Below are 134,671 nucleotides of genomic sequence, written 5' to 3' on the forward strand. Positions count from 1 at the left end.
TGGAAGAGGGCACGGCGCCTGTTCCCCGCAGCCGGCGTTTGTCTGGGGGCAGGAGCCTGCGGAGGCGTCGGGAGCGCTGGGAGGGGCCGGGGAGGAGCTGGGCAGAGCGCCCCCGGCCCCGGGGACGGGGCTGTGGACAGGGACAGAGCTGGTGGCTCCTCCTCGGAAGGCAGGGACGGAGCGGAACAGCCCGGGGGAGGCGAGCACCGGGAGGGAGCCGCCTGCGGCGGGCACACGGCGGGCGCAGCCCCGGGACCCCTTGGAGAGGAGCTGCCGCCAGCCTCGGTGCCACCAGGCTCTATGTGGGACGGGGCTGACCATGGAGAAGCTGTACCTGGCGGGGAGCAGCCTTTGGACCACCAACGGCTCTCTGGGGAACGGCAGCCTCCGCCTGGAGAACCAGAGCTGGGGCAGGAACAGCACCGCCGACCCTCTGAAGAGGAACGAGGACATGGCCAAGGTGGAGGTCACCGTCCTCTGTCTCATCCTCTTCCTCGCCCTGAGCGGCAACCTGTGCGTGCTGCTGGCCATCCACACCACCCGCCAGAAGCACTCCCGCATGTACTTCTTCATGAAGCACCTCAGCATCGCTGACCTGGTGGTGGCCATCTTCCAGGTGCTGCCCCAGCTCATCTGGGACATCACCTTCAGGTTCTACGGCCCGGACTTCCTCTGCCGGCTGATCAAGTACCTGCAGGTGGTGGGGATGTTCGCCTCCACCTACATGCTCCTGCTCATGTCCCTGGACCGCTGCTTGGCCATTTGCCAGCCGCTGAGGTCCCTGCACAGGAGGGCCGACAGGGTCTCCGTGCTCCTCACCTGGCTGCTGTGCCTGCTGGTCAGCATCCCGCAGATCCACATCTTCTCCCTGCGGGACGTGGGGAATGGGGTCTACGACTGCTGGGCGGACTTCATCCAGCCCTGGGGACCCAAAGCCTATGTCACCTGGATCACCCTCATGGTCTACATCATCCCCGTGCTGATGCTCAGCGTCTGCTACGGCCTCATCAGCTTCAAGATCTGGCAGAACGTGAGGCTGAAGACAGCCGCGGGGCCCAGCGCGGCTCTGAGCTGCGGCGCCCGCGGGGGGCAGGCTCTGGCCAGGGTCAGCAGCACCAGGCTCATCTCCCAGGCCAAGATCCGGACGGTCAAAATGACCTTCATCATTGTGCTGGCCTTCATCGTCTGCTGGACCCCCTTTTTCTTCGTGCAGATGTGGTCTGTGTGGGACAGCAATGCTCCGCAGGAAGGTATGTCCTGCCCCCCGTGGCCCCACGCCGCGGGGGCTGCCCGGCTCAGTGCTCACAGCTGGGTCCCAGGGGTGGGAAGGAGGCAGGAGAAGTCCCGGGTGTGGACACCCAGGCTGGTCCTGGAGCAGGCTGCCCAGAGAGGTGATGGAGTCTCCTTCTCTGGAGACTTTCCGGCCCCATCTGGAGTGCTCCTGGGTGACCTGCCAGGGCAGGGAGCTTGGGCTGAATGGTCCCAGAGGTCCTTCTGAGCCCTGCCCTGCTGGCACCCTCTGAGCCGCCCAGGAGGCAGCAGTGGCTGTGCCCGGGCCAGGCTGAGCTCAGCCGCAGGGACTTCCTGGCTGCCACAAGGCAGGGGCCAGGCTGTGTGGATGGTGGCTTGGGGGCTTTCACTGGCCCCATGAGCTCGGCCCTCCTGGGGGGCTGCTCGGGGGTCCCTGATGGGTGCTGGGACATGCTGGGAGCTGCCTGGGAGCTCTAGGAGAGAACTGCGCAGCACCAGCGCTGACTTCTCTGCTGTGCTCTGCTGTCCTCCCTCACTTCTCTGCTTTTTCTGCTCTTCCTCCCTCTTTTTCCTCTCCTCTCTCCCATTTCCCCCACCCCATGGCTTTGCTGCTGTGGTTTTATCCCTGCCTGGAGCAGGGCTCCTCCGCCCCTGATTTACGAGCCAGGGCTTTCCCTGCAGGACCTGGTGTCACCCAGTTGCCATTTTTTATCCTTGGTGCTGGCTGCTCCTGTCACTGAGGCTGCGGAATAGCTTCTCCGTCTTGGTCCCGCACGCCCGGAGCTCTGCAAGTCCCTGCTGTCCCCAGCGGAGGCGGCCAAGGGCTGCTCTGCACCTGCGGGGAGGTCCAGCCTGCTTTAGAGAACTCGGCAAGTTTGTGAGGCGGCAGAAAGGGCAGAGAAGGGCCTCCAGGGGCAGCTCTTCGGGCAGGCTGACACAGCCCAACAGAAATGCTGAGCCTGGGGGCGTCAAAGACTGATCAGAGCTTGCACCATGCTCCCCCTCCCCTTCCCTGAGGCTCCTGCAGCCACACGGTGCTGTGGAGAACCCAGCACCTCCTGCAGCCCCTGTGGGTCTCTTCTGCCAGGGGCTGGAGCTGGGGGCCTGGCTCCAGCTCTCCAGGCTCCCCATTTCGCTCCTTTGATTCCAGGTGGAGAATCCGAGCCCAGCTTTGCACCCTCCCCGGGTGCTGCAGGCAGAGAGCTCTTGCTCCCACACCCGCTTGAGGCAGGTGGAAACTTCTGGTGTGTGGTGGAGCCACCTCCTCCCCCCCTCCGCCTGCTGGAGCTCAGAGGGCTTCCACCTGGCCCAGGCACAGCCAGACCTCTGCTCTGCTGCTGCCTGCAGCAGGAGGCGCCCAGGGTGCCCACAGATCTCACCCTTCCTGCTGCTCCTGGGCACTGCCCCGTGCTCACCCCGTGCCATCAGCCCTGTGCCGCTTCCTCTTGTCTCCCCCCTCCCCTTCTCCCCTTTCCTTTTCCCACTCTTCTCCCCCCCCTTCCCCTCTCCCTGGCGTGGGGTCTGTGCTGCACACGTGCTGCGGATGTGGCACTCTGAGCCCTCAGCCAAAGTTGGCTTGGAGCAGCTGTGGAGACAGCAGTGGGGCTGGGGCACAGTGTGACTGATCGATTGGGCCCTTCAGCTTGGGAGCTGCTGCCCTGAAACGTGGGCACTGAGTGATGGCATCTGTCTGTGCATGGGGATCACTCCACAGGCACAAACCCCCTCCACTCCTGCAGCAGAGTCCTGCAGCCTGCCCGGGCACTGCCCATCCCTTCCGACATCCCCAGCACCCCTGGGACGGGGGATACCCGAGCCTGGCCAGGAGGAAACCGCCCTGAGGGGCAGAGCTGGCTCCTGGCAGCAGCATCTCTGATGTCTCTCCAGGCAGAGATCCACGCTGAGGACCTGCCCTGCGGCGAGCTCCGTGCAATGCAATTTGTCACCCGCAGGGAGGGAAGAGCTGAGTCAGCCGTGGCTGGGAGCGTTGGAGTGCGGTGTTTGGGGAGAAAGCGTCTGATTTATTCCAGGGCTTGTGCCTGCGATGTGCCGGGGATGTGCCAGCTGCTCCCCAGGGGTCTCCTGCAGCCGATGTGAGGAATTAGAAGCGGTCGGAGCAGGCACCTCCAGAGCAGGAATTATGCAGGAGCTGGCTGCAGGAGAGCTGCGGGGCCAGCGCTCGGCGCTCGCACACCTCCTGCTCCTCAAAAGCCCTGCCTGGAGTTCGGCAGAGGCAGGGAGGGACCAGAACCAGCCAAACCCACATCTTCATGGCTGGTGTGTCCCCAGCAGCACAGGGAGGGGAGATGATGGCCTGAGGACAGGGGAGCAGAGGGGCTGACGACAGAGGCAACACAGCAAAAGCTCTGTCCCTGTCCACAGCCACTTCATGGAGCCCACAGGGGGCTGGGGCTGCCCCTCCTTGTCCCAGCTGCTGTGAGGGGTGTGGGTTCCACCGTCCCACAGGCTGCTCACAGCCCCAAGCACCCTGACCTGCAGTGCTGCCAGCCGAGGGGCAGCTCTCACCAGTCTGGGCAGCCTGGGCCAGGCTCTCCCCACCCTCACTGCCAAACATTTCTCCCTTCTCTCCACTCTTGCAGCCCAAACCCTCCTCCCCTGTCCTGTCACCACAGGCCCTGCTCACAACTCTGTCCCCAGCTTTCTGCCTGTCCCCTTGGAGCACTGCAAGGCCACCAGAAGGTCTCCCTGGAGCCTTCTCTTCTCCAGGCTGCTCACCCCTGACTCTGCCAGCCTGGGCTCACAGCAGAGCCCTTCCAGCCCTGCCAGCACTGCTGTGGCCTCTTCTGCCCCCTCTCCACCAGGCCCCTGGGGCTGGACTGTGCCCACAGTGGTGGCCCTTGCTGCCATGCCCTGACTCTGTGCCCTCTACCCTGCAGCCTCCCCGTTCATCATCGCCATGCTGCTGGCCAGCCTGAACAGCTGCTGCAACCCCTGGATCTACATGCTCTACACCGGGCACCTCTTCCACGACCTGTCGCGGCGCCTGCTCTGCTGCTCCGCGCAGTGCCTCAAGTCGCGCCCTGCCTGCCAGCTCGGCGTGGGCAGGAAGAGCAACTCCTCCTCCTTCGTGCTCAGCTGCAAGAGCACCAGCCAGAGGAGTTTCGTGCAGCCCCCCACCACCTGAGGACGCGTCCCCCCGGGACCGGCGCTGCGCCGCTGCCTCCAGCGCCTCCCTGCCTGCAGCTGGGACCCGGCCCGGCAGGGGCAGTGCGGAGAGCTGCCAATGTGCCTGCGAGCGGCTGAGGGCTCCGCAGCCAGCTCGGCCGGGCCGGGGGCAGGACTGCTGAGCTCCACGGTCCTGTGCTGCCTGGGGCTGGGCGGCAGGAGCCCACCCTGAGCCCTCAAACCAGTGATGTTGGTGGCATTTTGCTACTGGGAGGTCCAGGTTCTGCCCCACGAGATCCTGAGCTGCTGGGGCAGGTGCACGATTTCCCTCTGGATGCGCAGGGCGATGGGTGCCACCTTGGGCACGTGGATGCTGGGCACCAATCCCGCCTCTGCCTACAGCAGGAATCCCCTGGGCTGCCAGCACCTGGCACTGTGCTCTCCACGTGGATGTGCTTGCTTCACTTCAGGTGCTGTGGAGCAGAGGCATCTGCATCCCTGCATCCCTGCATCCCTGCATCCCTGCATCCCTGCATCCCTGCATCCCATCCCTGCATTTCTCTTCCATCCCTGAATCCCATCCCTACTCAATGTCAGCCCCAAGTATCCCCCACCCCAAACCTGGCTTAAACCCACTGGTGGCAGAGTGCAGGGCAGCCCCCTGGGCAGTGGTCACAGTGCTGGGGACTACCCAAGCATCCCTGTCTCCCTGGCTCTGCTCCATGTCCCACGTTTGCTGGGTATGCTCCAGGGTTTCTCTGGAGCTGGGTGGGAGAGTGACTCCATGGGGCTGGGCACAGGCCCCAGAGCCAAGCTTCTGCTCTGAGTTTGCTGCAGGGTGGCTTGGTCCTTCCCACCACCCTGATCTGCTGGCTCCTGCTCCTGCATGGAGCTCCTCTGGGAAGAGATCCCTGACAATAAAGTTTTCTGACTGTCCTGGTGGCATGGCATGGGAGGGGCAAAGGAGGTAGGGGTCTGGTGGGAAGCCACTCCTGGAACTCAGCACCCAGCAATGCTCAGCATGGTGATGCTGCAGCCCATGGAGTCCCACGCCCAGCACCCGAGGTCTGCAGCTCAGTTTATGCCATCCTGTGGAGCTCACTGGGGTGCCTTTGGTGGGCGGGAGAGCTGCCGCGCAGGCAGCAGGAGCTGTGCCATGGCCTCGCTGGCAGTGGGGTCTGGTGACTGTGGTGCATGCTCCTGGCTTTCCTCACCTCCTGCCTCCGCAGCTGGTGGGGATGTGGAGGACCAAGGTCTGCCTGGAGATGAGGAGCAATTTCTGTGCTGCAGGAGTGGTTAGGGACTGGCACAGGCTGCCCAGGGAGGTAGTGGAGTCATCAGCCCTGGAGGTGCTCAAGAAAGGTGTGGCCATGGCACCTGAGGGCATGGTTTGGTGGCCATGGTGGGGTTGGGCTGCTGGTTGGTCTTGATGTCAGAGGGGATGAACATGACCAAGTGTTTCAGATGTCTGTTTTATTGTGTTGCTGCCATCCCCAGCTGCCTCCCCAGGGTTCCTCTGATCTGCTGGCGGCAGCTCCAGCTGAGCTGCCAGCACACCTGATGGACATTACCCAGCACCCTCAGCACCTTTCACCAGGCTGCTTTAAACCCTTAGGAAAGCTCAGAGCCTTCTCCTCCTGTCCTCATCTCCTTCCTTCTCAGCAGGAATCAGCTCCTGCACAAAACAAGGGGTGAGGAAGGTCCCACCTCAGCAGGGCTCACTGCATTCTCCATCTGCCAGGGAGGGCAGAGGCTGGTGGTGGATCCTATCTGGACTGGCAGAGGGAGCCAGGAGGCAGCTCTGGGACAGGTAGGACCTTGCCTTACAAGCCCTGGCTGCAGTTCCTGGTTGTGGTCATGGAGCTGAGGAGGCAGCTGGGCCCCCCTCAGCCATGCCTGGAGACCCTGATCTCCCCAGCTGAGCCATGCTGCAGCCCAGGGTTGAGCTCCTGGAATGGGGATGGAGAGAAGGGATTGGGGGGGGGGAGGGGGTGGTGTTTCCATGTATGTCCCAGTGGAAAGAGATGAAATGTGCTGCTGAAAAGCTTTTTGTGAGGGTGAGGAGCACCCAGGAGAGGCTTTGGCTCCAAGGCTTTGTGGGGAGCCAAGGGGAAAGGCAGAGGAATACAACTGAGAGGAGTCTTGGAGCAGAGACCTCCTGGGCCTGAGTCAGCAAAGTGCTTGAGGCCAGACCCAGAAACATTTGAGTGCCTCAGAGCTGGAGTCTGGCTTCTGGAGATGGAGTTTTGGCCTGGAGAGAAACTGACCCAGCTCCGTGTGGGCATTTCTTCCCCTCTGCCTGCAGCCAGCACGGTCCTGCAGGCTGCTCCTTCCTCCTCTGACCCAGCTCACCTGGGGTGCCACTGTGGGCACTGGCTGGGGGGGAAGGGTTGAGGCAGAGCCCGAGGGGTCAGAGTGCCCCCTCCCCGTGCCAGGACAGCAGCTAGAGCAGGGCCAGCCCTTGCTGTGGGATGAAGATGCTGCTGTAGGCCAGAGCTGGTCCAGCCCCAGCAGAGCGACCACCTGGTGAGTGGTGTCCCCAGGCAGCTACCAAAGCTTTCCTTCAGGCCACGCTCGGAGATCTCAGCAGACAGTCACCCGCGGTGCTGCCCTCTCCGCAGCCGCGGTGCTGCCCTCTCCGCAGCCGCGGTGCTGCCCTCTCCGCAGCCGCGGTGCTGCCCTCTCCGCAGCCGCGGTGCTGCCCTCTCCGCAGCCGCGGTGCTGCCCTCTCCGCAGCCGCGGTGCTGCCCTCTCCGCAGCCGCGGTGCTGCCCTCTCCGCAGCCGCGGTGCTGCCCTCTCCGCAGCCGCGGTGCTGCCCTCTCCGCAGCCGCGGTGCTGCCCTCTCCGCAGCCGCGGTGCTGCCCTCTCCGCAGCCGCGGTGCTGCCCTCTCCGCAGCCGCGGTGCTGCCCTCTCCGCAGCCGCGGTGCTGCCCTCTCCGCAGCCGCGGTGCTGCCCTCTCCGCAGCCGCGGTGCTGCCCTCTCCGCAGCCGCGGTGCTGCCCTCTCCGCAGCCGCGGTGCTGCCCTCTCCGCAGCCGCGGTGCTGCCCTCTCCGCAGCCGCGGTGCTGCCCTCTCCGCAGCCGCGGTGCTGCCCTCTCCGCAGCCGCGGTGCTGCCCTCTCCGCAGCCGCGGTGCTGCCCTCTCCGCAGCCGCGGTGCTGCCCTCTCCGCAGCCGCGGTGCTGCCCTCTCCGCAGCCGCGGTGCTGCCCTCTCCGCAGCCGCGGTGCTGCCCTCTCCGCAGCCGCGGTGCTGCCGGCGGTGCACAGGCGGCTGCCCGCGGGGCATGGGGGTGCCGCAGGAGTAAGCAGTGAGTGTCCGAGTGCCACGGATGCCTTCGCAGCCGCTGGTGGCACAGCTCAGCAGGTGCTGCCGGCGGGCAGAGACGTTGCCCTGCCCACGATGCCTCCTGCACGAATCTCTCCTGATCTCCAGGCCCCCGCGGAGAGCCAAGCTCCTTTTCGGCGCTCCCCGCAGCCTCCCTTCGCAGCGATCACTTGCAGCAGAGAACAATTCGCAGCCAGGGCTCCTCTCCGTGCCCAGCCCAGAGGGGTGGAGAAGCAGACAGCGTTTGGTCTGTGGTCCAGCAGCATCCCTGCACCCTTGCTTCTCGCCCCGCAATTGCCTAGGGCTGTGTTTCAGGAGATGTTGAGGTCCCTCCTGCAGGAGCAGGGCACCACGCTGGGGGTCGTGGAGGGCGAAGGGCTTGTCCTGGGCTGCTCACCAAGCCTCCAGGGGCTTCTTTTCTCCTAAAGCTGTCTTTGGGGTGCAGAAAGGAGCGGCCTGGTGAGCCCCTGTCTGCAGGGAGCATCCCCAGCAGAGCTTTGGGCGTTCCCCGTGCCTGAGGGCAGGAGCAGGGCAGCCTGCACGGGGGGGCGGCTGGGTGAGAGCTAGAGGGGTGGCCGTGGGGACTTAGGTCTCCTTCCGGAGGGCCACCTTAATGTTGGAGCAGACCCTGGAGAGCGCCTCGAAGAGCGGATCGCAGAAGGTGTGGATGCAGAGCGAGTAGATGCGGCTGACGCACTGGATCTCGATCAGGTAGCTCTTGATGCAGGGCACCACCGCCCAGATATGGCAGAAGGAGATGAGGGCGAAGAGGAAGCCCCAGAGGACCGCCAGGGGGATGCCCAGCACCGCGGAGAGCAGCCGGTAGCACCAGTACTTGCTGACGGTGAAGGTGGTGTAGCTGCTCTTCCAGACCCCGTCGAAGCTGTAGGTCCCCACCGGCTCCGCGATCACGTCCTCAAAGTCCACCTGCGGCAGAGGGGCTGCGGCTCAGGGGGCATCGCTCGGCAGGGCACCCACCGCGACCTGGTGGGGGGGCACTGGGGAGGCTGGAGCCTCAGACACCCCCTCCCCCCCTTCTCACTGGGCTTTTTCAGGGCAGGGGAAGCTTGGGCAGCTCAGGGCACCTCTGGGAGCTGCCACAGGCGCGGGGGCAGCAGCCTGGCCCTGTAAGTGAGGCACCCTGAGAAGCCTCTCTTGGGCTTTTGGGGATCTCCAAGCGGGGGAGTGGAGCTGGCAGGTGGGCTTAGAGGTGGGCTCAAGTCACTGGGCAGCAGCTGGTGGTACCTCTGAGCTGAGAGGCAGGTAGGTGCTCCCTGGGCTGCTGCCTGGCACAGGAGGAGTGGTCTGGAGTCAGTCCTGGTACTTGGCAGTGTGGCTGATGGCAGAGGAGAGGTGGCCACAGCCTGGCACCTTTCCAAACCCAGGCTGAGGCTGCTGAGACATGCTGGGATGGTGTGGCACAGATGTGGGCCATGCTGCTGGGCACCTGCTTGAGATACTGAGGTGCCTGGCAGCTGCCATGGGCACCTCTTGCTGTGCCATAGGGATGCCCATCCATGCTGTCTCCCCCACAGCTCATCTTGGGGGGGTGGGGATGTTAGCTGGCCCAGACCAAGGTTGTAGCTGTGACAAAGCTCTGGTGCACAAGTGCAGGCTTGCACTTCAGGCTGTGATCAAGGGCAGAGCTCCTGTGGGCAGCTCTGTGCCTCCTGGCACCTCATCCCTTTGCTCTCCAACAGCTCTAACAAAGCCTCTGCTGTCTCCTGTCCCCCTCTGAGCCAAAATTATCTTTGCTGTCAGGCTAACAACGCCCAGAGCAGGCAGAGGCCAGCCTGCAGGAGCAGCTTTCTCAGCCACAGCCCCTCTGGGGCAAAAATAGACCCAGGGGTTTGCTGCAGCCTCCTGCTGCTGCGTGGGAGCAAAGTCCTGCGCCGTGTGCCAGCAGCCTGGAGTGGGTTGGCTTGGGGAAGGCCTCTAGGCTGTGGGCTGCCTCTCTGCTGTTGGCTCCCCACCCATGGCACAAAGCAGGGCACCTCTGTGCATCTTAAAGGTGCTGCCCATGAAGCTGGGGTGTGCACCCAAGGCATGGGCAGCATGGCACCAACTGGTGCCACGCAGAGCACGCAGCTGGGCTCTAGATGTGCTGGCAGCAGGGTTGTGGTTGTGGCAGATGATGTCCCTGCAGCCCAAGGTGGTGCCATCTCCTGAGGATTGGACATCAGGGGCTTGGAGACCTGGCTGAGGGTGGCAATAGCAGGGTGCTGACTTCAGAGTTGTGGAATGGGCTGGGTTGGAAGTGACCTTAAAGCCCATCCAGTGCCAACCCCTGCCATGGGCAGGAACACCTCCCACCAGCCCAGGTTGCTCAAGGCCTCATCCAGCCTGGCCTTGAACACCTCCAGGGAGGGGGCATCCACAGCCTCCCTGGGCAGCCTGCTGCGGTGTGCCCCCACCCTCAGTGCCAGGCATGCTGGGCCCTTGGGGGCAGGGGGTGGCAGCCCTACCTTCACCACGTCCTCGTTGATGTGCTTGGGGTCCCTGTTCACCAGGTCGATCTCCTTGGTGTGCTGGTCCTTGATGATGATCCTCTCCTCCAGCTCGCTGTGCTCCTCTGCCATGGCTGCTCTGCCCAGCTTGCTTGGGACTGGCACGGAGCAGGAGCTGGGGCTCTGCTGGGGGAGGACCCAGGGGAGGAACCAGCCCCCCCCCCAGCCACCCGCAGCAGCTGCCCTGGGCCCCTGGCAGGGCTCCAGGCTAAAATTAATGTCCTGCCTCTGGTGGCTGCCATGAAGTGCCCCTTAAAGGGGCTGTGCTGGGGAGAGCCCCCACAGTGCCACCTCTGGGGGGGTGGTGTGTGGGTGGCTGGTGGCTCTTGTGCCAGGATAGGTGTGGCATGGGGTGGGGGGCACCCAGATGAGCCTTGCTGGTGGCCCCTGGGCAGCACCCAAGCCTGGTGCTTGTCCTGCCTGCACACCTCTGGTGCTGATGCAGCCCAGCAGAGGGGAGAAGCATGGCAGGGTGGGGAGAGCAGGAGGGAAGAGTGTCCCGAGGTGGCTGCACCACTGAGTGTGGAGTTGGCCACTCCAGAGCCCCTGTGCTCAGCTGGCATGGGGCTGCTGGGCACTAACTGCAGAAGGCTGCTGCCTCCTAAAGCCACCTGTGCCTGCCCAGTGCTTTGTCACAGCTGATTCAGCTGGAGGAGACCTCTGAGGTTCAGCCTTCAACCCAGCACCACCCTGGCCATCAAACCACTTTTTACCCCCATGTGGCTTGGCACTGGAGCTCTCAGCCCTGCCATGGCTTTGTTGCCCCCTCCCAGTTGGTAGAAAGCAGCTCCAAACTGGGCTTGTTTTCTTGTTTGGCTGAGATCTCTCCGGTGTGGCCAGCGCCTGAGGCCACACTTAGGAGGCACAGCTGCCGTGGGCACTGCTGGCTGCTGACAGGCAGAGGAGAGTGGCACAAGGCTCTGCTGTGTGTCCCAGCACCCGGTGGGGAAGGCTTTGTGTTGGGAGGGGTGGGGGCTTGGGACTTGCCCTGCCCTCCCCACAGTCCAGGGGGGCTCAGGACGAGGGCAGCGTGCCTGTGGGGTGCAGAACGTGCTCTGCACTGTGCCCTGCCCACCTCTCTGGTGGCATTGCTGGCAGCACGAGTCACTTGCTGTCCTTAGGCTCAGCCGCTCCTTGCTGTCCCCGCCCGGGGCTGGTGGCTTTGGTGTCCCAGGCGTGGGAGGAGAAACGTGGGGTGGGCAGCATGCATGGGCGAGGAGCTGGGCAGGCAGTGGGGATTGGGTTGCACTGCAGGCTATGAATAGCCTGGGTACACTCCGGGCACTGCAGGCTGTGAATGGCACAGGCTGCCGGCGTGCTGTGGCTGTGCCCAGGAGCTGCAGCCTTGCTTTGGCAGAGCCTGCTGGCAGCCAGGGAGAGCTACGAAGGACAGGAGCAGCTTCAGCAGCTGTTGGAGTTCTCCAAGGGGTCGATGTTGGTGAGAGATGCACTGAGAGATTTGGTGGCCGTGGCTTGCCCTGTGGAGGCCTCTGCCAGCCTGCCCATGCAGTGTCCTCTGGCAGCACAGCTCACAGCACAGCAGTGGAGGCATTGGCAGGGAGAAACTCCTGAGAGCGAGGGTGGGCAGACCCTGGCACAGGTTGCCTAGGGAGGCTGTGGATGCCCCCTCCCTGGAGCTGTTTAAAGCCAGGCTGGGTGAGGCCTTGAGCGACCTGGGCTGTGGGAGGTGCCCTCTGAACCATCTTCTGGCTGTGGGCAAAGCTGCACTTAAAATGCTGGGCAAGGGACTGTGTCCTAGCCAGAGCAGAGGGAAGCAGCACAGGTAGGTGCTGTTGGAACAGCTCTGTCACCCCTGTGCAGTGGCCTCTGAGCCAAAGGATCCTTTTGGCTGCAAAAGCCCTTTCAGACCAGCCAGTCCAGCCAGTCTCTACCTCTGCCAAGGCTCAGCCAGGGCCCCCAGCACCACAGCTCTGCCTCTCTGAGCACCTCTGGGGATGGGGATTCAGCCTCCTCCCTGGACAGCCTGTGCCAGGCTTAGAGAACCCTTGCAGTGAAGAAGTTTCTCCTGATGTCCAACCTGAACCTGTCTGGTCCTGCATGGGGCTGGGGGCAGTGCCCAGAGCTCTGCCCACCTGCATCCTGCTGGTCTGGAGACACGGTGCCCTGGCTGATGGACTGGTGGTGTGCCCAGGCTGAGCTGGGTGGTGCCAAGCCTGCTCGGGGGGAGAGCAGCTCCAAGGAGCTGAAGGCAGAGGGGCACAGTGCTGGAGCAGCCCTCTCCCTGCTGCTGTTTATATCTTCTCTCAGCTCTTCTCTCTCACCCCACACTCCACATTCCTTTGGCTTTTCATTTCAAAATAGCTTCTCTTGGCTGCTGCTTATCAAGTGAGAGCCTCTGCCTGATCCCTCACTCCGGGCAGGGCCAGCTGGGCAGGGCTGATCAGATTTAACCAGCTCATGTGCCGGCGGCCAGCCTTGCCTCTGGCACTCCTTTGTCCTGCTCTGTCCCTGACCATTGCTCTGCTCGTGGCTTTCCTGTCCCCTCCAGCTCAGAAGCACAGCTCCAAGGTGCCGGGCCGGGAGGCTGCCAGCGCGGGGAGCTGCTGCCGCCACTGGGAAGGGTCTTCTGCATCAAGCACAGCAAGCGGTGAGAACTGCCTTGCTCCAGGGCAGGAGCACAGCAGCCCCAGGTCCTGCTCCAACGCCCTTGTTCTGCTCCCCTGACCTCAGCCTGTCCTGTGAAGCAGAGCTCAGCACTCTGGTGGTGAGAAGCCCAGGCCAGGTTGGCAGCTCCAGCTGGTGGTATGCAGAGTTGGAGCTGGCACCAGCTTAGACTTGCTGGGATGGTGGAGCCTGGCTCTGGTTCCTGGCTCCTGACCTGGGTGGCCCTGGGGTCCTTTCTCATTCTGCAGCCTTGGGCACCTGCTGACAGACCATAAAGAGCTTTTGGCTGTGCTCCCTCCTGGGTGTGGAAGGACCACTCTGACTCTCCTGGCTTTGGTGGGACAGGCTGGGAGGACAAACTGGAGACCCTCTTGCAGCCTGCTGCTGTTCAAAGGGAGGTCTTGCTGGTGGTGCCAGGACTCCACTCCCGTCCTCCAGACTGGCAGGCTCTGGCAAGGCAGAGGTGAGAGGAAGGAGGGCAAATGGCTTAGCCTCTTGGACATCCAAGGGAGCTCAGGGGGCAGCCAGCCTGAGGTGAGCAAGTGTGGGAGGAGATTGAGGCTAGGCCTGGCTGCCCAGGGGGCTGCTGTGCTTGATTTTCCCTTTCTTGCCCCTTTGCAGTGCTCCCTTGCTGGGAGCTCAGGGGGTGCTGCTCTGACAGGTTTTGGAGCTCAGAGCTCAGCCCTGCTTGCAAGGCATCTGGGTTGGGCTTTGGATGGAGCCTGCGTGGGGCAGCCCAAGCTGCAGAGCAGAAAGCAGAGGCTGCTGCCACTCAGCAAGGAGAGAGGAAGCTGCTCTGCCGTGGCAGAGACGTGCAGAGGGACACAGGGCAGAAGGCAGAGGGTTATTTCCAGCACCCAGCTTTGCTGCTGGAAGGTTTCAGCTGCTCCTCCCTGCCCTGTTCTGGCTGCCTGGCCAGAAGCTGGATGCTGGGGAGGAGTCAGGATCCAGTGCAACCACTGACCCAAAGCTGCAGTTCTGGGGCTAGGGTTGGTGGCCAGGCAACATCCTTGTGGCCCTGATGGGTTGTCTGGCAGGGCCTGGGGGTTCTTGGCAGGTGCTGGGGTGGTTTTGAGCCAGAAGAAAAGATGCCAAGCTTGTGAGCACTCAGTGGTCTTGAGCAACCCCAGTGGCAGGAGATGCCCATCCCTGAAACCACTGAGGTCAGGCTGTCTGTGGCTCTGAGCAGCCTGCTCTGGCTGCAGAGGCACTGTGGGAACTCTGGAATAGACCTTTCAAGGTCCCTTCCCACCCACAGCACTGTGGGCTCTGACCTCCAGGAGCAGTGCTGAAGATGAAGCAGTCAGAGGGAGCAGAGGCAGGTGGGGAACTCCTCTCACATCACTTTGCAGTCCCCCCAGCACCAGTGCTGGCAGCATGCTGAGCTGGGGTCATGCATTCACAGGTTGGGTTGGAGGGGACCTTAAAGCTCATCCAGTGCCAACCCCTGCCATGGGCAGGGACCCCTCCCACCAGCACAGCTTGCTCAAGCCTGGCATGGAACACCTCCAGGGCAGGGACAGCTACCACCAGATGATCTTGAAGGTCCTTTCCAACCCAAACCATTCTCTAGATGCATGAACCAGCACCCAGGCAGCAACCCAAGGCCTGTCCCCTCTCCAGCAGCCACCTCCCTCACATTTGTGGCTGGACAAGCTTCAGCCAAAGCTTTCTGGACCCCTCCAGGGAGGGAACATCCACAGCCTGCTGGGCAGCCTGTTCCACTGCTCCACCTCAGGTGTTCCTTGACTTCAGCTTCACTGCATCACCTGGAGAGCTGCACCAAGCCCAGGGCTGTGGAGCAGATGCTGGAGCCTCCCATGGCCATGCTGGACTCTGCTCAGGGAGGTCCCAGCTGCCTCCTCTGCAGCCCCATCCACACAGAGCCTGTTGCCAGCTGCAGGTACCCACCCACCCTGCTCAGAGGAAGCTTTGCCTCCTCCACGCTTTCCTCCTCTGCTGGACTTTACCTGTGGACAGCAAAGCCCAGCAGGTGCCCTGGGCACACGCTGGCATCTCCCTGGTAAGTGAGCAGTGCTGGGGACTGTGCCCTGCTGTGTATTTGGCTTGGATGCGGCAGTAAATCCAGGCTAGGGGGGAGGCAGTGGAGCTCTGCAGGAATCTGAATGCTCTCACGTCCGCAGGAGCACAGCCAGGCCCTCACTGCTGCTGCTGTAATGGGAACAGAGTGCCCCAAACCAGTCCTGACCCCTGAGAGCGGGTCCAGAGTAGGGCAGAGAAGCTGGACAGGCTCTGGAGAGCAGGGCTGGGGAGGAGCAGCTGAAGGAGCTGGGGGTGTGCAGCCTGGGGCAGAGGAGGCTGAGGGCAGAGCTCATTGCTCTCTGCAGGTCCCGGTGGGGTTGGGCTCTGCTCCTAGGCTCAGGTGGTAGGAGGAGAGGAAATGCCTGGGTTTGTGCCAGGGGAGGGCTAGGTTGGAGCTGAGGAACAATTCCTTAGCTGTAAGCGTGGTGAGGGACTGCCACAGGGTGCCCATGCCTGGAGGTGTTCCTGGGCCATGGTTTGGTGTTTGTGGTGGGGTTGGGCTGCTGGTTGGACTGAATGACCTTAGAGAGCTCTTCCAACCCGACCAGTTCTGTGCTTCAATCCCTGAACAGCACCACAGGCATCACCTAAAGCTCCGCAGCAGATGGCTCCAGCAGGGACATCCTCTTGCAGTTATGGGCGAGCCCTCAGCGTTTTGAGTACCCCCTGTGAAGGACAGGGCAGGTTCCTGCTCCTAGTGACATTTTCCATGGTCAGTTAATGGCACCAGGGTGGCACTGGAGGGGAGCATCCCCCCGGGGAGCTGCGAGAGAGAGGGAAGGCAAAATCCCTCGCACTATGTGGCCAGGAGTGTGCTGGGGCGGAGCAGGAGTCCTGTGCGCGACACCAACTCCGCTCGCAGAGCTCCACCTGGTGCGCGCCGGCTGCCAGCAGCCTCCTCTGCCTCAAGCTCTGCTCTCGGGCCCCAGGCTGGGGGGCATCTTCCTGTGCCGGGTTTCTGCTCTGCCTGCCTCCGACTCTGCTTGTTCCTTCGGCAAGCTCGGACCTGCTGGATTTGCCTCCCCAAGGAGACAGCCAGACCTTGCTGGGGCTTCCTCCTGCTTGCCAGCTGGGCACTGTGTGCCTGGCTGCCCTGCCCTGGGTGATCCTGCTTTGGCCAGGGGGCTGGACTCTGTCTTCAGAGGCCCCCTCCACCCCCTACCATGCTCTGACTCTGTGATCCCACCTGGGCTGTGGGAAGCAGCTGGTGGATGCATTGGGCTTGCTGGAAGAGGATGGAGAGGGGAAGAACGGTGAGGAGTGGGAGACACTGGAACAGGTTGTCCAGGGAGGCCATGGATGGCCCCTTCCAGGCTCATGAGAGGTGTCCCTGCCCACGGCAGGAGGTTGGCACTGGATGAGCTTTAAGGTCCCTTCCAACCCAACCCACTGTGTGCATCCCACGGCAGTGCCCCTGCCACTGTGCCCCTCGGGAGCCAGGGCTGGCTGGGAGCTGTGCAGCAGCCAGGGGCAAGCAGCGACTCTGAGCTGCCAGAGCTTCAGGTTCCCTGCTCTGCCTCCGCAGGCGTCTGTCCTGCTGCAGCTTGGGCACCAGCGCTGGAGCCAGCTCTGCGTGGGGCAGAGGGAGGCTGACATCTGCAGTGTGAGGATGGTGCCTGTGGAGGCTGCAGGCCCCTGGAGGTGCCTGGCTGTGAATGTTCCCCCTCCTCCCACCAGCAGCATGTGAGAAAACATGGCCCAGAGATGCAAAACCACAGCAGCAGAATTTGGAGAACCTCACCCAGGCAACTTCCTCCTCTGCTGTGGGTTCCCAGCACTGGCCTGAGGGTCACTTCTCCATCCAGCAGCAGCAGAGTCCTCCAGCAGCCATGGAGAGAGAAGAGCTGATCAGGTCAGACCCGGAGGGGTGACGGGGATGGGAGGCTGCCGGTGCCAAGGATGGGGCTTCAGCCTGGGCTGGCTGTGCCAGGGGCAACCTGGGGGGTTGTGCCCGCAAGGGAGAAAACAGCCAAGTGTGAGAGGTCACCAAGGCCCTGGGGGAGCCTTTGCTGATGTTTCATGGCTTGGTGCTCTCCTCCTTTTAACTCACCTTGGGAAGGCAGCGCGGGGCAGCTGCCGCAGCTGGAACCTTCCTGCTGCTGCTCTTTGGGGTCTGGAGGTGTTTGCTCTCTGCTTGGACACGGAGCAGGTCACCCCCTCCTTGTGCCCTCTGAGCCTCATCACCCCTGGCTGCTGCTCTGGAGGAGAGAAGAGGCTCAGCTGAGGCTGCCCTGCTTGCCCTCTGATGGCTTCTCTGTTTGTTTCTGAGCAGGAACAAGGACCTGCTGAGCTATGGAACCTCAGACTCTCCTCCCCCTCTGCTCTTCGAGCCAGGTATGGGCAGCACTGGCACATCTGCAGAGGTTGGGACTGGTGCCAAAGCCTTGACCTGCTCAGTGGCTGCCCTGGCCAGCCCTGTCGTGCCCGGTGTCAGCTGGAGCTACGGATGGGCTGTAGGGTGCTGGGCTGTGAGGTGCCAGTCCTGCAGGGCTGCTGCCTGTCAGGAGGTACTAGAGGGCACCATTGTGAAATTCTGCTCTTTGCAACAGGAGCAAAGGTCAGAACAGACTCTGTTGCTTGCTCTGGTTGCCCAAGGTCTGGGTGCTGGGGACTGCCAGGAAGGCAGGACCATGCACAGCTGCTCATGCCACCGTGCTGCCAGCATCAGATGCACCGTGCATGGGGCTGGTGGTGCTGCCAGAGCTGCAGCAGCTCAGCACAGCTTGGGGAGGGTGAGGGCCAGGGGCTGCTGGAGTGGGAAGTGGAAGAGTCCATCTGTGTGCCCCAGGGCAGAGGAGCTGGCAGTGACTCTGCTCCATGTGCTCAGGGCTGGGTTGGTTCACAGCAGACTGGAAAAGGTCTCCTCACCCAGGGCAAGAAGTGCCCTGTTAGGTACCACACCTGCTGCTGCCAGTGTTCCTGGGCACCTCTTCCTTGCAGCCCAGGGGCAGTTTGTCACTGCTTTGGGACTGTTCCCAGGTGTCACTTCTGAACCTCTTCCATGCAGGTGTCCTTCCAGCCTCCAGTCTCTGTCCTGGCGTGGAGCCCTCTGCACCCCCTGTGGAGCTGCTGGACGTGGGGCCTGGCACAGGTGGCAGTGGTGCAGGTACCTGCTGGGGTTTGCATAGGGATGACACAGCTTGGCCAAGGGCAGTGGGGAGTGAGTTAAGGGAGGCAAGGTGAGGTGAGAGGGAAGGATCAGCTCTTCTCTAGCAGAGGCAGCTTGGCCCGAGCCATGGTGCTGGTCAGCAGTGCTGCCAGGCACCACCAACCTTACCTCCTCCTTTCCTTGCAGGGGCGGAAGGCTTCTCCTCTCCATCCCTCCCCAAACCTGCAGCATATCAAGCAGAAGAGAGGTAAAGCCCCATTGGCATCTGCTGCTGGGACGTGGGCAGAGGGGGCAGGATGGGTTTGCTTGGAGGAGACCTTCCAGACCAAGGCCACTCCTTAACCCAGGGCACACCAGACCATGACCCTCAGCACCACATCTCCAGGGATGGGGACTCCACCACTGCCCTGGGCAGCCTGGGCCAAGCCCTGACAATGCTCAGGGGCAAGAAGTTGTTCCTTATGCCCAACATAACCTGCCCTGGGGAAACTTGAGGCCATTTCCTCTCGGTCTGTTTCTCGCTCCTTGGCAGCAGAGCCCAACTCCAGCTGGCTCCAGCCCCGTCTCGGGGAGCTGCAGAGAGCAATGAGCTCTGCCCTCAGATGCCTCTGCTCCAGGTGCACACCCCCAGCTCCTCAGCCCTGCTCTCCAGCCCCTTCCCCAGCTCCCTTGCCCTTCTCTGGGCCTGCTCCTGCCCCTCGATGCCCTTGGAGTGAGGGCCCCAAACCCGAAGCCAAGACAGCAGGGGCAGCCTCATCAGCGCCCAGACAGGGGCACAGCTGCTCCGCTCCTGCTGGCCACAGCACTGCTCTGCAGCAACAGGACGGGCACCCCCTGGCTGCAGAGCTGTGCTGGGCCCACATGGGACTGGGGCAGTGTCCCTGCGTGGGCTTAGCTGAGGGAAGCCCTCTGGTGGAGGCAGGCAGGTGGTGATCAGAGGGCTGCACGGGTGGGCACCGCAGCGCGCTGAGCTCTGCTCGCTGAGTGACCCTAACCCTGCTCTGCTTCGGGGGAAAACAAAGACAAGTTAGCTCAGAGGAAGCCCAACTCGACCTTCACTGAGCCATGGGAACTGCTCAGGACTCTGCCTGCTCTCCTCAGTTTGTTTTTCCCCTCTGAGGAGCTCACAGCTCCAAAGTGCACCATTAGAGTCTCTCTCTTTGCAGCACCTTGCAGCTGTCTGAGGACGAAGCCAAAGATGCCTTGGTGCAGTTTGCAGCCAGCAAATGCTGCTACAGCACTGCCCCAGCACAGCACTTGGTGGTCCAGGGCCTGACTGCGCTCAACACATACCGAGTAAGGAGGGGGTGGGGATGGGGATCACAGCCCAGCCCCCAGCGTGGCTCCAGGTGCTCCTGGGGGTGTCCACCTGAGCAGCAGGAGAAAGTTGTTTGTTGTGAGGGTGCTGCAGGCCTGGAGCAGGCTGCCCAGAGAGGCTGTGGAGTGTCCTGCTGTGGAGAGCTGCCAAGGCCAGCTGGGCACTGTGCTGCTGGGCAGGCTGCTGGGGGTGCCCTGCCATGGCAGGGTCTGGGCTGGCTGCCCCCAGAGGGGAGCCCTGGGTGCTGGGGCTCTGGGGTAACTGTGGCTCCTCTTGCAGTACCAGCTGCAGACGTTCACGGAGAGCAGGAGCACCCTGCCCGCCAGCAGGCCCTACCAGGGTGAGTGGATTGGTGCCCTTGGCCAGCCAGCAGCTGAACCTGCTGGGGCCATGCAGGACCCCCTGCTTGGGCTGCTCATCCAGGCCTTCCTCAGCGGAAGGGCCCAAGATGATGTGCATGGGGACGCGGGACGGCCCTGGCCCTGCTCCTGGCTTTCAAAGATCCCTGGCATGGTTTGGGTGCCAAAGGATGCCCAGGCCTGCTGCCCATGTCCCCAGCACTCAGTGTCTCCTCTGACCTTGTCTGCCCACCCCAGGTGAGTTCGTGGACTCCTGGCAGATGGGGGTGCCCCCAGCCCCCTGGGACATAGCTGTGGATCCTCCCCCTCCCTTTGCTGACTGCGAGGTGCACCTGCCAGTGCCCCACACCTCGGAGGTGAAGGTGAGCTCTGCACCACTGCTGTGCTGCAGCCTGCAGCACACAGCCCCCGGCTGGGAAGGACCTCTAAGGGCACCGAGCCCAACCCTAGGCATAACAGCACCGTGACCCTGGCACAGGCTGCCCTGCCAAGTGTCCTGGCAGTGCCGTGGGTGATGACAGCTCTGCTCTGCCTGGACAGCCACCCTGGCAAGGGCTGCACCTGGGGTCTGGGCCATGCCCAGCCCAGCAGCCAGGAGCTTCAGCCCTGCGCCAGCTGCAGCCCATGTCCCTGCCAGCCATACTCTGTCACCCTGCTGCTCCAGCTGCCCCTTTGGTGCTCCAGCCACCAGTGCCAGAGGACACATCCTTTGGAAAACCACCAGACTGGTTCCCTCCTGCTCTTTGGTAGGAGCTGTTGGTGCCCCTCAGATGCACCAGTCTGTGGTGTGCCCTTGTACCTCTGTGCCGAGACCACCTGCAGGGGGGGTTAGAGGTGGTCTGCGGTGAGCAGGGTGAGAGGGGTCCTGCAGAGCCGAGTGACCAACCTGCTCCCTCTGCTTGGCTTCCAGGGCTGCCCGGAGTGCTCTGCCACTGGCCGTGCCCCGTGCAGCAGCTGCAGAGGATCTGGCAAGGTACGGCCCAGAGTGCTGCTGGGGCTGCTCCATTGTCACTCAGGGGCAGCACGGTGGCTGTTGTAAAAGGCCTCTGAGCAAGGGCACGATGCCACCCAGCCTCCCTTGGCATCTCCTTTCCTACTCTGAGCTAGCAGATGGACACAGGCTCCGTGGTGTGGGGAGAAGGCAGGAGCCCCTCCAGGGCTCTTGGTTGTTGCCTTGGCAATCCTGCTGTGGGCATGGGAGCTGGGAGCCCAGTGTGGGGTGGTGACAGCAGGGACCTCTGCTTCCTGAGAGCAGCAACCCAGGGAGGAGGGGGAGTCCCCATCCCTGGGAGGCCTGGAGAAAGGTGTGGCCGTGGCACCCGGGGACACGGTTTTGGCCGTGGTGCTGACGGTCGGAGCGGGCGAGCTGAGGTCTCGCCCAGCCAAGCAGTGCGCGGCGCTGCCTCGGAAGGGCTCCTCAGAAGGAGGGGGGGAAGGATTCAGGCAGCAGCTGAGGGCTGGAGGTGGTGGAGCTGCCCCAGACCCACACCTCTGGATGGGTTTTGTCAGCTGGAGCTCGGCCAGGTCCCATCTTCTGTGACCCTGGCTGCACCGCGGTGGGTCAGAGCCTCCCCCTCTGCGGTGCCCTGGCGGCGCGGCAGAGCCATGCCGCAGCGCTGCTGCGGGAGGCGCTGTCTGCAGGGGCAGCTCCCGGCCAGGTCCTGCCGCTGTCCCTCCGCTTGGTGCGCTGGGCTGGAAAGGCAAAGCGGCAGCGGCAGCAGGCAGGCTGGAGAGGCCCCGGGACGTGCCTGCGCCTGCGGCGGGCTGCGGCGCTGGGCAGGGCGGGCAGCAGGCAGGGCCCCGCTCGGAGCGCCTCTGCCCTCTGCAAGCATTCTCTCGGCAGCTGCCAGCTGCAGGCAGCTCAGCCAGAAGCCCAGGGGAGGGCAGCAAGGGCTGGCGGCAGCCGCCGGGAGCGGCAGGTGTCGGCGCGGCAGGGAGGTGACACCTGGCGATGGGCACGACCTGCGCCTCCCCGACGGGGCAGGGGGATGGGCACAGCACCTGGCCCGGCTGGGTGCACACCTGCCTGCCGGCTGCCTTCCTGGGGGCACTGGGCAGCAAGCGTGTGCCCATGGCGCCGGGGGTGAGTGGCCACCGTGGTGCTGGCTGGCCTGGCTCTCAGAGGGCTCCCAGCCAGAAGGGCTCTGTGGCACGAGTGGCGCTGAGATGCCCTTCGGGTCAGCTGGGCTCCCGCGGCTGTGTCTCCAGAGGGTGATGGGGTGAGGGTGGGCTTGGGCTTGCTCCCCTGCAGAGCTGTCCAGCACCACCCAACACAGCCTCTGGGCAGCATGGGCAAGTGAGAGCTGATTCTCTGGGTCAAACTCTTCCTGAGGCGGCTCTAGCAGGGTGCTGGGTGAGTGCCAGGGGCCCTGCAGAGCATGAGAACCTCTGGCCTTGCGTTGCAGACCCCAGCACCTGGGCAGCTGGGCAGGCAGAGATGGGCCAAGCTATGGCAGGGAGCAGCCAGCACAAGGGCACTGCCTCTGGCTTATGAATGATCTCTTCCTGCCAAGGGAGGTGGTGAAGGTCCTGCAGAGCAATGGCACCAGTCTGGCGAGTTGTGCTGGCAAGGGCCAGCAGCTCACAACTCCTCTCTGCAGCAGTTAAAAACCGAGTGGGGAGGAGGCAACAGCAAATCGTGGCTCCAGGAGCCCTCCTGGTGGCCTTGCAGTGCTTCAAGGGGACAGGCAGAAAGCTGGGGACAGAGCTGTGAGCAGGGCCTGTGGTGACAGGACGGGGAGGGGATGGTCTGGTCTGAAAGAGGAAGATTGAGTGTGGAGAGAAGGGAGAAATGGTTGGCAGTGAGCCTGGCCCGAGCTGCCCCTCGGCTGGCAGCACTGCAGGTCAGGGTGCCTGGGGCTGTGAGCAGCCTGCTCTGGCTGGGGCTGTCCCTGCTGGGGGCAGGAGCTGGAGTGGCTGAGCTTTGGGGGTCCCTTCCCAGCCAACCCCCTCTGGGACCCTGTGTCTGGTCCCACTCTGTGCCTCTCTAATGCCAGCAGCGTTTGTGTGCAGTTAATGCCTGTGGTGTTTGCCCCCTGCCTGCAGAGGACCTGTGTGTTTTGTGGAGGATGTGGCTGGTCCCCTGCCCAGGATGGCCTCCAGCAGAGCTGCTCTCACTGCCGGGGCTCGGGGCAGATGAGGTGAGCAGCACTGCAGCTCCAGCCCAGGGCAGCCACGGGTGGGTGTCCAGGGCTGGCACCGCCCTAATGCCTACCTCACAGACTCCCAGCATGGAGGTGGTGCTGGAAGGGAGCTCTGCAGCTCAACCAGCCCAACCCCTGCCAGAGCAGGGCACCCCCAGCAGCTTGCCCAGCAGCACAGTGCCCAGCTGGCCTTGGCAGCTCTCCATACCAGGACACTCCACAGCCTCTCTGGGCAGCCTGCTCCAGGCCTCCAGCACCCTCACAACAAATAAGATCCTCCTCTTCCTCAGATGGAGCCTTCTGGGTTCCAGTCTGTGCCCAGTGCCTCTTGTGCTGTCCCTGGGCAGAGTCTGTCCCCGGGCACAGTTTGTCCCCATCCTCTTGCCCTGCTGAGCCTTCACCTATTGCCCAGCTTTGGGAAGGTCTCTGCTCTGCTCCAGGCTTGTCAGTCCAGAGGATTCTGCTCCTCTCTTTCCTGGGTGGGGTCTCCTCCAAAGACATCCAACAGGGTTCCCCTGTGTGCCCTGACCTGGGTGGCCCTGCTCTGCCAGGGCTTGGACTCCAGGATCCCCAGAGTTGCCACCAAGCCCCACCACTCTGGCCTTCCTTCAGAGATGTTCAGGGGGCACTTCCCCCGCTTGAGAGCCATTCCCCAGTGCTCTGCTTTGCCCAGCTCTCCTCTGTTGCCCTCCCACCCATCACCAGTGAGCTTCGAGGCCCTCCCACCCAACCCTTCTTTTCCTCACTCAGTTGCGTTTTCTGCCACGGGGAGGGCAGGGTGTCCTGTGCCCGCTGTGCCACCAAGGGGCTCTTGCTGTGCTACCTGGAGCTGACCATCACCTGGTGAGTGGAACCAAACAGGGCCAAGCAGGGAGCTGGGGCCGCGGCAGCGGCGGAGCCTGGCAGCATGGTGGCACTTCAGTGGCTCCTGGGCTGCCTCGCACCAACTGATCCCAGCGCACTGTGGTCCTAAGGGACCTCTGGGGGTCATCCAGTCCGACCCCCCCCCGCCAAAGCAGGGCACCACGGCCGCCTGCCCGGGCTCAGGCAGCGGCTGGTGTGCGCCGCGCAGGCTGGAGGTGCGGAGCCGCTGCCGCGGCTGGAGCTCATCTCCTCCCCGCAGGAAGAACAGCGTGGCGGAGTACACGGCCGAGGCGGGGCACAGCCTCCCCCCGTGCCGCCTGCGGGAGGCGACAGGCCAGCAGCTCTGCAGCCAGGAGCACCACCGGGTAACCTGCCCCCTGCCAGCAGCCTCTCCGGGCGCACAGGGACGTGGTTCTGGGCTTCCCTTCAGCCACGGAGCCTCTTCGGGTGCAGGGGTGCAGCAGATGCAGGTGGCAGAGCTTCTGCGGCAGAGTTCAGCAGGCTCAGGGAGCGTGGGATGGAAGAGCAGGCAGGGAGGTGCCTTAGGAACTGGTTACAAGGCAGAGGTCAAGGAGTGATGATCAATGGTGCCAGGGCCAGCTGCAGGGATCCCCAGGGATCAGTGCTGGGTCCAGTCCTGTTCAACATCTTCATCAGTGCCATTGATGAGGGCCCAGACAGAGTCTGCTCAGCAGGTTTGCTGATGGCACCAAACTGGGAGGCTTGGCTGAGACAGCTGCAGGCTGTGCTGCCACCCAGAGAGACCTGGGCACAGAGAGCCCTGTGGAGAGGGACCTGGCAGTGCTGGGAGAGAAAATCCATGGCACAACAATGTGCCCTGCTGGCCAAGAGGGCAGTGGGGTCCTGGGGGCATTCAGCAGAGTGTGTCCAGCAGATCAAGGGAGGTTCTCCTGCCCTCTGCTTTGCCCTGCTGAGACCTCATCTTGAGTGCTGCCTTCAGTTTTGGGCTCCCCAGTTGAAGAGGGACAGGGATCTGCTGGGGAGAGTCCAAGGGAGGGCTGTGAGGATGACGAGGGGCCAGGAGCACTGCCTGGTGAGCAGAGGCTGAGGGACCTGGGGCTGCTGAGTCTGGAGAAGAGAAGACTGAGAAGGGATTGAATCAATGTCTGTAACTACCTAGGGGCTGGGGGTCAGGAGGGGACAGGCTCTGCTCACTGCTCCCTGGGACAGGACAAGAAGCAATGGATGGAAGCTGCAGCACAGGAGGTTCAGCTCAACACAAGGGGCAACTTCTTGCCTGGAAGAGTCCCAGAGCCCTGGCACAGGCTGCCCAGAGTGGTTGTGGAGTCTCCTTCTCTGGGTACCCACCAGGATGGAGAAAGACCTGTGGATACCTGGGATGGGCATACAGAGGGCCAGAGATGGGCTGTGCACCAGGATCAGGAGTCTCAGCAGCAGGGCCTTGGGTAGATGTGGTGTGCAGCTTGGGCTGGGGAGATGCTGCTGAGGAGCCACTGGTGATGGTGGGAGCAGGGCGGGGGTTGAGCCTCTGGCCAGGATCCTCCTTGGGGGCTCTGAGGTCTTGCTGTGCACAGTGCTGCAGAGGAACCAGTGCAGCCCAAAGGAGAGGCAGGAGCAGCTGCAGGGCCAGGCTGGTCCATGGGGTGTGGCAAGGAGGACGTGGACTGCCCATGCTTGCCCCTTCGTGAGGAGCAGAGGTTAAGGCCTGGGTGTTTGAGGGAGTCCCAGAACGGGATGGATGGGAAGGGGCTTTCATTGCCACCCAGCTCCATCCCCTGCCATGGGCAGGGACACCTCCCACCAGCCCAGGTTGCCCAAGGCCTCATCCAGCCTGGCCTGGAACACCTCCAGGCAGGGGACATCCACAGCCTCCCTGGGTGACCTGTGGCAGGGTCTGCCACCCTTGAACTGAAGGAACCTCCCAAGCTCTGGAGTGAGTGCAGGTGAGGACGCCCCCTGAATGCCTCCAGGAGGTCTGCTGGGTCTGAGGTGCCTCCTCTGCCTCTCAGTGCCAGGTGAGTGCCCTGAGCCTGCCGCAGCCGCTGGTGCGGGGCGCGGAGTCCTGCCTTGCGCTGCACCGCATGCAGCTGGCGGAGGGGACGCGGATCCTGAGGCAGGTAGGGATGCCCCTGGGGCCTGTGGGGGGCTGCAGCAGGGGGGCACATGCAGGTGGGACCTCTTCTCCCCACAGCCACGGGGAAAACGTGGCCACTGCCAGCCAGCAGAGGTGAGAGGGGCTGGAGAGCAGGGCTGGGGGGCAGCAGCTGAGGCAGCTGGGGGGGCTCAGCCTGCAGAAGAGGAGGCTGAGGGCAGAGCTCACTGCTCGCTGCAGCCAGGTGGGGTTGGGCTCTTCCACCCAAGGGGTTCCATGACAGCACTGCCATGGGGCAGCTCCTCTAACCCAGGAGGATTTTGCTTTGGGGCTGAAACCCTCTGAGCCTGCACCAAAGCTTCTGACCTTGGAACATCAGCTGGCACTTGGCTCTGCTGCCCTTCCCACCCTTCCCTGGCAGCCGTGACCTGCAGCTGCCCAGCATCACCCTTAAATAAGAGACCCCCCAGGCACATCCCCTGCAGCAGTCAGAGGCAGCTGTGTGGTCCAGGCCCTCTCTCCCCCTTTAGAAGCAGAGCCTTGAGCTGATCCCCATCACCAGGGTGGACTATGGCTGGAGAGGGAAGCTCCACTCCTTCTATGTCTACGGCAATGAGAGGCAAGTCTATGCCGAGGACTACCCAGGGAAGTGCTGCTGTGTCCTCCTCTGAGCCCCCTGCACCTGCAGCCAGGTAAACAGTCCTGAGGGGTGAGGGACTCCTGAGCAGGGGGCAGCTGGGGGAAGGGACTTGTGCCACCCCTGGGGAGGAGTCTTGGAGCAGAGGATGAGAAGCCCAGAACTGGGCTGGCAAAGCCCTCTGAGAACACCCAGTCCTGCCAGCAACCCAGCAAGTGGCCTCTGCCCCACGGCTCCAGGTGCCATGGCCACACCTGGCTTGCAGCCCTCCAGCCATGGGCACTCCACCGCCTCCCTGGGCATCCTGTACCAGTGCCTGAGCAGAGGGCAGGTTTTGTCATTCCAGCTCTTAACAGTTTCCATCCAGAAGCTCTTGGATGTGAGCCAGGAGGGGCTGCCTGAGGAAGGGTAACGCTGCCCCTCCCTGGAGGTGCTGAAGGCCAGGCTGGATGAGGCCTTGGGCAACCTGGGCTAGTGCAGGTGTCCCTGCCCCTGGCAGGAGGCTGCAGCTGGAGGAGCTTTGAGGTCCCTTCCAACCCACCTCATTCTGTGAGTCTGCTCAGAAGAAATTCCCTGAGAGTGAGCAAAACTGGGTGGGGGGGTGTCTCTGGCTGTGAGCAAGCTCCTGACACTCCCAGGTGGGGATGCCTGTGCTGAACTGGAGGCACCACTGGCTTCATCCCAGCCTGATGGGCAGTGAAGAAGCTGAGGATCATGGCCTGTAATTTCCAGGCACACTCACTTGCAGATGTCTCTGGGGACCTGCCTGCCCTCCTGAGAGAAACACCCCCAAGCAAGTGTGGGTGCAGCAGGCTGGGTGGAGCTGGGCCTCCTGAGGACAGCAGATGATGGTGTACATCTTGCACAGCAGGACCAGAGCCTTCCTCCCTCTGGGGCTGATGTGATAACCCCCAGGAGGAGAAAAGGGAGGACTTCTGAAACCATAGTGCTGTGGGTTTGGATTTGCAGGACCTGGGTGCCAACTGCCACACAGACCCAGATGCTCAGGCTGCTGGAGGTGACCCTCTCTGGCCTGCCCACAGAGCTGAAGGCTGCTTCCCACCCACCCAGGAGCTGTGCGTTGGTTGGCTGCTTCAAAGCCCCCCCCTTGTCCCCCAGCCTTTATCTTCTGCTGAGCACTGATCAGCTCCCCTCTGGGGCTGCTCTTCTGCAGGCTCTCATCCATTGCTCCTCCTAGAGCTGCTCCAGGCCCCTCAGCAGCTCTGCAGCCTGCCCTGGGCTCTCCAGGTGGTGTAGCAGAGGCAGCCAGCTGGGGCTGCTGTGGGGAGGTGTGGGGCAGAGCTGCTCAGCTCCAAGCCAGCTCCTCTGGAAACCAATAAAGGGATTTCTGGTGTGAGGGGCTGAGGAGGCTCCCTGGCTTTGCATGTTTGGTCGCAGGCACAGAGCAGGAGCTGCCCACAGCTCTGTCCCCCTGCTCTCAGGTGCAGGAGATGCTGCCCTGGAGGGATCTCTTCCCCTACACTTGCTGTAGCCCTGGGAGCAGCTGCTACTGCCTGTCTCCAGGCATCAAGAACTCATCAAAAGAAGCGTGGGCTCCTGTGAGTGAGTCCCTCCTGCCTTGCCCCTGGCCTGCAAGATGGCAGCTTGTCCACAGAGCTGCAGCCATGTCCCACCCCTCCCTGCAGATGATGATCCCTGAAGCTTCCTCTGCTCATGATCCCAGCCCCAGCCTCTCCTCTGCTGTGCTTTGTGGGCTCTCACAGCTTGGGTTTGCCCCAGTGGCAGCTCAGCCACAGTGTTGTCGTGATCCCCCAGGCCCCTGGGTGAAGCTCTGCTCTCCCTTGTGCTGCTCTCCTCACAGGCACTGGAGGGTGAGCAGTGATGGCTTTGATCTCTTCCCAAAGCTCCACAGCAAGCCTGCTCTGCACCTGGTTTAGAGGCTCTGGTCCCAGAGGCAGCAGCAGAGAAGAGGCTTTTTGCAAACCTGTGGCCCCAGGCAGCTGCAGGCAGCAGCACCTCCCTAAAGAGAGCTTTGCTGGCACTGCCTTGGCTGGAAAAGTCCTCTAAGATCAAGTCCAGCTGTCAGCCTCCCACCATGGCTGCTAAGCCATGTCCTGAGGGGCCAGGGCTGCTGCTTTGATGGCTGCAGAGCAGCCCTTGCAGAGCTGCTGGTGGAAGGTTCTGCAGGGGAGGTGGCCTCAGGGACGTGCACAGCTGTGAGTGGCACAGCGTGCAGCTGGCAGTGCTGTGCACTGGGGCTGCCTGCCTGGCACCGTGGCAGCTTCCAAAGGCAGCCAGGAGGTGCCGACCTTCAGCTCTCTCTCCATGTCCAGACAGATGGAAATGTCTGCAAGGCAGCTCTTCAGCTGCAGCTTCTCACCAGCCTTGCTCCTCACCCGCTGACGTCCCTCTGGGCGAGAGGTGCCCTGGAACTGGGATGCCCTCTGACGTCTTCTGTAAGCCCAGAGGAATTTGGTGACCAAGAGTGGCTCCTGCGGGGTAGCACAGATGGAGATGCCTGCGGTGTGGAGCCCTTCAGATACAGCTCCTGGCCTCAGCAGGGCCCCGAGGCCCCGCAGGGCTCTGTCACCTCCGCAGGGTGTCAGTGTTGGTCCATGCAGCGCAGCGCCAGACGAGGCTGGGCGCAGCACCGCCAGGCTGCCAGTGCCAGCTGCCTGCTCTCTCCAGGCACTGCCAGCCTCCTTCCTTGCTCACTGGTGCCTCTCTGGGCTCTAGGTGACCTGGAGCTGGGATGTCTCAGACACCTTCTGCAGCCTCAGGACAGTTTGATGACCACGAGTGGATCATTTAAGGCAGAGGTAAGAGCATGGCACTGACCTTCTATCTGCCAGCCTGCAGCCTGACTTTGGCTGTCTCTAGGGATGGAGCCTCTACCACCCACCTGGGCAGCCTGTGCCAGTCTCTCTCCACCCTCCCTGTGCAGAGCTTCCTTCTGCTGCCCAACCTAACTCTGCCCTGCTATAGTTCCAAGCCGCTGCCCTCAGCCTATCCCCACAGCCCGTTCTGAGCCTGCCTGCGGGTCCCCTGCAGATACTGAACTCCAGAGACAGCAGCCCGGGAGCCCTTCCTCCTGGAGATGTCTCCTGGGAGCCTGGGCACAGCCCTTGCTGCAGCCTCTCTGCTCCAAGTGCTTTTCTGCAGCAGCAGCAGAACATTTGTTTGCCTGACAGGTCCCATTCAGCTGCCGACAAGCTCCAAAGCTGCTCCATTTGATTCCCTTTTGAAGTGAAATGATGAATAAGGAGGAAGAAGGGAAAAGGCTTTGTTGTGCCAGCGCTGCTTGGACACTTCCCGTGGTGACCCTCTGGGGCTCTACCTGGGCCCACAGCACAGCCTGGGGCAGCTGAGTCCTGTCCCTTTGCTGCTGGGGTTAGATGCAGGAAGAGTTCGTGTGTGCAGCGTGGGACCCTGAGCCCCTGCGCAGCTCTGCGTGGGTGAGCTCCGCATGAGAGACCAAGCAGGCTGCCTGGGCAGGTTGTGGATGCTCCTTCCCAATCTGCTCCACGGGCCTGCAAAGCCTGAGGGGAGGCAGCCCAGCCCCAGCTGAGTCCCAGCGCTCTCCTGCAGCCTGTGCTGCCCAGCCCTCAGCTTGCCGTTCTCGTGGGCACAAGGGCACCTTCCCAGCCCTCCTTAGATGGCTTGCGGCAGCCTGTAGAGACTTCAGCCACGGAGCAGAGAGCAGCAGGCAGGGACAGCTCCCCCCGCAGCCACTCAGCCTCAGCGCCTGCAGGGGAGAGCTTCGCAGCTGGAGGGGCAGAACCCCCTGGGCTCTGGAGGATGCTTTAGCAGCTGAGTGGTTCTGCAACGGCAGCTAAGCGTGGGGGGGCTCCGGCGCACCAGCTCTGCTCTGCCCACGGGCTCAGCACTGCTCCTGGAACTTGCCCAGAGGCTTTGGGGAACCCTTCAACGGTAACAGTGCTGCTGGGAGGAGGTGACCCTGGGTCCTGCTGGGCACCTCACACACAACAGCCTAAGGGCCACGGGAGAAACTGGTCCCAGTGGCCGTGCGGTGAGCTCATCCCCTCCTCTTCTTGGTGGCAGTGGGGAGGAGGTGGCTGGATGCCTGCTGGGTTTGGCTGGGGTGGATGCCTGGAGGGCTTGGCTGGGCTCTCCCTGCACACCAGACCCCCTCTCTGCAGTCCTTTCCACGCCTCCAGCAGCTCGCAGGCGTTTGGGCGCAGCTCAAGCATCTCCTCCACACCAGGAGGGATGGAGCCTTGCTCCATCTAGTTGGACCAGATGATCCTTGGGGTCCCTTCCAGCCTGGCACTCTCCCACCAGCTCCTCTGTCCATCCAGGTCTTTTGACACCTCCAGGGCCACTGGTGCCAGTTCCAGCCTGGGGAGCTGCGGGCAGCAGCGTGGGCTCTGGGGGCTCAGGAGCTGTGTTCTGCCCTTCCACCTCTCCTCCAGCCCAGTGCAGTTTTCCCTCCCATCACCTCCACCAGACCTTTCCTTCTGCCTGCTGGAGGAAGGTGGTGGCTTCCAGTGGAAGAACCAAGAGCTCAGTGCAGAAACTTGTCACAGTTTCTCACCTTCCTGCCTGCTCTAACCTGTCCAGGGGCGAGGGTGCTCTGGGGTGTCTCCTGCCCGTGCCCTGCCTGTGCTGGGCACTGGGCAGCTTGGGCTCTGCTCTGGCCAGCTCCCGCAGGGGCTTCTCCGAGGCTGCGTGGGGCCGGCGCGGGGCAGCGGCAGGGCTGTGTCGGCTGCTTGCTGCTCCTCACTCAGACTCCCATTTTAGGGCATATTTGCACTAAAATCCTGCCTGCTTCGGCCCTTTCCTGCCGTGCTGCTGCTGACATCAGCCCCTGAGCAGCCAATTCAAACAGCGCTGCCCCAGCGCAGTCCTGCCCGGCAGCACAAGGGGCTGGGGTCCCACCCCGCCCCGGGGGCCCGCAAGCGGTCGAGCAGTGCGGGAGGGCTGTGCTTGAAGGGAGCTTGCTGGGGTGGGCAGCAAGTGGAACAGGTTGCCCAGGAGCTGCAGGGGGCACCGTGGCTTTGTGCTCTGGGCATGGCTCGGGGCAACCACCTGTGCATGGGGAGATCCAACTGCATTTCCGTTGGCATCACCTGGGACAAGTAGCTTTATTTCCTGGGACGCTCTGGGAGATCCAACTTTATTTCCCTCGGATCTGCTTCCTGGCATGCCCTGGGACAGGCAGCTCCCTGCCCTTGGGATGCCCTAAAGGACAGGCAGCTCTCTGCCCTGGGCATGCCCTAAAGGATGGGCATCGCTCTGCCCTTGGCATGCCCTGGGACAGGCATCTCTCTGCCCTTGGCATGCCCTGAAGGACAGGCAGCTCTCTGCCCTTGGCATGCACTGGGAGATCCAAGTTCACTGTCTGGGATGAGGTGGGAGACTTGACTTCTTTCTCTGGGGTGAGCTGGCACAGCTTCCTTTCCTGGAGTGTCCTGTTGGAACCCACTGGGTGGAGCTGGCAGACCTGGCTCTGTGTCCTGGGATGCCTTTGGGGCCCTGGCTGCATTCCTCTGCTCCAGAACCTCTTTCTTGCCATGCCACAGGCCAGTTCCACAGAAATCGCCTCTGGGCTCACACTCCACTACCAAAACCTCCTGTGCCAAGAGCTGGTGAGAGGTCAAAGTGGGATGCACTGGGAGCAGGCAGCCCAAGGGGGCTGTTGGCATTCTCCTGCTGCCATCACCCCGGGGCCAGCAGAGCTCCTGTTAATGAGCCCCACCAGACCACCTCCTTAATGCTGCTGCTTTCCAGTGCTAGTTGGAATCTCTCCGCTCCCAGGAGGAGCTTTCCAGGCTGCTGCTGCTGCTTTTGCCAAGGAAAGGGCTGAGGAGCAGGTGAGTCTGGGATGTGCACCCCCACCACCAGCTCGGCTGTGGTTGCACCATGCCTGTCCCTCGTGGGTGCTCCTTCACCTCCACCTCAGGGTACTCCAACTTGTCCCTGCCATACAGCTTGCAGGGCATGGAACAGCTCGAGAGGTGCCAGGCTGGGAGGGCTGGCAGCTGGATTCTGCTGAAGGTCTCTCCCAGCCTCAGTGGCTCTGTGGAAGGCAGCAGGGCTCCCCTGGAGCCAGCTCGCAGGAGGGGAGGTGGCAGTTGGTGGAGGTGCTGGTGGGGGAATGTTCCTCTGGGTGCCTCCAGGGCACGGCCACCACAGCACAAACAGGAACCCCCGCGGGAGACAGCAAGGCAGAGAACCCATGGCACAGAATCGTGGCACCAGAGCGACTGAGGCTGCAAAAGAGCCCCAGGGGCGTCCAGCCCGGCCATGCCCCTGGCCAGTGCCACGCCTGCCTGTTTGAACAGCTCCACCGCGGGGGCACCACACCACCTCCTGGGCAGCCTGTTCCAGCAGCTGCTCTGAGACCACAAACAGCAGGGAAACCTCTCCGAACTCCAGCGCTGAGGCCATGCTCAGGAAGCAGCAGCAGGAGCTGTGGGGAGCCCTGTGGGAGCTGCCTGGGGGTGGAATCCTCCCCGCTGCTGCCTCTGCTTTTGTCCCGGAGCAGCTCGGATGGCAAAGCCATCAGCTGGGAATGCTCACCTCAGCCTGCTCCAGGGACAAGGAGGAAATGCCTCTCCCTCAGGGCAGAGGAAGGCAAAAAGCTCTCCGGGGCGGGCCCAAGAGGCAGGACAGGAAAGCCTGCCCCATCTCCCTCCCCGGGGGGCACTTCAGGGGCTGGGCTGGGTCGCTGCTGCAAGCAGGGCAAAGCTGAGCAGGGCAGAGCCTCAGCAAGGCACCTTCCTGCGGGAGCAGCCCAGCAGGCTGGAGGAGAGGAGCCTGGGTGGCAGGCTGGCATGTGGCTGTGTGTGGCACGGCCACGGGAGCTGAAGGACCTTTGCTGGTCTCAGGATGGCTCCCAGCAGCAGCTGCAGCAGAGGCCAGCTCCTGGCTGGTCACTTGCAGCTGTAAACAGCCAGCTTTGACGTGTCTAAACTCGAGTCCTTTTGAGGGGAAAATCAGCCCTGCAGGGGGGGGTTGGAGACTTCTGCACTGTGTTTGTGCTCAGAAATACCAAAAGTCTCTGCCCTGGGGTGGGCCTCGGGGGGAGCATCCCTGGAGTGCCACAGGGGGTAACAACTTCTGTCCTGCAGGAGTGGTCAGGGCCTGGCAGAGGCTGCCCAGGGAGGAGGTGGAGTGCCCATGGCTGGAGGTGCTCCAGAACTGACACCTGGGGCCGTGGTTGGTTACCAAGGGCAGAGGGGCCTTGGGGTCCCCTCCAGTCTGGCACTCTGTGACCCTCCTTAAAGGTGACTTCATGTGGAGACTCAGTCACAGAATGGGTTGGGTTGGAAGGGCCCCCAAAGCTCATCCAGTTCCAGCCCCATGGGCAGGGACAGCTCCCACTGGCTCACCCTGGCCTTGGGTGCCTCCAGGAGGGGCTCAGAGGCCCCAGAGCCTGTGAGGGTTTAGCAGAGAAGACAAATCCCTGCAGGCAGTTTTCCTCGGAGCTGAGAAAGGGCTTTTCCCCAGCAGCCTCGGGGCTGCTGCCTGCCCCGCTCCCCCCAGGGCTGCTCTCCAAGCCCTGCCAGCCTCAGGAAGTTGATCCAGGGCAGGCTCGAGGGAAGGGCTTGGCAGAGCATCAATAGGCTCCTTTCATGGAGGCCTTTCTGGGGCTGTGTCTGGCTTGGCTCTTGGCAGCCCTGTGCTGTCTGTGACAGCTTCCATGCCCCCAGCCCCCCCGGGGCTCCAGAGGCTGTGCTGAGCCCACGAGCAGACATCTGGCTCTGCAATAACACAGCTGGGTGGAGGCTTCTCAGCAGGGTGTGAGGTGCTGGAGCCCTCAGCACCACGGGCACCGTCCCAGCTAGCGTGGCAGCTGGCAGCAGCGGGGCAGCGTGCCAGGGCCGAGGCAGACAGGTCACCCGGGGTGAACAGCAGCCAGCCCTGCTGCCCCTCCCTTAGCCCACCTCTGCTGCAGCTCCCCTGCCAGGCTCACAGCGGGGCACAAAAAGCCCTGGTCCCACTCTGGGGGGGTGCAGCTGCAGCCTCGGAGGACCCCTCCTGCCTGGGGCTGTGGAGCTGCACTCCCACGGAGGAGGCTTTGGCTCCTTTCACCCCACAGCCTCCTCACCACCATGCACTGCTGCTCTGGGTCCTGTGGAGCCAGGGGCAGGCAGCACCTGGGGACGCCCCGGGGGGACAGTGCCAGCACAGGCTCTGGAAAGCAGCAGCAGAATCGTCCATGGCAAGGCAGGGCTCGGGGGAGGGCAGCCCTGGGCAAGGCAATCCGACTCAGAAAGGCCTCTCCAGGTGCTGCAGTGCTGCTCCTGCAGCCAGGGCCGGGTTGGAAGGGACCTCAGAGCTCGTCTAGTTCCAACCCCCCGCCACGGGCAGGGACACCTGCACTAGCCCAGGCTGCTCAAGGCCTTCAGCACCTCCAGGGAGGGCATCCACAGCCTCCCTGGGCAACTTGTGCCACTGTCTCTCCACCCTCACGCTCAGGCATTTCTTCCTCCTCGCCAGCCTCTGCCCTGCAGCAGCACAGTGCTCCCCCTGCTCCGAGGGGCCCTTGCAGCAGCCTCCCCCTGCTCCGAGGGGCCCCTCTGGTTGGAGAGGGGGAAAGGGAGCACAGAGGAGGCAGCTCCAAGTAGTTGTAGGTTCAGATGAGTCCAGCCTTGAGGAACCACTGCTGAGGACTGGTCTCTGCCTGCCCAGAGGTTATTGTCCCTCTCCCTCCCACCCCCACCATGCACCCAGCTGGGTCTGCCGTTGTGGGAAGTCAGTGAAGGAGCCTCCCCATGGCTGGCACAGCCTCAGCTGACTCCAGAGGCTTCCCCTGGGCTGCTGGTGTGTGGCTGGTGGCCAGAGCCACTCCTAATTTCTCCTCCATTAAAAAAGGCTTTACCTGCCAAGGGCTTCTCTCTCTCTCTCAGCCTCCACGAGGAGCTAACCAAGCCCCTGAACCTCAGGCAAGTGCCAGCAGGGGCCAGGAGTGGCTTCCTCCCGGCAGACAGCCCAGCACCCACAGCCCCTCACTGACGGACGCTGCTGCTGCGGGCAGAGCCCAGCCCAGCAGCACAGCCTTGGCCCCTGCTCTTTGTCCAGCTTTGGCTCTGCCATAGCCTGCTCTGGGCTGTGGAAAGCAGCAACAGCTTGGACCTTCCTTCCTTCCCTCCCTCCTCCTCCTCAGGAGCCCTCAGCAGCTCCCATCCTCCTGCCCCTCCCTTGGGCAGCTCTCTCAGTCCAAGAGCAAGAAGGGAGCCAAAGCAAGACTGCCCAGAAATGGTTTATTGGAAGCCTCAGGAACGTTCTCATGCGGTGTCAGGCACGGGGAAGAGGAGGAGGAGGAGGCAGAGGAGAAGAGGTCACCTCCCCCTCTGCCCAGCAGAGGCTGCTGCGTGCAACAGAGCAGTGCAGAGCTGAGCCCAGCTCAGCGGTGCCAGGGGCTGGGACACCGCCGCGGAGGGGCAGGGACACCGCAGAGCGCTGCAGGAGGTGGCTGGGCCGGGGGCTGGTGACACTGTCCCCTCAGAGCCCTGTGCTGCGGGCAGGGAAGGAGCCCCTGGGGGAGCAGGAGTGCTGCGCCCTGACTCTCCCCTGGCGCCCAAGGAGCCTGCAGCAGCTGCAGGCCACAGACACATCCAGCCAGGGGAGAGCTGTCCTCAGCCAGGAGCTCTGTGTGGCAGACTGGAGTGGACACAGCAGGGCAGAAGGTCCTTGCCAAGCCACAGACCTCTCTTTGCCCTCAGCCCATCCCTGTGACACACCTCTGGGTTTGCTCCTTCGGGGTCCTCCAGTTCCAAGCCCTTGCCAGGGGCAGGGACCCCTCCCACCAGCCCAGGCTGCTCAAGGCCTCCAACACCTCCAGGGAGGGGGCATCCATCACCTCCCCGGGCAACCTGTGCCATTGTCTCACCCCTTCCCTGAGGGATGGGAGAGCTGCAGGACAAAGAGCAGGGCAGGGTCAAGCCACCTGCAAGGGGATGGAGGGTGCCAGCTGCCCAGCACCTGGAGGGGGTTGCTGCTGTAGTGGCGAGGCAGCCTGCCAGCACAGATGCCACCTCAGCAGAGCTGGAGAACGCTGCCATGACCTTCTGGCCAAGCCCAGCCCAAAACATGCCCCAGACCCAAAATCCTTCCTGGCCCCCAGCAGGGTGGGAACACAAAGCTGCTCCGGGGGGGACCTCCCTGGGGCATGGCTGGGCACCAGGACCCCCTGAAGCTCTCACACGGGTTCAGCTGCTCCCTTCCCACCTCCCCAGGGTCAGGCCACCCACCCTGCCTCCCAGCCGGGCCTCACCTTCCCAAGGAGAAGCAAGCTGCAGCTGCACTTGGCTGTGGCTTTACCCCTGTGGCTCCTCAGAGCCGTGGCTGCGGGGGGCTGGCAGCAGCCCGCTCAGGTAGACCTGCAGTGTGGCTCTCCCAGGGCAGACAGCAGCAAGCCTTGCTGGGAGCACACTGCAGGGTAGGAGGCCAGAAGTCACTTCTGAGATGTGCAGTTTCCCAGGGACTGCGGCAGGGGCTGAGTCAGCAGCAGCTTGGAGAGAGCCTGCACCGAGCACCCTCAGCAGCTGGCACTGCCCTGGTGTCCTGCCCAGGGACACAGCCTCCTGCTGCTCGCAAGCCAGCAGAGAGCTTCTGCGCGGCTGCAGCCTCCTCCGGCCGCTGGCGGAGCCCAGCCCCGCGGGCTCAGGGGCGCCTGCCCCGGCTGCAGCTGGCGCACAGGAGGCTGCCCTGCTCCAGCACGAAGGGTTGGCCGCTCAGCAGCGTCTCACACTCCAGGCAGGCAAAGTGCTTCTTGTGCCAGGCCGTGCCCTCCACCTGCAGGTAGTCCTCTGAGAAGATGAGCTGCAGGGCAGACAGAAGACTGCTTGTTGACACCACCCTGCCACGCTGGAGCATGGCAGCAGCAGGGAGGAGCAGCCCCACACGTCCCACCCAGCTGCCAGGCCCCGGGAACCGGTTGGTGAGAGGCACAGGGCAGCTCCTGAGCAGCTGGGCAAGGGCTGTGGGCTGCAGCTGGGCACCATAAACCCAAAAGCAACTAGAGCTGGCCCATGGCTGAGGCAGACAGAGGGTGCAGCTGGCCAGGACTTGGCTTAATGATGGCACCTGTGGCCGTGGCACCTGTGGCTGTGATTTAGTGGCCATGGTGGGGCTGGGCTGATGGTTGGCCTGGATGACCTTAGAGGGCTTTTCCAACCCAAACCATTCCATGGTTCTGTGCTGCTTCTCCCTGTTTTCTTTAGGCACCTCCAGCTCCACAGAGCAGCCACAGCCCTTGTGCCCAAGACCCAAAGCAGGCAGAGCCCAGAGGGCATGCCAGGAGGTGTAAGTAGGTGAGCATGGTGAGGGCAGAGAAAGGCAGGGGGTGATGAGGACCATTCAGGCCCAAGGAAGCCCTGAATGAGAATCACAGAACAGAATCAGGGCATGGTTTGGGTTGGAAAGGACTTTGGAAGGCTGCCCAGGGGAGTGGTGCAGTCCCCATCTCTGGAGAGGTGTCAAAGACGTGGTGCTGAGGGCCGTGGGTTGGTGGTGCCCTGGCAGTGCTGGGCTGAGGGTGGACTGTATGACCTTAAAGGCCTCTTCCAGGCAAAATGATTCCATAATTCTACACAGCTCAGCCACTCCAACCCCTGCCCCAGCAGGGACACCCCCAGCCAGAGCAGCTGCTCACAGCCCCAGGCAGCCTGACCTGCAGTGCTGCCAGCCGAGGGGCAGCTCCCACCTCTCTGGGCAGCCTGGCACAGGCTCTGCCCACCCTCACTGCCAAACATTTCTCCCTTCTCCCCACTCTGAGTCTCCCTCTTTGACTCCAGACCATCCCCCGTCCCATCACCACAGGCCCTGCTCAGGTGCGTCCCCATCTCTCTGGCGCCCTGGCAGGGGTGCCCTGTCCGGTGCCCACCTCGTCGCAGCCGGCGCAGCGCGGGCGCAGGCTCTCGCAGTAGTGTCGGCCACACCAGGCTGCTCCTCCCTTCCAGAAGTAGATGAGGTCGGCCAGGGGCTGGGCACAGCGGCAGCAGACGAAGCAGGCAGGGTGCCAGAGGCGCTCGTAGCCGGCGCGCTCCGCGTACACCACCGGGCAGTCCCCGGGCACCGCCTGCTGGCAGCCCTCGCAGCGCTGCGGGGGGCAAACAGTGCTGCTCAGAGCCTGGGCGGGCCCCGCCGCTCCGCCTGGCTCACAGCGCCCCCGCAGGAACGGGGGGCTGGGAGGCACCCCCGGGGATCATCCAGTCCAACCCCACCGCGGGGCAGGGGCGCCCAGAAACACATCCAGGTGGGGTTGGGAGCTCCGCAGAGAAGGAGGCTCCACAGCCTCCCTGGGCAGCCTGCTCCATGGCTCCAGCACCCTCACACCCAAGAAGTTTCTCCTGCTGCTGAGGTGGAACTTCCTGGGCTCCAGCTGGTGCTCCTTGCCGTGTCGCAGGACACCACTGACAGGACCTGGCCCCTTCTTCTTGCCCCCCCCCACCCCCAGCAGCCTTGAGCAGCCTGAGCTGGTGGGAGGAGTCCCTGCCCATGGCAGGGGTTGGCACTGGAGGAGCTTTCTGGTCCCTTCCAACCCAAGCCATGCTGTCAATCCCTGCACAGTTGGACCTGATGATCCTGAAGGTCTCCAACCAAACCGATTCTGTGCCAGGAGGTCAGGGCTGGGCTCCTCTCTCCCTGCCTTTTGGTGCTCACATCCGTGCCTTGGCCTCGTGCCACTGCCAGACCTCAGCCCAGCACCTTCCACTGCCAGCAGGCCAAGCAGGCTCCATCAGATGCAGCTCATGTGCAGATCAATGAAGGGCTAAGGCCATGGCAGAGGGGCACAGAACCCAGCTGGGCTCAGCCTGCCTCTGTGCCCGTGGCGAGCTCAGCACAGGCTGCAGAGCTCTGCCGCCTGGAGCTGACAGCTGATGAGCTCTTGGGCAGGCTCCCATCTAAGCAGGGATAGCCCAGGCCAGGCTCAGGGCTTCTGCCTGTGCTTGGAGCAGGCTCCAAGGCTCTCCGGCAGCAGCTGCAGTGTCCTGCAGCACAGCCCTGGGCAGCAGCTCCACAGCAGCCTGGAGAAGGGCACGGTGGCTAGGGTGGGGTGCCAGGGGCTCACGGCACAGCAGGGTGCCCCCCGCAGCACAGGGCTGTGCTCAGAGGCCAGCTCTGCCCCCAGGGCCTTTCAGCGGGGATGGACACGCAGAAGGCAGCTCCAGGGAGGCTTCCTGCAGCCAGCTCTGTTTGCACAGCACAAGGCTATGGAGCTCTTACACCAAGTGAACCCCAGATGGGTTTGAGTGGGAAGGGACCCCCAAAGATCAGCCACTCCAAACCCTGCCCTCAGCAGGGACAGCCCCAGCCAGAGCAGCTGCTCACAGTCCCAAGCACCCTGACCTGCAGTGCTGCCAGCCAAGGGGCAGCTCCCACCACCTCTCTGGGCAGCCTGGCACAGGCTCTGCCCACCCTCACTGCCAAACATTTCTCCCTTCTCTCCACTCTCAATCTCCCTCTTTAAGTCCAGACCATCCCCCCCTGTCCTGTCACCACAAGCCCTGCTCACAGCTCTGTCCTCAGCTTTCTGCCTGTCCCCTTGAAGCACTGCAAGGCCACCAGGTCTCCTGGAGGCATTTTGCCATTCCCCCTCCTCCTCTCATCTGGATTTCCTGTAAGGTCCCTGTGGTCCCTGGAGTGGTTCCACCATGCTGATGGGCACCTCCTGCTCCACCAGGAGGCTTCCTGGCTCGGCTTTGCTGCCAGCCTGAAAGGGGAGATGTCTGCTGACACTGCTCCTGCCACCGCAGAGGGCTCCAGACCTGCTCCTGCAGTTCAGAAGCTGTTTCTGCTCTGTGTGGGCACAAACCCTGTCCCTGGAGCTGCTGTGCTGCAGGCAGAGCTTTACTGGGAGAGGGCAGATGGGCACCAGGGAGTTCTGCAGCCACCAGCCGAGGCTGGATTCTTCCTCTGCATTCTTGATCCCTCCCCACGGTACCAGAGTTGGGCAAGTCAGGGCACCAGAGAGCCAAGCCTGCAGCTGCCTCAGGGCACCAGAGAAGCTGCCAGCTCCTTCCACCCCAGCCCTGAGTATCCTCCAAGATCTCAGCAAGTACAAACAGGAGGAACCTTCCAGTTCCAGCGTCCTACCAACAAGAGCTGCTCCCAAAGCAAGGAGCTTTGCTCCTCTCCCTGGGGCAGTTCCTCACAGGGCTCGTCCTGGGTGCCACAGTCCCCCAAGCACAGCACTCACATAGTGTCCTGCTGCAGACTCCAGGGCCCCGTTGGTGGACTCGGGGGGCTTGGTGGCAGAGTCGCTCTTGTCTTGAGGCTTCCCTTCCTCCTTGGCACCACCGGCCTGGCCTGGCAGTGCCACTTCCCCGACGCCCAGGGCCTCAGCCTTGTAGCTCCTGATGAAGTCCTCCATCAGCTGCAGCTCTCCCTCGGCGAGGCCACGGCACTGGGCCGGGTCCTGGTCGTGCAGTGGGAGCTGCCTCACCAGCTGCTGCCGCCGCTGCCAGGCGCCAGCCGTGCCTGCCACCGGCTGCATCTCCTTGGGGATCAGCTCCATGTACTGTGTGGCCTGGGGGAGAGCAGCCACAGCCAGCTGAGACAGCAGGGAAAGGCAGAGCCCCTCCTGTGCTGCTGCACTCAGAGATGGGGTGGAGGGACCTCAAAGGCCATCCCCCTGCAGTGCTCAAGGCTCTGCCCAGCCTGGCTTGATGACCCTTAAAGGTCTTTCCCAACCCAGCTCTGGAATGAAGCTGTCAGAGCAGCAGTGAAGCTCCATAATTTGACTTCAACACCTCCAGGGAGGGGGCAACCACAACCTCCTTGGGCAACCTACGCCAGTGTCTCCCCACCCTCACTCTAAACAATTCCTTCCTCATCTCCAGTCTCAATCTGCCCTCTCCCAGCTCAAGGCCATTCCCCCTTGTCTTGCCACCATCTTGGAGGGCATTTCCAACCAACCACCTCCATGATTCTCTTCCCTGATGCCCTGCAACAGGGAGAACCAGCACCATGGGACCATCCCACCTGCCCGGCTGGCCTCAGCCCTGCCCCTGCGGGCCCTGCCCCAGGCTGGGTGAGTGCTCAGGGGGCAGTGGGCTGTGAGGTTAATGCTGCAGCCCAGCAGAAGAGAGGAGTGTCCCACTGCAGTGTGAAGAGGCAAGGGGCAGCCAGGCTGCTCCAGGCCACCCCTGCAGGCAGCAGCCAGCGGCACTGGGATGGGCTCTGGCTTGGGCAGCACTTGAGAGGCTCTGTGAGGGAGCCGAAGGCATTCACTGGCTGCTGCTGCTGGTTGGACAGAGCCTGGCACAGCACTCAACAACTCAGCCCAGCTGGGGCAGCCTCCACCTCAGCTGCTCTCAGCTCAGCTTAAGGTTCCTGCCTGGAGATCTGCATCAGCCACAGGTCTATGAGCAGCTGGAGCAGAGCTTCAGGGAGTTGTTTGGGTTGGAAAAGACCTCCAAGAGGGAGTCCCAACCTTGAAACCAGCCCCACCATGGCCACCAGACCGTGTCCCCAGGTGCCATGGCCACACCTCTCTGGAACACCTCTAGAGGTGGTGACTGACTCCACCACCTCCCTGGGCAGCCTGTGCCAATCCCTGACCACTTCTGCACAGAAATTGTTCCTCATCTCCAACCTCACCCTGCCCTGGCCCAGTTTTGGGCCATCACTTCCCTGTGGAAGTGCCCAGAGACACATAAAGGCTGTTCGAAGCTCTCCCCCATCCCGAGCAACCACAGCCCTGGGGCACCACCTCCACAGCTCTGCATCAGCTCAGCTGAGCCACCACCTCCTGCCACTTCTGGGCCTTTCACTTGCACTGCTCTGGAGGTCAAGCTGGGAACAGCTGCCCGTGCCTAGCTGTCTGTCTGTCCCTGGGACTGCTGCTGCCCGTACCCAGCTGTCTGTCTGTCCCTGGGACTGCTGCTGCCCGTACCCAGCTGTCTGTCTGTCCCTGGGACTGCTGCTGCTGCCCGTGCCCAGCTGTCTGTCTGTCCCTGGGACTGCTGCTGCCCGTGCCCAGCTGTCTGTCTGTCCCTGGGACTGCTGCTGCCCGTGCCCAGCTGTCTGTCTGTCCCTGGGACTGCTGCTGCTCGTGCCTAGCTGTCTGTCTGTCCCTGGGCTGCTGCTGCCCGTACCCAGCTGTCTGTCTGTCCCTGGGCTGCTGCTGCCCGTGCCCAGCTGTCTGTCTGTCCCTGGGACTGCTGCTGCCCGTGCCCAGCTGTCTGTCTGTCCCTGGGACTGCTGCTGCTCGTGCCCAGCTGTCTGTCTGTCCCTGGGACTGCTGCTGCCCGTACCCAGCTGTCTGTCTGTCCCTGGGCTGCTGCTGCCCGTGCCCAGCTCTCTGCCTCGCCCGCTTGAAGCACTGCAAGGCCAGCAGAAGGTCTCCTGGAGCCTTCTCTCCTGCAGGCTGCACCCCCGCAGCGCTCCCAGCCTGGCCCCGCAGCCTGTCCGGACGCTCTCCACGGCCAGCTCCCGGCACCCCCTGGGCTCTTACCAGCTTCTGGGTGAGGCCGGGCGGTGCCCACTCGTAGGTGAGGGTGCTGAAGGAGGGGTCCTTGCGGGACACGATGGGGTTGGTGACGATCATGCGGTTGCGCTTGTAGAGGCGCAGGCCGGCGGCGCCGCGGGGCCGCGTGGTGAGCCAGGCGTAGCGGGAGCCGCTCAGCAGCCGGCCCAGCTTCTGGTCCTCCTGCAGCTCCGGGCACAGGCTGTGCTCCTCCCGGCTGCACCCGCACCTGCGGCACACCTTCCTGCGCCGCGCACGGCCCTCAGCCCGCACGCCGCCACCCCCGCCCGGGGCGGGCACGGGCAGCTGGGCGGGCGCGGGGCGGCTGAGCGGGGCAGCGGCGGGCACGGGGCAGGGGCGGGCACGGGCAGCTGAGCGGGCACGGGGCAGGGGCGGGCACGGGGCAGCGGCGGGCACGGGGCGGCTGAGCGGGGCAGCGGCGGGCACGGGGCAGCTGAGCGGGGCAGCTGAGTGGGCACGGGGCAGCTGAGCGGGGCAGCGGCGGGCACGGGGCAGGGGCGGGCACGGGCAGCTGAGCGGGCACGGGGCAGGGGCGGGCACGGGGCAGCGGCGGGCACGGGGCAGCTGAGCGGGGCAGCGGCGGGCACGGGGCGGCTGAGCGGGGCAGCGGCGAGCACGGGGCAGCTGAGCGGGGCAGCTGAGTGGGCACGGGGCAGCTGAGCGGGGCAGCGGCGGGCACGGAGCAGGGGCGGGCACGGGGCAGCTGAGTGGGGCAGCGGCGGGCACGGGGCGGCTGAGTGGGGCAGCGGCGGGCACGGGGCAGCGGCGCCGGGCAGGGGCCGGCACAGGGCAGCTGAGTGGGGCAGGGGCGGACATGGGGCTGGGGCGGGCATGGACTATGGGTGCCCTCTGGGCAGGGACGGCATGGACAGTGGGTACCTGGGACCCTTTTCCATTGCCCCAGACACACAGCACATCCTCCCAGCACCTCCCAAGCGCCCAGCAGGCTGAGTAGCATCAGGAGCAGGGGACAGTGTCACGGCAGCCCCCCCAGGCCAGGGGATTACCTCCAGGAGTGTGGCTGGAAGCCTGGGCAGGTCCCTTGGCAGCGCAGGCATGGCACAGCCCTTCCCGGTGCCTGGCTCGGTGACGTCTGGAAAAGAACAGGACACCACAGCTGGGAAGGTCTCATCCTTCAGACCTGGGATCCACAGGGTCATGGAACTGCTTCAGCTGGCAAAGCCCTCTGAGGTCACCAGCATGGCCATTAAACCACATCCCCAGACACCATGGCCACGTGTGGAGATGTTCCTGTGCCAGGCTCTGACCACTCCTGCAACAGAGAACTTGTTCCAAATCTCCAACCTAACCCTCCCCTGGCCTGGTCCCAGGACATGTCCTCTCCTGTCACTTTGAGACAAGGCAGCAGAGCCCAACCCCACCTGGGTGCAGCCTCCTCTCAGGAGCTGCAGAGAGCAAAGAGCTCTGCCCTCAGCCTCCTCTGCTTTGCACACCCCCAGCCCCCTCCGCTGCTCCTCCCCAGCGCTGCTCTCCAGACCTGCTGCTCTGATGCCTCGGCACTCCCAAACCCATCTGCCCACTGTTCATGCAGACCTGCCCAGCCCAAGGGGCACCCTGGCAGGTGCAGCTGTAGGCAGGCTGGAAGGGCTGCCCGGGGCAGTGGTGCAGTTTCCATCCCTGGAGGGCATGAACAGCTGTGGAGGTGTGGTGCTGAGGGACATGGTCTGGAAGTGTCCTGGCAGAGCTGGGTTAAGGGCTGGGCTTTGTGATCTGAAAGGTCTCTTCTAACCAAATGAGTTCTCTAGAATGGGTTGGAAGGGATCTCAGAGCTCCTCCAGTGCCAGCCCCTGCCATGGGCAGGGACACCTCCCACCAGCCCAGCTTGCTCAAGGCCTCATCCAGCCTGGCCTCAAACAGGGAGAGGACATCCACAGCCTCCCTGGGCAACCTGTGCCAGTGTCTCCCCACCCTCTTCTCAGTCTCCATCCATGCTCCTCAAGCTTCAATCCATTCCCTCTCCTCCTATCACCACCCCTACACGTTTTCCACCCATCCCCATCTCTGGGCCAGCCACAAGAGGAGCTCTGCCTGCGGCTTGGGCTGCCTGCGCAGCAGGGCTGCCTGCCCAGGTATGGAGCTTCTCCTCTCAGCTCCTCAGACCTGCAGGGAAGGAGAGTTCTGTAAAGAAACTAACCCCAGAGCCCCAGGCACCTGCAGAGCGCCCAGCCCGAGCCCTCCCCTCCCGCCTCAGAGCCCCTCTGCCCGCGCCCCCGGGCACAGCGCTACGCGAGGAGAGGCTCAAGCCCAGGGCGAGGTCTCAGGGCTTTCAGGGGACAAGAAGGGCTGTGCCAGAGCGCTGGGAAGCAGAGCAGGCCCTGCCGACCACGCCTGGGGGAAGGCTCCTCCTGGCTCTCCTCTCCCGGCGCATTCCTGCTGCTCAAGGCGAGGACGCGGTTGGAAATGCTGAGGTGGTGAAAGGAGAGGAAGCTGAGGCCACCCAACCCACACAGCTCCCAGCCTCAGCACCCTGCCAGCCAGCACAAGGGTCACTGCTTGCCTGGCCAAGCAACCAGCCAGGACGTTGCTAAGGTCCCTCAACGCGTGGAGAACGAGAGAGGCTCTGACGAGGAGGGAGGAGGGTGGGGAGCCGAGGGAGCGCTGTGGGCAGGAGCACTGAGCCCCGGGGCCAGCTTAGCAGACCTCCTCCAAGACCCCTGGGCCAAAGTTATGAGCAAGTCCAAGTCCACCAACCTGCTGCAGGCACTGGAATGGGTGACCCAGGAGGAGAAGTCCCCATCCCTGGAGGTGCTCAAGGTGTGGCCATGGCACCTGGGGATGTGGTTTGGTGGTCGTGCTGGGGTTGGGTTGCTGGATGATCTCAGAGGGGTTTTCCCACCCGAACAGTTCTGTGATCCACAGCTCAGCTGAGACTGAGCTTTTTGCCCTGCCCTGACCCTCTGACCAGCCCAGCACACCTTGGTCAGCAACCCTCCAAAGGGTCCACTGCCCCCAGAGTTGAGTGTGAGGGGACAGTTTGGCCAATGTGGCCTCAACCAGTGCCTGCTGGAGACCCCTCCAAGAGCAGAGCCTGCTGCAGGAGGATGGGCACAGGAGGGAGGGCTGCCCCCCTCCCAGCACCCCTGGGGGCAACCCCACGAGTCTTGGCCCTCCCAGAACTGCTCTGAGCCCCCTGCTGCTCTCCAGCCTCTGCCAGGGCCCCTGGCACCATCTCCAGCAGGACCTGGCCAGGCAGGGTCCTTCTGCAGAGGGTTCTGGATCCCAGCAGCTCTGCTTGCTCCAGGCCTTATTTGGCTCTCAGCATGTTTGCTCCTCCTTCCCAGGGAGGGAAGAGGAAAAGCTGGCTCCAGAGCACTTCCTAGCAGCCCACAAGCAGCTCTTCAAGCCCAGCTCCTCGTTTCAGCTCTCCTGGCAGCAGAGCACTCTGCAGCCCCCACAGCAAGCTCAGCACAAACCCTCCTCTGCCACAGCCCCAGCAGCTGATGCCCAGAACCCAAGTCAAGCAAGAGGACCACCTCAGCCTGTGGCTGGGGCTCCTTCAGCTGCCAGGGATCCTGGAGAGGAATAACTCAACCTTTGAGAACCTCCCCTTGAACAAAGGGCCAGGGCACACCACACCGTGCCCATGTGGGTGGCACCACTCTGCTCAGCAGAGGCCGTGAGGAGCCCGGGGTGGGCAGCAATGCATCTGTGCTCCTTAGCTAATTGGGGCAGAGCTCGGGTGGGGCTCAGCGGTCCCAGCCAGGTAATGGACAGAGGAAGTTTCACCCGAATGTGAGGAGGAACTTCTTGACTTGGAGGGTGGCAGAGCACTGGAGCAGGCTGGACAGAGAGGAGTCCTCATCTTTGGAGACCATCTGGACGTGCTCCTGTGCGACCTGTCCTGGGGGATCCTGCACTGGCTCTCCAGATCCCCTGGAGCAGGTCAGAGGTAGGTTGGGCAGCAGGAGGAAGCTGCCCAGGGCTGTGCTTGAGGCCCCATCCCTGCAGACATTCAAGGTCAGGCTGGATGTGTCCCTGGGCAGCCTGCCCTAGCTGGGGTGTCCCTGCTGCCGCAGGGGCTTGGCCAGGGCGAGCTCCGAGGGTCCCTCCCAAGGCAGTGCAGTCTGCAGGAGGTGGAGCACCTGAACGGGAGCAGCCCTCGCAGGCAGCCAGCTCTGCAAGGGAGGAACTTAGTCGCTTTTATTTTAACAACAACAGGAAAGAAAGGGCCAGGAAAAGGCAGGGACAGCAGAGAAAATATTTGAGTGGAGCTGCCAGCTCCAGGAGGACAGAGACACAACAGAAGCAGAGCTGCTGCAAACATCTCACTCTTCCAAGAGCACATAGCTGGCAGCATTCCTCTCCCCAGCAGCAACGTGGGAATTGATAAGGGAAGGGCAAACTGCAGAGGCAGAAGAGCTTTTTGCACCAGCTTCACACTGGGGCCTCACGGCCAAGCCACGCTGAGCTGCGAGGCGTGGGAAGAACCCAGCCCAGGGCAATTAAAGACCCCCAGGGTTGAGTTCCAGGGTGCTCAGCATCACCAACCACCTGCAGAGCAAACTTTGGTCTGTCCAGCTCCAGCACAGGGAGAGGTGCTGAGCTAGCATGAGGAACAGGGGTCCCTCAGCACCCCTGATGGAGCTGCAGGAGCTGCTTCCAAAGGCTCTACACCACCACTGACTGACTCCTAAATATCTTCTCAGCTCTTCCTCTCGTGTCTGACAGCTGAGAAGGCAAGCTGCTGGGGGTGTCCTGCTTTGGCAGGGGCTGGGCTGGATGATCAAGTGCTCCCTTCGCACCCCACCGTGCTGGGGCTCTCTCGGCTGCTTTTAATGCTCTCTGCATCTGGCACCAACCTGCAGGGCAGAGCACACCCAGCGAGCCTCCCCGCTGCAGATGGCAGCCACGGCTCTGGAGCAGCTCAGAGGCTTTCAGCAGCTGAAGTGCTGAGGTCCAAGGCTCAGAGCAGGTGAGATGGCAGCAGCAGGAGCCAGGCTGGCCACCAGCACGAGGGACTCCTGCTCCTGCAGAGAGCTGCCCTGAACCCCCCCTTCTGTGGGCCCACCTGTAAGCGGCGCAGGAGCTTCTGGAGGTCTCTGCTCCTGAATGGCCAGAACAAGCCTGCCCTTGCGAAGAGCCCAGGAGAAGCAGCTCAGCCCAAACACGGCACAGCCCCCCCGCGGGCCAGGGGCTCTTGGTGACTTGTGCCTGCTGGGCTGGACTGAGCTGCGAGCCGCCGGGGGGCTCTTTAACCCCGGGGCTGCTCGGGGCGTTCATGGCTATAAATACTCGCTGGGGCTGGCCAGGCTCCTGCAGCAAGGCCAACATCTGCTTCCCTGCCAGCAGCAGCAGAGCCTCCCCCCGGGCACCAGGACACTGCTCTGGGAGCACAGTTCAGTCCCTCCAGCAGACACCAGCCCTCAGAGGGGCACAGGAGGTGGCACAGTCAGCTCCTTGGGCCAGCCATGTGCAAGCTGTCAGACAGTGCCCTCTGCCCACTTCAGCCCATGCCCTCCCCCCTCCTACCACTACAAGCCCTGTCCTGCTGTGGATATCTACAAACCTAAAGCAGCTGAGGCAGGAGAAAGCTGAGAGCCAAAATTTGCACGACCATAGCCAACTCCCCCTTGACTGGGGGGGCACTCCCAGCCAGGCTGGGCTTACCAATCAGCAGCACAACCAACCCTGCTGCAGGCATCCAGCTGAAGTGGTCCCAGCCTGGCCCGCTCTAGCTGTGCCCTGAGCTCTGCAGCCAGGCTTCAGGCTGCTGCCAGGCAGAGCTCCCCCCAGCCGCCCCCAGGGTATGCTGGGCCAGGCAGCCTCCGTAATTGAAGCCAACAGTGCCTGAGCAGCACAGTGCCAGGGCCCTAATCACTTCCAGACCTGCCTTCTTCCACTGGCTCAGACCGGCTGGGAGGTGCTGCCAAGGCAAATTAAAGGCCGCCAGGCGTGCCCAGAAAAGTGCCCAGCCCAAGAGGCAGGCAACAGCCTCTGCCTGCTGCCCGGTGCCTGCTTGGCCTGGCATGGGCACTCTCAGACTGTCCTTGCCCTTGGATTGAGAGGTCGTTTCAGACCACTTCTGAGTGCAGACCAGCTGGGACCTTCCCTTTTCTCCATGCCACCCTGCCCAGTTCCAGTTCTGGTGGCAGGAGATGGGCAGCTGGCCAGAGCTAAGCAGCCCCAGAGCTCCCCACCTGCCTCACCCCACACTCAGCACCCCTCAGGACAGCACAGCCAGACCCTTGCACTGCAGGCTCTGCTGGCACCTTCTAGGGACACTGAAGATTACATCTGCTCCTTCACCCTTCCACCCAGTGGAGCCAAGCAGCCAGCCACACATTGTGGGAAGGCTCTGATGGTTTCTACCTGCCCCCAGCAAACCTTTTGGGTGCCTTGGAAGCCCTCTGAGGGGGTGCTTCCACTGCTCCATCAGAGAGGGTTGGAAGGGACCTGAAAGCTCATCCAGTGCCAACCCCTGCCATGGGCAAGGTCACCTCCCACCAGCCCAGCTTGCTCAAGGCTTCATCCAGCCTGGCCTTGGACACCTCCAGGGAGGGGGCATCCACAGTCTCCCTGGGCAACCTGTGCCAGTGCCTCCCCACCCTCACTGCCCAGAATTTCCTCCTCCTCTCCAGTCTCACTCTGCCCTGTTGCAGCCCAAATCCATCTCCTGTGGATGATGCTGCAGCAGCTCCTGCAGCTGGGTCCAGTGCAGAGGCTGCTTTGCTGAGGTGCACCTCTGCTCCACAGCACTGATTTGCTCAGCCCTCCTCCTGCCCACACCCAGCTCTGCTTCTCCACTCCCTCCTCAAGGGACCCTTCCCCTGCCAAGCCTGGGGGTGCTGGCAGAGGCTTCACCCTGCTCACGTCCCCACCCCAAGCCCTGGCAGCAAAGCTCCAAATGAGGCAGGAATGCCTGACCACAGACACCCCACAACTGCAGCTGCCCCCGAAGCGGGGCCACTTTGTGCTGCCGCAGGATCAAACTCGACTCAGTGCTTGGCAAGAGCTTCCCAAGGGCATCCAGTTGGCATCCAAAGGTGCCCTCCCACAGAAGCTGCACCAATCAGGCCCCTAGAGACATGCCTGAGGGTTATCAGCAATAGAGAGCTGCTGGCACGGGACACTGCTCCCAGTCTCTGGGGGTGACACAGAGGAGACCTTCCTGGCAGGTCCTCACCATCCCCACACGCCTGTGGGGACAGCGTCACTCCACTTGCCAAGCGCAGGCAGGGCCCCTGTGGTGGTCAGCAGAGCTGCAGGAATCTCACTCCCACCTGAACATGAAGTGCTGTGGGCCAGAGCACCATGCTGGAGAGGGGATGGCAGGGCAGGGAGGGCATGGCACAGCTTGGCCATCCAGCCAGCAGGCCCCCTGCCAAACACCAACACCTGCCCAGGATGAGCTGCAGGTAGCCTCAGCCGCCCCCCAGATCCAGCAGTGGCAGCATTAAAACCTAACAGGACAGAGGGAGCTGCACCCTGAGGGCAGACCCAGGATGACTCTTCCTGTCCTAACAGTCAGGAAGCTCCACACAGGTGGTCACGGCAAGGGAAGGTCCAAGGGTGCCCTTGTGCCCTGGCAGTCCCATGGACGCCAGTCCCAGGGCACAGCACTGCTCAGTTTAGGCCAGTTGCGCCCCAGGAGATGGGATTACCACAGCCTGGAAACTGAGCAGTGGTGACAGTGGGAGGTGAGGTCATCTCCTGAGCACGCAGGGACAAAGGTAGCGCAGGGAAGGTCGCGGCGCAGCTGCTGCCCACCGCCCATTCCACGCGGCCCTCGCTGAGCAGCTCAAATCCCTGCCCGCCAGCGTCGCCCCGTGCCAGGGGGGCTTTGGCTATTCTGGTTCTTTTGCTCACCAGAAGACACTGTGGCCAAGCCCCAGGATTTCCTGGGGGAGCAAACCTTCCACAGCCAGAGCATGAGCAGTGGGACACCTTCCAGAGGTGTCTCCAAGGAGGAAAGCAGCCTCCAGCAAGGACAGCAGCTGAGAGCAGTGGTGGGCAGAGCCTCAGGCTGGCTGGCTCGGACAAAGAGGAGCTCTGCAGCACAAGCAGGTTGCACAGAAATGAGGACAAGCCCAGTTCTGGACACCGGGGCCAGATGGACCTGATGTGTGTCCAAGTGGCCACAACATCCAGCTGAATTTACCCAGCAGAGGTGCAGGAAAAATGTCTCCTTTTGTCCACTCATGGAATGGTTTTGGTTGGAAGGGACCTTAAAGATCATCCTGTTAATATTTACAGGCTGTGGTACTCCTCCTCTGCGTCTGCTGCCTCAGGTGCTGACTGCAAAGCTGCACAGCACCAGCTCCTGGCCGAGCTTTGCTCCAGGAAGTCTTTAATCAGAGCAAGCAGCGAGCAGGAAACAAATGGGAGCAAACTGGCACCGTGACCGCAGCTCACTCAGAGCGCAGGGCTCAGCCCTCCCGTCTGCTTGCTGGCGCAGATGGGTTTGGTTGGAAGAGACCTTTAAGATCATCAGCCCCAACCACGAACGCAGCACTGCCAAGGCACCACCACCCCAGCACCGCATCTCCACGGCTTGAAACCCCACCAGGGGTGGGGACTCCGCCGCTGCCCTGGGCAGTCTGGACGGCTCTCAAGGGGAAGAAATTGTTCCCCGTGTCCGACTCAAACCTCTCATGGGGCAACCTGAGGTTATTTCCTCTCCTCTTATGGCAAAACAAACCGACCCCACCTGGCTCCAGCCTCCGCTCAAGGAGCTGTAGAGAGGCAGAATGTCCCCTCCGAGCCGCCTTTTCTCCAGCAAGCCCCTAGACCTGCTCCTCTCCCGGCTCCGAGCGCTGCCAGCGCAGGCCGGGGCGGCAGCTGCAGGGATATTGGGGGAAGCCCCCCGAGAGCCGCCGTCCGGTGCTGGCAGCTCCTAGGTGCGCAGCCGCGCCCGCTCCGCACACAGCCCCTGCACGCAGCCGCTCACCGAGCCGCCGCTAGCCCTGCCCGGGCTGTCCGTCTGCCGTTCCGCCCCTCGGCCCCAGCCGGACCTACCTCCTGCAGCCCGGGGCTCGGCTCCATCCCGCTCGGCTCCATCCCGCTCCGCTCCGCACCTCTCCCGCCTCGGCTCGGGCCCCGCCGCCTCGCCCGCCGCCTTTCATTGGCGACCGCCGCCGCACCCCCAGCCACTCTCAGCCAATCCGCTGCCTGCAGCGGCCCCTTCTGACCAATGGCGTGCGGCGGGGCGGGGCGCGCCGGGCAGGGCGGGCTCGGCCCCTCGGTGCGGCTGGGAGCGTGCCGGGGGTCAAAGCGGGAGGGGAAGGGCCGAGGGGCGCAGCCGAGCGGGGCTGGCAGGAGGGCGGGGGGCAGGGGTCGGCTTCTGCCGCCTGGGGATGCGCGGGACCAGCCGGCGCGGAGCGAGCTGGAAGCTCTCAGCGCAAGTTGCAGCTCCAGGAAGAGCTGGGCGCTGTCCCGAGGTGCCGCCATCCTGCTGCCGTCCCACCACCCGTCCCACCGTCCTGCTGTCCCGCTGTCCCGCTGCCCCACTGTCCCGTTCTCTTGCTATCCTACTGTCCCACCGTCCTGCTGTTCTATCCCTCTGTCCCACTGTCTTACCCCAATGTCCCACTGTCCTGTCCCACTGTCCTGTCCTGTTGTCCCTCTGTCCTTCCCGCTGCCCTCCTATCCCTCTGTCCCTCTGTCCTGCTGTGCTCTGACGCCAAGCCCATGGGAGCAGCTCCGACGGGAGCGTGCTGGGGCAGCTGGCCCCGGGGACAGACGTGGGAAGCCTCTAGCAGGAGCAGCTGCCCAAGCCCCTGTCCCTCTTGTCGCCCCCACGGGCGTTCAGCACCCGGTGCCCCTCTCCTGCCTCTCGGGTGCCTCTGGAACCCGAACGAGGAGCTCTCCTTCCCAGCTTCCTGCAGACATTCCAGCTTCCAGCAGACATTCCTGCCCTGCCCGGGAGCTCCAGCACAAAGCTCCTTTTGTTCAGGTGAGGCCAAGAGGCCCCCACGTGCTCCTGCTCCCAGCTCGCTGCCCCAGTTCCCCCCTTTCTGCTGTCCCCCACTGTTCTCCCTTCCTCATCACGCTTAGATCCCGGAGAAACCTTTGTTGAGAGAACAGAGCAAGATCCCAGAGGTTCTGCGTGTTCAGGGGTCAGAACAGAGCTGCTGGGAGCAGGGAACACAGCCAAGAGTCTTTCCCCAGCCTCTTGCCCCCCACAGCTCCTTTCCCTCTTGCTGAGCATTGCTCAGCTGCCCTCTGGGGCTGCTCTTCTGCAGGCTCTCAGCCCCAGGGCTCTCAGCCTGTGCTGCTCCCAGAGCTGCTCCAGGCCCCTCAGCACCTTCCCAGCCTCCCTTGGACTCTCTCCAGCAGTCGAACTGGGGAGCAGCAATCTCTGCTGAACTTAGAAGTCCAGAACTGGACCCGGTCCTCCACTGGTGGTCTCACCAGGGCAGAGTAGAGGGGATGGAGAAGCTCTGCTGCCCATGCTTCTCGTGCCCTCCAGGAGCCCATCGACCTTCTCAGCCATGGGGGAATGTTGCTGGCTCATGCTGAACTTGTCCACCAGCACTCCCAGGTGCTTTTCCATGGAGATGATTCCCAGCAGGTGCCCCCTCACCTGTCCTGGTGCACCCAGCTGCAGGACCCTACCCTTGCCCTGGCTGAACTCCATGCGGTTGCTGTCCTCCAGCTCTCCAGCCCGGCTAGGTCTCAGCAGGCGGCCACTCAGGGCAGGAATTCCAAAGCTCCCGAGGAGAGGGTGCCTGGAGCTGACCTTGCAGAGCCCTGCTGGGAGCAGAGGGGACAGCTCAGGGATATTGTTCCTGCAGGTTGGCAGCCCCTGGGGAGGTTTGGGATGGCAATGGGGTGATGTCGCCACGCTGCCCCGGGGCACCACGCACCTGGCAACCTGCGGGCTGGGCCAGAACTCGCAGAGGGATCTTCTGGAGCCACGGGACACAGGGTGACAGGGCAGCACCCGGCAGAGAGCTGTGACCATGCCCCCACTGCCACCCGGCTGTGGGGACAGGTCCCCCAGCATCTCTTGTGCCAGGAGAGGCACTTTGGACAAGCCTGGGCAGAAAGCCACCTTTGTGGGTCCAAACCTGTGTTCCGGGGAGGTGGTACCTGGAGAACTGCTGGATCTGGGACTTGTTGCTGTCTTTAGTTTCAAACAGAGGTTGTGAAGCTGAGCAGCAGCAGCAGCTGCAAGTGCCAGGGCAAGGGCCAGGTTGTCCCCATGGAGCAGAGGCTCTTTGCCAGCTTGACGCTGGGCACTGAGGCTCTGCGAGCTCTTGAGGGCAGAGATGGTAGTCCCCAGGTTGGGAACGGCTTCCCAGCACCCTGGGCGCTTGCCTCTGCAGCGAGCCACGTCTGGAGCTGTCCTCACTGGTGCTGCCTCCAGCGAGTCAGGAGTGTGGCTGGGCGAGCAGCTGCACCCGGGGCAGAGCAGTTCTGGTCTGCAGAACGCCCCCGAGAAGCGCCTGGAGGGCTGCCCCGGGAGCTGGCAGCACGGGCAGGCTGCTTTGCTTCCCAGCTTTCGGAGGGCTCGGCCTGGCCCAGCAACACATAAGCACCGGGGGAGGTCTGGGCTGGATGTTGTTAGGAAGTTGTTGTCAGAGAGAGTGATTGGCATTGGAATGGGCTGCCCAGGGAGGTGGTGGAGTGGCTGTGGCTGGAGGTGTTGCAGCCAAGCCTGGCTGGGGCACTTAGTGCCATGGTCTGGTTGGTTGGGCAGGGCTGGGTGCTAGGCTGGGCTGGAGGAGCTTGGAGCTCTCTTCCAACCTGGTTGATTCTGTGATTCTAAGTGTCTCTGAGGGTGAGGTCTGTTCCAGCATCATGGCAGAGTGCAGGGCAGAGGGAGAACTGAAGGCAAAGGTGGCTCTGAGGAGGACCTGGGACCCAGCCTGCACCTAAGGAAGGGTGCCAAGAGCAGATAGCAGTGAGGGCTCTGAGTGACCAGGCTGAGCTATTCTTAGCTGTTTGCTAGGAAGAGACAAAACCATCCTGTGACTAACACAGCCAGGTCTGCACCCTGCTTGTGCCCCAGCATCTGCCACCAAAAGGGAAAGATGCTCAGGTATGGGACACAGGGACTGCAGCTGTCCTCAGGACTGGCCATGGGCATGGACCTAAAAATAGCTGCTAGCTGATAGAGCAGCAGGAAGAGCCTGGCACCATTACTGGCTTCTGGGCCAGGCAGGCTTCCAGGCTGGCATTAGCACTGGTTTCTGGGCCCAGCAGAGCTCCAGGCTGGCATTACACTGAAGACTGTGTCCTCCCTGTCCCTTCCCCAGCCTCAGGTGCTCTCTGAAGCTCCCTGTGGCACAGAGGAGCCCACTCACCAAGCCTGGCCTTAGTGTGTGCACCAGGGCTGAGCCCAGTGCTGGCAGCTCAGAGCTCTGGCCTCACAGAAGCAGGGAATCCTTCTGGCTGGAAGAGACCTTTCGGATCATGGATTCCAGCCTTTGCCCCAGCACTGCCAGGTCACCTCCATGCCATGGCCCTCAGCACCACATCTCCAGGGCTTTCAAACCCCTCCAAGGATGAGAACTCCTCCACTGCCCTGGGCAGCCTGGGCCAGGCCTAGATAACCCTTTGGGGGCAGAAATTGTTCCTCATATCCAACCTGAAGTTCCCCTGGGGCAACTCAAAGCTGTTTCCTCTTCTCCTACAGCTTGTTCTTTGAGACTGACCTCCAGCAGAGCCCCACCAAAAGGTGAAGAAGAGCAGAGAGGTTAACTTAAGAACATCCTGAGTTCTTAAGGAACCCCACATGGAGGAGAGAGCCAAATTGTGCCTGGGCTGATGCCCCCCTGGTGGGGTTTGCAAGCCCTGGAGCTGTGGCGCTGAGGGCCGTGTGTTGGTGGGGCCCTGGCAGTGCTGGGCTGAGGCTTGGGCTGCACCATCCTAAACAGTGCTGTGGTTCTGTGGAGCACGTTTGGAGGGGTTCTCACCTCCACCATAGCACCACGAAGCACAAAGGGCAGAAAGTGGTGGAAGAAAGGAATGGCGAAGCAGAGAGGTGAGAACCAAACCCAGGCAGCTCCTCTCCCACTGACTGTGGGGTGGAGCAAGCCGAGCTCCTGCTCCTGCCTGTGCCTGCTTGCACAGAGAGCTCTGATTGCAGTGGGAAGGAGGAAAAAAAACAAAGTGCACTCCCAGAAATATTTTGTGGCAGGATCCTGTGTTTTCTTCCCTGGTGGTGATGCAGTGAGTCATGCAGTGGGTGGCCAAAAATAGCCCCAGCAGCGTGGAGCGAGCGGTGCGGCGGCGCTGGGGCTCCGGACACAGCTGTCACCACAGCCCTGCCTAATTTGGCCATATCCATGCGAGGCCTTTCTTGCACAGTTCCACGCAGCTGCTGTCAGCATCAGAAGGTGCTGGCAGTGCGGAGAGCTCCTGCAGTCACGAGTGGGGCGAGGCTCTCGGGTCTGTACCCATCGATGGAGGAAGGAACGGCTCAGAGTGCTCCTGAGGGGCAGGGATCATCCCTCCCGCCCTGGGAAGTTCACTCGAGGGCTGCCTGCCCTTCTCTCTCGGCCACGGTGCTCACAGGAGGGGGTTCCAGTGCAGGTGGACCCACTGGGGAGTGGCTGCCTGGCACAACCAGCCTCTGTGCTGAGCCAAGGCAGCCACAGGACCTGCCTCCAGGCTCCTGAGGGACCAGCCCTGGGATGGGCAGAGCTGAGAGAACCATGGAGTGGATTGGAAGGGAGCTCAGATCCTCCAGATCCAACCCTGTGCCATGGGCAGGGACACCTCCTGCTAGGAACCAGCCCTGGGATGGGCAGAGATGAGGGAACCATGGAGTGGGTTGGAAGGGAGCTCAGATCCTCCAGATTCAACCCTGTGCCATGGGCAGCTTGCTCAAGGCTCCATCCAACCTGGCTTTCAGCACCTCCACAGCTCCTCTGGGCAGCCTGTTCCTGTGTCTCACCACCCTCACAGGCAAGAATTTCCTCCTTGTGTCTCATCTCAGTCCAGCTTCTTGTAGTCTGGAGCCACCAACCCTCATCCTGTCACTGCCTGCCTTTGGCTAAAGTCCCTCTCCTGCTCTCCTGCAGCCCTCTTCAGGCACTGGAAGGCTGCTGACAGAAGCTCCATGGTTGGCATCAGCTTCGTCCAGCGCTGAGAGCAGAAGGTGCCATGGGGCTGCCACAGCACCTCCCCATCACCCACTGCCATCCTCCACCCTGCTGCCCACTGCCCAGGAAGGGCATGGGCTGGGGGCCATGGTGGGGTTGGACTGGATGATGTCAGGGGGCTTCTCCAAACCAAACAGTCCTGGGATGCTGTGGAGTGAAAGGTGGAAGGGAGAGGGGAGGGCAGGGGAGGGGAGGGGAGGCGAGAGGAGAGGAGAGGAGAGGAGAGGAGAGGAGAGGAGAGGAGAGGAGAGGAGAGGAGAGGAGAGGAGAGGAGAGGAGAGGAGAGGAGAGGAGAGGAGAGGAGAGGAGAGGAGAGGAGAGGAGAGGAGAGGAGAGGAGAGGAGAGGAGAGGAGAGGAGAGGAGAGGAGAGGAGAGGAGAGGAGAGGAGAGGAGAGGAGAGGAGAGAGCTGAGCTGGCTGTGGCTCTGGTGAGCTCCCATTCATCACAGCCTGACACACTCACACACATTTGCTACAGAGTCCTGGAATGTGGCTCTGGGCCACAGATGCAGCCAGATTGATGGCTCTGGTTGGTAACAGCATCTGGAAGCAGCTCTGGGCAGGGAATTTCCTCGTACCTGTCATTGCACAGCACAGCTCCAGCAGCTGTGCAGATACTCTGTGCCGTCACACAGCAGAGGAAACAGAGCCACAGGAGCTTTGTGATCTGCCATGGCTCAGACCTGGCACTCATCTGAGTGAGAAGATGCTGCTGTGACTCCAAGGGGCAGATGAGCTGTGGTGCTGCCCAGGAGGTGACAGACCCCAGGAGCTCAGTAGATGTGCAGGGGGTGGGACAGAGAAGCACCACTCTGCCCTAAGCCTGGAGTGCTCATGGGGTTGGTGTGGCCCAAGTGCAGGACCCAGCACTTGGTTTTGTTAAGCCTCATCCCACTGGCCTCGGCCCACGGATGCAGCCTGCCCAGGTCACAGAATCACAGAGCCACAGCTTGCAGCAGGTGGAAAGGGAAGGGATCCTCAAAGTCATCCTGGCCAAGCCCCTGCAGCAGCAGGGACACCCCCAGCCAGAGCAGGCTGCACAGGGACACAGCCAGCCTGACCCTGAATGCCTCCAGGGATGGGGCCTCGAGCACAGCCCTGGGCAGCCTGTGCCAGTCTCTGCCCACGCTCCCTGTGCACAGCTTCCTCCTGCTGCCAACCTACCTCTGCCCTGCTCCAGTTCCAAACCACTGCCCTCGGCCTGTCCCCACAGCCCTGCTGAGCAGCCCCTGCCCAGCTGCCTGCAGGTGCCCTGCAGATACTGAAACGCAGCTCTGAGGTCTCCCTGGAGCCTTCTCTCCTCCAGCTGAACAGCTCCAGCTCTAGCTCTCCACAGAGCCTTCCTGCCCTCCAGCAGCTCAACCCTGCCACCCAGCCCAGTGCCATCAGCAGACTTGTTGAGGGTTCCTCAATCCCCCCACCCAGATCACTGATGAAGACCTCACAGGGATGGTGCTTCCTCCAGAGGGATGTGGTGGGAAGGAGCATCCTGGCCTGTCCTGCACTCTCAGAGCTGCTCTGGAAGTCCTCAGCCCAGGAGTGCCTGCAGAGCTTGGTCCCGAAGCCAAGCCGAGGTGGCTCTGGCTTGCCCCTCCTTGGCACAGCAGCTCTGCAGAGCAGAGCTGGGCCTGCCTGAGGAAGGAGTGCTGCTGAAGATGGATGGAGCAGCAGCCCTCTCCCTGCTGGGGTGCCAGGGCTGGCTCTCAGAGCTATTTTGAAAGCAAACAGTGCTCCGTGCTGCTGATAAAGGAGGAGACAGAGTCTGCTGCTCTCTCCAAGCCCGCGTTACTCTGCTCTCCACTTGGCTGGAGGATCCGATGGGCTGGAATCTGTTAATGGGGGATTAAGGGCACAGACCTTGATTATTTAATGGCCCCATCGCCGTGAGGTGTCGCAGCGAGGCTGCTCTGCTTCCTCTCCGCCGCTGATTCACCTTCCAGCCTTTAATGGCAGGGCTGCTGCTCACCACTGCCTCAGCCTTCAGGCTGCTCTCTCACAGGCTTCTGCTCTTGGTGCTGAATAAAGCTGTGGCCACGCTGGGCAAGGAGGCACCGGCAGAGCTCGGCTGCTCCAGGCGCACCAGACAGAGTCTACACACACGGGTGTGAACTTCGAGGCTGCTCTGGCTCCACTGTGAAGGCTCCAGAGCACAGCAGCTGGCAGTGCAGTCAGCTCGGGTCCCCCTGTGGGGACAGCCTGGGAGCTGGGGATGTTCAGCCTGGAGAAGAGAGGCGCCAGGGAGATCTTAGAGCTGCCTTCCAGGACTTGAAGAGGCTCCAGGAGAGCTGGAGAGGGACTTCTGACAAGGGCTGGGAGTGCCAGGCTGAGGGACAATGGCTGTGAGCTGGGAGAGGGGAGACTGAGAGTGGAGAGGAGGAAGAAAGTCTGGACAGCGAGGGTGGTGGGGCACTGGCACAGGCTGCCCAGGGAGGCTGTGGATGCCCCCTGCCTGGAGGTGTTCAAGGCCAGGCTGGATGAGGTGTCCCTGCCCATGGCAGGGGTTGGCACTGGATGATCTTGCAGGTCTCTTCCAACCCAGTCTAGCATTTTGTGATCTCAGCTGCTGCCAGGATCTCACCAAGCAGGACACTTGAAGCAGCTGGACAAAGCCTCGGGCACCACCACGCCTGGCAGCATCTCTCCATGGTGAATGGTGTTTTGCTAAGGCCTGACTTGTAGCAGCTCTGCCAGCACTGGCACCCTTGGCTCTTGGGTCCCAAAGAGGCTGAATCAAGCTAGGTATAAATAGCAGATCAGTAAACAGGACCTTTTGGCTCCCTGAATCATGGCTGAAATATTTGCAAGCCCTCCACAGCCTCTCTGAGGGTGAAGGATGTGCTCATTAGGCTGGCCCAGATGCATGCCACAGTGCAGGCTGTGCCCCACTGCAGCAGACAAACCACTGCACTGGTGCTGGGCTGCAGAGAGCCATGCCGAGGCAGCCATGCCAAGCCCCTTGGTGCCTGTGGCTGCTGGGACTTCCAGAGGCCAGGGACTGACTGTCATGAAGGGTCCTGTGGCTGCTTCATTCCAATTCATCCACCCCAGAGTGACCCTGAAACATCCCAGGAACAGACCCGAGCAGGAAGCAGGATGGACACTGCCAAAAATAGCAGCTTCTACTCAGAGTTTACTCACTGGGGCACTGCTCAGCTTGGTGGTCACAGCACAAGCATCTCAGCTCATCCTGCCTTGGGCACGGGCCCCAGCAGCCTCAGGAATGCATTCAGTTTGCCTTCAGGAATCTCCCAAGGCATTCATTCAATTCCATGGGCTTCAGTGCACGTGGAAGGGTTTGCAGCATTGGGAGCTCTGCTTCTATGGTCAAACTGGACATAAAGCTGTGAGGGGGCACAACACCTGCCCACCTATACACCTACCCACCTGCACAGATACCCACCTGCACCCCTACTCACCTGCACAGATACCCACCTGCGCCCCTACTCACCTGCACCCCTACCCATCTGCACCCCTACTCACCTGCACCCCTACCCACCTGCACCCCTACCCACCTGCACCCTACCCACCTGCACCCCTACCCACCTGCACCCTTACCTATCTGCACCCCTACCCACCTGCACCCCTACTCACCTGCACCCCTACCCACCTGCACCCCTACTCACCTGCACCCCTACCCACCTGCACCCCTACTCACCTGCACCCTTACCCACCTGCACCCCTCCCCACCTGCACCCCTACTCACCTGCACCCTTACCCACCTGCACCCCTCCCCACCTGCACCCTTACCCACCTGCACACCACCTACACCTCTACCCGGCTGATGACCTGCACTGTAACATGGACTTGTGAAGGCGAAGTGGAGATGGAGTTCCTGGGAGCACCTCAGAGCAGAAGGGTCGAAGAAGAGCAGAAGTTGTGTTGTGAGCTGCTGGACAGGTCTGTGGATGGGAGCTGGGAGTGCTGGTGGGCAGCAGGGTCCCCAGGAGCCAGAAATGTGCCCTGGAGGCCAAGAAGGCAAAGGGTCTCCTGGGCTGCATGAAGAAGAGTGTGGCCAGCAGGCTGAGGGAGCTTAGCTCCTCTGTTCTAGCCTGGTGAGGCCACCCCTGGGGTCCTGGCTCCAGCTCTGGGCTCCTCAGTTCAAGAGAGGCAGGGAACTGCTGGAGAGAGTCCAGGGGAGGCTGCAGAGCTGCTGAGAGGCCTGGAGCAGCTCTGTGAGGAGGGAAGGCTGTGGCCAAAGAGGTTCTCATCCTCCTCCGCTACTCTGCCCCAGTCAGGCTGTGGTGTGGAAGAATCCCGTGGTCAGGATCTCCATCAGGGGCTGAGGGTGGGCACAGAACTCAGCCAGGCTCAGCAGTGCCTTGGTGACCTCACAGCTGCCAGCACCACCCCCGGACCTGGCTCTGCTCTCCACCCTCTGCCCCAAGGGTGCCTCTTCCCTCAAAGGACCCTGCTAGAGGGAGAAGATATGCTGGGTGCTGATGGCCTCCTTGTGGGTGAGAGGCTGAAGCCTGGCCCTGTGCTTTGCAGAACTCAGAAGTGGGCACCCAGCAGCTGGCAACCCTCGGCCTGAGCAGCTGCAGTAGGTCAGGGTCCCTCTGTCACCTAGGGAGCCTCCCATGCAGTGCAGGAGGCACCTCAGGGGTTGGCACGGGAAGGACACTTCCCTCTCCAGTGGGGACTGCTCCTGCCTGCTGCCACTTGTGCCTGCCATCAGGTGGCCTCATCTCTCTGCCCAGCAGCAAGGAAGGGATGGCACCAGGGCAGCAGAGTGGGCTGCTGGGCTCACTTCTGCCCTCATGGCAAATGCTTTAACCCTGGAGGAGCAGATCAATGCACTGAAGCAGGGGGGGTGCATCTGGGCAGTGATGCCACAGCAGCGCAGGACCATGGGCAGCTGTGCAGGGGCACGGACAGCAGTGCAGGAGCACGGACAGGGGCACCAACAGCAGCACAGGGGCACGGACAGCAGTGCAGGGCACAGACAGCAGTGCAGGGACACGGACAGCAGCGCAGGGACACAGACCAGGGGGCACGGACAGCAGTGCAGGGGCACGGACAGGGGCACAGGCAGCAGGGCTCCGAGCCCGGAGCCATGGCTGATTGATTGGATTGTTGATTGGGACAGAACTGAAAGGTTTTGGCTCCACCGGTGGAAACTCTGAGCAGCTGCCATCCCCCAGAGACCTCTCCTTAGATAGTGATGGAAATGTCCCCTGAGCCAGCCCGGGTGGTGCCTGCCATAGTTCTTGTTCATTCCTTGCACTCGCCAGAGCGGCAGAGGGAGGAGGAATGTCCTCAGAGCAGAGCTCCAGCTGGAAGCAGAACTTCCCTCTCCCTGAGCTCAGCCTTGGACAGCAGCACTGAGGAGGATATCAACTGAGATTGCTTCCCTTTGGCACCACTGTGGGATGCTCACAGAGACACAGAGCTGTGTGGCTTGGAAAAGCCCTCAGAGATCACCCAGACCAACCCAGCCCCACCGTGGCCACCAAACCATGGCCCCAGTGCATGGCCACACCTTTCTTGAATACCTCCAAGGATGGGCACTCCACCACCTCCCTGGGCAGCCTGTGCCAGTCCATCACCACTCCAGCAGCACAGAAATTGTTCCTCAGCTCCAACCTCACCATCCCCTGGCACAGTTTTAGGCCATTTCCTCTCCTTCTATCACCTGAGACTGGGGAGCAGAACCCAACCCCCACCTGGTTCCAGCCTCCTATCAGAAGACATTCCAGAGCTGGGTTGTCTCCCAGTCCAGTGAAGGCTTCAGCAACTCCTGTGTTGACTTCTATGGATCAAAGCTGGGAGAGGGCAGATTGAGACTGGAGGGGGGGAAGAAGTTCTGGGCAGTGAGGGTGGGCAGACACTGGCACAGGCTGCTCAGGGAGGCTCTGGATGCCCCCTCCCTGGAAATGTTCAAGGCCAGGCTGGAGGAGGCCCTGAGCAAACTGTGCTGCTGGGAGGTGGCCTTGCCCATGGCAGGGGTTGACACTGGATCAGCTTTCAGGTCCCTTCCAGCCCAACCCTTTCTGTGACTCTGTGGTTTCAGAGGGCACTTTGCCCATGAGGTTCAGCAGAGGTCATCCTTAGCTGTAAGCTGGCAGCACCCAGAGCTGCCCAGGTGTGGCCCCTGCTGATTTATGTGCCCACTTTGCATCTCTGAGAGCACTAAGCCTCTGCTCTAACTGGGTATGAAGAGTGTTTGCCTTTGAGGAAGCAACACAATTTATCAGGAGCCTTGCTGGAGGTCAGGGCCCTGGTGCTGAGCCAGGACTGCCTCAGTGCTGCTGGGAGAGCTCAGCAAACCCAACAGAACAGCCCAGAAGAACTCCAGAGGAGCTGCATTTCACTCTGGTATGGGTCAAGAACTGGCTGCAGGGCTGGATCCAGAGAGTGGTGGTGAATGGTGCCACATCCAGCTGGCAGCTGGCACCAGTGCTGTGCCCCAGGGATCAGTGCTGGGCACAGACCTGTTCTATGTCTGTATTGATGAGCTGGAGCAGGGCATTGAGTCCAGCAGCAGTGAGTTTGCAGAGGACACCAAGCTAGGAGCAGCTGTGGAGCTGTTGGAGGGTAGCAGAGCCCTGCAGAGGGACCTGGTCAGGCTGCATGGGTGGGCAGAGGCCATGGGATGAGACTGAACAAGGCCAAGTGCAGGGTTCTGCACTTTGGCCACAGCAACCCCAAGCAGCACTGCAGGCTACTCTCACTGCCCAGAAGTTCTGCCTCATCTCCGGGCTCTGTCTGCCCTCCTCAAGCTCCAGCCCACCCCCTCTCGTCCTGGCACTGCAAGCCCTTGCAGAGTGCCTGCTGTCCCCAGGGCTGCTGTCCCTGCCCGTTGCTGGAGCCCAGCAGATGTCACTGCCGTAAAACTCTTCAGCTGCCTGCCGAGCCCCGGCCCGGGCTTGGCAGAGTGGCACACGGCAGCGGCTGCTGCAGTCGGGCGAGCAGGCAGGCTCCTGGGCAGGGCGGGTCTGTGCTGGAGGCCACCTGCTGCTGGGGACCTCTCAGAGCCTGTGGCTGCTGCTGCAGCTCTGCAGGGTGCACCGAGAGCTGCCTGCCCTCTTTGAACGGGCTGGGGCTGTGCAGCTCAGCCAGACAGCCTGGCCAAGGCGTGGGCACAACCTGCAGCCTGGCATGGGCATGAACTAGAGCACGGTGTGGGCACAAACTGCAGCCTGGTGTGGGCACAAACTGCAGCCCGGTGTGGGCACAAACTGCAGCCTGGTGTGGGCACAAACTGGAGCCTGGTGTGGGCACAAACTGCAGCCCGGTGTGGGCACAAACTGCAGCCTGGTGTGGGCACAAACTGGAGCCTGGTGTGGGCACAAACTGCAGCCTGGTGTGGGCACAAACTGCAGCCTGGTGTGGGCACAAACTGGAGCCCAGTGTGGGCACAAACTGCAGCCTGGTGTGGGCACAAACTGCAGCCTGGTGTGGGCACAAACTGCAGCCTGGTGTGGGCACAAACTGCAGCCTGGTGTGGGCACAAACTGCAGCCCGGTGTGGGCACAAACTGGAGCCTGGTGTGGGCACAAACTGGAGCCCAGTAGGCTCCAGCAGGCCATGGGAAGAAGCTTCTTTGTTGTGAGGGTGCTGGAGGCCTGGAGCAGGCTGCCCAGAGAGGCTGTGGAGTGTCCTGGTGTGGAGAGCTGCCAAGGCCAGCTGGGCACTGTGCTGCTGGGCAAGCTGCTGGGGGTGCCCTACTTGGCATGGGCTGGGCTGGGTGGGCTGCAGAGGTCACTTCCAAGCCTCACCATGCTGGCATCCTAGGGGTGTCTCATTACTTGGAGAAGGAGCTTGGGACACGACTTTGTGTTGCACCTCACAGCTCTGCAGCTGGTGCAGGCAGAGTCACACAGACCCTGCCCGGGGCAGGCTTGAAGTCCTCTGCCAAGCAAAACGATTCTCTGAGGGTTCAGAGGACACAAGGAGAGGGGTCAGTGTGTGAGGACTGGCTCAGAGCTGCTGCTCCCTGGGACTGACTCTAGCACGTCCCCTGCTAGTGAAGTTGCAGCTCTGCACTTCCCGGGCTGCAAGCAGAGGTCCTTGCTGGTCACTGTGAGTCAGACTTTGCATGCCAGGAAGGCACCAGCAGACGTCTGGCACTGCCCAGCGCTGCTCCACGTCCACGAGAGCAGGATCATTCCTGGTGCTGTTTATACAGCAGCTCTCACTGCCCAAGATCCCAGAAGGACTTGGCAGATCATGCCCTGCAGAAGCTGCTGCAGCCAGAACAGAGAACATCTGGTCCAAGGCAGTTTAAACATTTCCATTTCCACCCAGCTCAGCTCCCCCAAAAGCCCAGGGACACTTCTGCCTTCCAGGGCTGAATTCAGCTCTTTGTTTGCTTTTGCTGCTTGAAAACAAAAGATAAATGAGTTGGGATGCTGCTGTCCAGCACCTCTTGCAGAGACCAAGTCCCTTTGGGGCTGCTCTGCCCTGAGAGCTGGCAGTGAGCAAGGCAGAGGCTCCCAGAGGACCTGCTCCCCGTCTGGAAATGGGCTCTGAGGGTGCTGTGGCACATCTGCAACTCCCAGAGCAGTGGTGCCAGGATCCAAGCATCCTGGCTTGGATCAGCAGGAGCGTGGCCAGCAGGACTAGAGCTCTGGCTTTCCTCCTGTCCTGGGCACTGCTGAGGGGGCATCTTGGATACTGGACTCAGTTTTGAGCACATCACTCCAAGGAGGACATCAAGAGGCAGGAGCAGGTCCAGAGAAGGGCAACAAAGTTGAGAGCAGGGTTGGGGAGGAGCAGCTGAGGGAGCTGGAGGTGTGCAGCCTGCAGAAGAGGAGGCTGAGGGCAGTCCCTCTGGCTGCTGTGTGGCTCTCTGCCTCCTTCCCCATCTCCAGCTGAAGGTGCTGGAGGCCATGGCAGGCCCTGCCGAGGGCAGGTGCTGCTGCAGTGGCTTTGCTTTCACTCCCCGGGATTTAAGACAACATCAAACTCCTCTGCCTCGTGTCCTCTCACATCGTGCAGTCTGTGACTCTCCACAGCACTGGCTTGGAGAGCAGCACATCCTTTGTGCTGTTAGCGCTGAGATGCCTCATTCTGCTCCAGGGGATCTTGCTAGCTGGCTCTCCAGGGAGATGTTTCCACTCTTGTTCCTGCCACAGCTCCAGCAGCAGCCTGAGGATCTCAACCTGAAGTCAGATGGAGGATCACCACAGCAGAAAGCATTAACTTCTCCAGGTTCCCAGTGCTAAGGGATTAAACTTCCCCTCCTTCTGCCCCAGTCCTGGTGGTTATTAGCTCACCACCAGGAAACTCTCCTCAAAATGACTCCTGGTTTTCTGCAAAGCACACAGAGCTCTGCTCCTGCAGAGCCAGTACAGTCCTGCTGCATATCAGAGGCTGAGCTTAATTCTCTGTGAGCCTCTGTGCTCTTCACCAAGGGCAGGGAAGCTCAGCATGCTGTGTCTGGGAAGAAATCAGCCTCAGTACCTCCACGTGGCTTAAAGTCTCTTCCTGTGAGTCTCTCTAAATCTCTTCCCAGATTTAGATGGAATTTACTGAAGGAAAACCTTGGAGGAAGCTTTAATGTGAAGATCAGATATCACAGAATGGGTTGGCTTGGAAGGGACCTTAAGGGTCATCCATGCCAACTCCTGCCCTGCCCTTCCACCAGCCCAGGCTGCTCAAAGCCTCATCCAACCTGGCCTTGAACACCTCCAGGCTTGGACCCTTCACAACTTGTCCAAGAAACCTGTTCCAGTGCCTCAGCAGCCTCAGATCAGGGCTCATAGCTGTTGGAATGCAGGGGCTGGGCTGGATGTTGGGTTGTGTCTGTCTGTCCCTGCAAGTCAGGAGGGAATGGATGGAAGTTTGAGGCAGATTGAGGCTGGAGAGGAGGAAGAAATTCTGGACAAGGAGGGTGCTAAGACACTGGTGCAGGCTGCCCAAGGAGGTGGTGGTGCACATTCTGTGCTTCTGTGCACCACAACCTCCCTGGAGCTGTTCAGGGCCAGGCTGGATGAGGCCCTGAGCAAGCTGTGCTGGTGGGAGGTGTCCCTGCCCATGGCAGGGGTTGGCACTGGCTGAGCTCTCAGGTCTCTTCCACCCCATTCTGTGACTCCACGACTCCATTTGTCTCTATTTGATACAACCACAGAGTGCCAGGTTGGAAGGGACCCCAAGCACCATCTGGTCCAATCTTTCACCACTGGGTGGTTGTTCTTTCCATCGCAGCTGGTTGAGTTTCTCTCCCACCCCATCAGTCTCTCTCTGTGCTTCCCTTTCTCTTCCTTTTAGGAAGCAGAGAGGGTCCTGGAGAGCCTCTGGCACTTGGCTGGTGGCCAGCCCAGCCCTGACTCTTGACCCCTTGCTGCACAGAGCTGAGCAGAGCTGGTTTGAAGATCCTTCAGCAAGCTCCTTGTGTGTGAGCTCGATGCTGGGTGTCAGTTTTATTCATGAGGAGCCTAAAGGCTGCAGCCACAGCAGGCTCTTGAAATTCAGTGGCTGCTGGTTCCTCCTGTCTCTGAATTCCAGTCCAGTCTGCAGCTGCCTTTGTGTTTTACCTCCTTTCCTGTTTGAATGGATCTGCTGCACTTGACCTGTGGGTCACAACCCCCCCGTGGGTTCAGGGGAGCCTGTGGCACACCCTCAGAACCTGGTGGTGTTTGCTGGGCTCCAGGAGCTTTTGTATGCAGGAAGCTTTTAACCTCTTCCTCCACAGCATCTCAGGGGCACCTTTCCTGGGGGCTTTCAGGTTACCTGGAGCAGGTGATGGTGCTGGGAGCTCAGTGGCAGTGTGTTGGTGACCATGGCACTGCCACGCAGCGGCGCTCCCTGCCAGCCCCTGCCCCGTGCTGCCGCCTGGCAGCTGCTGGCAGCTGGATGAGCAGCAGCTGTCTGGAGCTGACTCTGGCAGCGGCAGAGGGAATTTTCCGCTGCTCCAGGGAAGCATTTAGCTGCCACAGCTCGCGGTGCTGGAGGGAGGATTTTAGCAGCTTGACCCTTTGCTGGGCCCAGAAGCGGCTCAGGTTTCTGCTGTCACCCAGAGCAAGCCCAGGCCCTACCCAGCGCTGGCATCTAGAAGGATCTCTTGCTGCAGGGGAGGGGCAGAGGGCACCCGGAGCCCGCATCTTGTCGCTCAGTGGCCCTGGATGTCCTGCCTGACACCAGCAGGCTGCCGAGAGCAACAACTCAGTCCAGCGCCCGGCTCAGGCAGCTCCTGCTGGCTTGCAGGAGACACAGAGCGCTCCCTTCCTGCAGCAGGAGCAGAGCTGCAAAGCCCTTCCTGGTCTTCCTTGCGGGGAAGAGCTGAGCCCGGTTCTGGGATCGGGTGGCCAGGCGTGAGCGGAGCAGCACCTTGGCTTTGGCAGGGAGACTCAGGGCAGCGCTTCGAGCTCCTGCCCCATCGCTGCCAGCAGCAAGTGGCTGCGCTGGAGCACATCTCAGGGCCTGCTCCTCAGCCTTCCAGCACCAGCAAGAGGATTCCCATTTGTGTCCCTCCGGCTTGGGAAAAGGCACCCACAGGAACGGGCCAGAAGCTGGAGTGCAGCTGGAGTGCCGCCTGGGTGACCGCAGAGCTGCGGCAGAGCGAGCCAAGGGACCCCCGGCAGCAGGGCACAGTGCCCCGGCAGGCGCTGGCTCTGTAAGGCACAGCAGGCACAGCAGTGCACACCTGCAGGCTGCACCCCCCCAGCTCCCTCAGCCTGAGCCCTCTCTTGCCCTCTGCCCGCACTGCCCTGGCTGCAGCCAGCACTTGGCTGCCTGCTGGGCTGCAGGAGGGCACTGCTGGCTCCTGGGGAGCTGCTCGGCACCAGCACCCCCAAGGCTCTCTCTTCAGGGCTGCTCTGCAGCCAGCCTGGATTGGTGCCCGGGGCTGGTCTGAGCCAGCTGCAGGACAATTGGCTAAGCTGCTGTGGTGCTGCTGGTAGCCAATTTATGAGCTTGTTCTCTGCCAGGCTCCCATTTTCCTCCCCAGCTAATCGCTGGTGCATGTGGCAGGGCTCTGCAGCAGCATTAACAAGCCCTCCAGGAGGAGGAAGAGGCAAACAGAGCTGTGGTTTGTGATAGCTTCTGTCAGTCTTTGGTTTGTCTTTCTTTTGGGCAGCCAACAAACACAGCAGAAACCTTCTGAGCCAAACCTGGAGGTGCTCCAAAGAGGCAGAGCTGTGGTGCTGAGGGACAGGGTTTAGCTCCAGCCTTGGTAGCCTTAGAGAATGGTTGGACTCAGTGATCTAAAAAGGCTTCTCCAACCCAGGTGATTCTCTGGGGACTCCTCTGTCCAGCTGGCACAGCAGAGCAGCTGGGATATGGAATTCCCACAGCAATCCACACCAAGCCTGCTGCAGAATCCACTTCCCACCGTGGCCTGGTAAAGCACAGAGCTGCTCTCCTGCAAGTCCTGCAGCAAAGCCCAGCTCTGCTCCCAGCCTTCTGCAGCAGGGAGACCACAGGAGGTCAGGAGCCTGCTGAGGGTTTCAGACATTGCTCCAGAGCCTTTTCTTTGTGTCCCTGTGCCTCCAGATGGGGCTTGAGAGTCTCCGGATGGGAGACTGCACAGCCTCTCTGGGCAGCCTGCTCCAGCACCCTCACAACAAGCAACTTGCTCCTCCTGTTGAGGCTGAACCTCCTGTGCTCTGATTTGTGCCCACTGCCCCTCTCCTGTCACTAGGTACCACCAAACAGAGTCTGGCACCTTCACCTTGCCCCCCAGCCCGTGGGTACTTATAGGCACTGCTCAGGTCTCAGCCTTCTCCTCTCCAGTCTGAACAGCCCCAGCAGAGATGCTCCAATCCCTTCGGCATCCTGCAGCTCTCAGCTGGACGCTCCAGCAGCTCCCTCGGAGCTGCTCAGTCCCAGGCTGGCTGCAGTACTCCGCAGCAGGGCAGGGCAGAGGGGTGGAGAGCAGCAGCGCTCCGGGGCAGCAGGGGCCAGCAAGGCCAAGGCAAGCTGTGCCGAGGGCTCTGCTGCTCTCCACCCCTGCAGAGTCCTCTCTGCTCACTCCGGCCCCAGCCACAGCTGGGGTCTGGCTGCCCTCTGCTGTCCCGGCAGGGCCACGTTGGCTGCTCTTGCACCCACAGCATGGGCTGGCTCGGAAGGGAGCTGAAAGCTCCTCCAGAGCCAGCCCCTGCCAAGGGCAGGGACACCTCCCACCAGCCCTGGCTGCTCAAGGCCTCATCCGTCCTGGCATTGCACAGCCCCAGGGGTGGGCACTTCACCCCCAGCCTCTGCCAGTCCCTCGCCACTCTTGCAGCAAAGAAGTTTCTCCTCAGCTCCAACCTAACCTTCCCCTGGCACAATCCCAGGCCATCTCCCCTCCTATCATCTGAGAGTATGGAGAGGAGGAGCCCAGCTCCCACCTCTCTGCAGCCTCCTGCAGAGAGCAGCTTGCTCTGCCCTCAGCCTCCTCTCCAGGCTGCAGCCCCCAGCTGCCTCTGCTGCCTCTGGCAGGTGAAGCAGCAATCTGACGCTCAGCGCAGCCATCCAGCCCCCCTCGGCTCTCCTGCTGGGCAGGTTGTGTGTTTGGGAGGCAACAAAGCACCAGGAGCCTTCTCCCCTCAGTGCTGCAGGCGCTCTGGGTTTGCTGTTTGCTTTCTCTCTGAGTGTGAAGGGGGAAAGCAAAACAAAACCCACAACTTTAATTACTACATTAATTGTCATTTTAATGATCCCAGCAAGGACTGAGTTGTTCTTCATTCACATCTCCTGCTCTCTGCAGCTCACAAGCAGCTGGGGAGTCCCCACTCTGCATTCAGCTGCGTGCTCCCCACAGCTGGCATGGGCAGCAGCAGCAGCAGCCCTGGGTGGCAACCAGGCTGCTTGGCAGGGCACAGAGCTTGCTGCCACCTCCCTCTGGACTCCAGCAGCTCGAAGAGTCTCCTGCCCAGGCTGTCACAGGAGCTGAGATGACTTCATTTGCTGCAGGCAGCTCAGGATTGCTTTCTTTATGTATGGCTTGCAGCTGTGCTGCTTGTGACTATCAGCCACAGCCCTGGGCAGCCTGTGCCAGTCTCTGCCCACCCTCACTGCTGCCCAACCTAACTCTGCCCTGCTCCAAACCATTGCCCTTGGCCTGTCCCCACAACCCCTTCTGAGCAGTCCTTGCCCAGCTGCCTGCAGGTCCCCTGCAGATGTTGGAAGGCAGCTCTGAGGTCTCCCTGTTCCCCTCTCTTCTCTAGGCTGCACAGCCTCAGCTCCCTCAGCCTGTCCTCGTGGCAGAGGTTCTGCAGGCTCTGAGCATTGTCACAGCCTCCTCTGGACCCTCTCCATCAGCTCCAGGTCTCTCTTGTATTGGTGGTGCCACAGCTGGCCCCAGCCCTGCAGCTGAGGGCTCCCCAGAGCCGAGCAGAGGGGCAGGATCCCTCTCTCCATCTCTGCCCAGGCTGCTTTGGATGCAGCCCAGGCTGCCCTTGGCGTTCTGGGCTGGCAGTGCCCACTGCTGGCTCCTGCCCAGCTTCTCCCCCCACCCCACCCCCAGGCCCTTCTCTGCAGGGCTGCTCTCAATCTCCTCACCCCCAGCCTGGACTGGCACCGAGGGTTGCCCTGACCCAGGCGCAGGACCCTCAGATCCAGACAGCCCCAGAGCCTCACCTGCAGGTGCCTGATGTCAGGGTCAGCTCTGACCAAGTGCTCTTGCCCATCTCCTCCTGGGCAGGCTCTGGGGCACAGTGGGAGGCTGGTGCTGGTGACAGTTCCTACACACCAGAGTGGTTCCTGCCCCAGCTGCCACCACTTAGCTCTTGCTGGCAGCCTCAGACCTAAGCTGGGTGGGCAGAGAGGCTGAAGTGCCTCCTCCCCACCACCTCCAGCTCCTCTGGGTGAGACCTGGGGCATGCTCCAGTGCTGCCTTCAAGGGCCTCATTATGCAGGAATTCAAAAGCTTCCTCCCCAGCATTTCATCTCTCTACTCTCCTACAAATATTTCCACGACTTCCCTTCTAATTAGGAGCTCTTCAGCTTTAGGTTCCTCACTGCTGTGCCAGCTCCTGGCCTCAGGACCCATTAGCAGCTGCCAAACTGTGGAGTCCTTATTCTTGGTCCCCTTGGCCGGGCGATGAGTGCAGTGCTGAGCTGCCTGCACTGGGTGCAAGCTGTGCTGAGCCTGCTTCTCATTCCACTCGGGGCATGCAGCTCACACTGGCACACCCCAGACCCCAGCACCGGGGGACTGGAAGGGACCTCTGCAGCTCAGCCAGCCCAGCCCCTGCCAGAGAAGGGCACCCCCAGCAGCCTGCCCAGCAGCACAGTGCCCAGCTGGCCTTGGCAGCTCTCCACACCAGGACACTCCACAGCCTCTCTGGGCAGCCTGCTCCAGGCCTCCAGCACCCTCACAGCAAACAACTTTCTCCTCCTGTTGAGGCTGAACCTCCTGTGCTCTGATTTGTGCCCACTGCCCCCTCTCCTGTCACTGGGTACCACCCAATAGAGCCTGGCACCTTCACCTTGCCCCCCAGCCCATGGGTACTTATAGGCACTGCTCAGGTCCCCTCTCAGCCTCACCATCCTGAGCTCCTCTGCCTCACCATCCTGAGCTCCTCTGCTTCCAGGGGGAAGCAAAACAAATCCTGAAGGGAAGGGACTCTTCCTGGAGAACTTCCCATGGGGTCCTGAGGGGCTTATTGTGTGCCACAGTGCAGCTCCTCCCATGCTCATTTCGCCCTGGCACTGGGCATGCAGGACAGCTCAGAGAGGGGGCATGGCCCTGGCACTGGGTATGCAGGATGGCTCAGACAGGGGGCATGGCCCTGGCACTGGGCATGCAGGATGGGGCACTTAGTGCCATGGTCTGGTTGGCCAGGATGAGCTTGGGGCTCTCTTCCAACCTGTGTGACTCTATGTTTCTATGATTCACTGAGGACAGGTCACACAGGAACACATCCAGATGAGCCTTGGCAGGGGTTGGCACTGGATGAGCTTTGAGGCCCCTTCCAACCCACTCTGTGAGCCTGAGGCCAAGGGTTTAGATGCTTGGGCAAACCCTTGTGGGTGGCACTGAGGAGTTTCTGTGTCCTCCAGGAATGAAATCTGCTGTGAGGAGCTCAGTGACTGCTTAATGTTGGGTATTGAGTGACCCAGCCCTGGCTTTGTCTTTCAGCTTCTCTCTGTGGGTGAAGTTAATTTGTCATCTGCTTCTCACCAGTGTTAAATCTGCTCCAGGTCTGGGTCTCTCAGAGAGAAAATCTCAGGGGCAGACCCAATGCCCATCGATTTCCCTCATTATTCTCTTCCCCCTGCTTTATTCCCACGCCTCCCTGCCTCTAGCCCTGACAAGATCAGCCTCAATCAGCTCCTTAGCCTCAGGGCACCATCCTGCCAGAGCTGGAGCTGCTGCTCTGCCAGGTGTCCAGGCAGATTGAATGGTGCTGGGGGAGGCCCTTGGCTACTCCTGCTGAATGGTGCTGAGCTTCTGCCTCTCTTCAGAAGGCTCTCAGAGGCCTCTGCTCAGACTGCTGTGGGCTCAGAGGTCCAACTGTGCTGGAGTGAGCCAGAGCTGAGCTGGCTCTGGGCAGGGCTGGCACTGCCCAGCTCAGTCCCTGCTCATGCAACATGCAATAAACCACTGGAAGCATCCTGCAACATGCAATAAACACCCTCAGGTGCTGCTGGAATTATGCTAAAGGGTGCAAAGTGCTCCAAGCAGAGCTCCACTTCAGCTCTCCAGCCAGGGTGCAGCACTTGCAAGGCTGTCTGTAGACATCCTCCTCTCCTCTAGGTGTGTCTGCTGCCTCAGGAATGTTTGATGAGCGAGGTGAACACTCTGCTGCAAAGCAAAGCTTCTGCAGCTCTCCTAAAGAGGCAGAGCAGAGCTTCAGTCCTCCCCCACTCGGAATGCTTCTGGCAGGTTCTGCCATGCCGAGTGCCTCCAGAGCTGCTGCTGAGACACAGCTGCCTGCAGAGTTCCCAATGCAACCAAGGCGAAGCTGAGGATGTGTTTTGCTGCCCTGCACTGCCAAAGCCTGAAGGACCAGCCTGGAGTAATGCCATGGTGGGGCTGGAAGAGATCATCCAGTCCAACCCCCCTGCCAAAGCAGGGCACCCCCAGCAGCTTGCCCAGGAGCACAATGGAAGCTCTCCAGAGAAGACTCCACAGCCTCTCTGGGCAGCCTGCTCCAGGGCTCTGCACCTTTACACCAAACAAGTTACTCCTGTTCAGGTTCTCCTCCTGGGCTCCAGTCTGTGCCCAGTGCCCCTTGTGCTGTCCCTGGGCAGCACTGAGCAGAGCCTGGCCCCAGCCTCTTGCCCCCCACAGCTCCTTTGTCTCTTGCTGAGCATTGCTCAGCTGCCCTCTGGGGCTGCTCTTCTGCAGGCTCTCAGCCCCAGGGCTCTCAGCCTGTGCTGCTCCCAGAGCTGCTCCAGGCCCCTCAGCAGCTCTGCAGCCTCTCTCCTGGACTGGGGAGCCCAGAACTGGATCCAAGCCTCCAGATGTGGCCTCAGTGGCACAGAGGAGAGGGCAAAGAGAGCCTCTCTTGACCTGCTGGCCACACTTCTTCATGCCTCCCTGTGCCTTCAGGGTCAAAGTCAGGCTCAGTTCTCTCTCCAGTCCTACAACCAGAGCCAGCAGAAAACCCCCAGGCAAAAACGAGGCAAAGCAAGACGTGGCAAGGAGAGCAGAGGCACAGCAGACCCCTGGGGAGAGCTGCCAGGCAGGTGAGCAGCTCCACGCCCAGGGTGGGTCTCAGGAGTTTCAGAGTGAAATAGAGCTCAGAGCACAGCAGACATCTGCTGCAGCCACCACTGCTTCCTCTCTTCTTGCTCTGCACGCCCCTGGTTGAGGCTCCAACCCTGGGGACATTCAAGCTCAGCCTGAGGGTGGCCCTGGGCAGCCTGCTCCAGCTGGAGGTGTCCTTGCTGCCTGCAGGGGGGTGGCCAAGGTGCCCTGGGAGGGTCCCTTCCAAGGCAGTGCAGTCTGTGACTCAGGCTGCTCTGCACCACGGCCAGGGTGCCCTGCAGGAGCCAGGAGGCAGCTTAGCACTGAAGCAGCCTGAGCAGTCAGCTGGGGTCACAGTGAGGGTCAGCATCCAAGGCAGCTACCTCATGAGGGTCATCCTCACCATCATCACCACAGAAGGCTTTGCTCTGGCAGGTCTCAGCCAGTCAGTAGGAGAGGGCTGTCCAGAGCCAGGCAAAGGCTTCCAGCCTCTATCGCTCTCCTCTGCCTGCCACCTGAGTACCCAGAGGTGCCTGCCACCTCTGACCTCCCAGCACCAGCAGCTCATAAAGCCTTTCCCAGCAAGAAACAGAGCCATAAACACAGCTCCTCAACCTGCCAGCCCAGGCAGCTCCTGCCCCCCTCCTCAGCTCACCGCCAGCACAGCAATTACCCCTGGGCATGAGTCCTGCTCTCAGCCTCTCTGGATGGCAGCAGCAAGTCACCAGGTTGGCTGTGTGGTTGCAGCCATCGATTTCCTTTTGTCTGGGAGCCAACCCTCTGACAGACCTCACTGCTGAGCTGCAGAGCTGCAGGGATCAGTCACAGCCTCGGAGGTGCCAGGGCTGGGCTTTAGGTGCCAACTCCCCAGCTCCCCAGGGACACCCCTGTGCAGAAGGGGCCCTAGCTTCCAGAGCAGGTCAGTTGTCTTGCTGCTGCTGGGCTCTTGGCTGTTCCACCCCTTGGGGATGGGAGGTCTCAGGTACACCACAGCCTTCTAAAGACAAGGGTAGGCTCCTGCAGCTGAGGAGGAACAACCTCCTGCCCCAGGCCAGCTGAGGGGAGACCTGCTGGGAAGCAGCTCCATGGAGAAGGACCTGGGAGTGCTGGGGACAAGTTCCTCAGGAGCCAGCAGTGTGCTCTTGTGGCCAAGAAGGCCAATGGTGTCCTGGGGTGCATGGCCAGCAGGTCAAGAGAGGCTCTCTGTGCCCTCCCCTCTGTGCTACTGAGCCCACATCTGGAGGACTGGGTCCAGTTCTGGGCTCCCCAGCTCAGGAGAGACAGGGAACTGCTGGAGAGAGTCCAGCAGAGGCTCCAAAGGTGCTGAGGGGCCTGGAGCAGCTCTGTGAGGAGCAAAGGCTGTGAGCCCTGGGTCTGAGAGCCTGGATGGACAGAAAGAAACTGGAATGGAAAGAACAGTGCCATGGGGCAGAGACAGACTCAAAGCAAGGGCCAGCCGAGCCCTGCTGCGATGGCATTTTACCCCCTCCAGCTGAGCAGACCTACTGCACCTCCTGAGAGCAGCCTCCCTAGACACAACACCCTCTGCTCCTCCTTTCTCCCCCTGCCCTTCTCCTTCTCCCCCCAGCCACATCTCCTTCCCGAGGCTCTCCCTCGGTGAGGAGCTGGTGCGCTGCCTGCCGCGGCTCTGCAGGGGAGCATGCACCTGCCACGCTCCTGCTGCTCATAATGAGCTTTCACTCAGGGCTCTGATCAATAGCAGACAGCAGCAGCTCTGTCTCTGCTGCTTGTTTTCTCTATCTTGAATCTGCCAAGACAGATTAGGCCATTGCCAAGGTCACTCAGGCTGCTGCAAGTGGATGAGAGGAGATCTGGCTGACTTTTTTAGGCCAGGGCTGCAAAAAGCCAGGGCTGGAGCTAAGCTGAGTGTACAGTGACAGATTAAATCTGCATCAAGGTCATGGAGAGTGGCTCTAAGTGAAGCCACAGAGCAAGATCCACGTCCCCTGGCAGGGAGTGATCATCCCCAGGAGTCTCCTGGGGGGAGGAAGGGGGAGTTCAGGAGACAGTGATGAGAGAGACACTTGGTTGTGGCTGTGGATTTGCATCTGCTGGTGGCAGAGGCTGAGCTGTGGGGAGCCACAGAACAAGAAGTCACCCCAGAGGCGATGGTGTCACCTCGGTGATGTGAGCTGGGAGGGCTGGCAGCAGTGCCAGGTGGAAGCTTTTAGAACCAGAATGCCAGGATTGCTTCTGGGGTAAAGCCCTGGGGTCTGGAAACCACAGTGACAGGTCAGAGCTGTGGCTGGAGCCAGGAGCCAATGGCCAAGGTGGCCTCTGGGGGCCCCTTCCAGGCCAATGCATTCTGTGACTCTGTGCCCTTCTTTGCCTTCCACAGGGCAGAAAGTTCCCCTGCTGGCACCTGTCAGGTCTGCTGCATGGCAGCCAGCAGCCAGTGCAGTGTGGCTGTCAGCTGCACAGCTCTGCCCTCCCTCCTGTGGTCCCTGCAGTGCTGCTTCTGTAACTGCAGTGCTGAGGGGGTTGGGTTGGAGTTTTGCCTCCCAGGCGAAAGAGTCTTAGATGTTTAGGATGACATTGGCAGCTCAGGGTTGTGCTTGAAGCCAAGAGGAGCTCCTGTGGGGCAGGGATAAAGGCTTCCTTCTTGGGTGTGAAATGTCTGTATGCATGATGCACCCAGGGCTCCTGGAGGCTCCTTTCTCCAGAGCAAGCCGTCAGACACTTGGCCCCTGGGCAGCTGTCTGCTGCCCAGCCTGCAGGGCTGTGGGCTCTGCTTGGAGAGTCTTGCACAGCACAGGGTCATAGAACCACGCAATGGGTTAGGTTGGAAGGGAACTCAAAGCTTAGCCAGTTCCAACCCTCTGCCATAGGCAGGGACACCTCCCACTGGAGCAGGTGGCTCAAGGCCTCATCCAGCCTGGTCCTGAACACCTCCAGGGAGATTGTGGAGCACAGAAGCACCCAATGTGATCAAAGATTCTGGGTGATTCTGTGCTCCACAACCTCCCTGGGAAACCTCTGCTGGTGTCTCACCACCCTCACTTCTTCCTCACATCCAGTTTCAATCTCCCCTCTGCCACTTGAAGCCCATTCCTCCTCCTCCTCTCATTCCCAGACCTTGTCACTAGTCCCTCCCCAGCCCTCCTGCAGCCCCCTGCACATCCTGCAAGGCCACTCCAAGCTCTCCTGGAAGCCTTCTCCTCTCCAGGCTGCACAGCCCCAACTCTCTCAGCCTGTGCTCAGAGCAGAGCTGCTGCAGCCCTCTCAGCATCTTGGTGGCCTCCTCTGCACTGGCTCCAACACTTCCATGTGCTGCTTGTGCTGGGGGCTGCAGAACTGCCCCCAGGGCTGCAGGTGGGGTATGAGGAGAGCAGAGCCAAAGGGCAGAATCCCCTCCCTTGCCCTGTGCCCACACTGCTCTTGCTGCAGCCCAGCACAGGGTTGTGTCTGGGCTGCACTCACCCTGCAGGCTGCTGTGGAGCTTTGCATCAGCCCAGACCCCCAGGGCCTGTTCCCCAGGGCTGCTCTCAGCCATTTCTCACCCAACCTGTAGCTGTGCTTGGGACTGCACCCACCCAGGTGCAGGACCTTACACTTGGCCCTGTTGAATGCCATGAGGTTGGCCTGGGCACAGCTCTGCAGCCTGTCCAGGTCCCTCTGGGTGGATCCCTGCCCTCTGGCAAGTTGCCTGTGCCACACAGCTTGGTGCCATCTGCAGACCTGCTGAGGGTGCACTGATTGCTCTGTCCATGGCACTGACAAAGATGTCACACAGCACTGGTGCCAGCACTCCCCCCTGAGGGATCACTTGGCACTGGTCTCCAGGTGGGCATGTGCCCTTGCTCACCACTCTCTGGGTGCCAGCATGCAGCCAGTTCCTTACCCAGCAGTGCTGCACACAGCAGCCCCTGTTTGCCCTGCCTGGTGACCTGCCTTGGAAGAGAGGGGAGCTGCATAGCTGTGTCTACACCAGAGCCCTGCTGCAGCACTCCTGGCCCTGGGCTGCAGGCTGCTGCAGTTGGAAGCTGTTTGATGTGCGGGAAGTGGGACTGAGCTGCTCTGCTCCGAGGTGGGATGTGGCTGTGCCCCAGAGCAGCTCTGCTTTCATCTGCACCCAGCCCTTTGCCTTCCTCTCCCTCTGCTTTCCCCTCCGCGTTCAGACTGCAGCCTGCCCTTAATTGCTGCCTTGGCCTGGAACCAAAGCAGCTGGGAAAAGTGCGATGAAGGAAGGCAGAGCCTCAGAGCTTTTGTAAGGCTCTTAGAGATAAGAGAAGCCTTCTGATTGCCTCCGCTCCGCCGCGGCCAGCGGCACAGCCCTGCGGGGCTGGGGCCAGACTGTGGCAGTGATGGATGAAAGGAGCTGCGTTAATTAGCTGAGCTCTGAGAGCATCGCTGCGAATGGGCTGCAGGGGAGAAGCCAGCAGGCAGGAGCTGCCTGAGCTAGAGCCTGCTGCAGCTGCCCTCTGTGACCTGCAGGCCATGCAACCTGCTGCAGCTGCCCTCTGTGACCTGCAGGCCATGCAACCTGCTGCAGCTGCCCTCTGTGACCTGCAGGCCATGCAACCTGCTGCAGCTGCCCTCTGTGACCTGCAGGCCATGCAACCTGCTGCAGCTGCCCCCTGTGACCTGCAGGCCATGCAACCTGCTGCAGCTGCCCTCTGTGACCTGCAGGCCATGCAACCTGCTGCAGCTGCCCTCTGTGACCTGCAGGCCATGCAACCTGCTGCAGCTGCCCTCTGTGACCTTCCTCATTTCCTCCTCATGTCTCAGTCCAGCTGCCTGCAGCCATCACCTCTCATCCTGCTGCTCCTTCCGCCAAAGCTCTGCTCCAGCTCTCCTGCAGCCCCCTCGGAGCCTGGAAGGCTGCTCTGAGGCCCCAGAGCATCCAGACTCATCCTCTAGAAGTGGCTATGTTTAGACACAATGACCTGAGTGTCTCTTCACCAGGTTTGAGCTGAACACTGGTGAAGCCCACCCCGAGCATCTCCTCTCCATTTCCTCGCCTGCAGCAGCAGCACCTGTTGGGCTTTAGTACACTTTTCTGTCCCTGCTGCCCAAACCTGGGAGCAGGAGGTAGATGGAGCTGCTCTTCGTCCTTCAGGTGGTGATTTGTCTTTGTTTTCTCCTGCCTGGGCTGTGTTTGATGTTCTCAGTGCATCTCTAATGGATCTCCCTGCTCCAAGGAGAACAAACAGTGCATTAGGCAAAGCTTTATCAGTGTTTGGGCAGGTGCTGGTACCCTGGGGTGCATCTGTTTGCTCAACCACCCCTGCAGAAAGTCTGCTCCTGGGGGGTGTGTGGTGGAGGAGAAGCCCAGGAGGTGTGTGAGAGGCTCTGTAAAGCTCCTTCCAGCTCCTGCCTGCTTCATAGCCCAGCTGAGATCCACAGAGCTGGGCTGTGCCTGTGCAGGGCTCTGAGGACTCCAGAATGGCTGAGTGAAGATTTACTGCATGCCTCCTCCCTGGAGGTGTCCAAGGCCAGGCTGGATGGGTCCTCGAGCAAGCTGGGCTGGTGGGAGGTGTCCCTGCCCATGGCAGGGGCTGGCACTGGCTGAGCTTCGAGGTCCCTTCCAGGCCAAGGCATTCTGTGAGTCCGAGGCCATGGTGCCAGGTGTGAGGGGCAGCAGGGGCTGGCTGCAGTGCTGCTGCTCTCCCAGCTCTCTGCCACTGCTGCCTCAGGGGGACTGGAAGGCCACCAAAGGAAGGACCTGCTCTGGCAGCACCTCCTGAGCTCTAGGCCAGGGCAGATGACTCCAGTGGCTGTGGCTGCCATTGATCTCCCTGTGTTTTCCTTCTCCATCTGCCCAGCTGAGATGTGATTAACTCTGGCAGCTGTCTGCAGATTAATTGATCACTGTAAACACTGAGCTTTCCTCTGAGTGCCTGCAGGGAGATTATTTAGACCTTGAGGAGGAGTTGGGAGCTCTCTGAATACTTCATGAGCTTGGACACAGGAACCTTTGGATCTCTGCAGGTGTTTGAGCAGATGGCAGGGGGTTGGGACTGGATGGTCCTGGAGGTCCTCTCCAACCTCAACCACTGCACCAAGCTCGGGCTGGGCTGGGAGCCTTACTGCTCCTTTAAGTGGAGTAAGGAAGAGCAGGAGGGGCTCGGGGCAGGACAAAAACTTCAGGCTCAGCTGCTTTGGTTTCCTGCCTGCTTCTCCCCCTCATTTTCTCTTCCTCCTGCTTCCCTTGCCTGTCTTCCAGGGGTTCTCAGCCTTTCGTGGTGCAGTGCTGCCTGCTGGGGGCAGGGGATGGCTGATGAACCTCCAATCGCCTCAGCCTCTGCTCCCGGTCCTGACACCTTTGTCACCATCACTGTGCCAGAATTGACTGAGTGTGTGAGTAGATACTCATTATCCTAATTAGGCAGAAAGGCTGGTGAAAGGGAAGGCAGCAGCAAGCTCCAGAGAAGCTCTTTGGTCAGCTCAGAAGGGTTGACAGAGCAGCAGGGCTTGGGGGAAGCTGCTCTGCAGCCAGCACTTCTTACACCCAGTTCCAGTGGAGGGGACCTGAGCTTTGTCTCATTTCTCACCCAAACCTCAGAGCTTTAAAAGTGAAAATGTGAGCTGGAGGGGGGGAAGGAACTGTGACATCCTCATGGAGAGAGGGGGAAGATTCACAGGCTCATAATGAACTGGGCTGGGTTGGCAGGGACCTGAAGGCTCACCCAGTGCCATGGGCAGGGACACCTCCCACCGGCATAGCTTGCTTAAGGCTTCATCCAGCCTGCCCTTGGGCACCTCCACGGAGGTTGTGGATCAAAGATCACATTGGGTGCTTCTGTGCTCCACAACCTCCCTGGGCAACCTCCAGTGTCTCACCACCCTCACTGCCAAGAATGTCCTCCTCCTCCCCACTCTCAGTCTCCCATTCCCAGCTCAGAGCCATTATCCCTTGTTCTGTCACTCCCAGCCCTTGTCAAAGCCCCCCCAGCTCTCCTGCAGCCCCCTCAGCTGCTGGAATCCCTGTCTCTAGATTCTTTCTCTTGTATGAAGATGAAGTCCCAGACAAGCCAACCTGATACCTTTCAGCATTTGCAGCTTTGCTTTATCATTGATCTTTATCATATTTAGTGCTTCTCCTTGTAAGCAGATAATAGGCAAAGCTTTAAATCCCTCCTAAAGGCCCTTTAGAAGCTCACAAAGCAATTAAAATGCAATTGCAAGGCTGTGATCCTCCCTGAGAATGACTGATGGCTTTGCAGGGTTCAGGGCTGTCAGCAGCACCATCCATCTGCTCACTCTCTCTGCTTCTCCCTCTCTTGCTCCTAGGCTTCTGCTTCCTGTGCCAACCAAAGGCAAAGCTCTGTCTGTTGCCAGAGCAGAGCAAGGCAGCTCCAGCCAAGCAGCAGAGAGTGGGCACCTCTCATGTCCTGCTGGAGAGAGCAAGGACAACAGCTTTGACTTTGAGGAGGCTCTCCCTGGGCAGCAGTCTCCAAAGGGATGTGGTCCTGCTGCTCAGTGGGAACCAGGGCACAACCTGGCTGGAAAAGTCATTAAGGTCATGGAGCCCAACCTCAACCCAGCTCCTCCCCACACCCAGCTCTGGGCTGTGGCCCTCAGCTCCTCATCCCAATGATGGGGACTCCACCACTGCCCTGGGCAGCCTGGGCCAGTTCCCCACCACACTGCTGGTGAAGGACTCTTCCTTCATAGCTAATCTAAACCTCTCCCTTTGGCACCCTCCACAGGTCACATTGGAGCACCCCAGACATGCAGCTTGGCTTCTTCTGTAACCTAGTCATGAATCCATGGAACAGTTTGGGTGGGAAGGGACCCCCAAATCTCAGCCACTCCAACCCCTGCCCCCAGCAGGGACAGCCCCAGCCAGAGCAGCTCACAGCCCCAGGCACCCTGACCTGCAGTGCTGCCAGCCGAGGGGCAGCTCCCACCTCTCTGGGCAGCCTGGCACAGGCTCTGCCCACCTCAGTGCCAAACATTTCTCCCTTCTCTCCACTCTCAAGCTCCCTCTTGCAGCCCAAACCCTCCTCCCCTGTCCTGACACCACAGGCCCTGCTCACAGCTCTGTCCTCAGCCTTCTGCTTGTCCCCTTGGAGCACTGCAAGGCCACCAGCAGGTCTCCTGGAGCCTTCTCTTCTCCAGCAGGGGTTGCTGTCAGAACCCTCTTCATCTGCTCCCTAAGGACAGGGAAATGTGCCCTTGCATACGGCTGTGGTGTGGGAACAGCACCAAAGGCAGCTTTGGTACTGGACTTAGACCATCTCTGAGTGGCTTTAGCCACAGGCTCTCCAGTTGCCTTCTGCCATTGCAGAGTGCAGGAGTTCACAGCCTCCTAGGAAGGGTTGGGTTGGAAGGAACCTGAAAGCTCATCCAGTACAGTGGGCAGAGACACCTTCCCCCAGCCCAGGCTGCCCAAGGCCTCATCCAGCCTGGCCTTGAGCACCTCTAGGGAGGGCACATCCACAGCCTCCCTGGGCAACTTGTGCCAGTGTCTCTCCAGCCTCATCCTCAACAGTGTCTTCCTCCTCCCCACTCTCAGTCTCCCCTCTCCCAGCTCACAGCCATTGTCCCTCATCCTGGCCCTCCCAACCCTTGCCAAAGGTCCCTCCCCAGCTGTCCTGGAGCCCTTCCAGGTCCTGCAGGGCAGCTCTGAGCTCTCCCTGGAGTCTTCTGCTCTCCAGACTGCACAGCCCTTCCCCTTCCATAGACCAAGAGATGACTCCTTAAAACTGCAGCTCTTGGAAGCTGTTACTGAAGAGGTGAACTGAACTAGGCAGAGAAGAATCACTGGGATGTCTCCTTGGCTGTGGCAGAAGCCAAAGCTCCCCTGAGAAGTGGTTGGTAGAGCTCCTGGAGGCAGTAAATCCTCTCCCCAGCTGAGGCACAGCAGCCTGGCTTGGCTCCATGCACGCATCTCGCCCCTGTTGGGTGTTCCTGTGTGGTAGGAGCACACAGAGTGGAGCTGACAGCCATCAGTACTGTCATCATCATCCTCATTACCTTGGGCAGCAGCTGAGACCTGCCCATCTCAGGGGGGTCGTTGGTTGCTTGGCATCTTATTTCTCTTGTCTGCAATAAGCCTCCCTCTGGGCCCCATCCATAACACTCAAAGACATCAAAGGAGTCTCCTGCTGCCTTGGGGACCTTTTTCTGTCTCCACACAGAGACTGCTGGGAGGGGAATTTATGAACTGCACAGGAGAAATTCAGAGTGTGGCTCCTGTCTGACAACACCGAGGACCTACAGCAGCAGGGTTAGAGCATCATCAAATGGGGTGGGCTGGAAGGGCCCTGAAAGCTCATCCAGTGCCAGCCCCTGCCATGGCAGAGACACCTCCCACCAGCCCAGGCTGCTCAAGCCTCATCCAGTCTGCCCTTGCCACCTCCAGGCTTGGAGCCTCTGCAGTTGCTGCAGGCAGAGATGATCTGAGTTAGATTTAGCCACTTTGGAGCTTTGCTCTGAAGCTAACCTGTGGGGTTTTGCCCAGCTCAGCCATGGCAGGCCAAGCTCTGCTCATGCTCCACAACTCTCCTTTCTTCCCTCTCTGAGCAAAGGCTCCAGGAATGTTGCTGGAGTGGGTCCAGAGCAGGGCAGCCAAGCTGGTGAAGAGCCTGGAGAGAGGGCTGGGGAGGGGCAGCTGGGGGTGTGCAGCCTGGAGAGGAGGCTGAGGGCAGAACTCTTTGTCTTTTCCATGGCACTGCTGTAAGAAAAGGAAGTTTCCATCCTCCTGGCCCCTGGCAATAAGTCCTGCCCTAACCCTTCTCCTCTGCAGGCTGAACAACCTCAGCCCCCTCAGCCTCTCCTCCCCTGGCTTCTGCCCTGTGAGCATCCTCCTGGCCCCTCTCTGGACACTCCCCAGCCTGTCCCCAGCTGTTCTGTACAGCAGGGACCAAACCTGCAGGCAGAGCTGCAGGAGTGCCCTGAGCAGCACTGAGCAGAACAGGACAATGACTTCTTCTCTCTGCTGGTGATGCCCTCGGTGATGCCACCCAGCAGCCTGGTGGCTTTCTTTGCCCCTGCAGCTCTCTACACTCATGCTGAGCTTGGTGACCCCAAGGTGCCTCTCCACAGGGCTGGTGGATCCCAGCCAGAGCTGCTCTGCTGGGTTGTGTTTTCCCTGCTTGTCCCTGCTGAACTTCAGAAGGCTTTTGCCAGCCTCTTCCTTCAGCCTGCCCAGGTCTTGCTGGAGGCTGTGTCCCTTCTGGAGTGTCACCCTCCTGATGGTGTCACCTGCAGCCCTCTCAGGGGGCACCCAGCAGGCTGGGGAAGATCACCCAGGCTGTGAGCTGGCTCCAGTGCCATGAGATAGGAGCTGCTGTGATTGATCTGCTGGCTGCAGGACCCAGGCTGTCTGTTAGTCTGGTGGCTGTCAGGCATAATTGGAGGTAAATAAATCCTGAGATCATTACTCAGCTCTCAGACACAAATCACCTCCCAGCTCCAGCAATGCTCCCTTCGCTTTGCAGCTTCAGCAAGGGGGAGCTGTGAGAGCCCCGAGCTGGCGCTGGGTGTCAGCTTTCGCTCCCACCTCCTCGGAAGGTCAGGGCAGGCAGCAGCGATGGGAGGCATTCGGCAGCAAGAGCTCGGCCCCAGCAGACACGAGGGCCTCGGGCACCTCTGTCCTCAGCTGGAACTAAACCTGCTCCCTGGGCTCCTGGAGCATGCTCGGGGGTGCTGCTCCTGGGGGTGCTGCCTGCCAGCAGCTGAACCTCAGCCCAGGTGGCCAAGGAAGGCACCAGCAGCCTGCCCTGGGCCAGCAGTGCTGTGGCCAGCAGCAGTGGGGCAGGGACTGTGGCTTGGCTTGGGTTGGTTTACTCTGCATTGGTTTGAGTGGGTTTCAGTTTACTTTGGGCTGGTTTAAGTTTGGTTCGGGTTGGGTTGTTTTGGTTTGGTTTGATTTGGTGTGGGTTTGGTTTGGCTTATTTTGCTTTGTTTTGCTTTGAGGTGGTTGCTTTTGGGCTGGTTTGTTTTATGTTGGTTTTTCTTGGGTCTGGTTGATTTCGTTTGGGTTTGGTTTCTTTTGTTTGGGTTCGGCTTGTTTGATGTTGCTCTGTTTGGGTCTGGTTTATTCTGTGTTGGTTGTCTGGGTCAGGTTTATTTGGTGTTGAGTTGCTTGGGTCTGGTTTACTGTGTCTTGGCTTGGCTTACTTTTCTCAGGCTGCCTGTTGAGCTGAGCCATGGGATGTGAGCAGGAGTCTCTGGGAGGTACCCACCTCCTGGACCCACCTCTGGTTTGGATGTTGGTGAGGTGACCTGCTGTGGTCCAGCCCCATCTTTAGCTTGGATGTTGAGGCATTGACCTGCTGTGGTCCAGCCCCAGCACCAGATGTGCTCCTGGCCCTGCCTTTGGTTTGGTCAATGAGTGGCTGTGAGGAGGTGGCAGGCAAAGCTCTGCTGGCAGCAGGAAGCTGTGGGTGCAGGCTGGCGAGCTGGCAGCGTGCTGGGCTCTGGCTGCTTGCTGTGCAGCTCCATCAGGAGGGCTCTGGTGGCATCTCTATTGCACACAGACAGGCTGGGCTGGGCTGGCAGCAGCGGGCTGGCCCTGGAGGAGGAAATGAGCCTGGTGACAGCTGCTGCCAACGCCCCACTGCAAACGCATCTGTCAGGGACACAAGGCAACTCTTGTCACCCTCTCATCAGATGTAATTGGATGCCCACAGAGGTGGTAATTACCGAGCCCAGCCTCATTTGTCTTTGTTTATCATCAGGGCAGAGGTATTGATCCTCACCGGGGCACTGAATACCTGTGGAGAGCAGCGGGGAACATGAGTGGGTAGGGCCTGATGTGCCTGCTGGAGGCTGTGCTCCAGGAGCCCCAGGTTGGCTGAGGACAGCAGTGACAAATGGCACTGCTCTGGTGGCACTGTCTGCACCTCCTGGTGGTATCCTGGGGCCGATGGCACGGCGGAGAAAGCCACTTTGGATGTTCATTGCTCAGCTCTTTGTCTCCTGGGGCCACCCGAGGCGGTTGGGGCTCAAGTGCCTGTGTGCAGCTTGCAGGTTTGACGGACTCGGGCAGGGAGCTGCCTGCTGGAGCCGCACCGAGGGGCTGCTGAGCAAGACTCCGCATGCTTCAGAGCCCGCTCAGGCAGCAGCCAGGGCAGGGGAGAGAAGCTTCATTTCGCTTGCAAGAGGCCTCCAAGGTCGCCAAGTCCAGCCACTGCCCCAGGGCACCAAACTCTCCCTCAGCTCCACCTCTACAGGGGCTGTGAGCCCCTCAGGGATGGGGACTCCACCGCTCCCCAGGGCAGCCTGCTCCAGCTCCTGGCAACCCTTCTGGAGATGAAAACTTCCCCAGCAGGCAACCTAAAGCTCCCCTGCAGGCTCGGAGGGTGTGGGTGGCAGGCAGGAGCTGAAGTGCCCCTGGGGGCCGGGCAGAGGGCCGGGCAGGCTGCGGCAGAGCGGGAGGCTCCTGCCAGCTCTGCCTGCGAGCGGCAGGCTCCCAGCGGCGGCTTTCAGCCTGGGCTCAGCTTTGCCCTGTGCCAATTAGCAGCAGCTTGTTGCCTAAAGATACAATCTCTCCTGTTTTGAAAGCTTGACAGTTGTAATGCTTCCCAATTATTGAAGCTGACACCTCTCCTCGAGGACTGCTTCATCTGCCAGCCTCTTGCTTCTTTTATCATCTCAATCATATAATGACTCAACCCCCCCAAAACCTCCCAACCAGTTCCTTCTCTCCCTTTACCTTCCCTTAACTCAGCAGTAATTACAAAGGGGCTTGCTTGTGGTGGGAGTTTCTCCTTAGAAGCAGAGAAGGACTAATTAGCAGTGTCCAGGATGCTCAGTGATGAAGCTTGACGGAGAGCAGAGCTGTTTGCAGGTGGTGTTGTCAGCCTGGGTTGCAGATGTGGCTTGCTTGGAAAGACTGAGCTCCACACAGACCTGGAGAGGTGAAGGCTCCGGGGGCACTTCCCTAGAAATCACAGAGGCAGGGAGGTGGGAAAAGCCTTCTAAGGTCATCGTGTCCAACACAACACAGGTCAGGCCTCCTGCACACAGGGACTCAGAACCATCGCGACTGGAAATCCCCCCCAAGGTCATCAGCCCTACCCAACACCTCACAGAGCCACAGGCTGGGCCAGCCTGGGAAAGACCTCCAGGATCATCGAGTCCAACCCATCCCCGAACACCTTCTGACCCCTGGCACCAACTGCCTCATGCAGCCTCCTCCTGAACACCTCCAGGCACAGCCACTCCACCACCTCCCTGGGCAGCCCATTCCAATGCCAATCACTCTCTCTGCCAACAGCTTCCTAACAACATCCAGCCTGAACCTGCCCTGGCACAGCTTGAGGCTGTGTCCCCTTGTTCTGGTGCTGGCTGCCTGGCAGCAGAGCCCAACCCCAGCTGGCCACAGCCTCCCTGCAGGCAGCTGCAGACAGCAATGAGCTCTGCCTTGAGCCTCCTCTGCTGCAGGCTGCACCCCCCCAGCTCCCTCAGCCTCTCCTCACAGGGCTGTGCCCCAGGCCCCTCCCCAGCTTTGCTGCCCTTCTCTGGACACCTTCCAGCACCTCAACATCTCTCTGGAATTCAGGAGCTTTTACCCAGCAGCAGTGAGAGGTGGGCACAGAGATCACAGGATATTGGGGGTTGGAAGGGTCCCAAGGAGATCATTGAGTCAACCCCCTGCCATGCCCAGGGACACCCTACCCTAGAGCAGGCTGCCCACAGCCTCAGCCAGCCTGGCCTGAAACACCTCCAGCCATGGGGCCTCAACTACCTCCCTGGCAGTCCAGGCTCTCACCACTCTCATGGTGAAGAAGATGTTCAAGGCCAGGCTGGATGAGGCCTTGAGCAAGCTGGGCTAGTGCAGGTGTCCCTGCCCACGGCAGGAGGCTGGCACTGGATGAGCTTTGAGGTCCCTCCCAGCCCAACCCATTGTGGGAATGTGAATTAGGTAAAAACCTCAGCGAGGTGGCAGCAGTCAAGCTGGCAGCTGTGACGGCACCTGAGGAGGTCACAGCTGGGAAGGGTTCATCTGCTCCTTCCAGGCTGGCAAACTGCCTCTGCCCCACATCCAGCAGGCATCCCAAGGGTGGAGGAGCAGCTGGGTCCCACCTGCTCACTCTGCACCAATCACCTCTGCTTGTCCTGCCCGAGCTGCGGCTCTGAAGCGCTCCGAAAGGCTGCAGCCCCAGCAGCAGCTGCTCTGCGGCTGTTCTCCAGGTGATTGGGTTTCCTCAACAGCGTTGGCTCCACCAGGCCTAGCAAGGTGTCATTAGTGAGTCCAGAGGCTTGCTTTGGGTGACAGTCTCCAGTCGGGGTGACAGCAGAGTGGGCTGCTCCCGGAGAGCAGCAGAGCACAACCCCCAGCGGCTCTCTGGCTCTTGGCTCCCCTTGGGTGGCAGACAGAAAGGCAAGGGAGGAGCTGCTCCACCAAACTGCCCCATGGCTGACAAGGCTCTCAGCAGGGGAAGGTGCCAGGAGCCTTGTCTGGGGAAGAGGAGGCTGAGGGCAGAGCTTATTGCTCTCCACAGCTCCCTGGAAGGAGGCTGCAGTGAGGTGGGGTTGGGCTCTGCTCCTTAGGATCAGGTGAAGGAAGGAGAGGAAATGCCAGGAGGTAGCAGTGGGCATCTTCTTCTGGCCTCCCACGTTCCCTTTCCAAAGCAGCTCTCATTCTGCTTCTTTGCTGTCCAGGAGGCAGTGGACACATAGTTGAGGCCCAGCCTGGAGTCATGCTTGATATCTGACCCAGGTGGGCTCAGGGCAAGCAAAAGTGACTTCTGCAGGTCCTCTGCTTGGGAGCTGCTGGAGGAGAGCCTTGGCTGGTGCAGGGAGCTCAGCCAGCTGAGGAACAAATTCTATGCTGCAGGAGTGGTGAGGGACTGGCACAGGCTGCCCAGGGAGGTGGTGGAGTGCCCATGGCTGGAGGAGCTCCAGACAGGTGTGGCCATGGCACTTGGGGCCAGGGTTTGGTGGCCATGGGGGGTGGGTTGCTGGCTGGACCTGATGATCTCAGAGGGCTTTTCCACCCCAACCAGTTCTGTGATTCCTTTGCACAGGGGTGGTAGGCATGCAGTGAAAGCTGTTTGGGCAGAACCAGGAGCTCCTTTAGGACTTGAGAAGCTGAAGAGTGGTACAAAAGCAGAGGCAGGAGGGAGGGTGAGGGCAAGGGTGAGATGAAAAGCAGGAGGAAGGAGTGACAGAAAGGAGGAGACAGCAGAGCAAACACAGCTCTGGTGCAGGGCACAGCAGTGGCTGCTCACAGAGGTGTCTCCTGTGCCCTCCTCACCTGCTTCCCTGTGCCCAGAGTGCAGGACAAGAGGCCAGGACAGAGAGCAAACAGAGCAGAGCTTGCCCAGAGCTGGCAGGCAGGTCAGGACAGGCTCTGAGCAAAGCCTGCTCAGGAGTGGGAAGATTTAATCTGATCTACCTTGGAAGCAGGAGCAATTACTGCTCGCAGCCTGTGGAGCTGAGAGGAGGTCTCACAGCTATCAAAATGCAAATACAGATCCCGGGTAGGAAAGGCAAAGAGCAGACACAGGCTGGTGTGGCTTTGGCCCAGAGCCTAACCAGCTCTTGGGAAGGCTCTCAGATGACTTGATGGGACCCAGAGCCCAACCAACCTTCCTGGGCTTGCCACAAGCAGCTCAGATGAGGCCAATTAACTCAGCTGCTGGAGAAAGGGGAGCAAAGAGATAAGAGGGAATTGGGCTTGTGTGCCCCAGGTGAGCTGGGGAGGCCTGGCTGGTGGCAGCTCCCCAGAGCTGGTGGAGAGGCTCCTCTGCAGCAGGAGCTGCCACTGTCTTCCTGCAGAGATGGGAGAGGCTTTCAAGTGAGCATCCCTAAGCGACCTGCCCTGCTCTGGAGCCCCTTCTCTGCTCCAGTTAGTGCTTGTCTGGTGGAAAACTTGGAGAGTTTGCAGAGGAGAGGGAGCAGAGCAGCTCTGCAGGGCAGAACTGAGCCCAAACCTGCCCTGGAACACCTTGAGGTGAAGTGCAGAGAGGGTCAGGACTAAGTTGGAAAAGAACTCAAGTGGCCAACAAATGAAAGAGGGAAGCTCCACCTGGGGCCTGGGGTGGCCAACACAGGAGGGAAGCTCCACCTGTGCTGTATTCAAAGGAGGAGCAGGAGAGCAGAGCCTGGGAAGCTGTCCTGCTGCAGCCATGCAGACTCCAGCCTGGCCTCACTGTCTGCCGTGGTGAGTACAGCTGGGAGGGGGAGATGTCCTCTGCTCTTCTGCTGTTGGATCAGCTTAACTTGCTGGGAGTGTGGGCAAGGAGAGGCTTATCTGCTGCCACTGGAAGAGTGGGACACAGATTGTGCCAAGGAGCTGGAGAACCTCTGTGTGAGGCCAGGCTGTGTGCAGCGTGGAGAAGAGAAGGCTCCAGGAAGGCAGCAGGACACCTCCTGAGCTCTCACCCTGCTCCTGAGGCTGGAGACCCACCGGGGGCCAGAGTGGCTTCCAGAGGACACAGCTCCAGGCTGCCTCCCTGCAGGGAACCTTCCCCAGCCAAGCTGGCGCTGAGCTCCTAGCCACAGCTTCGCCCATCTCAAGTTGGCAAGGCAAAGCCTGGTCCACTTGACAAGTGCCCAGAGAGGGAGCCCAGCCCCAGCCCGTCCCTGTCCCTGTCTCCTCCCTGCAGGACAGGAGTGCCCCTGGTCGCCGGGCTGCTGCCTGCCCAGCGCAGGAGCACAGCCTGGGCTGCAGCCCCCGGGGAGCAGTTCACAGCCAATTGCTCGGCTATAATTAACAACAGCAGCAGGGCCTCAGAAGCTGTTAGAGAGACTTTTATTGTCCCATCAATCACCACGGCCCGGGTTGTTGTTTATATTCCTGCTTAATAATGTCATGCCCACAGTGATGGATTTTGTCCCCGTGCCAGGTTGTTCTCCGGGAGCCACTTTCCCTCTCCCCTCCACCTCCTGCAGAATCGGCCCCAGGCTGTGCCTTTCCTCTAAGAGTTATTTTAAGCTCCTGGACACAGATCACAGAACCACTGAAGGCCTTGGGTTGGAAAGGGACCTCTGGAGATCACCCAGCCCAACCCCAGGCCAAAGCAGGGCATCCACAGCAGCTTGCCCAGCATCATGACCAGGGCAGTCCTTCTGCCCCTGTCCTCAGCACTGCTCAGGCCACACCTGGAGTGCTGTGTCCAGTTCTGGGCTCCTCCACTCCAGAGAGAGCAGAAGGAGCTAAGCAGTGGTGTGGTGGCAGCAGAGGCTGTCTGCCCTGCCAGGAGCACAGGAGCTAAGCAGTGGTGTGGTGGCAGCAGAGGCTGTCTGCCCTGCCAGGAGCACAGGAGCTAAGCAGTGGTGTGGTGGCAGCAGAGGCTGTCTGCCCTGCCAGGAGCACAGGAGCTAAGCAGTGGTGTGGTGGCAGCAGAGGCTGTCTGCCCTGCCAGGAGCACAGGAGCTAAGCAGTGGTGTGGTGGCAGCAGAGGCTGTCTGCCCTGCCAGGAGCACAGGAGCTAAGCAGTGGTGTGGTGGCAGCAGAGGCTGTCTGCAGCCCGTGTCAGGCAGTGACAACAGAGATCTGTCACTGCCAGGCAGGCTCCCAGGAGCACTTCATTAAATGGCCTCCAAGGCTCAGCAGTGGGGTTAATTATTTAGGCACCTTCATGTCCCATACATCTCTGTCTGCTGCCTGCAGAGCCCAGCACCCAGAGCCAGCACCCAGAGCCAGCCAGGGGCAGGGCTTGCTGGAGCGTGGTCTCTGCTGTCTGCAGGGGGCTGAGCTGCAGCGGTTCTCGGTGCCTGCAGTGCCCTGAGGCATATTTGATTAGGGCTGAGAAGTCCTCCTGGCTGTGGAGCCCCTCAGGTTCTCCCCAGCTGCTCTCCACTCCCCTAGCTCAATGTTTGCTCACAGCCTAAGTCCTGGAGTGGCTCAGGTTGGAAGGGAGCTCAGAGATGCTCTGCCCCACTCTCCCCTCCATGGGCAGGGACAGCTCTCAGCTAGGTGCTCAGCACAGCTGGGGGCTGCCAGGCTGCTCAGACTGCTCCAGCAAGGGTTTGCTGTTGAGGATCTCAACCCAAGCCCCCCCTGGCCTGGGGTCGTGGGCTTTTAGCTTCTCCTGCCCCGGGGAGAGCTGTGCTGGTGTGAGGTGGAAAGAGACAGTTGTGAATGGGGCAGTCTCTCCTGAGCTCGATGCAAACCACCACTAACAGTCAATAGGGCAGCAGCATCACTGTCCCAGGGCAGGCTCAGAAGGGAGTTGCCTTGATCCGACTCGGGCTGGGCTGCTGTGGCTGTGGTCGCCCTCCCCCTCTGCACAGCGTCGCGCCAGGGCTGTGCTGCACCTCCTCTGCTTCAGCCAATGAGAGCAACCAAAGAGAGCTCAGCAAAAACGCTCCCTTCCCGAGGAAGATGAGGAGCAGGGCATCCTCTGACTGACTCCTTCACCTAGGCTGGGTGAGGAGTGGCTGAGAGCAGTCTGGTGGAGAGGCCTTGGGGGTGTCAGTTGGTACCTAAGTGCCCAGCAGCCAGCACTGGTCACAGCCCAGAGCCAGCTGTGTGCTGGCTGCAGCCAGGGCAGGGAGAGCAGCAGCACAGGGAGGGGATCCTGCCCCTCTGCTCTGCTCAGACCCCACCTGCAGCACTGCCTGCTGCTCTGGGGAACACAGCACAAGTAGGACCTGGAGCTGCTGGAGAAGATCCAGGGGAGGCCACCAAGGTGATCAGAGGCTGCAGAACCTCCCTCGTGGGGTCAGGCTGGGAGAGCTGGGGCTGCTCAGCCTGCAGAAGAGAAGGCTCCAGGGACACCTTCTGGTGCCCCCTCAGAACTCAAGGGGTCCTGTAAGAAAGCTGAGGACAGAGTTTTGAGCAGGGCCTGTGGTGACAGGACAAGGGGGGGATGGTTTGAACTCCAAGAGGAAGACTCAGACTGGAAGGAAGGGAGAACTGATGGTGAGAGCCCCTCCCAGGCTGCCCAGAGAGGTGGGAACTGCCCCTTGCCTGGCACCATTGCAGGGCAGGTTGTCTGGGCTCTGAGCACCCTGCTCTGCTGGGGATGTCCCTGCTGGCTGCAAGGCAGATTGAATTAGCTGGCTTTTGAAGGTCCCTTCCCACCCAAACCAGTCTGGGATCCAGTGGTGATCCACTGGAAAGCTGCTGGCCAGGTTTGGTTTGGAGCCCACCTGCCTGGCAGCTCTGTTGTCTCACCCCACCACTTTTCTTCTGTGCTCTGCCTGCCCTGTGAGGGCTGCAGGCAAGTTTCATTGCTGAGTGGGTCTCAAGTGCTTTGAAGCCCTGGGATGAAAGGCAGCAGAGGAGTGAGATGTTCTGCAGCTGCTTGTTTCAGGTGAGCACATCTACAACTCCTTCTCATCCCAAATCCAAGTCCCTTTGTTCACTTCTGAGGCAGCAGCTCAAGCTCTGCATCCAGATGAACACAGACAACACTGTGAGCACTGAGCTGCTTTCATGTGCAGTGCCTGATGAGATCAGGTCGCTAGCAGGGAGCCTTCATCCTGCCACACGAACCTTGCCTGCGCAGCCTCCCAGGAGGACTCTTCCCTCTTCCTCCCAGCAGCCAGACTTGAGGCCACTCTGTGCCTGTGCTTCCTTTGATCAATCATTTAGGGCAATCATTTTGTTCTGTCAAACCTCTCTGGGCCAGAGATGTTGCAGCAGATGCAGAGCAGCAAAGCCCAGCCTGGATTGCAAGCAGCTCTTCAGGAGGGGCCTGGGGGTCTCTGCTTGGCTCAGAGGAGGGGGAAGCAGCAGGGCTTGAGCTGCTGGGGATGTGTGTCCTTAATCCAGGAGGATTGGAGCTCCTGCAGCAACTCTGAGCTCACAGCGCAGCTCCTTGGCTGCCTTAGCCTCCAGCCTCCTCTCCCAGAAGAAGGGGCTGGGAGGTGCAGTTGTCCTCCCTTGCCCCACGCTGGGCTGGCAGCCTGATGCTGCCAGGAGCTGCAGCCTGAGCCCTGCCTCCTCTGCTGCTGCTGCTGCTGCAGAGGCACATCCACGGATCATGGAATCCTGGAGCAATTTGGGTGGGAAAAGACCTCTAAGATCATTGAAGTGACCTTTGAGGGTCATTTACAGCCCAGGAGGTTGCATCTGAGCAGGAGGAGAAAGCTGTTGGTGTGAGGGTGCTGGAGGCACCCATTGGGCTGTAAGGGGCCCGCTGGGGCCATGGTTTGGTGACCATGGTGGTGGGATTGGGTGGCTGGCTGGGCTCAGAGAGCTTTCCCAGCCCAACCCACACTGTGCCCCTGTGCTGGTGCTCCTCTTCACGAGGAGCTGCTCGCATCCAGGCGTTCCCCTCCCGCGCCGCTGCCTGCCCAGCTGCTGGCTGCTGCTGAGGGCTCCGCAGGAGCAGCGCTGGAGGCGCCTTTGCAGCAGGGGTGAGGCAGCCTCTGGCTGCCAGCCTGCCCTTCTCCTGGGGTGCCTGCAGCTGCCACCATGGCTGTCACCACCTGTAGAATGCTGCTGGTGAACTTAAGAGCCTCAATCAAAAGCAAAGGGACGGGGGAAAAAAGTGTTCCCTGAGACAATTTACTGCTGGGAAGTAGTTATCAAGTGTCCTAATCCAAAGCCGGCCCCAGAAGCTCTCCATGGCTTTGCTGCTGCACCTCAGCTCTGCTCAGAGGGCCAGGAGCCAGCTCTGGGAGCAGGCTGATGGCTAACAGAATATTTCTGGCTCTCTGAGGAGCAAAGCTTCAGCTCCAGGTGAAACACGAGGAGACCTCTGCGAGCTGAGCAGATAATGAGAGCTTATTAGGCAGCGGCAGGGCTGCTGGAGCTGCTGCTCTTCAGCACAGCTCTGGGTCCTGCTGGAACACTCCATGAAGTGCTGTGTTGTCCTGGGGTCTTCTCTGCTTCTGAAAGGAGGCAAATGGAGACCTCTGAAAGGAGGTGGCGAGAGGAGCCTGGAGGAGATGGCAGAGAGGTCAGAGGGAGGCAAAGCAATGGCAGTTGTTACCTGTGCTAACATCAGAGCTTAGTATCAGAGAATCCCAGACCCCCATCACAGCATGGAGGGGCTGGAAGGGGCCTCTGGAGATCATCCTGCCCAAGCAGGGCACCCCCAGAAGCTTGCCCAGCAGCACAGTGCCCAGCTGGCCTTGGCAGCTCTCCACACCAGGACACTCCACAGCCTCTCTGGGCAGCCTGCTCCAGGCCTCCAGCACCCTCACAACAAACAACTTTCTCCTCCTGCTCAGGTGCAACCTCCTGGGCTCCAGCCTGTGCCCAGTGCCCCTTGTGCTGTGCCTGGGCAGCACTGAGCAGAGCCTGGCCCCAGCCTCTTGCCCCCCACAGCTCCTTTGTCTCTTGCTGAGCATTGCTCAGCTGCCCTCTGGGGCTGCTCTTGTGCAGGCTCTCAGCCCCAGGGCTCTCAGCCTGTGCTGCTCCCAGAGCTGCTCCAGGCCCCTCAGCAGCTCTGCAGCCTTTGCTGGCCTGTGCCCAGCAGTTCCCTGTCCCTCTGCAACTGGGGAGCCCAGGGCTGGCCCCCGCCCTCCAGCTGTGGCCTTGCTAGGGCAGAGTAGAGGGCAAAGAGGACCTCCCTTGACCTGCTGGCCTCACTCTTCTTCATGCACCCCAGGACACCTTTGGGCTCCTTGGCCACAGGGGCATGCTGCTAATGTTGAGCTTGTCCACAGCACTCCCAGATCCTTCCCCACGGGGGTGGCTCCCAGCAGGTTCCCTCTCACCCATCCTGGTGCAGAGAGCTGCTCCTCCCCAGCTGCAGGACCCTACCCAAGCCCTGGTTGAACTTGCTGAGGTTCCTCTCCCTCACCCCTCCAGCCTGGCCAAGCAGTGAGTAAAGCTCTGAGTCTGATTTCCTCAGAGCTCTCCAGCACAGGAAATCATCACTCATTAGGCACTGCACAGCCTGCAGAGGTTACAGTTCCTGCCATGCTCAGCAGTGAGGGAAGAGCCTCAGAAGTGGAGCTGAGCTGGTACCCGAGGGCAGCTCAGCTGCTGCTGATCCATATTCAGAGCAAGCCCTGCTCACTGGGGGCTGCCGAGTTTTGACAGCTCTCACCACCCCCACCCCCTGCTCTTGAACTCTAAGTAGGTGTTTTTCCTTGCCTGGAGTTCTTGATTCTGGAACTTAGGACAGAAAATAATTGGATGGAAGGAGAAAATGAGAAGCTTCAGCTGGGGCCTTCCTCTGATGGACTTCAGCAGCAGAGGCAACCTGCTTGGTGCTGAGGCGCACCGAGAGAGCACAGCACAGGGCAGGGGCTGGATGGCCTCGGAGCTGGAGCCAGGCTCTGGCAGCAGCAGCGCCCTCTGCTCGTGGCACTCACTAGGGAGTGACAGGGGACAGGCAACCAAACTCCCACGGGCAGGAAGGTTTTATGGGGGCTGGGCAGGCAGCAGCTTCCCCTCCCACAGCTCCCTGCACCACAGAGCTCCTGGAAGCAGAGTGCCATGGCTTGGAAGGGAGCTCCAGAGCTCGCTGGGGCCAAGCCCTCTGCAGAGCAAACCTTCAGTTGCTGTCAGGGAATCACAGAGTAGCTTGGGCTGGAAAAGCTCTCACTGAGGCCAAGCATCAGCACAGCACCACCGTGCCCAGGAGCCACCTGGCACACCTGACTGTTGGTCCTTCAAATGGAAATGGTCTCAAGTGGTGCCAGGGCAGGGCTAGGAGGGAGGTTAGGAAGAATTTCTGTGCTGCAGGAGTGGTGAGGCACTGGCACAGGCTGCCCAGGGAGGTGGTGGAGTCCCCACCCCTGGAGGTGTTCAGGAAAGCTGTGGCCATGGCACTGGGGCCATGGTTTGGTGGCCATGGTGGGGTTGGGTTGCTGCTTGGCCTTGATTTTGGAGGTCTGTTCCAGCTTTAATGAGCCAACCCCAGCTGGCTGCAGCCTCCTCTCAGGAGCTGCAGAGAGCAATGAGCTCTGCCCTCAGCCTCCTCTGCTCCAGGCTGAGCACCCCCAGCCCTGCTCCCCAGCCCTGCTCCCCAGCCCCTGCCCCAGCTTCTTTGCCCTTCTCTGGACACTCCCCAGCCCCCCTCAGCACTCCACTCAGCACAGCACCTCCCACGGTGAAGCTTTAGCAGCGCTGGGGTCCCCCTCCCACCCTGCTCCCCACACGTGTCCCACTCCATCTGTCCCTGGGGACTCCCATCCCGGCCTGGGAAAATCCCAGTGCTGCCACAGGGACTGAGTGCCAGGGAGCCCAGGCTGCAGCCCGGTGCTGCCCCTGCAGCTCACAAATCACACAGGCAGCAGCAATCTCGTCCCTTGGGTGCCAGTTTTGGCCTGGGCACCTGCAGTTTGCCTTAGCTCACAGAGAGCTGGTGCAGGGCAGCTACGCCCAGGGGCTCTGCTTCCCTTCTGAGCTGCTCTCCTTCCTCCATGCCCTGTCTGGGGGTGGTTGTTTGGTTTGTGGCTTTTCCATCTGGGTGCTGGTTTGTGCTTCAAATGCTAATCAGGCAAAGCCTCTGTGAAATCAGGCTCCATTCATTGCCTCGTCTGGCGCTGAGGAAACCCAGAAGTGGCAGAGAATGGCAAAGCTGCCTCCTGCTCTGCCGTGCACATCAGCTCCTGCCTGTGCCTGCCGCCAAGGGGAGTTAGGGTCAGGGGCTCCTGCAGCTGTTTGGGTTGGGAAAGCTGCTCCAGTCCAGCCAGCAGCTCAGCCCCACCACAGCCACCACACCACGGCTCAGGTTTCCTCAGCACCTCCGGGGATGGGGGCTCCACCACCTCCCTGGGCAGTCTGTGCCAGCCCCTGACTGCTCTCATTGTTCCTCAGCTCCAACCTAACCCTGCCCTGGCACAGGTTCAGGCCTTTTCCTCCCCTTCTATCACCTGAGATAAGGCAGCAGAGTCCAACCCCCACCTCACTGCAGCCTCCTCTCAGGAATTACCTCTGCCTGCTAGGTCACAGAAACCTCTGGAACCCTGCATGACACCCTGATGGCAAGGGGGGCACCACTGGCACCACTGATGCTGGGGCAGGCACTGGGCAAGGCCCAGCCTGCACTCAGCACCAGGTGGGAAGCAGATTCAGGAGCTGGGTTCTGGCAGAGGGCTCAGGAGCAGAGGGATGGGGATGGGAGGCAGAAGGGACAGAGTCCTGCTGGGATACAGCCAGGGAAGAAGAGGCTTGGCCCTGGGCATCCCTCAGCTGGCTCCTGAAGATGCCCTCCCTGGGCTGCAATGCCTTGGTGGGCACTTGAGGCTCACCTGTCCTGGCTGCTGCTCCCCACAGGTGCCAGCTCTGCCCTAGCCGCAGTAGCTGCTTGGTGCCCCCTTTGCTGCTTCGCTCCCTTGCACTGCAGCCTGGACCCATGCAGGGTGGGCACACCCCAGGGGCAGCAGGGTGCTGGGGTCACTGCTAAAGAGTTCTTCACTCTTGGAATGGCAAAGCAGTAACAGGAAGTAACCCAAAGCTGATTGATTAGAGGATGAATGGCAGCACAGGCAGGAGGAGAGGAGGGGAGGGAAGGGGAGGGACAGGGTGGCTTGGGCATTGTGAGCACTGAGCCATTCTCTGTTCACAGAAGGGAGTAGGAGGCACCTTAACGCTCATCCAGTGCCAGCCCCTGCCATGGGCAGGGACACTTCCCACCAACCCAGGTTTTCCAAGGCCTGATCCAGCCTGGCCCTGAACACCTCCAGAGAGGGGGCATCCCCAGCCTCCCTGGGCAGCCTGTGCCAGTGCCTGCCCACCCTCATGCCAAGATTTTTTCCGTGCAGAGCAGATGTTTGGATCAGCAGCAGACTACTGAATCATGCTGGGAAAGACAACCCAGGGTGACCCTTGGATGAAAAATGCTCCTCAGCTTGATGGTTTCTGCCTGGGTTTGATAGAGGACTCCTGCTCTGGGAAGGCAGCAGGTCTGTAGAGCCTGAGAGCAGCAGCAGTGAGGTGCTGGCAGGGAAGGGCAGCAGCTGGGATGCTGCCTCTGCAGAAGGCTGCAGGGCCTTGGGATCTGCTGGGAGGGAAGGACTTGCAGCCACCTGAGTGTTACCGATCAGGAGCTGTGCCTGTGCTTTGTGCAGCACAAACTGGAGCCCAGGAGGTGCCATGTGAGCAGGAGGAGAAAGTTGTTTGGTGTGAGGGTGCTGGAGGCCTGGAGCAGGCTGCCCAGAGAGGCTGTGGAGTGTCCTGGTGTGGAGAGCTGCCAAGGCCAGCTGGGCACTGTGCTGCTGGGCAGGCTGCTGGGGGTGCCCTGCTCTGGCAGGGGCTGGGCTGGGCTGGCTGAGCTGCAGAGCTCCCTTCCAGCCCCCATGCTGGCACTGTGGGCTGCTGCTAGAGGCACCCAGGCAGGAGCACCTGCCCCACCTGCACACCAGGCTGTTAGCAGACCTTCAAACCCACAGCTCCTGCTCTGCATCCTGCGGTGGCTCCTGCTGGGAGCAGGTAAGGAGGGCTGAGAGGTGCAGCTTGGCCTTGCCTGCAGGTGGGACAGGCAAAGGGGAACAGCAGGGCAGAGGGGGACGGCAGGGCAGAGGGGGACAGCAGGGCAGAGGGGGACGGCAGGGCAGAGGGGGACGGCAGGGCAGAGGGGGACGGCAGGGCAGAGGGGGACGGCAGGGCAGAGGCTGCCCAGGCAGGTCCCGGGGGCACAGGGAGGCAAAAGGGAGCTCGCTTGGCCGCGGCTTTAGACACGCGGAGGGCGCTGTGCTGGGGGATTGCCCTGCTGGAGCTGCAGACGCTGGTGTCTGCCTGCCGGAGCAGCCCAGCGGTTGCCATGGTAACGGCCGTGTGCCCGGCGCCGTGTGCCCCGCCCGGCCGCTGCCTGCCCGCAGCAGCGCCCAGCTCCTGCTGCCCTGGCTCCGCCCGGCAGCTCCGAGGCTTCAGACCTTCGTCCATTCCCCCAGCCCAGCCTGCTCCTGGGTGCTTCATGGAGCCCGCGGGAGCAGGTCTCCGGGGGCAGTCTGAGGGTGCTGAGGCACTGGAGCAGGCTGCCCAGAGAGGTTCACAGGACCGTAGGAGTTGGGAGAGACCTGTGGGATCATCAAGCCCAGACCCAGCTCCCAGTCCTGCTTCACTTGAGCTGCTACCACTCGACCACATCCCTCAGGCTGTGGCTGCTCCCCCCCGGCGGTGTCAAAGACCAGGCTGGAAGAGGCCTTGGGCAAGATGGGCTGGTGGAGGGGTCCCTGCCCGTGGCAGGGGTTGGCACTGGATGATCCCGAGGGTGCCTCTCACCCCATTCCATGGCCGTGCCCATGTGTCTCCTATGGAGGCCCACGGCCTGGGCACTGTGTTCTGTGACCCGTGTGCCAGCTGACATCATCCACCTCGGTGGCTTTGCCCCACGTTCACGGCTGCCACCAGCAGAGGGTTCTGCCCGTGCCAAGGGGCGCTGCTGGCTTCCCCCGCCCGAGCCACCACTGCCTGCGCTCGGCAGAGTCCCCCGCGGGCAGCCAGCAGAGCCTCTGCGAACTGACACTGAGCTCCTCTGTGCTCGGCTGCCGTGGAGCGGGGCAGGGGGGAAGAGACAAAGAATAAGCTGCAAAAGGCAGAGCCATTATCAGCGTGTTCCATGCCCTGTAGCTCCAGCTGCAAGCAATCCCTGCTGTAGCTGCAGCCCGGAGGGCAGTGCCAGCCCCAGCCCGGCGGCACCAGGCAGATAAAGCCTCCAGTGCCCTGCGGCTGGGCAGGGAGCAGCTGCCCAGGTTGCTGCTGCTTTGTTCTGCCACATCTCAGCCCCATCTTGGAGGGTGAGGGGGAATGAAAAACCTCTCCTCTCTTCTCTTGGCATTCTGCAGCCACACATCTGAGCAGACGTTCCGTGCAAGGACCCCCGGGGGGTGCCAGGGGCAGAATAAAGCAGGAGTGATTCCAGCTGGAGTCCCTCTGCCTGCTCTAACCCCGGCTAAAGCTCTGCTGGACTTGCTTCTGCTTAGGAGCCAGAGAAAAGAGGGGGAAAGGTGATCAAAAGGAGAGCCCCAAAGCATGCCCAGCTTCTGCCCAACCAGCTCAGGATGCCACCTTCAAGTCCACAAGCTGCTGGAGCACTCAGCAGCTCCCCAAGGCCTGGAGCTGCAGGTGGAGCTGGGTGGTGGTGTCCAAGGCCCTTCAGGCTGCAGCCCTGACCCTCTGCTTCAGCCCTGCTGCTGGGCTTGTGCACCTTTGCCCTGCTTTGTGCTCTGCTTCAGCCCAGAAACACTTCTCATCTTCCCAGCACTCAGCTGGCCTTGGAAGCTCTCCACACGAGGAGACTCCATGGCCCCTCTGGGCAGCCTGCTCCAGGCCCCCAGCACCCTCACACCAAACAGCTGCTCCTCATGTTGAGCTGAAGCCTTGTCCTATTGCTGGGCCAGCACCAGAGGCCAGCTGTGGGCTGCAGAGCAGCAGCAGCCCCGAGGCAGGCAGAGCAGCTGAGCCGAGCTGGCTCCAGGTGTGTCCCAGAGCAGCAAGGTGCTGCTGGGGGCAGAGGGGCAGCTTTGCGGGGAGCTGCTGCCCTGTGTGGGCTCCTGCCCTTCCGTGGGCTGCTGCTCCTCTGCCTTCTCCTGAGGGCTGCTGTCCTGCCCGGTGTGGCTGCTGAGGCTTCTCTGAGGTGTTGGTGTTTGCAGCAGTTCAGCTGCTTCATCAAATCCATTTTCATTTCACCCCAGGAGTCTTCTCCTGATCCTCCTCCTCTCCTGGGGCAGGGTCCTTGGATGACAGAGCAACTGCTGGAGGTCAGCCCCAGACACAGTCCAAATGCAGACAAACCTCCTGGGCTCCAGCCTGCGCCCCTTGTGCCATCCCTGGGCAGCACTGAGCAGAGCCTGGCCCCAGCCTCTTGCCCCCCACAGCTCCTTTGTCTCTTGCTGAGCATTGTTCAGCTGCCCTCTGGGGCTGCTCTTCTGCAGGCTCTCAGCCCCAGGGCTCTCAGCCTGTGCTGCTCCCAGAGCTGCTCCAGGCCCCTCAGCAGCTCTGCAGCCTGCCCTGGGCTGTCTCCAGCAGTTCCCTGTCTCTCTTGAGCTGGGGAGCCCAGAGCTGGCCCCAGCCCTCCAGCTGTGGCCTCACTGGAGCAGAGCAGAGGGGAGAAGCTCCCCTGGGCTGCTGGGCACACTCCTCCTGCTTTTCCTAACGCAAGGAGCTGTTCAAGCAGTGGAGATGCTCTCCTCTAACAGCTCTTCTCCTTCCTTCCCACTTGTAGTTTTCCATGAGGGAGGCAGGAACCTTGCTGGATTAATTTCTTATCTGTCAGGACTTGGCTGCACTTGGTTGTGGCATCCATGGAGTTGCTCCAGGCTTGTGCTGGAGTCCTGGGGAGCAGAATTCCTCCGTAAGAGGTGTGTGAGGTCAGTCCTGAGCCCTTTCAGCACAGCTGTGGGGTACAGGATTGGGTTTGGTGGTGGTGTAAAGGAGGAGCAGGCAGCTGCAGCTGGGAGTTTGTCTGGAAATGAGCAGTTTTTGCTGCAGGCCTAGGGCCAGGCAGAGCTTGCAGAAGAAGGCAAATCCTCCTGCTCTGATGGGATCAATATTCCATGGCCAGGAAGGAGATCTGCTCCCACCTCTGCTTTCCTAAGCCCTGCTATCACAGCAGCTCTTATCTCCTCGCTCAGTTTCTGACTCCACCAGGCACTGTCTTCTCTTCAGAGGGACAAATCCACCCTCGTGGCCAAGGGACAAGCTCCTGCATTGCCTCCTGCCCACCGATGCTGGAGGCTTTAAGCCCTGGAGGGTTTTCAGCACTTCTGCCTAAGCCCAGCAGGTTTCAACGCATCTCAGGGAGACTGCTGCTGCCCTCGCTCCGGAGCTGACCTGCTGGGCTTGGTGAGTGTCTTGGGGTGGCTTCTGGAGGCCACATGGACTCATCCAGCCCCACAAATGTGCACTTGAGAGTCCCTTCACAGATCAAACAGCAACAGTTAAATACGAGCTGCAGCTGGCCAAGGTGGCCACCAGCATCCTGGCCCGGATCAGCACTGCTGTGGCCAGCAGCAGCAGGACAGGGATTGTCCCCTTGGGCACTGCTGAGGCCACAGCTTGAGTGCTGGGTTCAGTTTTTGGGTCCTTCATGCCCAGAAGGGCATTCAGAGGCTGGAGCAGGTCCAGAGAAGGACGAGGGAGCTGGGCAAGGGTCTGGGGAGGAACAGCTGAGGGAGCTGGGGGTACTTGGCACACCTGGTGAAGGAGGAGGAAAAGGAAGGGGCAAAGGAATGGGAGGGACCGAAGGCAGTGCCTGGAGGAGCAGGTGGGAGCTCAGCAGGTGGGTCTGGCCAGGGCACCACCTTGGCAGGGGCAGCTGCTGCGCTGCCTGCCAGGCTGCGGTGCCAGCTCAGCTTCCTCCCCCTGCTGTGTACCTTTTAGCTAAGTAGGCTTTGAACAACCCAAACATTTCTGTGGTGGCTTCAATGCTTAAGCAAAGCTAAGCAAACAAACCCTAATGGCATCAATATTTAAGGGGAGCAAAGCAAACAGCGGCAGGAGCCCAGGCAGCTGAGGGAGACTGCCTTGGAAAAGCCAGGAGTTAGAAATGCCTCCCCGAGGGCACAGCAGAGAGCAGCGAGTGAGGAGGCAGCAGGCGGAGCGGGGCCGGGCGCTGAGCCCGCTCCTGCCGCCGCCGCCTCAGACCTCCGCGCCTGGGCTGACCCGGCCCGGCCAGGGGCGTCTGAAGCAGCGCAGGTTGAGAAGCTCCTTCTTGTGCTTAGATGGACTTGAGGCACTTCCTTCCAGCCCCCTCAGGCTTTTCTCCTCCTTGGGCCCCTCTGAGATCCTGTCCAACCCCGTGCCAGGGCAGGGGCAGCCAGGGCAGGGCACCCCCAGCAGCACAGTGCCCAGCTGGCCTTGGCAGCTCTCCACACCAGGACACTCCAGAGCCTCTCTGGGCAGCCTGCTCCAGGCCTCCAGCACCCTCACACCAAACAACTTTCTCCTCCTGCTCACATGGAACCTCCTGGGTGCCAGTTTGTGCCCAGTGCCCCTTGTGCTGTGCCTGGGCACCAAAGGAGCCTGGCACCTTCATCCTGACACCCACCCCTCAGGTACCTACAGACATCAGTGAGGTCTCCTCTCAGCCCCAGGGCTCTCAGCCTGCCCTCCTCACAGGGGTGTTCCAGGCCTTCCATAGCTTTCCCTGGACTCTCTCCAGCAGGTCCCTGTCTCTGCTCAGCTGGGGAGCTCAGCACTGGACCCGGTGTCTGCTCAGCCAACTCCTCCAGAGCTGCTTCCACAGCTGCTCTGCAGTGCAGGCGCCAAGCAGCAGCAGCAGCAGCAGCAAGCAGCCCAAGTGGCTTCCCCCTTGCAGAGAATCAAATCCTGGGCACCACCTAAACCCCTCCAACCACCCCCCAGCCAGACAGCCTCCCCAGGAGCTTCAGCCTGGGGTCTGCTCTCGTTTGGCACAGGGAATAGGAAAGCCAAAGCCAGCTTTTGCCAGGAGTTTTTCTGGAGCCTTCAGCCTGCTGGCAGCAGTTTTGCTGGGGGTAATAGAAGAGCTTTAAGATGCTGCCAATCTTCCCCTGAGAGGAATTGTCCTGGCCAGCCGAAAGCTGCCTGCTGCCAGTCATCAGCAGAAGAGCTCATTAATCCAACAAAGAAACACTCCCATTCTCTGGCACAACCCAGAGGGAACTGCCAGGGTGGGGACGTGGCCACCACTGGCACACACGTCCTGCCCTGCTCCAAGCAGCAGAAGCCTCCTGGAGTGCTTTGGGCTGGAAGGGGCCTCAAAGCTCATACAGTGCCAACCCCTGCCAGGGGCAGGGGCACCTCTCACCAGCACAGTTTCAGCAAGGCCTCATCCAGCCTGGCCTGGAACACCTCCAGGGAGGTTGTGGAGCACAGAAGTGCCCAATGTGATCTGTGATCTTTGATCACGTTCAGTGCTTCTGTGCTCCACGACCTCCCTGGGCAACCTGTGCCAGTGTCTCACCAGCCTCAACCTGTGCCAGTGTCTCACCACCCTCACTCTCAAGCATTTCTTCCTCCTCTCCACTCTCAGTCTCCCCTCTCCCAGCCATTGTCTCTCATCCTGTCACTCCCAGCCCTTGTCACAAGTCCCTCCCCAGCTCTCCTGCAGCCCCTTCAGGTCCTGGCAGGCTGCTCTGAGCTCTCCCTGGAGCCTTCTCTTCCCCAGGCTTCTCAGCCCCAGCTCTGCCAGCCTGTCCCCACAGGGGAGGTTCTGCAGCCTCTGACCATCTTTGTGGCCTCCTTTGGACTCTCTCCAGCAGCTCCAGGTCTTTCTCCTGCTGCACCTGGTCACAGTGCTCCAGGTGGGGATCCCAGCAGAGCAGAGGGTTAGAATCCCCTCCCTCATCCTGCTATGATGCAGCCCAGGACAGGACTGGCCCCTGGGTTGCAAGTGATTGTTGCCAGCTCCTGCTGAGTGCTACAGCAACTGAAAAGTTGGGGGCACTGTGAAGAGGGAAGTGTGGAAGTGTCCTGGCAGTGCTGAGGAGGCTGTTGGGTGCCCATGAGTGTGTCTGTGCCCCTCAGGACCAAGGCAGCAGTGCTCAGGGCTGGAGTTTCACCCCGTGCCAGGTGGTTGGTCCAGGATCCTGCAGCCTCCTCGGTAACTGGTGGGCATCCTTGCCCTCTAGTGTCTGCATCCTGCACATCACCAGCCTGCGGAGCCAGGCTCCGTGTCAGGAGACAGCAGGTGGGCACTGCTGCACCCGTGGCTGCTGCTTTCCAGGAGAGAAGATGAGGACCTGAGAGTGATGCAGTGCTGAAACCCGATGGGGACGTGGCTGTGAAGGTCTCCTTTCCACCTTCATTGCTAAGCTGCACTCTGCTCTGCTTGCTGAACCCCTCAGCAGCCCCTGTGGTGCCTGTGGGTGACTTCAGGTGGGTATTCCTTGGTGGGTGGCTCCATGTAGAGCTGCTCCTAGAGTGCATGGCCCTCCCCAGAGACAGAGAACTCTGGTGGTGACCTCTGGCCCCTGAGAACTGCCCTGATTTGCAGCTCAGAGCTGCTGCCCTTTCCTCCCCAGCTGTGCCAGGAAGGTCACCAGCTCTGGAGGGCAGCAGCAGGAATCACAGAGCCACAGAACCCACCAGGCTGGAAGAGACCTCGAGTCCAACCTATCCACAACCATTAACTGACCCCTGGCACCAACTGCCTTATGCAGCCTCCTCCTGAACACCTCCAGCCACAGCCACTCCACCACCTCCCTGGGCAGCCCATTCCAGTGCCAATCACTCTCTCTGACAACAACTTCCTAACAACATCCAGCCTGGACCTGCCCTGGCACAGCTTGAGGCTGTGTCCCCTTGTTCTGGTGCTGGCTGCCTGGCAGCAGAGCCCAACCCCAGCTGGCCACAGCCTCCCTTCAGGGAGCTGCAGACAGCAATGAGCTCTGCCCTGAGCCTCCTCTGCTGCAGGCTGCACCCCCCCAGCTCCCTCGGGAAGGACAGGGAAGAGCAAACTGCTTAAGGACACCCTCGATGCAGCTCTGGCAGCAGGGCTGAAGCTGGTGCTGTGGAGCTGAAGCTGTCAACACCTGCCTGAACGATGAAGCAGAAGCTAACAGCGTGAGCATGCCCACAGCAGAGGGGCTGCTGTGCCCTGGCAGGAGGTGAGTGAGCGTCCCTGCAGGCTCTGGGCTGGCCTGAAGATGCCAGAGCTGCTTGCCAAGGAGCTCTGGAGCCTTCAGTGGGGTGAAACTGGGACCTGCTGTGAGCACTTAGCTTTGTGGCACCACTAGATCAGGCTACCATGGCCCCAAGTGCCACAGGCTTCTTGCACACCTCCAGGCGGGGGCACTCCAGCACCTCCCTGGGCAGCCTGTGCCAGTCTCACCACTCTTGCAGCAAAGGAATTGTTTCTCATCTCCAACCTAACCTTCCCCTGGCACAATTTCAGGCTGTATCTTCTCCCCCTGTCTTGTGATCCCAGGGAACAGAGCCCAGCCCCAGCCTGGCTGCAGCCTCCTCCCAGCCTCCTTAGAGGCTGCACACCCCCAGCTCCCTCAGCTGCTCCTCCCCAGCCCTGCTCTCCAGACCCTTCCCCAGCTTTGTTCTCCTTCTCTGGACCTTCTCCAGCCCCTCAATTTCCTTCTTGGGGTGAGGCCCCAGAACTGCCCCCAGTGCTCAGGCTGTGCCCTCTGCAGTGCCCAGCCCAGGGCACAACCACTGCCCTGGTCCTGGTGGTCACACCACTGCTGGTCCAGGCCAGGGTGCTGGTCCCTGACCCTCTCAGATGCTGCCCCCTTTTGTGGGCCCAGTTTCATGGACTGCTGAGAACTGATGGGGAGGGTGGCAGAGGAGGTGGAAGAGGCTGGTGGCTGAATATGCAGCAGCAAAGTATCAATGACTGGCAATAGGTTGGCAGGCAGCCCTCTGCTTCCAGGCAGAGGCAGGATGGCTGCCAGGTGTCTCCTTCCCTGCAGCAGCCTCCCCTGGGCTGGCAGGAGAAGCTCCTGAAGCCTGGTTATATAGATCAGCTGGAGTGGGACTTCTCCCTGGGTGCTGGTGAGGAGGGCTGAAGGTGCTGCAGTCTGCTGCTCCTCTTGCTGAGCAGGACAGAAGGCAGCCTGGCTGCTGAGGGGGCTGCAGCAGGAGCTGCACAGGACAGCTGATCCTGCTCCCTGCAGGTCCATTTGCTGCCCAGGGTCTATTTTTGGGTTTGTACATGAGGTGCAGCCAAGCAGACTGCAGGCAGCAAAAGAACCTGCAGGAGGAAATAAAGTTGAGGTCATTCTTCAGGGGAAAAAAAAACCCAAGGAGAGTGCTCTGCTGGGCAGTGAAAGCCAAAGGCAGCTGCTGGAAGTCAGTGTCAGACCAGTGCCAAGCTGGTGGCTGTGGCAAGAGGACTCCACCTGCAGCTCTGCCTCCAGTTCTGGCCCCCAGCACAAGAAGGACCTGGAGCTGTTGGAGAGGCTCCAGAGGAGGCCACAAAGATGCTGCCAGGGCTGGAGCAGCTCTGCTGTGAGCACAGGCTGAGGGAGCTGGGGGGGTGCAGCCTGCAGAGGAGAAGGCTCCAGGGGCACCTCAGAGCTGCTGCCAAGAGCTGAAGGGAGCCTGCAGGAAGGCTGCAGAGGAACTTGTGCTGAGGGTGTCTGAGCCAGGCCAAGGGCAATGGTTTGGAGCTGAGGCAGAAGCTGTTGAGTGTGAGGGTGGTGAGAGCCTGGCACAGGCTGCCCAGGGAGGCTGTGGCTGCCTCCTGCCTGGGGCTGTTCAGGGCCAGGCTGGAGGAGGCCTTGAGCAGCTCATCAATAAGGACACTGACCAGGCCTGTGCCCAGCACTGATCCCTGGGGCACAGCACTGGTGACTGGGAGCAGTCCTGGCAGAGGCCACGGGAGGCTGAGGGCTGCTGGGGTAACTGGGACTTGGTGTGACCCAAAGCTGGCCCAGCCCTGGGCTCTGGTTAATTAGGTACAAATGGTGTTAGCTGCTGCCCCGAGCAGCAGCAGCAGCTGCCAGGCTGTCTCTGCTCACCCCCTGGTGTTACAAGCCAAGCAAAGGAGGCTGCTACCAACACCAGCGCCGTGCAGCAGAGCCGCTCCAGAAGGGCGCTCTGGGACATGAATAAACATGTTTGATGAGCACTTCCATGGGTGCAGCTATCCTGTCTGGGGAGGCATTAGAGGGCATTTAATTATCTATAGAGGCAATTAATGTCACAAATGAAGACTGAGCTCTGACTCAGCCTAAATAATTGCCATTATCTATCATATAGCATGCCCAGAAAGCTCAACTCTGCCATGATATTTATGAACAATCAACTTGGCATTAACACAGCAAAACAATTTGGGGGTAATTCAGACTGAAATAACAAATGGCAGCAACAACAACAACAAAAACCTCTCCTGGTCTGCAGGAGCTTGCCCCTGCCCTGGTAGCCACAGAGGCCTTTTTCATGGAGTCTTGGTGGCACAGCTCTGCTCCTGGCTACCAGCTGCAGGTGGCACAGCAGAGACAGAGCAGGAGCAGGGCTGCCAGGAGCTGCTCTGCCACTCTGTGCTAGCAGCACCCTGGGGAGGCTGCTCCTGTGCCGTGGGTGGCTGAGTCTCTGTCAGCTTTTAGAGAGCACAGAATGGGTTGGGCTGAAAGGGACCACAAGGAGCATCCAATGCCAACCCCTGCCATGGGCAAGGACACCTCCCACCTGCCCAGCTTGCTCAAGGCCTCACCCAGCCTGGCCCTGAGCACCTCCAGGCTTGCAGCCTCCACAACTTCTGTGCACAACCTGTTGCAGTGCCCTCTGGGGCTGCTCTTCTGCAGGCTCTCAGCCTTTGCTGCTCCCAGAGCTGCTCCAGGCCCCTCAGCAGCTCTGCAGCCTGCCCTGGGCTCTCCCCAGCAGGTCCCTGCCTCTCTGCAACTGCGCAGCCCAGAGCTGGAGCCAGGCTGCAGATGAGAGCTGTCTAGGGCAGAGAGCTCTCACAGAGCTGGGCAGGAGGCAGCTGGACGAGCACAGCTCTGCCTCCTTTCACTGTGCACCGTGGGCACAGGCTGGCTGCCCTTCGGGCTGTGCCTGCAGGGCAGCTGCCACAGTCTGACCTTGCCTGCACAGCTGCCCCAGAGCCCTGCCGGGGGAAGCCACCAGGGCACGACACAGCCCAGAGCGAGGCTCCTCCAGGCAGGGCTCTGGCAGGGGAGCTGCCCGCAGCCTCTTGGCGCCTCCTCCACGGAGCTGCTGCTCGGGCACTGACCAGAGCAGAACACGTTTGGGGTGGAGAAACGATTCAAGGCTGACTCTGTGCTGACCTGGGGAGAAGGAGCAGAGGCCTTCGGTGCTGGGCCTGTGCCTGCTCAGGCAGGTGGCTAAAGCAGCAACCAGCTCACCCCGGGTGAACAGGGACCAGCAGCCGGGGTGGGAGGTGTGCCCTGTGCCCACCCCCTGTGCCCAGAGCCCCGCAGCATGGGGCTGGGAAGGGAGCTCTGCAGACCACGGAGCCCAACCTCACCAACCGATCCAGGCAGAGAACCAAAGGCTCCATCAGCCCCAACACATGAGCTGGGAGCAGAAACCAAACCCAGCCCAAGCCCACACCACCCCTCCCAGCAGCACCCTTCTCCCCCCCAGTTCTCGAAGTGCAAACCAAACCAGCAAACCTCTTCTGCTCCCTCCCCTCTTGGAGCAGGAATCGCTGCTGGGTGGGACCAGCCTCAGCCCGGGCAGCTCCGTCCCGGTGCGGAGAAGAAGAATCACCTCCCAGAGGGCTTGTTGGGCTGATAATTGGTTTGCTGCTAACAAAGCCTCTCCTGGGGTGCAGTTCCAGCCTTTGTCTGCTGCAGCTCCTGAGGAGGTCTGTGCATATCAAGCCAAGGCTGAGGAGGCTTTGCAGACATCTTCCCCAGCGCCGTGCTGCTGCGCAGAGTCAATCGAGGGCTGCCACGGAGGTCTGCATCGCTATGCTGCTGTGGCCCCTGCTGCAGCTGCCACATTTTCCTTTGATGCTGATTAACTTCATCAGGATAATTGATCAAGTTGTCTGGAGAAAAGGGGAGGCTAAGTGCCTTCCCCAGCGAGCCGCAGGCGGCAGCAGGCAGGTGTGGTGCTGCAGAGCAATGAGCCTCCTCCGCCCCCCGCCTGAACTTTCGCCCTCCCAGCTCACTCAACAGGTCACCGAGTGGCTCCTTGGACCGTGCCCCGGCGAGTGCAGGAGCCTTCAGAGACATGGCATGGGAGGGCTTGGAAGGGAGATTCAGAGACCCTTTTAGGCTGGAAGAGACCTTAAAGACCATCCAGTTCCAACCCCCCTGCCATGGGCAGGGACACCTCCCACTAGAGATCATCCAGCCCAGCCCCCAGGGCAGGTCACGCAGCAGCACAGCTGACACTCCACACCAGGACACTCCACAGCCTCTCTAGGCAGCCTGCTCCAGGCCTCCAGCACCCTCACACCAAACAACTTTCTCCTCCTGTTGAGGCAGAAGCTCCTGGTCCTTGTCCTGTCAATGGCCACCACCCGAGCAAGCCTGGCACCTTCATCCTGGCACTCAGATAGTTGTAGGCCTTGGTCAGATCCCCTCTCAGCCTTCTCCCCTCCAGGCTAAACAGCCTCAGGGCTCTCAGGTCACCTTCATGGCAGAGCTGGTCCAGTGCCTTCATCATCCTTGCAGCCTCCATTGGGCTCTCCAGCAGATAAGCCTCAACAGTCGAGGACAGCTTTGGAGACCATGGAACACAGAAGGACCTCCTCTGCCTGCCTGCAGCTTCACTTAGAGGCTGTTACAGAGCCCGGTGCTAAAAAGTCACTTCCCCCCGCCCCAATTAACTAACAACCCCTCCCAAAGTGATCAACAAGTACCCACAGCTGTTTAGGCACTCGGTGTCTTGCCCAAATAAGGCTGAGCAAGCCCAGGGGACACCTCACATGGTCAGTCTGGCAGAGGCCACTGAGTGCCGAAGCTCTGTGGCCAAAGGGCGGTTGGGAGCCCCTCCTGGGGACTCAGGTTTTTGGGGGGGCTGCTGTGTTTCTGTGCTCCCTTTTACCTTGCCTGCTTCTGTCTACAGCTGCCTAGACTGCGACTCTCTGCTTGTACGCTGAGCTGAGCTGCAAACATAAGCTTCATCCGACTTCCAGAGCTGCTGAGTGCAGCCTGGGGGAGTTGCAAGGGGTGTGTGTGGGGTGGGGACACCCAAACCATCACAGTGCCCAAAGGAGTCCTCTCTGCCATTAAGAGTCCTTTAAGAGTCACTAAGAGTCACTTCTGTCCCCCAGTACCGGGGCGGGGGGGGTAAGCTGGTGGCCCAAAGTGGGACACATTTCATAACACAGGATCTTGTGAGCCTCTGGCCTGAGCCATAGTCACAAGGTGGAAGGGTAGGAGGTGGGGGGCTGGGGGGGGGTAAGGAACAACTGTAAAGGAGGAAAAAAAAAAAGGAATAAATAAATATTTATTGGAGTAAATAAAAAAAGTTAACCAAAATCCTTTATTGATACATTCTTGGGTAGCAGCACAGGGTGGGGAGGGTGGGGAGGGAGGGGGGAGCAAAGAGGTGTTTGTGTGTGTGTGTGGGGGGGGGGTTGGTGGTTTTTTTTAGTGTGTTTTTTCTCTTTTTTTCCACTAAATTGGCACATAAGCAGCAAGATTAACGAAAGTACCGAGTTACAAACAGTAGAAAACACACATGCTGTGGTTCAGTCCTTGTTCACACTGCTCAGCCGTGGCGGGGCACCCACGAGAGGAAACGAAAAGAACCCAAACAACCCCCTGCCCACCCCCCCCGCCCCCACGACAACGGAAAAGAGACCCCGAGCACAACAACCAACCCGCCCAACCCTCCAGCCATGTCAAAAGCCACGAGCCAAAGTCCTTCCTCCCAACAGCCTGGCGACGACGGCAGAGCCAAGCCCAGTGAGCGGGGAGGGCGTCCCGTCGGGGCGCAGCGAGCCCGGGGTGCGGCAGCGGGGAGGCGCCCGGGCGGCGGCGGGCACCGGCAGCGCCGCTGCATGCACCCCGAGCGCGCCGCCGCCGCTCCAGCGCAGCGCCCTCCGGCTTCCTCTGCAGCCCGTCCGGAGCGGCGCAGGAGGGGCGCTGGGGGGGCTAACTCTGCCGGCACAGTTTTTGGTCTTTAAATTCTCTCTTTTTTGTGTTTTTTGTCTTTATTTTTTTCTCTGTTTAGGTAAAAAAAATAAGGTCTATGGATTGCAGAGATGCAACAGTTCAGCAGACACCACGCACGCAGGCCTCCCAGCTGCCCGGGCGGCGCCGGCGCTGCGCCACCGCGGGGCGAGGGCACGGAAGCGGGCACCTGGCCGCCGTCACGGGAGGTGCAAGAAACTCCTCACAAACTGTACAGAAAAGACTCCGAGCCCCCTGCGGGCTGGAGGGACATAGAAAGACAGAACAGAACGAGGAAAGTAGCCCCTTAGAAGTCCTTCGCAAGCTCGAAGGCAGCTCCGCCCGCTCCGCCGCTGCCCGCCGCGCCTCCCGTGCCAGCCTCCCTGCCGGCTCCCAGGGTGGCGCCGGTGCCGGGCAGGCGGTGAGGGGCAGGTGTGGGAGCAGCCGTGGGAGCTCCCGGGCGGGGCTCCTCCCGCTCCGTCCCGCGGCGTCGCCAGGCCCTCGTCGCTGCGCCCGCAGGCGCTGGGGAGGTGAGCCCGGGGGCAGGTGTGCACCAGCAGGGCAGCCCTGGGGCACCGCTAGATGACCAGGTTGTTGTAGCTGACGTACTTCTTCTTGGCGGCAGGGCCTGCAAGGCAACGGGGCAGGGTCAGAGCCTCCCGGCGCAGCTCTGCCCCCTGCGCCCAGCCCTCCACAGGCCCCCCTGCAGAGCAGGGCCCGGGGGTGCTGGGGAGCCTCTACTTCTGCGAGGCTGAGGCTCAGCCACGGCCCTCAGCACCAAGCCTCTGCCTCTCTCAAACACCTCCAGGCGTGGGGACTCTGCCACCTCCCTGGGCAGCCTGTGCCAGGCTTTGAGAATGCCTTCAGGGAAGAACTAAGCCTCCCCTGGCCCGATCCCACCTGGCCGCAGCCTCCTCTCAGGAGCTGCAGGCAGCAATGAGCTCTGCCCTCAGCCTCCTCTGCTGCAGGCTGCACACCCCCAGCTCCCTCAGCTGCCCCTCCCCAGCACTGCTCTCCAGACCCTTTCCCAGTTTTCTTGCCCTCCTTGGACCCACTCCAGCCCCTCGATGTTCTTCCTGGAGTGGCCCAAAACCAAAGGCAGAGGTCCCTGAGATGCTGTGCCAAGCTCTCTGCCACCAATCTGAGCTGGTACCGCATGAGCCTGCAGCCAAACGTGGCCATTTCCCAGGCTCTCCACTACCTTTTGTGCTGCTGCAGCCACAGAAACCATTCTCCTCCTCCTGGGTGCTTCCAGGGCTGTCGTTTCAGACACTCCTGCATCCCTGCGGGGCTTTTGCTGTGCTGTTCTGCAGCCCTCCCTCTGCTGGTCCTCCCTGGCCCACAGGCAGCCAGAGCTGTCTGCTCCATCAAGGGCTGAGCCTACAACCTGCTGCTAATCTTCCCTGCCCATTAACTGCTGCTGGACACGAAGGTGTTCTACACGTGGCAGCAGAAAACTCATTATCCTTCAAGGCTGGACTGCAAATACTCAATAACTGGGGTCTGCTGTGAAATGGTGGAGAGAGGGGGAAAGGCAGCTGGGAAGAAAGGAAAGGAGGAAAAAAAGGCATCCTGAAGCAGGCTGCAAAGTGATTCCAGGAGTTAGTTATCTGGTGATAGCCTTCAGCTCTGCTCATTACTGCAATTTCCCACAGCAGCAGAGCTCCTGTGACACAGGAGGAGGTGGTGATGCTCTCCCACTGCTGCTTCCTATCATGTCACCCCCCTCTCGTGCTCCCAGGCCTGGTTCCCACTCCAGCTTTCAGCACACCTGCTGATTTGCCTTGATGGGTTTCTCATTTCTCATTTCCCAGATCACACTGAACCACCACTGCCCAAAGAGCTCAGCCACGGCATGGCACTGCCCCTGTGGGCTTCTGCAACCTCAGCTCCTGGGGGGCACCGAGAGCAGCCTGGCCAGCAGAGATGGAGAGAGGGGATCCTGCCCTTCTGCTCTGCTCTGCTCTGCTATGGGGTGACCTCACCTGCAGGGCTGGGGCCAGCTCTGGGACCCCAACATGAGGACCTGGGGCTGATGGAGAGGGTCCAGAGGAGGCCACAGATCAGAGGCTGCAGAACCTCTGCCATGAGGACAGGCTGAGGGAGCTGGAGCTGTGCAGCCTGGAGAAGAGAAGGCTGCAGGGAGACCTCAGAGCTGCATTTCAGTATCTCAGAGGACCTGCAGGCAGCTGGGAAGGGACTGCTCAGAAGGGGCTGTGGGGACAGGCCGAGGGCAATGGTTTGGAACTGGAGAAGGGCAGAGGTAGGTTGGGCAGCAGGAGGAAGCTGTGCACAGTGAGGGTGGGCAGAGGCTGGCACAGGCTGCCCAGGGCTGTGGCTGATAGTCACAAGCAGCACAGCTGCAAGCCATACATAAAGAAAGCAATCCTGAGCTGCCTGCAGCAAAATGAAGTCATCTCAGCTCCTCTGACAGCCTGGGCAGGAGACTCTTCAAGCTGCTGGAGTCCAGAGAGAGGTGGCAGCAAGACTGGACGTGTCCCTGGGCAGCCTGCTGTAGTTGGAGGTGTCCCTGCTGCTGCAGGGGGTCAGCCAAGATGCCCTTTGGAGGTCCCTTCCAACCTGATGCCATCTGTGGCTCTGTGAAGGCTCTGAGGGAGGAGAGGCTCCGGCACCCAAGCCCCAGTCCTGGCACTGCTCTGCTTCAGAAGGTGAATGCAGTTGACAAAAGTATCAGCCCTAATTTAGGTGAGATGATCAATACGGGCTTCAGGGCTGTCTGAGGGGAGGAAGGACACTCCTCCCTGGCTGTGGAAGGCTGCTGGGCCACAGAGACCATGGCCCTTGTGCCTCTCACTGCTCTGCCCCTGCCCTGGTGCCAGCAGCCTGCAGAAGCTCTCCGGTCCCGAAGCCTGCAGGTGCCAGGCAGCCTGCCCTGACAGCACATCTCTGCCCAGCCTCAGCTCCTCACTACCAGTGGCAATTAGCACAGGTATGGAGCTGATTTCCCCCCAAGAAGTTAACTGCCATGAAAATGGGGAAGGCTAAGGAAAGAGCAACACTGCAGCCCCCAGCGGGCTCTGGCCCACCAGAGGCAGCCTCCCTGCTCCCGAGCGGCAGCCCCGGCGCGGGTCCCCTGCAGCCTGCTGCTGCCGGCCTCGGTGGCTGACAGCTCTCCAGCAGAGCAGCAGCCTGTCCTGCTGCACCCAGCACAGCCCTTCAGCCACCCACCCACCCAGACCCCTGCCAGCTCCAGCTGGCCAAGGGGGGGACCTGCAGGGGGAGAGCCAACCCAGCCCGCAGGCAGGCACGGACCAGCTCCAGCCCTCTTGCTGAGGCCACTGTGAGTGGAGCAGCAAACCAGCCATGGAGTGAAGGTAAGGGCTGCAGAGTCAGAGAGCTGCTTTGCTTGCAGAAGACCTCTAAGGCCATCAAGGCCATCCACTGACCTGACACCTCTATGGCCACCAAACCATGTCACCAAGAGCTGTGGCCACAGGCTTCTTGCACACCTCCAGGGGTGGGGACTCCACTTCCCTGGGCAGCCTGTGCCAGTCTCTGACCACCACCAGCACAAGACATCTTTCCTCCTCTTCAAGCTCACTCTGCCCTGGCACAATTTCAGGCCCTCTCCCTGGAGGTGGTGGAGTCTCCATCCCTGGAGGTGTTCCAGAAACCTGTGGCCATGGCACTTGGGGCCGTGGTGTAGTGGCCATGGTGGTGCTGGGTTGGACTGGATGATCTCAAGAGGGCTTTTCCAACCTTCATCATTCTATGACTCTCTGAGCACCTGAGCCCTTTTCCTTTCAGCTTCTACCTGACCTGGGGGGCACTCACAGTCTGTCCCCTCTCTTCCAGCAGGGTTGGGCTGGAGCCCCTCTCTGTGCTGTGCCACCTGCACGCTGAGAATGAACCAAGCAGCCCAAATCCTCTCGTGCTACAGAAGTGTCATCCCTTGGCTGGATTTCATTATCTGAGCAGGGGCCACCAAGCCAGCAGCCCTGGCAGCGTGCAGAGGGAGGCAGAGCTGTCAGTGCTGGCTCCAGGGGAGATTTAATCACTTCCCTCCAATCTGATGCACATTTGTAACCTCTGCCATGCTTAAAGAGAGGAGATTTAGAGTGCCGACACTGGGCTTTACTACAGCCTGTAGGCACCTCCAGCCCTCAGATGGATGAGATGAGCTCAGGGCTTCCAGCCCCGAGCAGGAGCTGCCACTCAGCTGGCTGCCCCTCTGCAGACACCCTGCTGGATGATGCTCATCTCCTCTTCCTCACTGCCCTAACTCCTGCTCAGTGACCTGGATCACCCAGGCCAGGCAAGGCAGAGGGTGAGGGACAGCTCCTGCTTTGCTCCATCTGCAAGGGAAATGGATGCAGGTGGCTCCTGCTCTGTGCCTGCAAGTGCTGCCCCCAGGCTGGGGGAGAACCTGGAGCAGGAGATGAAGCTCCACTCCTACACCATCCTCCAGGCCTGCCCCAGAGCCAGCAAAGGGAATGAAGCTTGGAGGAAGTCAGATCAGTGCACATTCACTGCCTGAGTGGAAAATGACTGTCCTGGCCCTTTCCCACACCTCTCTCTCCTCCCCCGGCACAATTCCAGGCCATTTCCTCTCCTGAACACCTCCAGCTCCTTCAGCTGCTCCTCACCAGCCCTGCTCTCCAGACCCTTCTCCAGCCTGGTTGCCCTTAGAGCAGCCAGGACCTGCTCTGCTGCAGATCTGCCCCAGAGGCAGGTTTGAGAGAGGTCTGAGGTAGCTGCATGGAGCTTGGTGACTCACTGCCCCCCAGCTGCTGCAGCCCCACCACTGGGTCAGTCCTCTGCAGCCAAGTGACCACAACAGCTGCATGCTGTGGGGGGCTTCAGTCGTCCTCTTCACCCATCACCAACTCTTTCTCCAGCAGGTTCACAGCGACACCAGATCCAATCCAAGACAACACATCCAAAGCCTCACTCTGGGTCTGGAGGGCCACTCCTGAAGGACCCAGCTAGAGTCTGGGGACCTCTGTTCTCACCCGTGGCAGAATTCAGTTTAAAAGCACAAAGCTGAGAGGCTGCAAAGTTCACCTGATGGAGCAGGCAGTGGGGGGAGAAAAGCCCACAGCTGGCTGAGGGCACCACAGGCCAGCCTGGGCCAGAGGCACTAATTGATACCCAGGGTAGACACCTCAGAGGGTGCTTAAGGCAAGAAGTCCAACGAGCTGTCACCAGTGTCACTGCTGCAGCAGGGAGAGCCACAGCTACCTCCCCCAGCCCTGCAGACACCGATTCAGCAAGACAAGATCAGATCCTCCACTGGCTCAGCTCTATCTGTGGGAACAAGGGATCTGGGAGCCAATGTCCAAGCAGACTACCTACTGCCATCACCAACTGCCACTCAGGTGGCTCTGCCTCCAGCCTGCACCGGGCAGATAAGCCTGATGAGCTCCTATCTCAGCAGCAGATCAGGAGGCGAGGACCAGCAGCCAGAAGCTTGGAATAAGTGATTAAAGCCAGGAGAGCACCACCTGAAAGAGAGCTGAAGCAATCCAGCACCTCACCTTCCTGTCCCTTGCTCCAAAAAGGACATTGAGGGGCTGGAGCAGGCCCAGAGAAGGGCAACAGAGCTGGGGAAGGGCCTGGAGAGCAGGGCTGGGGAGGAGCAGCTGAGGGAGCTGGGGCAAAACAGAAATTGTTCCTCCTGGGCAGCCTAAACCTGCACAAGCTGCTTCAGCTTCCCCCGAGGGCACCAAGCCCAACCCACCTGCCAAAGCAGGCTCACTTGGGCAGGGCACCTCAGGTTTCAACAATTACAGAGGCCCAGCACGGTAGGGGTGGGAAGGGAGCTCTGGAGCTCAGCCAGCCCAGCCCCTGCCAGAGCAGGGCACCCCCAGCAGCTTGCCCAGCAGCACAGTGCCCAGCTGGCCTTGGCAGCTCTGCCAGTCTGTAACTCTCAGCTCCACTCCTCTGAAGATGAGAAAGAGACCCGTGCTCATTCTCACAAGCTCCAAAGCCAGGCTGTGTGGCACATGTGCTGCCACCCTTGCAGTGGTGAGGGATGGCATTCAGCACTGATGAATATTTACCAGCTGGAGCAGCAGTTCCCTGTAAACAACCCCAAACCCATGTCATTTATTGCTCTGCCTCTGACCTGCTCACACTGATCACTGTCAGTGCCAATGAACTCCTGCTGCTGAGCAGAAGGGATGATCTGAAGCAGCTGTGCTGGCAGCCGCTGCCTTCAGCCTCTTCAGAGGTGGGCTACAAGATCACTCCTCAGCCAGCCCCTGGCCTGCCTGGCAGGGCTGGGCAGGGTGGATGCCCTCAGAGAGAACTGAGGGTTTCATATTCATTTTGCCCACGTGGGACAACAGCAGAGAATGACTTTGAGTCAAAGGACAGAGCCAGCCCTGTGCTGTTTACAGCCTGGGAAACCATCCTGCTCCTGCTGGAAAGATAACTCAGAGATTGAGATCCTGAGTCAGGGAAGAAGATTGCAGTGGAAAAGGATTAGTTTTACCCTTCAAAGGAGAGCTGAGATCAACAAAGTGTTGTAGCAGTGAGGAACATCCATCTGGAGCATGTTTGACTGCAACTTCCTCCTATCTCCTACCTGTCTCTTTGCAGATAACAACTGCTGGGTCAGGGCAAGCTGGGAAGGATCTGCAGCAGAGGGACCAAAGAAGAAACAGCAGGACTCAAGGCTGCCAGCAAGTCAAAGACTGCAGGGAGCTGGGAAGCAGCCTGAGGGACAGTTGTGATGCTGACTCCATGTGCACTGGAGGCTGATGGGTGCCCAAAGGGTGCCCCAGCCCTGGGCTGGACATGGCAGTGAGCAACTTGATCTAGCTGAAAAGGAATCACAGATTGCATTGGGTTGGAAGGGACCCTCCAGGGGGCATCTTGGCCAAGCCCCTGCAGCAGCAGAGACACCTCCAGCCTGGCCTTGAACACCTCCCTGGGCAACTTGTGCCACTGTCTCACCACTCTCACTGTGCACAGCTTCCTCCTGCTGCCCAACCTGCCTCTGCCCTGCTCCAGTTCCAAACCACTGCCCTCAGCCCCTTCTGAACAGTCCCTGCCTGCAGCCCCCTCAGACCCTGAGCATGCCACAGCCCCAGCACAGAGCTAGAGCAGTGCAGAAGACCTCAGGAAGTGTTTCCAGATGTTTCTGAGTTTGGGGCAGGGAAGAAACGAACCCAACTCCTGTTCCTCCCTAATCGGGAGCCAGCAGTGCAGCAAACACCCCCAGCTGCGCTGCACTGGAAGTGCCGCCCTCGGAATGCTGTAGGCTGGGAAGAGAACAAAGAGCAGCCAAGGCTTTGCCCCCGCTTGAAACCAAGCACTGCTGCTGCTCTGGCTGTCTGGCCAGGCCCAGCTGAGAGCTGCTGCAGCCAAGTGTGAGAGCAGTCTGCACGGAGCTCCACTAAAGTCCTGATCTTCCAAAGCATCCCAAGGGAGTCCTGCAGGCAGAGCTGGAAGGAAGTGATTCCTCTCTACCTCTTGACTTTGCTCCTCAGCTGGCCCCTAAAGGTCCTCCTTCACCTCGTGGACCCTTTCCAGCTGGGTGCACCTCTCACAGAATCTCCTGCCCCCCGCAGGGACAGCCCCAGCCAGAGCAGCTGCTCACAGCCCCAGGCAGCCTGACCTGCAGTGCTGCCAGCCGAGGGGCAGCTCCCACCTCTCTGGGCAGCCTGGCACAGGCTCTCCCCACCCCGGTGCCAAACATTTCTCCCTTTGCTCCAGCCTGAATTTCCTTCTTTGAGTCCAAACCATCCCCACTTGTGCCACAGCAGGCCCTGCTCACAACTTTGTCCTTAGCTTTCTGCTTGTCCCCTTGAAGCACTGCAAGGCCACCAGAAGGGCTCCTTGGAGCCTCCTCCAGGCTGAGCACCCCCAATCCTCCCAGCCTGGCCCCACAGCAGAGCCCTCCCAGCCCTCTGCAGCCTGTTTCAGGCCCTGACAACCCTTTCGGGGCAGAAACTTGCTTGTGCCCAGCCTAATCCTCCCCCGGTGCAACCACTTCCTCCTGTCCTGTCACTTGTTCCTCGGGAGGAGACACCAACTCCCCCCTCTCAGGAAGCTGCATGCAGGGGGGGAAGTCCCTGCTGCTCCCCAGCCCTGCAGCACAGCACCCCCCAGCACTGCACGACTCAGCACCGCAGTCCTGCTGCAAGCAACACTGCACTGCTGGGCACCAGGCTTGGCTTCAAACACCCTGGACATGTTCACCAGCCCCAATTAGCAAGAGCAGATTTAATACACAGCTCCTTATCCCAGGGACATGACAAGCACCCAGGGCTGTCACTATGGCAACTCCAGTTCATTTCTCTTCTCCTGTCTTCCTGCAGCGAGCAGCAGGAGCAGACCCCTGGCTAGATGCAGAGCCAGGCTCTGCTCCCAGGTCACTGAGGAGTGCAGGGACAGGACAAGTGCAGTGGTTTGAAATGAGAGCAGAGCAGGTTGAGATTGGATGTGAGGAACAAGTTCTGCCCCAGGAGGCTGCTGCAACACTGCAGCAGGTTGCACGGGGAGGTGGTTGAGGCTCCATGCCTGGAGATACTGAAGGTGAGGCTGGACAGGGCTGTGAGCAGCCTGCTCTAGTGGGGATGTTCCTGCTGAGTGCAGGGGGTTGGGAGTGGATGAACTGTTGAGGTCCCTCCCAGCCCAAACCATTCTAAGGTTCTGTGACTCTTGAACACCTGCAGGGACCTGTCCCTGTGTATGGTTGAGTATCTAGGGTGATTCTGGCCAAGCCTTGAGGAGTTTTGTCACCTTGTGCCAAACAAACCCACAGGAAGTGCCAGCTCAGTGCTGGGAAGTGGCAGCCCCAGCTATGATCTGCAGGAGCCTGGAGCAAAAGGAGACACAGCCAAAATCTGCCCAAAATGCAGGAGGCAGCTGTCCCCCGGGGTTCTGCAGTGTTGTGGTGCTTGGCACAGCCTGCCAAGGGTGGTGGTGGAGTCCTCATCCCTGGAGGTGCTCAAGGAAAGTGTGGCCATGGCACTTGGGGACAGGGTTTGGTGGCCACGGTGGGGTTGGGTTGAGGGCTGGACTGGAGGATCTTGAGGGCCACTTCCAATCAGAGCAATTCTATGATTCTCTCCCATGATTGCTGAGCAGGGGAGAAGAGTGACTGCAGTGTGCCAGCCTGGGGCAGCTGCAGGGATTTCACTGAAGGGAAGCCTCATTTCCTAACCCTCCAACTCCTCCCCTCAGCCACTTCATTAAGGTGATGAGGATGTGAGTGCCAGTCAGAGCCCATGGCAGGCTGCCACGTGAGGACAGCAGCAGAGGAGTCCTGCTCAGGAGAAAGGGAGTCACTGACAGTAGATGAGAGCCTAAAGTCTGTCGTCTGCCTCAGAACAGACTTTAGGAACTTGACAAATTCTCCCTGAGAGGATGTGAGGGCACTGAAAGCAGCTGCAGGAAGGACTCAGAGCTGCTGAGGGTTCATTAGGCAAAAAAGTGCCAGCTCTGCCCTTCTGCACTGATTGGCATTTTCAGGTGGCTTCAGTTTGACATCTGGAGACCTGCTCCTTGCCCACAGCAGTGCCTGGGACCAGCTGTGGGGAACCCCAGAGTGAGCTCCGCAGGGCTGCAGAGCTGCAGCAGCTGCCAGCTGCAGCCCAGAGCCCAGCAGCCACTCCTGCTGGGCAGGCAGGTGCCCGCTCCTCCCTGTGTCCTTAAGGGACATGCAGCTGAGGAGGGAAGGGAGCAGCTGCTGGAGAGCTGAGGCCAGCAGCAACTGCTTGCTCTGCCCCCCAGCAGCAGCACCGCTGCGCTCCAGATGTGCTCCACATCTGGCCCCAGGCCAAGCCAGAGTCCAGCAGAAAAGAGACAAATGGCAACAGGTTGCTGAAGAGCTTCACCATCATCCCACCTAAACCAGCTTTGGGCTCTGGAGGACCCCCAGGACCAGCCTGCTGCAAGATGCAACTGGAACAGCAAAGGCCCAGCACAGGGACCAGCTGCTGCTGCCCTGCTGCTCTGTGCCCTGCAGGAGGCTGGGAGGAGACCTCACTGCTCTCTGCAGGTACCTGAACAGAGGCTGGAGTGAGGCTGTTGGCTTCTCCCTGGGAACTAAGGACAGGAGAGGAGCAAATGGCCTCATCTGCCCCAGGGCATGGTTAGGTTGGGCATGAGGAGCAGTTCCTTTGCTGCAAGAGTGGTCAGGGACTGGAAAGCTGCCCCATGGCAGCTGGGGATGTGGTCTTGGTGCCAGGGAGGTGTGGCACAGAAGTTGGAGTGGGTGATCTCAGAGGGCTTTCCAGCCTCAGGGGTTCTGTGTTTGATGGAAAGCCTCTGGGCCTCTGGAAGCTGACACCAACCCCCCTCAGCTTTACAAGGCTTTCCCATGGGACACGGAAACAATGGATCCTTGCTGGGATTCTGGGGAGCTGCTGCCTGCCTCTTTCCCTCCTCCTCTCCTTCAGCCACTCCCTCTCCACAGAGTCACTCTTCACTCTTTCCCACTGGATTTGCAACAGGACTTTGAGTGGCCTCTTCTCCTCTCCCACTCCTTTGGTCTGTTTCCCTCCACAGCTGCCACCATCAGCCTTTGTGCCTCTGCTCCTCAGGGCAGCAGCTCACCCTGATGCTGGGGAGGAAGAGCCTCACACCTCGGATCAGCTTTGCTGCCTGAGCCACAATAATGGGCACGATTCAAATACAATAGAAAGCAATTTGGACACTTGAGAAGAGCCTAGGCTGGATGGAGGCTGCAGCGGTGGCAATTTACACCACCTAAAGACACCAGGATTAGTTTTCCTCTGCCTGAGAGACTCAATTCAAGCAGCAGCCCTACCTCTGCAGATGAAGTTCTCACCTATTAGGGATCAGCCAAACATTCTGAAGGCTGTGTACAGAAATTTCACCCATCTCCAGCTGCAAAGTGCTGCAGAGGCCAGGCAGCTCCTTCCATAGCCTGGCAAAGCCTCAACGGGATGGGCAAAGCCACCTGGGCACAGCAGTGGGACTGCAGACAGCAGAAACGTTCATTGATCCCAGCCTGGTGGGGTGGGAAGGGACTCTCCAGCTCAGCCAGCCCAACCCCTTGCCAAAGCAGGGCACCCCCAGCAGCTTGCCCAGCAGCACAGTGCCCAGCTGGCCTTGGCAGCTCTCCACACCAGGACACTCCACAGCCTCTCTGGGCAGCCTGCTCCAGGCCTCCAGCACCCTCACAACAAACAACTTTCTCCTCCTGCTCACATGCAACCTCCTGGGCTCCAGTCTGTGCCCAGTGCCCCTTGTGCTGTGCCTGGGCAGCACTGAGCAGAGCCTGGCCCCAGCCTCTTGCCCCCCACAGCTCCTTTGTCTCTTGCTGAGCATTGCTCAGCTGCCCTCTGGGGCTGCTCTTGTGCAGGCTCTCAGCCCCAGGGCTCTCAGCCTTTGCTGCTCCCAGAGCTGCTCCAGGCCCCTCAGCAGCTCTGCAGCCTGCCCTGGGCTGTGCCCAGCAGTTCCCTGTCCCTCTTCAACTGGGGAGCCCAGAACTGGCCCAGTCCTCCAGCTGTGGCCTCACCAGGGCAGAGCAGAGGGGCAGGAGAACCTCCCTCAAGCCTTTTTCATGCCCCCAAGCAGTGTGAGGTGCTGCACCCCAGAAGGTGCCAATCAACGTCTGTGTCATAGAAAGGGTTTTGAAGACAAAGGCCTCAGAGGACCCAGAAGGTGCCAGGTTGGAAGGGACCTCAAGGATCATCTGCTCCAGCCTCTGCAGGTGACAGCAGAGTTCCACTTCTGCTGGGGGCAGGGGAAGAGCAGCAGCTCCTGGTTTTGCTGGCACATCACCACCACCACGACCACCACTATCATCATCATCACCATCACCATCACCCTATTACTGTTACTACTACCTACTAATTTAACAATTTAATAAAGCTAACAATATGCTAATAACAGCAACAGCAACAACATTGTTACATGTAGGCAAAGGAACAAGGATGGGGTAAGGATGAAAATGAGGATAGGGTAAGGATAGGTATAAGGATGGGAATAAGGACAGGGATAAGGATAAAAACAAGGATAGGGTTAAAGATAAGGGTAAGGATAGGACTAAGGATAAAAATAAGGATAAAGATAGGGATAAGGGTGGGAATAAGGATAGGGATAAGCATAGAACTAAGAATAGGACTAAGGATAAAAATAAGGATAGGGTTAAGGATAGGGATAAGGGTGGGGAAAAAGGATAGGGACAAGAATGGGGCTAAGTATCAAAATAAAGACAGGAATAAGGTTAGGAATAAGGATGGGAATAAAGATAGGGATAAGAATAAAAATAAGGATGGGAATAAGGTTAGGGATAAGGATAAAAAGGCTAGGGATAAGGATAAAAAGGCTAGGGATAAGGACAGGAATAAGGACAAACCCGAGGGTGGTGGTAAGCGGAGGCTCAGGATGCTAAGCGGTGGAGAAGGGCATAAGAAGGCAGGCTGGTCCTTACCTTGGCAGCAGGCGCCAAAGCTATACAGTGGGTGGCAGAGTGTACCAAGTGACAGACTTTTGAACACTCTTTCTGCCTGCGGTGCAGTCTAGGGGAAGATAAATACAGAGGTAGGTCCAGAGGGCTCTGCTCAGCACCACTGCCGCCGGCCGCCGCACCACCCCCGGCAGCGGCTGGGGCGGCTGCGGGCAGCGGCGGAGCGCAGCAGTGCGCGGAGCTCAGCGGCGGAGCGCAGCAGTGCGCGGAGCTCAGCGCCCTCCGCCCGCCGCCCGCCGCCCCGCGCACCCTCGGGCGGCACCTGGGCTGCAGGAAGGCTTTGGTCCCGGCTGAAGATCCATGCTTGGGCTTCAGAGCTTGCTTTAACTTGGGACTTTGCCTGCGGGTTGGATTTTGGCTTAATTCAAGATTGGGGCTTTAAGATCTCAACTTCAGCTGAGGAGTTTGGGGTTAGAGGTTTTTGTTTTGCTTTAGTTTGCATTTTTACTTTAGGCTTTGCTTTAAGATTTTGGCTTCACCTTAAGAGTTTGGCTTTAAGATTCTGCTTCAGTTTAAGATTTTGGCTCAGTTCAAGATTGTAGTTGCAGTTTAGATTCTGCCTTAATCAAAGACTGCCTTTAGTTCAAGGTTTTGGCTCAGTGTAAGACTTTGCCTTCAGTTTAAGGTTTCAACTTGAGTTTTAAGATTCTGCCTTCAGTTCAAGATTTTAGGTTAAGATTTTGGCTTTAGTTTAACTTTTTGGCTGCAGCTTAATATTTCTGCTTCACTATAAACCTTTGCAGGGCTCATTTTAAGCCTCCCCAGTCCCTCCTCACCCAGGCAGTCGCTCTCAGGTTCCTCCACATCCGCCGGCGTTGCTCAGAGAGATGGCAGAGGCAAGGTCGTGCCGGCACAACTGAGGGTGAAGAGGAATGAGCACAGAGCACGGGAGGTGTCTGCAGCTCGGCAGGGGCAGGAGATGCTTCTGTCCCGCATGCACCAGCCACAGCTTGCTGATGGGAGCCCACAAAGCCAACGCCCTCTCAGTGCATGGAGGGCAGCAAGGACGGACACACAGGCTGCGAGCGGGAGGAGAGAGCGCACAGGAGAGCTCTGTTTGGCCCTGGGAGTGTGCAGAAGGCTGCCTGGGACGCGGGACAGGGCTGCACTGCGGCTGAATCGACTGCTGGCTTCTGCCCACCTCACTTCTGCTTCTTCATACCTCAAAGGGGGAAAAGCAGCTTAGAAGCAGGGGATCACAGAATCTTTCTGCTTGGAACAGACCTTTAAGGCTAAACCCAGCGCTGCCAGGGCACCACCGAGCCACGTCCCTCAGCACCACAGCTCCACCGCTTGGGAAGCCCTGCAGGGAGTCTGCACAGGCACGGAGCCCTCCGAGCACCAGCGAGGATCAAAGTCCACTAAGCTCCCACGCTGCTGAGGATCAAACTGAACGCTGAGAGGGCTGAGACCTCAGGTTCTCTGGCTCCTCCACGGTGCCACCTCTCTTCTGCTGCTTCTCAACGGACCTCTACCAAACTCCTCAAGGGAAACCTCTTCCCAGCATCTGCTTCACCTTCCCAGCACTGCTCTGCCACACCACGCAACCCCAGCACAGTGCGGGTGGAAGGGAGCTCTGCAGCTCAGCCAGCCCAACCCCCTGCCACAGCAGGGCACCCCAGCAGCTTGCCCAGCAGCACAGTGCCCAGCTGGCCTTGGCAGCTCTCCAGACAGGAGACTCCAGGGCTCAGCACCCTGAAAGTGAAGAAGCTTTTCCTTGCACGCTCAGCCTTGGCTGAGATGCTGCAGGCCTCCTGCTCACTGCTGTCTACTGTTGGTCCACTCAACTGCTCAGAGCCATTCTCAGAGACAGGGACTCCTCCCCCACGGCACTGGCAGTGGGGACTGTGGCAGACCAACGTGCCCTGTGCTGCCAAGTCATTGAATGGGCCTGGCTGGAGAAGCCCTTTCAGCTCATCCAGCTCAACCAAGGCTGGTGCTAAACCATGGCCCTCTGCACCATGCTCCATCCCTGTTCTCACGAGGAAGCATCTTCCCAGCAGAGCCTGGGGAGCTCAGCTGCCTTCTCCTGACTGCTTCAAAGGGAAGGAAGCAGCCCTCCAGAGAGGCCTGCCCAGCCAGCCCCAACCTCCTCATTAGCAGACAACGGAGATGTTGATTTCTCTGTCACTCTGCTCGGCAAAGACACGAATTAAAGCTCCAGTGCTGGGGAAAAGGAGTAATTAGATGGAAACCTCGATGCAAGTTAACTATGGGGTGGAGGCTCAAATGCTTTTCTCCCAGTCTGACGCTCAGCCTGCAGCAGGAGCAGGAGCAGAAGCTCTCACTATCTGCTCAGCTTCAGACCTGGCAGGAAGCAGCATCTCAGCTGGGGCGAATGCAGCCAAAGACACAGAACCACAGAACGGTGAGGGCTGGAAGGGACCTCTGGAGAGCATCCAGGCCCACTCCCCTGCCAGAGCAGGACTTGAGGCAGCTCCTCCTTGAGGCCCCTGAGATCACTGAGTGCAACTCCGCTGCCAAAGCAGGGTCACCCAGGACAGGTCACACAGAAACATATCCAGGTAGGTGTTCAAAGTGTCCAGACAGGAGACTCCACAGCCTCTCTGGGCAGCCTGCTCCGGGCCTCCAGCATCCTCACACCAAATAAGTTGCTCCTCCTATTGAGGTGGAACCTTCTGGGCTCCAATTTGTGCCCACTGCCCCTGGACACCACTGAGCAGAGCCTGCCCCCATCCTCTTGCCCCCCACCATTCAGACATTTAATAGACATCAATGAGGTCTCCTCTCAGCCCTCTCCTCTCCAGGCTCTCAGCCCCAGGGCTCTCAGCCTGTCCTCACCACACAGATGTTCCAGGCTCTTCAGCGTCCTTGTGGTCTCCACTGGACTCCCTGCAGTCTATCCCTGTCCCTCCTGAACTGGGGAGCCCAGAGCTGGTGGCTCAGAGGTTGCAGTTCCATGGAAGGATGAAAGGGCTCTGTGTTTTCAGGAGAAATGGCAGCTGCAGCCTCCAGCACAAGCCATGAGCCAGCACCACGGAGCAGGACAGGAAAGCAAAGTGGCAAAGCCAACTGTACTTCAGCACTCAGGAGAAAACCCTTGGCAGCTACACAGGGCCTGCACCCAAGCTGCCTCACCAAGGCTGTGCTGATGAGTCTCAGCCTTTAATCCCCTCCAATTAATTAACCTTCAGCCTGACCCAGCCAGTTCCAGAGGAGCCTGGTGGAGAACTCCCAGCCAGAACCTCCCATCCCTGCGCTCCTCGGAGCAAGCAGGTCAGGAGCAGGACGGTGCTGCTGCAGCCACCACCTCCCCCTCCCCTCTGCAGGCAATTCTTAGCCATCCTTGGTGGACCAAAGCCAATGTGAGAAGAGAGATACAAAACCTCCAGGATGTTTGTGTCCTTTGGGGGCTGAGATGTTCACAAAGCACTCCCAGCACCACTGCAAGCACCTGGGCCAACTTTTTAGCCACATTTCTTCTTTCCCCGTTGGTAAAGTCCTGAACATTTCCCCACCCACTGGACAGAACAATTGCTTTGGAAGTCAAATTGCTGTGAAGGCAGCAAAAGCTTCATTCCTTGTGGCCACCACAGCCAGTGCCCATCACCTGCACTACTACGGGAGGAGAGCTGCACTCCAGAGGCAGTTTGGAGAACTTCACTGGCAAGGATGCTTGGGGGCCTGTGCTGGGCTGCTTTGGGGTTGGCTCTGTTGAGCTCATGAACATGACTTTCAGTTCTCCCACCTAAAAACAGAACTGCAAAGACTTCTTTTAAACAGCTGAGAGAGAAAACCCCCCTCAGGCCAGGTGTTTCACTGCCACAAACACGGAGTCATGGGGTGCTCTGGCTTGGGAGGGCCCTCCAAAGGTCCTCTAGCCCAAGGCCATGCCGAGTGCTGCCTGATCAAAGGCTGCCTGACAACCTGGGGCGAAGCTCCTACTAGCCCCTGCTAGGAGCAGGGGTTACATCTGCTCAAGCAGTTCGAGTACAGCAGCAGCCTGATGTCGTCTGATTTTCTAATCACTGCCATCCCCAGGCAGATGCAGGGGATGAATCAGCAGCAGTGGGTGCAGATGAGGCCGAAGGGATGCTGCTCTCCAGACAGATCAGTAGTTAACAACAGGGCCTTCCCATGCCATACATGACTTAGCCCCGCCCAGGAATCGGAGGAAGACAAAGAACTTAATGCTGCTGCCCAGCTCCCGACTGCTTGGCTTGAGGAGGCACATCCACACCCTGTGGAATCCTGAAGATGAGCTCACCGAGAGGATCCTCCCTTCATGCACAGGGTTTGCTCCCTGTGGGCTTTAAGCCCAGGTTTTAAGTGGGTGTTAACTTAAACAAGCAGCGAAGGTTGGATGCTGTGGGGCAGAAATGGGCAGCTCTTGGCATGCAGAGGGAGCCTGTCCTTAGTTCTTCTCCTCTCACTTAAAAACACCCTGGAAGGTAGCCTTGGGTGAGCAGGTGTGGGGCTGACCACCACCAGGGCAGGGTGAGGTCAGCAATCTGTGTGTAATGAATGCTCCTCCTGGCTGCTCTTTGGTGGAGCTGGGCAGAAACACTCCCAGGAGTCTGGAAACAGGCAGGAAATGCAGCGGAGCAGAGTGGGAGGGGAGCCCAAGGCAGGAACCCCCAAGCACAGCTCATGCACTCACACAATGGTTTGGGTTGGAGGAGGCCTTCAAGGTTCCAAGCCCCTGCCCCGGGCAGGCACACCCTCAGGGTACTGCAGTTCTCTCTCCTCCTGCACTGAGCCTTCCAGCATCTGAACTGTGTTCTCTTTCTTGTTGACTCTTGAGTGGAACTGTTAAGATTTGGGTTTTTTGGAAGAGAAACTAATTGCAACTTGTTGGAGCAGAACAGCAACGAATGGAACACAGCCCAGCAGCACACAGCCCTTCCCAGCTGACTTTCCACATCCTGCTCCCTCCTCCTCCTTTCTCTCCCTCCATCCTCCAAGCCCTTTTCTGACCTAGCTAATGCTGCCCAAGCATCCTGAGGAGTGGCTGAAGCCAGTACTGAGGTCGTATCTCAACAGCAGCATCCCAGCAAGGGGTGAATGTAGAGACCAGAGCTTGGGTTGGGCTGGAAGGGACCTTCAAGATCATCCAGCTCCAACTGCCTGCCATGGGCAGGGACACCTCCCACCTGCTCAAGGCCTCATTCAGCCTGGCCCTGAACACCTCCAGGGAGGGGACACCCACAAGTCCCCTGGGCAACCTGCTCCAGTGTCTGCCCACCCTCGCTCTCAAGAATTTCTTCCTCCTCTCCAGTCTCAACCTGTCCTCCTCAGGCTTCAGCTCTGTACTCCTGTGTGAGCAGGCCTTGGAGAAACCCACAGCAGGGGCAGCGAAGGCAGGACCGGGGCCATGCCTATGAGCTGCTGTCAAAGGAGCTGCCACTTTGCTCTGCCAGCAGAGCTGCTGCCCTGGGGCAGCTCCTCCAACAGCAGCGAACAGCCAGCAAGCGGCAAGGGAGCTCAGCAGCACGCGGGTGTGCAGAGCAGGCATGGGAAAGGCTCAGCAGGAGCAGAGCCGGGCTGCAGGAGCAGTGCTGGGCAGCAGGAGCAGAGCCGGGCTGCAGGAGCAGAGCCGGGCTGCAGGAGCAGAGCCGGGCTGCAGGAGCAGAGCCGGGCAGCAGGAGCAGAGCCGGGCTGCAGGAGCAGAGCCGGGCTGCAGGAGCAGAGCCGGGCTGCAGGAGCAGAGCCGGGCTGCAGGAGCAGAGCCGGGCTGCAGGAGCAGAGCCGGGCTGCAGGAGCAGCGCCGGGCTGCAGGAGCAGAGCCGGGCTGCAGGAGCAGAGCCGGGCTGCAGGAGCAGAGCTGGGCAGCAGGAGCAGAGCCGGGCTGCAGGAGCAGAGCCGGGCTGCAGGAGCAGCGCCGGGCTGCAGGAGCAGAGCTGGGCTGCAGGAGCAGAGCCGGGCTGCAGGAGCAGCGCTGGGCTGCAGGAGCAGAGCTGGGCTGCAGGAGCAGTGCCGGGCTGCAGGAGCAGAGCCGGGCTGCAGGAGCAGCGCTGGGCTGCAGGAGCAGAGCTGGGCTGCAGGAGCAGAGCCGGGCTGCAGGAGCAGCGCTGGGCTGCAGGAGCAGAGCTGGGCTGCAGGAGCAGAGCCGGGCTGCAGGAGCAGAGCCGGGCTGCAGGAGCAGAGCTGGGCTGCAGGAGCAGAGCCGGGCTGCAGGAGCAGAGCCGGGCTGCAGGAGCAGAGCTGGGCTGCAGGAGCGCTGCAGATGTGCCTGAGCCTCCCCAAGCTGCTACCAAGTTGTGCAGCTGTCTCCCTCCTCAGCTCCTTCAGATTCAAATGCAAATGAGGTTTGCTGGCCTCAGCGTGCAACTCGGTGGTGTCCCAGGCTGAGGACACTGCAGGCAGCTCTGGCAGCTGTGCTCCTAACATGGGCATCTTCAGGGCTGGTGGGGTTCCAGCAAAGACATAGCCAGAGCCCAGGTGAGAAGAGCTACCCAGGAGCTGGGCACTTGTCCCTCCATCCATCCTGGCATCTCCACCTGCCAGGGTTATCACAGAACACCTCGGGGACCTGAAAGCTCATCCAGTGCCAACCCCTGCCATCGCAGGGACACTTCCCACCAGCCCAGCTTGCTCAAGGCCTCATCCAGCCTGGCCTTGAGCACCTCCAGGAAAGTTGTTGATCTTTGATCACATTCTGTGCTTCTGTGCTCCATAACCTCCCTGGGCAACCTGTGCCAGTGTCTGCCCACCCTCACTGCCAATACTTCCCTCCTCCTCTACACTCTCAGTCTCCCCTCTCCCAGCTCAAAGCCACTGTCCCTCATCCTGTCACTCCCAGCCCTTGTCACAAGTCCCTTTCTGGCTTTCTTGTTGTTCCAAGAGATCTGAGTTTGCCAAAGCTACTCAAGGATGCTGCTGCCGATGCCTTCCTCATGGAGGAGGGAAAGGAGGAGGAGTTACTCACGGCTACCAAGTGCCTGGTGGAGGAGCTGCTGCCAACTGGCACAGCTCCAAACAGGAGAAAATAGAGAGAGCATTGGAAGTAACTGGAGGCTGCTGTGAGGTACCCTCGGGTGGGCCAGCGTGGAAGGGACCCCAGAGCTCATCTCCTCCAGGCCTCTCGCTGAGAGGGCTCCCGGCACGGGCAGGGAACGCTCCTCGGCGAGAGCTGCGATCCCAAAGCCCCTCCAGGGTGAGAGGCCAACGCGGCAGAAGCCTTTAGGCTCGGGCTGAGCCCCCTGCCCAGGGCCCAGTACTCACTGTTGGGGTCCATGCTCTCGCAGAGCTCCGTCTTGGCCTCGCCGTTGGGCCTGTCGCTGGGCTTGTGCGAGAGGCGCGAGGACATGGTGGCTGCCGTCACCACCGCCTTGAAGCTGCGCTTCCGCTTCTGCACGTTCAGCTCCGGGTGGAAGATGATGATGTAGACCTTCGGCATGTACAGCATCCCCAGGGCCACTGAAGCACTTAAGTTCATGGATATGGTGAGGGTGGTGGTTTGGATGTAGAGCTAGGGAGACACAAGACGGGAGACAGCATTGCAGGGCTGCCAGACGGGCGGCAGGCGCTGGGCTGCAGAGCTCAGCCAGGCAGCTCAGAGCCACCTCTGTGCTGGGCTGCAGAGCTCAGCCAGGCAGCTCAGAGCCACCTCTGCGCTGGGCTGCAGAGCTCAGCCAGGCAGCTCAGAGCCACCTCTGCGCTGGGCTGCAGAGCTCAGCCAGGCAGCTCAGAGCCACCTCTGCGCTGGGCTGCAGAGCTCAGCCAGGCAGCTCAGAGCCACCTCTGTGCTGGGCTGCAGAGCTCAGCCAGGCAGCTCAGAGCCACCTCTGTGCTGGGCTGCAGAGCTCAGCCAGGCAGCTCAGAGCCACCTCTGTGCTGGGCTGCAGAGCTCAGCCAGGCAGCTCAGAGCCACCTCTGTGCTGGGCTGCAGAGCTCAGCCAGGCAGCTCAGAGCCACCTCTGTGCTGGGCTGCAGAGCTCAGCCAGGCAGCTCAGAGCCACCTCTGTGCTGGGCTGCAGAACTCAGCCAGGCAGCTCAGAGCCACCTCTGTGCTGGGCTGAAGAGCTCAGCCAGGCAGCTCAGAGCTGGAAACCAAACCCCCCTGAGCTGAGATCTCTGCATGCAAACCCCCTCGAGGTCCAACCCACGCCGGCTACCTAGCAGAGCAACAGCATCCTTGGAGGCTCAGTGCTCAGAGCTGCTGTGTCTGGTGCAGCCTTCCATGGGCTGCAGCGGGGGGGGGTGGTGTTCACTGGACACAACTTACCCTGGGGATGGCTGGGGACAGGCTGGGAGAGTTGGGGCTGTGCAGCCTGCAGAAGAGAAGGCTCCAGAGAGACCTCAGAGCAGCCTGCCAGGACCTGAAGGGGCTGCAGGAGAGCTGGGGAGGGACTTGTGCGAAGGCCTGGGAGTGTCAGGACAAGGGACAATGGCTGTGAGCTGGGAGAGAGGAGACTGAGGCCGGAGAGGAGGAAGAAATTCTGGACAGGGAGGGTGGGGAGAGCCTGGCACAGGCTGCCCAGGGAGGCTGTGGATGCCCCCTCCCTGGAGGTGTCCAAGGCCAGGCTGGATGAGGCCCTGAGCAGCCGAGCCGGTTGAGAGGTGTCCCTGGCCGCGGTGGAGAGGCTGAGGAGATGATCCCCGAGGCCACTGCAGGATGCCATGATCAGCTGTTTCCCTCTGCTCCCGGGGGCAAGGTTAAGCGCTTAGCAGTCAGGGGGTGCTGGCAGCACCGAGCCAGGCAGCTGCCTGCCTTGCAAGCGCCAAGGGGAGATAAAAGGAGAGGGAGAAGAGATCTGTAGAACAAGGGCGGCTGAGTGCCACACAAAGCTGCTCGGCGCAGAGGCAGGCTCGGCAGATAAGGCCACCCAGAGACACGGCTGGCGGGCAGGGCCCGGGCTTTGTGTGCCGTAGCTGCGCCTGGCTCCCCCGGGCAGGCAGGGAGACGCTGCTTAGGTGGAACCGTTCCCTCCTCCCGATGAACGCCCTCGTTGAGCTGAATGCAAATGGGAGACACCCACACCAGGGCGAGGCTGGAGCGACTGCGGGAGGCTAACGACTGCTGCCCGCTGCGGGAGCGGCCGGGGGCTCCCGGCACAGCGCGGGGGGCTGGGGAGGGACCCCGCAGGTCAGCGACTCCAAATCCCTGCCCAGGCACCGAGAGGTCACCCAGCAGCACGCTCAGGCAGGCCTCCAGAGATGGAGACTCCACCTCCTCTCTGGGCAGCCTGCTCCAGCATCCATCACCCCAAACCCAAAGAAGTTCCTCCTGATGCTCAGGCTCAGCTTCTGATGTGCCACTTTGTGCCCACTGCCCCTGGCCCAGAGCTGAACCCAGCACTCAAGGTGCAGCCTCACCAGTGCCCACTCCTGGGGCACAGTCTCTTGCCTGCTCCTGCTGCCCACATGGCTCCTGACCCAGGCCAGGCTGCTGGTGCCCTTCTCTCCCACCTGGGCACTCCCTGGCTCATCTCCAGCTGCTGTCAACCACCCCCCCCACCCCCCAGGTCCTTTCTGCTGGGCAGTTTCCCAGCCTGGAGCCTCCATGGGGTTGTTGTGACTCAAGTACAGGACCCAGCACTTGACTTTGCTGAACCTCATCCCATTAACCTCAGCCATGGATCCAGCCTGGCCAGGACCAGCCTGCTGCAAGATGCA

General features: G+C 60.9%; 6 protein-coding genes and 2 long non-coding RNA genes across 12 annotated transcripts in view; 5 read left to right on the plus strand and 3 right to left on the minus strand.

Annotated features, from left to right (window-relative positions):
- Positions 1-319: 319 nt before the first annotated feature.
- Positions 320-4,894, plus strand: OXTR (oxytocin receptor). Its single transcript, XM_064156137.1, has 2 exons — positions 320-1,250; positions 4,149-4,894. The coding sequence occupies exons 1-2, from the start codon at positions 320-322 to the stop codon at positions 4,394-4,396; spliced, it is 1,179 nt and encodes a 392-aa protein (XP_064012207.1). The 3' UTR covers positions 4,397-4,894.
- A 73-nt stretch (positions 4,895-4,967) lies between these two features.
- On the plus strand, positions 4,968-14,220 carry LOC135182493 (uncharacterized). The gene is made up of 4 exons (XM_064156638.1): positions 4,968-4,980; positions 6,043-6,187; positions 12,719-12,817; positions 13,083-14,220. The coding sequence occupies exons 1-4, from the start codon at positions 4,968-4,970 to the stop codon at positions 13,795-13,797; spliced, it is 972 nt and encodes a 323-aa protein (XP_064012708.1). The 3' UTR covers positions 13,798-14,220.
- On the minus strand, positions 8,288-10,281 carry CAV3 (caveolin 3). Its single transcript, XM_064156138.1, has 2 exons — positions 10,168-10,281; positions 8,288-8,629 (listed from the first exon to the last, which is right to left on the minus strand). Exons 1-2 carry the CDS (start codon positions 10,279-10,281, stop codon positions 8,288-8,290), a joined length of 456 nt encoding a protein of 151 aa, XP_064012208.1.
- A 2,486-nt stretch (positions 14,221-16,706) lies between the features above and the next one.
- SSUH2 (ssu-2 homolog) lies at positions 16,707-21,455 on the plus strand. The gene is made up of 8 exons (XM_064156641.1): positions 16,707-16,729; positions 17,150-17,211; positions 17,885-17,983; positions 18,173-18,233; positions 19,153-19,282; positions 19,584-19,644; positions 19,901-20,025; positions 20,574-21,455. The coding sequence occupies exons 1-8, from the start codon at positions 16,707-16,709 to the stop codon at positions 20,700-20,702; spliced, it is 690 nt and encodes a 229-aa protein (XP_064012711.1). The 3' UTR covers positions 20,703-21,455.
- A 1,296-nt stretch (positions 21,456-22,751) lies between these two features.
- On the plus strand, positions 22,752-24,237 carry LOC135182184 (uncharacterized). Its single transcript, XR_010305075.1, has 3 exons — positions 22,752-22,803; positions 23,557-23,649; positions 23,930-24,237. It is a non-coding gene; the product is annotated as an uncharacterized LOC135182184 (long non-coding RNA).
- An 11,321-nt stretch (positions 24,238-35,558) lies between these two features.
- Positions 35,559-51,864, minus strand: LMCD1 (LIM and cysteine rich domains 1). The gene is made up of 6 exons (XM_064156139.1): positions 51,781-51,864; positions 43,812-43,897; positions 42,772-43,027; positions 40,513-40,842; positions 38,197-38,412; positions 35,559-37,133 (listed from the first exon to the last, which is right to left on the minus strand). The coding sequence occupies exons 1-6, from the start codon at positions 51,820-51,822 to the stop codon at positions 36,975-36,977; spliced, it is 1,089 nt and encodes a 362-aa protein (XP_064012209.1). The 5' UTR covers positions 51,823-51,864; the 3' UTR covers positions 35,559-36,974.
- A 28,456-nt stretch (positions 51,865-80,320) lies between these two features.
- LOC135182185 (uncharacterized) lies at positions 80,321-82,178 on the plus strand. 2 transcript variants are annotated; one of them, XR_010305077.1, is made up of 3 exons: positions 80,321-80,388; positions 80,624-80,757; positions 81,691-82,178. It is a non-coding gene; the product is annotated as an uncharacterized LOC135182185 (long non-coding RNA). The 2 variants fall into 2 exon arrangements; XR_010305076.1 differs by lacking the exon at positions 80,321-80,388 and having other exon boundaries at positions 80,553-80,757.
- A 29,851-nt stretch (positions 82,179-112,029) lies between these two features.
- Positions 112,030-134,671, minus strand: part of GRM7 (glutamate metabotropic receptor 7) — a 188,298-nt gene continuing 165,656 nt past the window's right edge. For 3 of the 4 annotated variants that reach the window (XM_064156140.1, XM_064156143.1, XM_064156142.1), the window contains 3 exons: positions 132,278-132,524; positions 125,057-125,144; positions 112,030-113,308 (listed from right to left, as the gene is read on the minus strand). In XM_064156140.1, the coding sequence (XP_064012210.1) occupies positions 125,077-125,144; positions 132,278-132,524 (315 nt within the window). In that variant the 3' untranslated portion in view covers positions 112,030-113,308; positions 125,057-125,076. The remainder of the gene's footprint in view (positions 113,309-125,056; positions 125,145-132,277; positions 132,525-134,671) is intronic. The other variant, XM_064156141.1, reaches the window with a different exon arrangement.

This window comes from Pogoniulus pusillus, chromosome 16 (genome assembly GCF_015220805.1).
Source record: "Pogoniulus pusillus isolate bPogPus1 chromosome 16, bPogPus1.pri, whole genome shotgun sequence".
Lineage (NCBI taxonomy): Eukaryota > Metazoa > Chordata > Aves > Piciformes > Lybiidae > Pogoniulus > Pogoniulus pusillus.

Coding starts and splice junctions, on each gene's coding strand:
- OXTR (XM_064156137.1), top strand. CDS start 320: ATGGAGAAGCTGTACCTGGCGGGGAGCAGCCTTTGGACCACCAACGGC. Junction 1,251..4,148: donor CAGCAATGCTCCGCAGGAAG/GTATGTCCTGCC, acceptor TCTACCCTGCAG/CCTCCCCGTTCATCATCGCC.
- LMCD1 (XM_064156139.1), bottom strand. CDS start 51,822: ATGGAGCCGAGCGGGATGGAGCCGAGCCCCGGGCTGCAGGAG. Junction 40,843..42,771: donor CCGGCCTCACCCAGAAGCTG/GTAAGAGCCCAG, acceptor GCTCTCCCCCAG/GCCACACAGTACATGGAGCT. Junction 38,413..40,512: donor AGTCTGCAGCAGGACACTAT/GTGAGTGCTGTG, acceptor TGCCCCCCGCAG/CGCTGCGAGGGCTGCCAGCA.
- LOC135182493 (XM_064156638.1), top strand. Junction 6,188..12,718: donor AGGAGGCAGCTCTGGGACAG/GTAGGACCTTGC, acceptor TGTCCCCTCCAG/CTCAGAAGCACAGCTCCAAG. Junction 12,818..13,082: donor TGCATCAAGCACAGCAAGCG/GTGAGAACTGCC, acceptor CTCATTCTGCAG/CCTTGGGCACCTGCTGACAG.
- CAV3 (XM_064156138.1), bottom strand. CDS start 10,281: ATGGCAGAGGAGCACAGCGAGCTGGAGGAGAGGATCATCATCAAGGAC. Junction 8,630..10,167: donor TCAACGAGGACGTGGTGAAG/GTAGGGCTGCCA, acceptor CCTCTGCCGCAG/GTGGACTTTGAGGACGTGAT.
- SSUH2 (XM_064156641.1), top strand. CDS start 16,707: ATGGAGAGAGAAGAGCTGATCAG. Junction 19,283..19,583: donor CTGCGCTCAACACATACCGA/GTAAGGAGGGGG, acceptor CTCCTCTTGCAG/TACCAGCTGCAGACGTTCAC. Junction 20,026..20,573: donor CCCACACCTCGGAGGTGAAG/GTGAGCTCTGCA, acceptor CTTGGCTTCCAG/GGCTGCCCGGAGTGCTCTGC.